Source organism: Antechinus flavipes, chromosome 1 (genome assembly GCF_016432865.1).
Source record: "Antechinus flavipes isolate AdamAnt ecotype Samford, QLD, Australia chromosome 1, AdamAnt_v2, whole genome shotgun sequence".
NCBI classification, from domain to species: Eukaryota; Metazoa; Chordata; class Mammalia; order Dasyuromorphia; family Dasyuridae; genus Antechinus; species Antechinus flavipes.
In genome coordinates this window covers 537,334,877-537,479,055 of record NC_067398.1, presented here as the reverse complement: position 1 = coordinate 537,479,055, position 144,179 = coordinate 537,334,877, and the positions used below count along the sequence as shown (strand labels likewise).

At 35.7% G+C, this 144,179-nt stretch overlaps 1 protein-coding gene across 2 annotated transcripts; it reads right to left on the bottom strand.

Moving 5' to 3' along the window:
• Positions 1-50,321: 50,321 nt before the first annotated feature.
• On the bottom strand, positions 50,322-141,883 carry LOC127544097 (cytidine monophosphate-N-acetylneuraminic acid hydroxylase). Of its 2 annotated transcripts, none has more exons than XM_051970593.1 (16): positions 141,713-141,883; positions 131,311-131,425; positions 130,691-130,894; positions 118,307-118,398; positions 96,078-96,187; positions 91,616-91,806; positions 88,593-88,740; positions 85,337-85,418; positions 80,984-81,121; positions 78,842-78,977; positions 76,214-76,354; positions 68,742-68,916; positions 66,441-66,557; positions 55,364-55,479; positions 53,592-53,678; positions 50,322-51,640 (listed from the first exon to the last, which is right to left on the bottom strand). In XM_051970593.1, exons 2-15 carry the CDS (start codon positions 131,316-131,318, stop codon positions 53,603-53,605), a joined length of 1,734 nt encoding a protein of 577 aa, XP_051826553.1. In that variant the 5' UTR covers positions 131,319-131,425; positions 141,713-141,883; the 3' UTR covers positions 50,322-51,640; positions 53,592-53,602. The 2 variants fall into 2 exon arrangements, with proteins under 2 accessions (XP_051826553.1, XP_051826554.1); XM_051970594.1 differs by lacking the exon at positions 141,713-141,883 and adding an exon at positions 139,697-140,260.
• Positions 141,884-144,179: the final 2,296 nt, after the last annotated feature.

Genomic DNA, 144,179 nt, shown 5'->3' with positions numbered 1-144,179 from the left:
TGGCATATTGATTCCTGATAGAGATTGCTGTAGGAGTCAGAAAGAGGTTTGGGCTACAGGAGCTATAAAGGCATTTGGTGTGTTGGTAACATTTTCCTTTGTGTTTCAAAGTGTTGTTTTATTCATGTTTTTAATACCTGGCATCTTGAAACAAAATTGATTGTAATTATATTCATGCACCAAGGAAACTAGAACAAATTGTATAGGATACAAAAAAAAAAAAAAAATCAAAGAGATGCCTGGGTTTTCTGAGTCACAGGTGAGTCATTTGGGAGAGCTTTGTGCTCAGCAAGATGGCTTTATAAATGAATTATACATACCCATTAAACTAAAGAATGTCACAAACATTAAAAACTGCATGGAAGGTTTTCTGCTCAGGACCCTTATGTGATTAATTAGGGCTATTGTGTATATACCAGGGTGAAATGGCTTCTATTTGATGGTGTAAAGCTGTTAGAGCAATTATTGGCCATTTATAGATAGCGCCTGTGAATAAATCTATTTCACCATACTGAAGGAACAGAAAAACTTTATTACTGTAATTCAAACTGGACCAATTCAAAGCCAGGGTAATTCAGGCAACGTCTACTTGAAGGAGATCGTTGCTTAGTGAATCCTTTGTGCAAATAAATGGTATGAACAAGCCTAAAGGGAGGATATTTCATGGGTTTAAGTGCATAAGCTGTTTTAGGAAACTCAGAAATAAAATTATATAAAATCAGTTGACGAAGTAATTACAAATCATCCTTATCTATTCATTAAAGTGGTTTAATCATATTTTGTTTTTGTTCAGTTGTTTTTAGTCATGTCCAACCCTCCATGATCCCATTTGGGATTATCTTGACAGAGATACTGGAGTGATTTGCCATTTCCTTCTCCAGATCATTTTATAATTGAGGAAACTGAGGCAAACATAATTAAATGACTTAGTCAGGGTCACACAACTAGTGTTTGAGTCCAGATTTGAATTCATGAGCTGACACTAGACTTGGAACTCTATCTACTGCACCATCTCCCCCCCACACGTGATCATCTTTATGGGACAATATTTTGTTAGACTATCCAGACTTCCTTGAAAGAGATTTTAAAAATTCAATGTTTATACTTTGCAAGGTTTTATTAAATATGGACTATGTTGCAGGCAATTTGTTAGTCAGTAAGCATTTATTGAGCACCTACCATACACCAGAGACACTTCTTTAAGTGCAGGAGACCCTGAACTATATATTTTGCTAGTCACAGGAATGAATACAATAAAAATGAAGTACTTCTTGCTCTCAAGGGCCTTACAAACTATAAGAGAAATATTCTTACATGTAAAAATATACAAAATGCTATTCCTGAGCCCATATTTCCAATCAGTTGCCAAACTCCAGTTTCTTTGTCAAGAATATTTCAAATGGAGTCACAATGAATTGGATATGACTGGAAAATGACCAATCAACATCAACAATTTATTCTATACATACTTATCTGTGTACATATTATTCCCTCATAAAATGTAATCTCCTTGAGCTCAGATTATTTCATTTTTGATTTCTAGTACTATCACAATGCCTGATACAAAGAAAATACTTAATAGGGGTTTATTGATTGAATGATTGATTAATTAAATGCAAATTAATTTTTAAGAAATGCTATTTTAACTATTAGGGAAGCAGTATACCATACTGAAAAGAATAAATATATGAGTCAGAAGATCTGGGTTTGATTCTCACCTACAGCTTGCTAGAGGTAGCTAGGTGTAGCAATAGATAAAAAACTGGACCTGGGATTAGAAAGATTTGTGTTCAAATCCAGTTTCAGACATTTACTTGCTGTGTGACCTTGGACAAGTCACTTGAATTAAATTCCCTCAAATGTGAAAAGAGAACAATAGTATTTGTGAAGCAATTAGCACATAGTTTTTTGTTTTGTTTGTTTTTTTAAGTATAGTTTTTAGTACATATTATATCCTATATTAACATTATTATTAATAGCTGATCTGTGAGTCATTCACTTAACAGTCTTAAAATTTCTAGGATTGGAAGAAGAATCTCATCTGTTAAATGGAGAAGATATACTTGTATTATTTATTTTACAAGGTTCTTGTGAAGAAAATGCATTGTAAACTCATTATGAAGATATGAATTATTATTACCCTAATTCTTATAGTTATTTTGATTGATACATATATATATATATATATATATATATATACATTATTATTATTGTATTTAAAACAAGATTTTACCTAAGTGAAATAAGCCAGGGCTTCTTAAACTTTTTCTATTCATGACCCCTTTTTGCTCAAGAAATTTTTATATGATCCTAGGTATATAGACATATAACATAGATATACAATCAACCATTTATCATGAAGAAATCACAATTTCATGATCCTCCACATCCAATTACAAGACCCTATATGGACTTACATGTAAGAAGGTAGGAGGTAAAGTGAGAATGGTTTGGGATAGTGTAGAACTATCTGCTGCAGGAACCACTATGTTCTTATTTGGGAGATATCATTTTTTTTTTTTTTTTAGATTCCATGTCTAGGCTGAATTGGGGGTGATGTAGAGCATTGGATTCAGAGTCAGACAATCTGGATTAAGGTCCTGGTTCTTCCCCAAAGTTATCTGTATGACTATGAGCAAATCATTTAACTTCTCTGGACCTTAGTTTACTAATCTACAAAATGGGACAATTAAGCTAAATGATCCCAAGATTCTTCCAGTTTATTATATGAACCTATTATTAAATAGACTATTCATCTTGTCCTTTGAAATAAAATGGCAGTTATAAAAGCTAGGAGTTATATAGACTATTAAGTTTTCAAAGTACTTTATAAATGATATCCCATTTTATCCTCACAAAAATTTTAGGAAGCAGATATATTATTATTAGTAGTAGTAGTATTATTTTAGAGATGCTGAGGCAGCAGAGCTTAAGCAATTTTTTTAGAGTCACATAGCTAGTAAACATCAGAAGCATAATTGGAACCCAGTCTAGTACTCTTATCTACCAAATCACATAGAGAGACACAAATTTCAGCCCAGACAGAGTTTGTGTTAGTAGGTTCTGAAGTGGGAATTCACCAAGGGAGACAGCATAAATATAAAAGGAAAAAGTCCCAGGATAGCTTTGAGAGATATCCATAATTAAGGATAACACTGTGGGTGATGATTCAGCAATGAAAACTGGGGGTGGGGAGAAACAGGGAGTTCATTCTGGTAGGAAAAAAAAGAGAGAGAGAGAGAGAGAGACAAGCTTTGTGGAATCCAAGGGAGGACAGAATATCCAGGAGCAGGAATAATAGAGTTTATCTTAGCACAATTATGTAAAGGTTCCAGAGAGGATAAAGACTAATGACAATAGATTTAGGAACTAGGAAATTTTTAGTAACCTTGGGGAAAACAATTTCAGTAGAGTGGCAATATCTGAAACCACATAGCAAACAATGATAGTTGGCAAAGCAGTGAAAGCAACAAGTATAAAAGATTTATTTTCTTATGGGAATGAAAGGTAAAAGCTATAGCTTTAGGTGATAACAAGGTGAAAAAAAATTTTTTAAGCATCTGTTACACCCTTGTAGGCGTATAATTAGTGGGGAAAGAACAAGTAAATGAGAAGAGTCTGGAGATGAGACACATGAAGTAAATGTTCAGTGAATCTGTTTCCCAGAAAGCAGGGGTGGAAATATGGGAAAGGGAAGCACCAACAAAGCTATGAAGCCTTTTTTCCCCTCAAAAGATTAAAGCAAGGGAGGAGAGAATGAGTGAAAGGGGAGTTTGTGTTTTAATGTGTAGTGTAGAAGAGATAAGGGATCTCTTGAATCTCTGAATAAAACAAGGGGCATAATCATTGGTAACCAAAGAGTACTGGAGCAGCTTTGGGACTTGAGGAAAAGAAGAAGATGTAGAACTGTCTTGTGGGGAATGTGATGGAGAATCATTTGGGGAAAAATAAATATGACACTAAGGGACCAATTGAGATTAAATAATATGAATCTGTAGTGGACCTGATTGGTAAAATTGTGTGATTTCCTCCATTTTTTAGCTACTTGGTAGGAGGAAGGTATGGGAATGTTGGAGGTGACCTCAAGGGGTTGAGGATTGTTAGCACAGAAGGTCAAGGAGATAAAGAATTCAAGAGTAGAGACTAGTGAATAAACTTTTAAAGATGTGACCAACTCAGAGAATAGCTGAGATAAATAAAGATGTTGTATTGTTGGGGGGAACTATGTGGTTCAGTGGATAGATCACCAGCTCTGAACTCAAGAGGATCTGAATTTAAATTTGGCCTCAGACACTTAACACTTCCTAGCTGTGAGACCCTGAGCAAGTCACTTAACCTTAATTGCCTCAGCAACAAATAAATGCATAACTGAATAAAAATTTTAAAAAAAAAAAAGATGTGTTGTTATTCAGTTGTTTCAGTAAAGTCTGACTATTTGTAACCGCATTTGAGATTTTCTTGGCAAAGATACTGGAGTAGTTTGCTATTTCCTTTTTCATCTCATTTTACAGATAAGAAACTAAGGCACAGAGGGTTAAGTGACTTGTCCAGGAAGACACAATTAGTTAGTGGCTCAGGCCACATTTGAACTAAAAAAAAATCTTTCTGACTTCAAGCCCAGCATTCTATCCACTGTATCACCTAGCTGCCCAAAATAAAGATGTAAACCATGAGAACTAATGAAATTAATAAAATGAAAATCCTGCGTATTTGAATGGACATTAATGTGAATACTGATATTTCCAAATATGGATTGTAAGAGGAAACTAGGAGTAAGGAGATGAAAGCTATTTGAACTGTGCTCATGCAATGACTATTCATGATTGTAAAGAATTGATAACATGCTAAGCACCTCATGAGAAAGAGGAAAAATGGATTTGAAATACAGAATGATTCACATATTTTTGAATACAGCAGACAATAAAGGAATTTGTTTTGCTTGATTATGCATATTTGTTATGAGGAATTTGCTTTCTTTTTCTTTTTTCCAATCAGGTGATGAGGGAGAAGAAAGGAAAATTTAACTTAAATATAAAATAATTTGGACATTTGAACATTGAAATTTAAATGAAGAGGTAGAGGAACTACAGATTTGGAATATTGAATGCTCTTTCAGATAAGATTACAATATTGTCAGTTTTCCTTAATTGTTATTCTTTGTGACAAGAAAGCTATCACCAAATGGAGGTAGTCTAGAAATGCTTTTAATGTGAAAACAAAGCATGTCTATAAACTATTTAAATTTTTTTTACAACAAATGAGTGATTTCCCAGCCATAATGTAACCCTTTCAAAGACATAGAACTTTGTAGAGGATTGTACTATTTCGTTAATTGAGAATAATTCTACCCCTTGATTTTTTTAATTTTTCTATTTTAACTAAACATTTCCTATTCAAAAATTTTAAAAATAAGAAAGAAGGGAAAATGATCAAAGAGTCAATTCCTAGTACCAACAAGGATATGAGCAGAGTAATATAGATGTTTGGAATGAATTTCAGATCTCATCATTGTTGAGAATGATGATAGCAGAAAAAGGATATGGAAGTGGCAACATGACCCAAAAAGTTATTCCTGACTCTACTTTCTGGCACAATGTGTCAGGGGCCATGAGAAAACAATAATCCTAATCCTAAAACATTTGGCCATAGATGACATCTAATCCAGATAAAACTAGGTGTCCAAGAACAAAAGAAGATGGAAAATATGAATGGAAAAGATCTAGGATGAAAAGTAGCTTATGGACAATAAAACAGAAATTTCATAAAGTCCAATGAAAGATTAAGGATGGAAATGAATAGAAATCATTCAGCAAGAGATAAGACTGAATACAAGCAAAGCAAGAAGAGAAAAGTTTTTCCTTGACATAAAGATCGGAGTTTGCTAACAATTGGACAAGGGAAATACCAGTCATTTGAAGGATTCGATTAATCATAGTAGGCGATAGCAGGTCAGTGGTATGGTTAATGGCTGATAGGGTATTATAATGGAAGTCTCAATTTACTACTTCCTTTTCTGCCACACCCATACCCCAATCCCAATGAGAGACCCAGCCTGGAGCAACAGTGTAATTGTGCATATTCCCACTTTGACAAAAACATTTCTCCCATCTGTCTAAGCAACTGCTCTTGACTCATAGAACAAAGACAAGATACAAGCTTTGTCAAGTAGCTTGTGACATTGTTATAAGTAATGAATAGCATAAGCAACATTATTATTAAGGCTATATACACATATGTATATAGATATACATACACATGCATGTATGTATACACATACACATACACATATGTCTCTGTGTGTGTGTGTGTGTGTGTGTGTGTGTGTGTGTGTGTGTAAACCAGTCATCTGATGGAAATGGGATGTAAGTTTGGCATTCCATGTGCTTCACTGATACAAAATATCTAGAAGAACAGAGGAAAAACACCAGTGTGTCAGATCCTTTATGGAGGATTTACAGAAAGTTTACCAGTGAAAAGGGTTAGATTAGGAATTCTTAACTTTGTGTATGCGTTTCCTTTTTTGTAATTGTCAAAATTGTCAGAACTGGTATTCTTAGTATTTTGGCATATGAGGAGATAGCCTCACAAATCCTGATATTGGTCATAAGACACCAGTGGAGAACATGGGTATGGTGGCGGTTTTTGGGACTTGTGTGCCTCATAGAAATGATAGTTTCAAGTTTCACATTCCTAAGAAAAAGAATTAGATGGATAATTGCTGTGTCCTTTATGATATGCTTTTTTCCCCCCAAATAAATGGCATCATCTTAATTATAATATTTTTAAAGAAGCAAATTTTATTACAGTTTGACAAAATATAGAAAATAATAGCATAAAACCATTTTAAAAAATCAAAGATGGTATATCTTATTGGCTGATTTTTCTTTATTTTTGATGTGTGATATTTAGTTTAAAATATTCTCTTTCATTTTAAATTAGTCAGTAGCCTAGTGGGTAGTCACACAATATCATCTTGGCAATATGACATCTTATTTCATTCCTACTTATGCCACTTCTAAGAACTGAATTGACACTTTGGGTAGGGAGAGGGATTTATTGAAGTTGCAATTACAGATGTGAAAACCAACCAAGTGTGATCAAGTTTGAGTTTTATAAAATATACATAATTATAAACTACTTTTGATAATTCAGTAAAAAATAAGAATTGTTCATATGTTGGGTTTTGCTTACTATGCAAAGTTTTACATGTGGGTTTTACTCACACCCCAGGCATAATTAGGCAAGAAAAGAAATATTGTAAACAAAACTATAAACAAAAATTAAAATCAAAAGCTCCTAGAACGTTCATTCTGTTCATCACAAATATCTAGTGCAGATTCCATTCTGCCCAATTGGAAAACATGTGCTGGGAAAACATGTTAGGGACATTCAACCTTTTTGAAGCAATATTTTTACACTCTCTGGATGCTTTGGAAAGGGACAATGATATCAGATGGTATGTTCTGAAAAGCTGCAGACACTCCAAATTACATATGAACAGGACCCAGAATTAAAGAAGAAACCAGTGTCCAGAACTACCAATGGGAAATTGTACAGTATTTTTAATTCCCCCCATCTTTTCTCTGAAATAAAAGTCTACCACCAGCCCACCATAAGTTAGACCCAAGAGAGGAAGACAGGAATAAGAGCCTCTTATATAGCCACTTAAATCCAAAATATAATTATTGTATAATGATACTTAAAAGTATATGTCATACATTCTGTTAGTCTTAGCTCCATGAGGGATAATGGAAAACAAACACACACACACACACACACACACACACACCCCATATACACACTCAGACACGCATAGCACAATATATATTATATATACACACATACATATATGTATACATATTTGTGTGAGTGTGTGTATGTATCTTCCTTAGTATATAGCAAAATACTTTATCTGTTGTGGATGTTCAGTCATTTTTCAGTCATGTCTGACTCTTTATGACTCCTTTGGCATTTTCTTGGCAAAGATACTCGAGTCATTTATCATTTCCTTCTCCAGCTTATTTACAGATGAGGAAACCGAGACACAGGGTTAAGTAACTTGCCCAGGGTTATACAGCTAGTAAGTATCTGAGGCCAGATTAGAAGTAAAAAGATAGCCTTCCTGATTCCAGGCTCAGTGCTCTATCCACTACACCACTTTAGGTGCCTATGTACCCCATAGACCAGAGATTTTTCATTGTTTTTGCAGTGTAGACCCCTCTGGCAGGTCAGCAAAGTCTATGGATCTATTTTCAAAAGAATGCATATAAATGCATAAACAAAACACATAGGGTTACCAGAAGAAATACTAACATTGAAATATAGTTATCAAAACATTTATAAATATGCCATCTCATAGATCCTCTTAAATCTATGCTCAGATCTCCCAGGAGGGAGGCAAGTGTTTGTGGACCCTAGATTAAAAGCTTCTGTGTGAACATTTACATATATACCTTTACACACACACACACACACACACACACACACACATAAATATATATAACATATAAAAGTATATGCATATACTTATACATGAAGTAAAATATACATGTGTACAAGTGTATACCTGCATATACATATATGTAGACATTTTAGATACATATGTAAAGATAGATATGTGAACATTTATATAATATGTATATACACATTTGTATGTGTATATATACACATTTATGTGTAGATATATCTATACAGACAAATAGATAGAAAAAAATGGGGCCTGTCTGATAAGAGTGAGAGTGGAATTAGGAAGCCACATAGAGGAAAGGGTAGAGGAAAGGGTTCATCTCATAAGCAGAATATTATATATGTGATAGTGTTTGTGGTGTACCAGAAGCCTGCCTAAGAAGAACTCACATTTATATATTGCTTTAATGTCTACAAAATATGTTCCTCAATACAATTCTGTGAGATAGGGTGTAGAGAAAAAGTAGACAGCATAAATATTATTACCCTCACATTACAGATTGGAAAACTGAGACTAAAAGTGATTAAGTGCCTGCCCACAGTCATAAACAAGTCAGTGTTGGACTTAAGATTTGAATCTAGGTCACCCAAAATATTTCCTTCTGTCTCTCTACTTGCATATGAAATCCCTACCATAGAAGATAGCCTTTAAAAAGCTTCTAAAGGGCCCATTTTGACTGAATTAAGAGGTAATCTCATGGACAGAACTTGGCTGGCATAAGAGGGTCTGGTCTAATTCTACATCTGACCCATATTATTTGTGTAATCATATTTCTTTGGGCTTCACTCCTCATCTGTACTAGATAGCCTCTGAGACCCTTTCCAGATCCAAAATAATCATCTAACCTGGGGGAGATCATAGATAGGATCATCTACAATCGATTTGTTTCCTTAATGTCCCCTTACCATCCTTTATCACCTGGTATAAAAGGACATAAAGCAAGCTTGAAGAGGGGAGATAGAGAAGGGTGGGAGACTAGTCCCACTGAGACCCTACAGTAGGAAACACTGAATGGCCAGAAAAGCACTGTATACCTGATGAGGCTTCTCTAAAGTGATACCTGGCAGTGGGGATGGCAGGGAAAAAAGAAAGAAATCAAGACAAATTCCGCCTACACATCACAAGCTTACCTTTTTTAAAGCAATGACTACATATTTATTGGTGGGAAGCTTGAAGGGCTGGGTGAGCTGATTGATGGTATTACATATTTTCATGGCATTTTAAGGTTTATACAAATACATATACACATGTCTACACACACATCTATGCCATACATTTACACATACATGTGTATATATACATGTACACATATATGTATATTTGTATTTATACACACATGCATATTTCTTATCCTCACAGCCATAATCTGAGTTAGGTACACGTATTATCATTCCCATTTTACAAATGAGAAAACATTCCCCTAGAGGAAAAAAAGAATTTTCCCCTAACATCCCATACTTCATAAATACCAGAACAAAGATTTAAACTCAATTTTCTTGACTTCAAATTCAGTACTCTTTCCATCATGCTATTCTCCCAGCAGATCCCACACAGTCTTCACTTCAGTTAAGCAGCTAAATTCACTGACTCAGTCTTCATTGCCGAAGAACACATCTTTGTTTTTCTCAGATGACACAGAAATTGAGAACCTTTTAAGGGTATAATACCTAAGAAAGACTGATGGTTTCTAACTTTGTCGATTATGTGTCATCAAAAAAAAAAAAATCTCATCTCGACTATTAGAGATTAAGTAAAAGATGGGATTGTTTCTATTTATGTAAGTGTAATGTGAGATATGAGACCTTTCAGCCCAGAGTTCCCCCACTATCTGCGGCCTTCTACATATAGGGAATGTAATAACAGAACATATATTAGCCACCTGTATGTAGGAAAGGGAGAATGAAACAAGGCAAAATGCAGTGAGGATTTAAAAAAAAAATTAAGATTTTCTCTCAATTTCTTTCATTACCCATTCCATGTTTAAGATATCACTTTTTGATAAACTGACTTGGCTCTTTTCAACAATGAGGTGATTCAAAGCAATTTCAATAGATGTGTTATAGAAAAAGCCATGTGCATCCAAAGAGTTATGAAAACTGAATGTGGGTCAAAGCATAGTATTTTCACCTTTGTTATTGTTGTTTGTTTGCTTGCTTGTTTTTTTTCTTCTCTCATTTTTTAAATCTGATTTTCCTTGTGCAGTATGACAAATGTGGAAATGTTTAGAAGAAATGTACATGTTTAACCGATGTTGGATTGCTCATTGTCTAGAGGAAGGGGAAGGGGGAGAGGGAGAAAAATTTGGAACACAAGGTTTTGCAAATGTGAATGTTGAAAACTATCTTTGCACATACTTTGAGAAATAAAAAGCTATTATTATAAAAATATAAAATATCACCATTGTTCTAATAAGGATACAAACCCAAGAAAGAAGATAGATAAGGGGAAAATGGTCAGGAATATGTTCCTTCCTGGAAATTTGGTTGGCTGCCTAGTTGACAAACTCCTGTCCTGCATCACCATTGGTGTAGGAGACTCTCCTCTTCTCATTCTGATGATTATAGGTTCTTCTAGAGATGGAAGGGGCACGAGGGGCTAACAAATCCAACTCCCTCCTTTTATATAAGGGGAAAATGAGAGTAAGTGATTTGGCAAAGGTCACATAGGAGTGAAATCTGAATTCAGGTTCTCCAACAACATATCCAGTATCTTTTTCCTGCTCTTGTATTAAATTCTCCATGATGGTTTTGTTTTGCTTTTCTGATCTTCTGTCTGCCTGACTCTGCCCCCAACTGAAAATAAAAATAAAAAGTCTCTATTTGTGCACATGCACTGACTCATACTGGACCCCACATGGGAGACAAAGAGAAGGAAGAGATTAGATACAGACTTTATATATAGTTGGAAGGTGGCACCCCATGTTACCCACATGCTTTAAATTACAATCATTAATCACTGGTTCCACACATTATCACTGAAGGAGATTAACGTGACCATCCCCATTCTACAGAAGAGATTGGTGCAACTGCAGAAATTAACTGATTTGCCTCAGGCCATACAGTGAGTCAAAGTCAGACCCAGGATTAGAACTCAGAAGGTTCCAAGTCCCAGACCTCCACTTAGTACACTCTCATTATGATTGTTTATAGCATGCTTCTTTAGCAATTATAAATCTTACCATCTGCAAATAATTATATCTTATAAAAATACATACAATGCATTTTCATCACCATCTGTACTATTAGAGGTGTTCCCAGGCCCATCAGCCTGCTTTCAAATTTCCTGATTAAACTAAGTCTAATACGAAGTAAGGTTTCCTCCCCCTTGAAATTGTCCTGATAGCAGCTGAGCTCCCCGTTGCTAGTAAGAGGTAAAAGCAAGTCTCTGGGGGTTCTTTGAAGACTTATCAATATGCACTCATTATCTGCCTTTTTATGCAACATTAGCATGCAAATCCTTTATGGTACTTTTTTCCCCATTTACTTTGAAAATTAAAGAGATAGATTATATGACTATATTTGTACCAAATTCTCAGTAGGTGAAGCTTTTGGGCAGCAGTGACTATTGCCTAGAACATTAATCAAATAGATAGGCTTTTATTTTGTCTTCTGTTCCTGAAATTTCTTTCCAGAGTCTTCTTAGATGTCAGATTTGGTTTTTTCCAATCTATTCCTCAATTGAAGCAAATGCCAAGTGGATTGCTCCTCAGAGTGGAAATAATGCTTGGACACTGTAACAGTGCACTGCATGGAACCAGACCCGCAATTGGAGACAGAACAATCTCTCCTCAAAATCACCTTCTTAAGTGGGAGTTAATAAGGAGTTCCTATATGAAGTTTATGAGAGGCTTTCTAGAACAGACTCACATACTTCATTCCAGGCCCACTCACTTTTATTCTACTTTTAACATATCTCATCTCTTTGTGGATAGAGGAAAAAATATAGCCTTTTAACCATATACACAAGCAAATGAACAGTTATGTGTACAATTAATTCAGAGCCCCTCCCTCAATTAAATCTACTTTTAACTTTAACAGCATAATTGTCAGCATCTTGGAAGGGAAGGGCAGTTTATCACCCTATTGTTCTACTCTGAATCCTTCTGATTTCATGGCTAAGCTGACTAGGTCTTCCCCTGACCATCACTGCCTGCTTCCTTGTGCCTATTTATAGGATTATAACTTTAAGGCTGTAAAAGACCTTTAATCTTTTTTTAAAAATTAATTATTTAATGAATGAAAACACACTGCTTTATGAATCATATTGGGAAAGAAAAATCAGAACAAGAACATGGGAGACAGAAAAAAGAAGAGAGTATAGCATGTGTTGATTTATATTTTCCATGGTTCTTTTTCTGGATGCAGATGGCATTTTCTAGCCAAAGTTCATTTGGATTGCCTTGGAGAAGCTACCTAATCTGACCACCTAATTTTACAGATAAGAAAACTGTGGTCCAATTCACACAGGTAATAATCGGAGGCAGAATCAAGCCCATGCCTGAAAATTCCTGTTTTTTTCCACTTCATACTTCCATTGTGACCTCTGGAACCCGCTTTTTAGTGTTATTGCCCTTACTTCTTGTTTTTGCTGTGAAAATTTTGTATGCATTTTTGCATTTATTTATATGAATACATATTATTTCCTAGCTCTCTTTTATCCCTGTCTTCTCTCTCCCATAGAATGTAAATCATTAGAGCAGGGACCATTTTGTTTTATTTAGCATAGTGCCTAAAACACATTAGGTATTTAACAAATACTTACTGAATTTAACTTATTTTTTCCATTCATGATGTTGTAGGCATAATAATCACAATGGATAAAAAAATTGATTTCTTGCCTAAAAAATTAATTTTATTGCATTAGACTTTTCAAAACTGTCTAGCTCTTTACTATGACCCCGTAGATTTGGTTTAAGAAGTTTATTGTCATTGTGGGTCACTGTAAATATGTTCTTATACAATTAACCAGTTTCATGAATCTTGGTATTTTGAAAAAGTTACTGAATCCTTGATGGTCTAAATCCAGACGAATTTTTAAGATGATTTGTCCCCTTAGCATTATTGAGGTGTGGGGGTGGGGAAAGAGGAGGCTATTGAGATGCCTTATTACATGGATCAGTTTTCTGTCTAAACAATGGGCAGATTTTCAAACTAATGATTAATTTCTGGCTAATCTCAAATCACAACAAACAACCTGAGGATCAGAGACAGAGACATTATGAATAACTTAGCCTTGCACCATTGCATCCTTTTGTTTTTTTTCTTTTTTTTTTATGATCCCTATTTATATTTGTGCTTTATTCCCTAATTCCCCATCCTCCTCCATATCTTCTTTTTTGTTGCATGCTTTTCCCAGAGACAAGCTAAAATATCTGCCCTGATCAATATAGGCACAAAGAGAGCACTTTTTCAACCAACAGGACTTCCTTAAATTATTCAAAGTATCTCCCGTTCTCAGATTTCCCATCCTTTCTTCCTTGACAGTATACACTGGAATTGTGCACTTGGCACTGGTGGTACTCACTGACTATGAATCATTCAAGGCAGGAAGGAGGAGGGAAAAAACTCTAAAGAAATAATTTTTTACTATGATGAGAAAATAGATAGTCATATTTGGAGGTATATAAATAATTCCCAAATAAGGAAGGAACACAATTGTTTTATTCCTTCCCTAAAAGAAGAGAATTGGAGGAGGTTCATGGCAGCTCTATCTGCTAGTAAACAAGATGCTGGGTTTAGGGCTAAGGAGAATGAGCAGTTTCTTAGCTAAAACTATTATTGTACAATATCCACATGTCACTGAATTGAAGTTCATTAATAACCACAATAAAGCAATACAAAAATACAAATTAAAAATTTGAACTTGTAAATAATATTTTAAGTTCTTTTTTTTTGCTCTTGGTTTTTCTTTTTAAAATTATAATCTTGTTAAATACCAAAAACCCAAACATTTCCATATATTAAGAACAGAAAAATATGAATGTATATCAAAAAGTAAATCTCTATGATGTGTAGATAGTTTCTTTTATTATATATGTATACATATTAAATATAACAAGACTGTACCAACATCCATATTATATGTGATCATCTGTGAATTTAATTTATTTTCAAAAAATGTTTTACTAACTCTCCCAAAATACTTTTAAAGCAATTTTTCTTATACCACCTCCCATGTGCTAGTAATTCATATGTTTAGAGATTGAAAGGAAATTAGATAGCAGGAAGGTGCCTTCCCTGCACCCTACTTCCCCATTTCCCGAAGATAGAAATCCGTCCAAGCCTAAAGGATCATGCCCTATGGTATCAAAAATGGGGAAACACCAAACTGGCAGGACTTCCATGCTTGGCAGCAAAGCAATCCGCCTCCAGCATTTCCAAGCTGGTCTCGACTTGTTCAGTGTCTGTATCAAGGATCAAGGAAAGCCATCTTCCACCCAAAAAGGTCCCCACAAAGTTGGTGCAAATTCCCTGTGGGGAAGTGCAGCTGGCAGAAATGTGAGAGGAGTGTAGGTACGACAAGATGTCTGCCCACCCCAGCCCAGATAAACACTGTAAGCCAGAACAGTAAGCTGATAGTAAGCTAATGCTGTTCAGTAAGCTGATGCTGCTTCTCGCAGCAAACCGGGGACCATCTGTGGTGTAGAAGAGCATGGTATCTGTGAGAAGCTGCCAGCTAAAACTTTGCCTGTGCATTTTTGAAAGGTGTGTTCTTTGTCACTCCCATACCACCCCTCCCCCAAATCTCACAGAATACCTTACTGCTCCTCCAGAAGTCACAGCTCACACCAGCTCATGGTTCTACAGCCTGCTTGGAGTGGAATCTGAGAGTCCAGCTAACACTAGACTGGGCTCCCAAGTGCCCTGTCAGGGGGCTTACCTCTTCCTGTAACAAAGATGCCATTCCTGATTTTTGCAGTTGATTTCCATTCCCAAAACCTCAAAGGCTGCTGCAGGAGGCAAGCAGACAGAATGGCACTTGCTCTGAGAATCCCAAGCTTCACAGACTATGTCTGCCAGATCTCAAGTAGCCAGGTGGTGGGGTACAAAGTCACCCTGCTGAACTTGAGCCTCTCTCTGGGAGATGAGGGCTCCTCTGTTTGGTCAGGGTCACCTAGGCTATTATGGGGCGTTGAGTAAGGCTGACCAGTCAGCCAGTCAGAAGAGCAAAACAAGACTATTGACTCATGTTAGCCTGGGGAAAGAAGCTGGTACACATCCCTTTGACGTGGCCTGGCCCCAATTCTTTCCCTAATCTTAACATCACATCAGGTTTGCCACCATTTTCTCCTCAATGGGACAGAGAGAGCCTGTTTGTTTCCTTTCTTCTGATTGGCTCCCTCAGAGAGAACTGTGCTTGGGTTTTATAACAGCTGTTCCTGGTCCTGAAAGAAACCTGGTGTAGTAGATAGAGACTGGCTTTAAAAACAATAAAACTTGTATTTAAATCCTGCCTTCCACAAAAGTTGGATATGTGAACCTGAACAAGTTACTTGGCCTTTTAGTGCCCTGGTCAATAAATTGCAGAGTAAATACAGATTTCCATTTGTAAAAACATTTTCCTCATCTAGAAATCTTTATACTGATGAAATCATAGGCACAGACCAAATCAATCAATCAACCAACCAAACAAGGTAACATCCCAAACTCAAGAGTTTAACCTTTCACAGATGTAAGGAAACAAATACCACCCATCCAAGGACAGAACCTTCTTACTCTAGACCAGTTCTCCTATTTGGTCTGCTTCTGCAAATTAAAATATAATTAGTTTTTCTCCAAAAATTTGTCTCAAGAACTACTAGGGCAGAAAACACTTTTTCCCCCTGGATAAAAGTACTTCCTCTATCTTCATAGACATCTGAAAAGCAAGTATGTACAAAAACAAAAAGAGCATTTTTGAGTTCTGTTATTCAGAATGACCATCTATAATACCTGTCATATATTTGTTTCCTCTTTTGTACTGCCTTATTTAGGAAGGTTGAAAATTGTGGGGTCTGTCAAGGAATGCATCATTTACAGCTGTACCTTGTCTCCCTTGTACCTTGTCTCCACCCCTACCTACATCTCCAATACATACCATGATAGTCTCTACGTTACCTGTCCATTGGGAATCCCTAAACATGGCTATGGCTGTTAAAGCAGCAATCATAATTCGTACCTGTTCAGCTAATCTTCTCACGTTAATTAAGTGCTTACTATGTACCATGCTAGATACAGGGGATACAAAGATAGAAGAAGAAGGCCCTCCAGGCCTTCACTGTGTAGGGTACTAGCTTTACATTCTCCCTAAATTCATGGGGGACTTTTTCTAAATAACATGAACCCTGAGGTTCTAGATATTTAGAAGGATAGAGGCAGCCAACACAGACCATTCCATTTTTCTCTTGTGTCTGTCCCTCACCCACAAACACTGCTCCCAATCTGGTAGCTATCCAGAAAATGCATGGCAATCTCATTTCTTCTACAAATTTCAGTCTTGCACTGAATTTGGTCTATGTAAGCCTGTAGAGCTAACCTTACCTTGTTTGGTAGCCATCTTTTCTTAATGTAAACACCACTGATAGGTAACACATGATATTCTTCACACCTTTGCATGAATGAGTTTATAAGATTTTGTCGCCATGTTTTATAGCTTGGAAAGAGTAAAAACAAAAAAATCCAAAAAGAGCAGGATAATGGAGAAAAATTTCCACACTTAATAATTTTGCTTAGGGCTGATTTTGGATGTGAATTAAGTCTTAAAATGTTTATGCTTAAGATTTGAAGTTGAGACCTTCCCAACCATCTTATCTCTGCAGAATCTTTATTCACTTCTTTTTCACCTTCAAATGTATGCAGGTCCCCACTTAGCCTGAAAACAACTTGAACCTGCAACTCTTCCTGGCTCATCTCTCCTCTTTACAAAACACAGCATTTGGCAGAAGCCTGATTGGAATGTCAGTATCTAGTAGAAGGCAATGGGTGCTTTTGATCAGTCATGTGGCTTGGGTCAAAGAAGGCAAGACTAAAACACTACTTGGCTAGAAACTGGAAAATGAATGGATGTCCATCAATTGGAGAATGTCTGGGTAAATTGTGGTATATGAATGTTATGGAATATTATTGCTCTGTAAGGAATGACCAGCAGGATGAATACAGAGAGGCTTGGAGAGACCTACATGGACTGATGCTAAATGAGATGAGAGAACCAGGAGATCATTATACACTTCGACAATGATATTGTATGAGGATGTATTCTGATGGAAGTGGATTTCTATGACAAAGAGACCTAACTGAGTTTCAATGGATAAATGATGGACAGAAACAGCTACAACCAAAGAAGGAACACTGGGAAACGAATGTGAACTATTTGCATTTTTGATTTTCTTCCTGAGTTATTTTTACCTTCTGAATCCAATTCTCCCTGTGCAACAGGAGAACTGTTCGGTTCTGCAAATATGTATTGTATCTAGGATATACTGCAACATATTTAACATTTATAGGACTGCTTGCCATCTTGGGGGGGGGTGGAGGGAGGGAGAGGAAAAAACGGAACATAAGCGAGTGCAAGGGATAATGTTGTAAAAAATTACCCTGGCATGGATTCTGTCAATACAAAGTTATTATTAAATAAAATAAAATTAAAATTAAAAAAAAAAGACTAAAACACTACCAAGAGGGGGGAAAAACCCAACCTCCCTGAATTCAATGTTTTTTCCCCTTTCCTTAATTCATTTTTTTTCCTATTTTCCATTTAGTTTTTTAAAAAATAAATGTTTCATTCATGCTTTAAAAGTAAACTCCAAACATCTTTGTTCATTCTTAATGACCCTAAATGAAACCTCCTTTGAAACAAACAAGTATAGGTAAACAAGAGAAACCCATGTATCATATTTGCCAAGATATTTATCAGCCAATATATAGATCTCATTCTACACCTATGCACCTATGGTTTACCACCTCTCTCCTAATAGAAGAGAAGAACCATTTAATTTTGATATATCTAATCTAATATCAAAATTAAATGGTAGACTAGATACAGATTATATACATATAGGATTTAATATTAAAGCCTAATCTGAATCCCCTACAATGACATGGCTAAATATACATCTCCTTTTTATTGATCAGGTAAATATTTTTCAACTGACTAGGCCTCTCTCATGCTTCCATATATCTCAAGCTGAAGTATATTCAGACATTCATGCCACCCAGACTAGTACCAAAAACACATACCCCAAAATCTGTCTCCTATAACGGTTGCTTCCACAATCAAATTGTCTAGCTTTATTTGTAATAATATTATTTGAAATAATTGTGATTTGCAATGTCACAAGAACAGGGTTTGGAAATTAACCTAAGATCCATTGAAAGAAAATGGAAATAGTAGAAAGGCACATTCTAAGGGAAACAGTAACATATTTAGTTATTTCAGTGGAAAACCAAAATATTTTACCAACTGCCTTTCCTTTTAGAAGTGTCACTAACTAATTCTATCAACCAGCTAAATTCATCAACAATTCCATTTCCTTTCTGGAGAAAATTAAGTCAAATGAAGAGAGAAGAAGAGAAATTAAAATTGCACCCCAAAGACTTTAATGAACTCTAGAGCCTCCTTTTAGGGGTCTTACTTCTCTACTTCTAGGAGAGCTGCCATTCAGGTCTTTGCTGCCATTGGTTGAGTAGCAGATAAGTTATCTTTCCTCAAAAATCTCAGAAGTCCCAAATGGATTCTGTCTATCAGATCCCCTTTCCTATTACAGGAAGTTTAATCCTGAGGTCCTTTCAAAAAATACAGTCACTTTGTCAATAACTGACATTTTATCTCGTATTTTAAAGCCTTTTGTCTGCATTCATTCATTTAATTCTTATAACAGCCCCATGAGGTAAGTGCTACAGTTATTATTTTCATTGTGCCTCCGGGTTACATAGCTAGTAATTATCAAACCAAACTTTTTTTTTTTTAACAATTTTAATAATTTTAACAAATTTAAACAAAATTTGATCCTTCTTGATTCCAAATCCAATATGCCATGCTGCCTCTCACAGAGACTCTTTCTATAAAGTTTTATGGTTTACGAGGGTCACCAAATTATAAAGTATATCTAGACTTATCTTACTATTCTTAATTCTTTATCAGTTTAATTGTCCTCATCAAAAATTTACAACAAAGAAAAAGAATTCACAACAATTAGCAAATGAAAGTATGGGAAGATTTATATTCTGCAAGACTCAAAATATTGTTTTGAAGCCTTCAACATTTTACATGTTGAGCCGCTCCTGGAATTGTTTATGAAACAAAACATTGTGTTTGAGAGCTAAGATGTTGACAGAGAAACATCAACACATCAGTATTAATTAACACATATAACAAGAGATAGCTTTCTCCATTTAACTTCAAGTCAAAAATTTCAGAAGTAGTTAGCATTGTGAAAAGAGAGACTTGGAACTGGAAGCTTTAGACCTGAAGTCAATCTCACTTTTGCTTAACTGTATCACCATGGGCAAGCAGTTTACTTTCTCTATGCCACAAGTGCCTTCATCATTAAAATAAAGGAGAGACCTCTTTGATATCTTCCATAAATTCCTCAAATCTATTGAATTACAGTCTACATTGCAGGCAAAATTAGTGTTGAATTTAAAAATAACTTCATCTATATATCTATAAATAGCATCTCAAAACCTCTAGATCTTATTATTTAAATCTTAAAGGACCCTTCCCCCACTTCACTTTTACTGAAGAGGAAACCGAGTCACAGAAAAATTGTGACTTGTCTATGATCATGCAGGTAGAGTCCAGAATCTGGATTTAGACCAGATCTTCTGACTCCAAATCCGGGGAGTTTCCACTCTTTCCACTCAATTTTTTGACTTCTCTACATTTCACCAGGATAGGGCCTTTCAAAGGAAATGAGATCCCTTAACCTGTTAGTTCCCCTGAATCCTAGTGATATTGCTATTTGATACCTGTCTGATTTAGCCCATTCTATTTTACCTCCATATTGAACAAAAGTTGCTATTATAGCATTTGGCTGTTATACATATTTGTTTGTACTTAAAATCTAGATAAAGTGACCCAAAAAAGGGATTTTCTTGTTCTTACCAGTTACAAGGAATTTTTATCTAGATATTTCTTGAGGCAAAGTTGTAGGCAGAAAGAGGAAGACTAGAAAAGAAAGAAATGTGAGAGAAAGAAAAGTGACAGGAAAGCATATGAGGAGAAAAAAAAAAAAAAGAAAGGCTACATAGAAAGGAAAGTGGTATAGGTTATGAACCAGTAGCTTTGTTTTGTCAGATCACTTACGGCTGAACTGTCGCCTTCGGACCCTTTCTCTCCATGGTCTGTTTCTGATCCAGTGCAATCTTGAAGGTAACACCATGGTCCCAAATGATTTAATAACTTCTCATGGCAGGAAAAAAAATAAGGTTTTAAAGTAATGCCAAATAGTCAAAAAAGTGAGGTCCAACAGCATAAAATAAAATTATAGCTAGTCTCCCTTTTATATCCAAAACCCTAGTGGGTTTCTTTTGGCCTGTTACTTGTAGAAAGTGAGTGATCTCTCTTCTTCCTTGAGTCCAGGCTGCTACTGCTGTTGGGCCTGTGGAACACCAGCCACTCTCCTCAGTGCCTGCCCTATGTTTTATGCATGAAGTTGATGGCCAAGTAATTTATTCTAGAGGAGACAGATCACTGAGCTCTTGTGTCTGCCCTTGTTTTAGACGAGCCCGCCAGGAAGGTTGGAGGAGGACAGATGTATAGAATCACAGAATCACAGAATGTTTGGGAACCTTAGGTCAACACTCTTTTTTAAAGGGGAGCAAACTGAGATCCAGAAGAGGAAGTGATCTATCCATGCTCAACAGTCAGTTAGTAGCAGAGCCAGGACCCAGGCATTCTGACTCCAAGTCCAGTATTACCTCTGCTGAACCACACTCAAGCAAGAGGGACCTGAAATGGGAATCATCACAATCAGATGAGAAAGAATTACTAAGTTTTTCCTAAGGAAAACCCTGATCAGACTTTATCATGTAGGCTAAAGTTGAAAATATATTTAGCACCGTATGAGCTCCGTGAAAGTAAAGATTGTTTTAGTCTTTTTAATCTCCCAAGATAAGGTGCCTTGTATGTAGCATGTGCTTGAGAAATGCTTGCTAAATGATTCATTGAATATGGAATTATTTGTTGTTCAGCTGTTTTGAGCTGAACTCTTTGTGACCCATTTGGGGTTTCCTTGGCAAAGATACTGATATGGTTTGTTGTTTCCTTTTCCAGTTCATTTTTTAGATGAGGAAACTGAGGCAAACAGGTTTAAGTGACTTTCCTAAGGTCACACAGCTATCTCACTGACCCAGAAATCATTATACAAATAAAGAAACTAAAGCCTAATTAAACTGACTTGCTTGCTGTTACCTGAGGTGGTTAGGTAGTACAGCAGATAGAACAGCAAATCAGAGTCAGGGAGCCAAACCTTGGTTCAAATCCAGCCTCAGACATTTATTGTGTGACCCATGCAAGCCACTTCACTGCCTTAAGTTTCCTCATTTATAAAATAGAGATAATGATAATGCCTACCTGCAAGGGGTAGTGGTGGTGGTGAGGGTGTGAGGATCAAATGAGATAATTGTAACATGCTTAGACATAATAAGCGCTATATAAATTTAGCTATTATCATTACATGATTCTTCATCTTTGTGCCTTTATATAGTTTGGTCTCTACTCCTAGAATATACTACTTCCTCATTTCCTTCTAGTAGATTCTCTAGTTTCCTTCAAGCATTACTACAGGAAACTTTCTTCTGATCCACTCACCTTCTACTATCCCTCCTCATCTCTCTATTAATCAGGATCCTCCCTGGGTAATTACTTTGTATATGCTACTTTATTTAGCTTGTTCTGCATCTTGAATTTAACTTCTGGTGTGTTTTTTTTTCTCTCAGTAGGATATAATCTTTTTGGGGGTAAGAATGGTTTCGTGTTTTTGCCTTTGTATCCACATCCATTAGCCAGGGCTAATGCCAGGTGAATAGTATAAATGTTTGTGTGCCCAAACTTACAAAGCAATTAACTAGAAAGTGAACAATTTGAACCTAGATCCCTCAACTCCAAACCCAGTTTTGTTTCCACCACCCCATTCTGTTTCACTCTTTGCAAAGTGACTAATAACACCAGGTTTCTCCTTCACACACTTAAATATTTTAACAGTTCAATTTCAGACTATCTTTTAGATCATCATGTGATTTCACGCACTTTGTATGCATTTTGTATTTAATTTCCTATGTACATGTTGTTTTCTCCTAATAGGATAGAAGTTTCTTGACAATAGGGACTTTTCCATTTTTGGATTTGTATTCACAGAGCCTGGCACATAGTTAATGTTCATAAATAGTTGTGTTGAACTGAACCAAATACCACATTTGATAGGGGAGGATACTCCATCTATGCATATCACCACCCTTCTCTAAATTAATAAATGTTTTTTGAAAGTTGCTGTAAATGAAAACCCATTCTTCTGTGGCCAACCTCTTATTGACAAATCTCCAAATATAGTCAAATCAGACACCTAATCTCAGGCCCATTCTTAGGTTTTTCAGTTTGGTAGAACCTAAAAGAGCTTTCATGATGAACAATTCCACATCTCAAGAGGCATGATAGGGAAGTTTTATCATTTTTATTTTTTAATTATATTATTTAAAATTTTTAAATCAATCAAAATCTTTTTATCCCTACCCCAACCCTAACCCCATTCCTCATTTGAAAATGAATGAAAAACAAAATTCTTATTACAAACATGCAGAGTCAAGCAAAACTTGGCCCTGTCCCCATTGGCCCTGTCCATTTTATCTTATTCTATGTTCTAAGTCCTTCCCCTCTCAATTAGGAAGTAGGTGCTCTAGAACTGTGGTTGGTCTTTATACTGATAAACATTCACATTTTTTTTCAAAGTTTCAACATTTATTTTTCTCAGATTTTATGTTCCAAATTTTTCTTCCTTCCTCCCTTATCTTCTCCCTCCCTAAGATAGCAAGCAGTAATATGTGCAATTCTATTTTTTCAAAGTTTCAAAGTTTGTCTTTATCATATTGTTGTCATGATATAAATTGTGAAAGATTTTTCTTGATTCTGCTCACTTCTTTGTCTATCATTTACACCAGTCTTCCCAAGGTTTCTCTGAAATCATTTCCTTCATCATGTCTTACAACATACTAATATTCCATCACCTTTATATATCATAATTTGTTCAGTCATTCCCAAATTTATGGGTACCCTTTCAGATTCCCATTGTTTGCCACCTCAAAAAGTTATAAACATTTTTGAATATCTTTAGTTAGAGTTTGTTTTATTAGGACAAATTCTTCTTGAGCAAGTAGTTGATACAGTGGATAGAGCAGTAGCTTTGGAGTCAGGAGGACCTGAGTTTAAATCCAGCCTCAGACATTTTCAATGTATGTCACTTAACCATGTTTACCTCAATTTCCCTCATCTGTAAAATGAGCTGGAGAAGGAAATGACAAACAACTCCAAGTATCTTTGCCAAGAAAATTCTAAATAGCATCATAGAAGGTTGGACATGATTGAAACAACTCAACAACAACAAATCCTTACTATCTAATTCTCCTCTTCCCCTTCTCCCTGTCTTCCCATTTCCTTGAGTAAAATGTATTTCTGTACACAAGTCTGGTGGTGTGTGGGGGTGGGGTGTAGAGGTATGTAGGTGGGTATTCTTCCCTCTTTTGTTTAGTTTAGTTTAGATGAGAATGAGGTTGAAAATATCAACTGCTCCTACCATCCTCTTCTCTTTGTATAGACTTTCACACCATATTATGTGAGATAATTTTCCTCTAACCTTCCTTTCCTTCTCCTTCAGTGTCCCTACCTCATCCACTAGTGTATTCCTGTTTCACAGGAGGAATTTTGTGAAAGGCAATTTTATATCTATCCTGACATATTTCCTGACATATTTCCAACACCATTCTACTGCTACTGTACATGAGCCATATGTTCCATATACTAACTCCCTGTCCCCAGACTTTGTATTTTTCCCACCACTCAATGTTGCTCAAGCTGTTCCTCCTCACCTGAAATACTCTTCTCTTTACTCTCTACCTAACTGGCTCTGTGGCTTCTATAGGTAAATTCCTTGTCATTGGAGGGCTTCAAGTAGAAATTGAATGACCACTTGTTGGAGATATTATGTAACTTGGGATTGGGCTGGATGACCTCCAAGGTACTTGCCATTTGGGATTGTCTAGTTATGAAACTCATCCATCTTTCAAGTTTGGTTCAAATCTTATTTCCACAAAGCCTTTCCTGACTATCTTAGCCCACTGGGATCTCTTATTCCTCTGAACTCCTACAGCATTTATTAGGTCAATAAGCTTATAGATTTAAAGATAGAAGGAGGACATCTAATCTCTTCATTTTATAAGAAATTGGAACCTGGAGATGTGAAGTTAGTTAGATGCACAATGTCTCATAGAAGGTGAGTAGTGGGGCCAAGATTTAACTCTAAAGCCAGTGCTTTTTTCACTGACTTTGAGCAATTAGTGTAGTTCACATTACATTGTTAGTTATCTTTCTATAAGTATGTCCAATTTGATTAAAAATTCTTTAATAACAACAAATATATTTCATAGCTATTCATAATCTCCCACAATCATCCATCTTCCATACCTAGCCCAATGTTCCTAGCTCATCATCTCCTTCAGAAAGAGAGAGATTTAGACTGGGAAAAGACCTTAGAGATCTTTTAAACCAACTTCATCATTAGGAGATGAGAGAACTGAGAACGATAGGTTGTTTGTATGTAAAAAATATGTGTGTGTGTGTGTGTGTGTGTGTGTGTGTGTGTGTGTGTGAGCTAGGTGGCACAGTGGTCTTGAGAAGGAAGAATTCATTTTCCTTAGTTCAAATCTGGCCTCAGATGTTTTCTTTTCTTTTAAAATTTTTATTATTAATTATTTTATTTTTCTGGTTATACATGTATATTAACCTTAAAAATAGACATTTCTTATGCAAGTTAAGATAACTCTGAGGTATCACAACATACCTCTCGTATTGGTTAAGATGACAGAAAAAGATAATGATGAATGTTGGACGAAATGTGGGAAAACTGGGACACTAATACATTGTGGTGGAGTTGTGAACTGATCCAACCAGAGCAATTGGGAACTATGGCCAAATGGCTGTTAAATTGTGCATATCCTTTGATCCAGCAGTGTTTCTACTGCGTTTGTAATCCAAAGAGATCATAAAGGAGGGAAAGGGCCCTATATGTGCAAAAATGTTTATGGCAGCCCTTTTTTTGTAGTAGTTAGCAACTGGAAACTGAATGGATGCCCATCAATTGAATGGCTGAATAAATTATGGTATATGAATGTTATGGAATATCATTGTTCTATAAGAAATGATCTGCAGGATGATTTCAGAGAGGTCTAGAGAGACTTATATGATCTGATGTTAAGTGAAATGAGCAGAACTAGGAGATCATTATTCCCAGCAACTGATCAATTCTGATGGATGTGACTCTCTTCAATGAGATGATTCAGTCCAGTTCCAATGGTCTTGTGATGAAGAGAGTCATCTGCAACCAGAGAGAGGACTGTGGGAATTGAGTGTGGATCATAACATAGTATTTCCACTCTTTTTTTTTTGCTTGCATTTTGTTTTCTTTATAATATTTTTTTCTTTTTTGATCTGATTTTTCTTGTGCAGTATGATATTTGTGGAAATATGTATAGAAGAATTGTACATGTTTAGCATATATTGGATTACTTGCTATCTAGGTGAGGAGGTGAAGGGAAGGGAGGGAGAAAAATTTGGAACACAAGACTTTGCAAGGGTGAATGTTGAAAATTATCCATCTATATGTTTTGAAAATAAAAAGCTTTGAAAAAATTTTGAAAAAATGAATATGAAAGTCAAAAATATGTATTTCTTTATTAATCATGTTGGGAGAGAAAAATCAGAATAGGGAAAAACCACAAAAGAAAAAAAATGGGAAAAAAGAGTGAACATAACATGTTAATTTATATTCATTCTCCATAGTTCTCTTTCTGGATGCAAATGATATTTTCTATCTAAAGTTATTTGGGATTGCCTTGGATCACTGAACCACTGAGAACTAATCATTACACATTCTTGCAGTTACTATGTACAATGTATTCCTGGTTATGCTTGTTTCCCTCAGCATCAATTCATGTAAATCTTTCTGGGCTTTGCTAAAATCAGCTTGTTCGTCATTTTTCATAGAATAATAATATTCTATTATTTTAATATACTGTAACTTATTCAGCCATTCCCTAATTGGGTATCTACTCATTTTCTAATTCTTTGTTACCACAGAAAGAGCTACTACAAACACTTTTGCACATGTGGGATACAGACTCAGTAATGGTACTGCTGGGTCAAAGGATATGCATAGCTTTATAGCCTTTTGACCATAGTTTCAAATTGCTTTCCAGAATGTTTGGATCATTTCACAGCTCTATCACAATGCACAATAATGCATTATTGTCCTAGTTGTCTCACATCCCTTTCAACATTTATCATTATTTTTTCCTGTCATCTTAACAAATCTGAGAAGCATGAGATGATACCTCAGAATTGTTTTAATTTGTATTTCTCTATCAATAATGATTTAAAGCATTTTTTCATATGACTATAGATGACTTTAATTTCATCATCTGAAAATTGTCTATTCATATATCAATTAGGAAATGACTTATATTTTTATAAATTTGACACAGTTACTTATATATTTTAGAAATTTATCTCAGATATTTTCTAGCTATGTGAGCAAGTCAGTTAACCCTGTTTGCCTGTTTCCTCATCTGCAAAATGAATTGAAAAAAGAAAATGGCAAATTATTCCACTATCTCTGCCAAGAAACCCCCAAATTCATGAAGAATCAATATATGTATATGTACACACATGTATATGTGTATATGTATATATGCATGTGTGTGTATATATATACAAATATACATGAATGGATATGTATATATATATATATATTTGCATCTCACAGTTAATTGTGAAGTCTGGATTAGCCTCCTGGAGGCCTCAGAATCAGCAGGAGTCAGGAGAAGCAAAAATCCTTGGTCTTTAGGGGGAGAAGTGAAGGGGATGGACAAAATTGCCACAAGCTCTCCACAACCTGCCTTCTCTTCATCCACCTCCAAAGTGACTCTGACTCATCTCTCTCTACCCCCTAATCCCTCCTTACAATTCTCTTAACCCCAAGCATTGAGCTAGCATTAACTGTGAGAAAAAAAATTCCAAACATGTTAATAGACTTATTGTCCAATAGGTAATTAGCCTTAAGCGCTTGGTTGTCTGATTCAAGTACCCCTATTCAGAGTTTCAACCCTTTACAGTTAATAGCAATTGATTCTTAAGCCCAGCTATTCTTTTCTCCTCTCCCAACACTTGGATTTTTTATGTGTCCCATAAGATCCAGTGTGGGATTAAGACAATTATTCAATCATCAGAAGGTGAATTTATATTATGAATGGGGATGAAATTGGAGGTCATGATTTTGTTATGAATTAAGTGACTTTTGGTAAGCATAGTATTACAGAAACATAGACTGAGAGCTGGAAATGGTATCATAGGCCATCTAGTTTAACCTTTCTCATTTTACAAATAAGAAAAATCAGATTTGGAAGTTTAAATGACTTGCTCATGGTCATACAGGTGGTGAGCATTGGAAGTATAATTTTTTTGTTTTTAATTTTTTTAGGTTATATATGTACATTCATTTTTTACACGTTTCTGTGTGAGCCATGTTGGGAAAGAAAAATCAGAATAAAAAGGGAAAATCCTCGAGATAAGGAAAAAAAAAGGTGAAAATAGTATGCTTCTTTTCACCTTTAGTATCCATAATTCTCTTTCTGGATGCAGATGGCCTTTTCCATCCAACGCTTATTGGAATTGTCTGGGATCACTGAATTGCTGAGAAGACCCGACTTTATCATGGCTGATCATCACATAATCTTGTTGTTGCTGTATACAATGTTCTCCTAGTTCTGCTCACTTCACTCAGCATCATTTCACAATATTTGCAATCCTTTTAAACATATTTCCATATTTGTTATAGTGTGCAAGATAAATAAGATCAAAAGAAAAAAAAACCCACAAGAAAGAAAAAGCAAGGAAGCAAACAAACATAATGGTAAAAATAGTATGCTTCAATTCATATTCAGTCTCCATAGTTCTCTCTCTGGATGTGGATGGCATTTTCCATCTCAAGTCTATTGGAATTGTCTTGGATCACCTTATTGCTGAGAAGAGCTGTCTGTCATAGTTGATTTTATGTTATCTTATTACTGTTACTGTTATATTTGTTACATCTGTTACTGTGTACAATGTTTTCCTGGTTTTCTCACTTCACTCAGTTCTTTTAAGTCTTTCCAGACTTTTCTGAAATGGACCCGTTCATCATTTCTTATAGGACAATAATATTCTTTTTAAAAAATTATCATTATAGCTTTTTATTTACAAGTTATATGCATGGGTAATTTTACAGTAATGACAATTGCCAAACCTTTTGTTCCAATTTTTCCCCTCCTTCCCCCCATCCACTCTCCCTGATAGCAGGATAATCAATACATGTTAAATATGTTAAAGTATAAATTAAATACAATATAAGTATACATGTCCTAACTGTTATTTTGCTGTACATAAAGAATAGGACTCTGAAATATTGTACAATTAGCCTGTGAAGGAAATCCAAAATGCTGGCAGGCAAAAATATAGGGATTAGGAATTCAATGTAATGGTTCTTAGTCATCTCCCAGAGTTCTTTCCCTGGGTGTAGCTGGTTCAATTCATTACTGCTCTATTGGAACTGATTTGGTTCATCTCATTGCTGAAGATGGCCAGGTCCATCAGAATTGATCATCATATAGTATTGTTGTTGAAGTATATAATGCTCTCCTGATAGAACAATAATATTCCATTACTTCCATATACCATAATTTCAGCCATTTGCTAATTAATGGGCATCCATTCAATTTCCAATTCCTTGCTACAAAAAGAGGTACTACAAACATTTTTGCACATGTAGGTCCTTTCCCCCTATTTTATGATTTCTTTAAGAAACAAACCCAGTAGTGAAACTGCTGGATCAAAGGGCATGTACAGTTTAATAGGTCAAAATAAAAGTAGAATTTGAACCCAAGTCTTTTCACTCCAGAGTCAGTGCTTTTTCAAATGCCTTACCCTCTGCATGGCTTGGTTTCCCCCATTTGTGAAAAAGAGCTAATAAAAACTTACCTTTCCACCCTCTTAGTATTTTTGAGGATATATAAGGGGTGGTGATATTAAGGCATGTTAAAAAGTTTTTTAATTTATATAAAACTAGAGGTATGGAGAAACTGATGGAAAAAAAAAGTTCTTATCCTTTGAATTACAATGTCTATACATATATCGCAAGAAGGCCAAAGTCCAAAAAAAGGCCCTGCATTTCACAAATTATTTAAAGTAGCAAAGAACTGGAAACCAAGTAGATGTTCTGTAATGGGCTGAGGCTTGAGTTGATGCACTGAGGTCCCAAGCACATGAGGCTAAATAGTAATTGGACCATACTCTATTAATATGTAAGCTTGGAGAAAGAATGGCCCCCACCCACTCTTTGTGCAAGTCCTGATGTGTTGTATAGGAAATGACGATTTTGGTGGGTGGAGGCAGGGGAGTGGAAAATGAAGGGGAGGAGAGACTTTTGGGATTGCCATTGCCACGGTTGGCTCAGCTCACATCTCTCTCTGTTAGCTGATTTGTTTCTCTTCTTCTTTTTGCTTTTGCTGCTTTCGACAACTTTTTCTGTTTGTTAAGTGTCTGAGGCTGGATTTGAACTCAGGTCCTCTTGACTTCAAGGCTGGTGCTCTATCCACTGAGCCATCTCCTCCCCTTCCTCTTCTTCTTTTTGCTTTTGCTGAGGCACTTGGGGTTAAGTGACTTGCCCATGGTCACACAACCAGGAATTGTTAAGTGTCTGAGGCTGGATTTGAACTCAGGTCCTCTTGACTTCAAGGCTGGTGCTCTATCCACTGAGCCATCTCCTCCCCTTCCTGGTGCTCTTTCCAAAAAAAAAAAAAGCAAAAAGAAGAAGAGAAACAAATCAGCTAACAGAGAGAGATGTGAGCTGAGCCAACCGTGGCAATGGCAATCCCAAAAGTCTCTCCTCCCCTTCCTTTTCCACTCCCCTGCCTCCACCCACCAAAATCGTCATTTCCTATACAACACATCAGGATTTGCACAAAGAGTGGGTGGGGGCCGTTCTTTCTCCAAGCTTACATATTAATAGAGTATGGTCCAATTACTATTTAGCCTCATGTGCTTGGGACCTCAGTGCATCAACTCAAGCCTCAGCCCATTACAATGTTCATTAATTGAGAAATAGTCAAATAAGAATATACAAGACTGTATATAGAACATTTGGCTCTATGAGACAGTGAATATAAAGAATACAGAGAAGCATACCACATATAGGAACTGATGCAAAATGAAATAAGCCAAACAAGAAAAATGACATATGAAATGAAACAACAATGTAAATGAAAAGAATAACATCAAAACAATCAACTAAATGCTATGAATTTTGTGTGATCAAGAATAGTCCTGAAGAGGATATAAAAAGAAGGTATTACATCCCATTTATTTGCAGAGATGGGTTACTTTGGATGTATAGTATTGTGTGTAATGTGAACATTTTAAAATATGTTGACCAAATAACTTAAAAGGGAAACTGATTTGGGGACAATAATTAAAAAAAAAACAGTTTAGTCTTTGCTCAAATTGTATTTCAGTGAAATATTCTTCCCTGTTGCAATTAGAAGCAACTTCTCAGATGGACAGATCCTGTGTGTTTTGGGGCAACAAAATTGCCTCCTAAATTAGTCCAATAATCTCTTCAATCTCTACCTTCCACATTTTCATTCTACAATGTATTTAAAAATAGAACTAGATAGCTATTCATCAGACAAACTATAGCAGAGAGAAAAGCCAGATAGAGAGGCTATGAAGATATATAGAAGACATGACAAGTCAGTGATTATGACCTCTATTAAGCTCCTCAGTGTTCTTGCCAATGTTAGAATTTGACAGAGGGGACATGATACATGAGGAACTTAGTTTTCCCATTCATATTAGCTGTTCACTGGTTTCCATGAAGCTGCACATTTTTTCAAGTCTCTGTTACATGAGTCACCCGGTATTTCTGATGCACATAATTTACAATAACATCTGAGGGAGAACAGCAGGCCAGAGTAGGTGTAAAGTACAGTTAGGGCTCAAATGAGAGACAGATGAAAAGTTCAGTTTTCTTCTTTTGTGAAATTAAATACAATTATTGCCTCCAACATCCTCATTATAATTATGTATTGAGCAGAAGGGAGTAAGGATCAGGAGAAAAATGAATTACCACATCATTTTTTTAAAAAAGCATTATTATATTAAGGTTTTTTAGTATTTTTTAAATGAAAGCTACAATCCCATTACTCTTGCAAAAGAGACCTGACTCTTTGCTCTTGTTTTTGTTTTGTTTTTTCTTTTCTTTTATTCAGCACATGTGAAAGCTTAGAAAAAGTTGTTTTACTTTTTAATTCTTGAAGGAACATTTTTATTTGTTCAAGAAACTAGGATCAATTCTACACTTCACTAGGCTAATGCTGTTATTAAATTTTCATAGGATGTCATGTTTTGATGGCTGACGCACGTGGAATCTGCTGGCACACAAGTATAAAAAAGAATTTTGGAAAAGCTTAATTGTATGATGTATGATCCTTCCCCCCTTTTCTCCCTCCACATTCTTTTTTTTTTTTCTTCCAGCTTATTTCTCAGCAAATGAAAGTGAAATGTCAGAATTGAGAGAAAGGATATCAGCATGTCTGCCACGATTCCTTTTGCTTTGAAAAGGCACCTGCAAGAAAGAGACCTTCAATTACGCAGTGGATAACGGAAGCTGCTGAGCCAAGTCACGTTGTGCTCCTTCTAAACTGAATACAACAAGAAAATCTGGGATGATTTTAAATAAAATTTTTTTCAAATGCAATAGGGAAGAAGTGAGAAGGAAAAGAGCAGAGGCAGTTCTTGCTTCTTTTTTTCTTTGCATAAACTCAAGAATGTTCTCCTTGGATTTAGATTACAAAGAGCTCAATTAAATGTCAGCAGACTGGGTTCTAGACCTTCTGGGAAGTAGTCCAAATTCACACTGCCAACTGGTGTCAGAGAATGGGTTAGAACATTAAAAATTTTAGGATTGGAAAGGATGTCAAAGCTCACTTGCCTTGTTTCTGAGTGGGAAACTATCTAAATATCCACTACTTTTGTATCTCCAATATATAGCGCAGTTGTCAGCAGTGTTTAGTAAATACTTAGGTAGCACAATAGAGTGCTGGGCCAGGAATCAGAAAGATGAGTCTTCCTGAATTCAAATCTGGCCTCAGAAACTTACTAGCTTTGTGACCCTGGACAAGTCATTTAACCCTGTTGCCTCAGTTTCCTCATCTATAAAATGAGCTGGAGTAGGAAATGACAAACCGCTCCTCTAGCTTTGCTAAGAAAACCCCAAATGGGGTCATGAAGAGTTGGACATGACTGAAAAAAACCTAAACAACAACGTGTCAAGCACTATGCTAAAGACACAAAAAAGGGTTAAAAAAAACTAAACCTAATCTCTTCTCTCAAGAAACTCATACTCTAATGAGGAAGACAGCATAAAAACAATTATGTAAAAAGAAGCTACAAATAGAATACAAATGGAGATGTTCAAATGAGGAAAATGACTAACATGTAGGGATGTGCTGAAGCCAGCTCAACCTGGTTTGGAGAATGAATTGTCAAATATTCAGGAGCAGTATTTACATCTCAGAAATCAGCAAAAACTATTTATTTTTATTGTCTAGACTTTTTAAAAATGGTGACATGTGTATATTTTTGAAGTAATAATAAAAGCTAGTTGTTAACATTTACCTACACAACCCTAATTAAGAATATCAGAAAAAATTTCTAGCAAAAAGTAGGGTTTTAATTGGGAAATGAAGAAAACCAGGGAAGAGGAAAGGAACAGAATTCCAGGCATGGTGAACAATGAAAATGCACAAAGACAGAAAAAAGTGTAAGAGGGTTTTGGAGCATGTTCTTTCCACTTCATCATACTTCCCTTCAGGGCTTAGACAGGCTCTCAAAGTATTTTAGGCCCAGAATCCTTTTGAATAAGTACTTCTTGGGAACTCAAGCAAAGGCAAAAGGAAAAGTGAGCCATGGAGTGAGTCTATAGTAATTGTACTATAGTCTATGTAATTAAGGTGCAGGTCAAAAAAAAAAAAAAAAAGTAAGTGGAGCACCTTATTTTGGTTTTCATTAGCATCAACAAATATTAACTCAACTTAATTTAACAAATATTTAAGAGGTATCTATTGTATGAAAAACACTATACTAAGCACTGAAGGAGATAGAAAGTATAAATAAGACATATTTGATGTCTTCCTGCTTACAATCTAGTCATAGTCACATAACACTTCAATTTTTCATTGAATTTATAATCTCATTATAATTTATAGACTACCCCCTTTGGTGCAGACTAAAACCAATTCTAACTTCCTCATGCTATGGATTCTTTCTCATATTCTCCCATTGATTGCCCACTGATTATTCACCCAACATATTACATTTTATGAGTACCAATATAGCATTGGATTGTCCATTTATACTCTCTTAATCTTGTCATGTGCTAATGACAAGTTATGTTGATGGGACATTCCCCTTAATGCTATTTCTTAAGTATAATTCATCATTGGAGATAGGCTGCAGTCTATGTGGGTCTAGTATGTATACCTCCATTGAACTTTGACTCAGCCACAATTTGAAAGAATGGTCCTCAAAGTTTATGGTCTCAGGATTCCTTTATACTCTTAAATTTTTTTGAGTACCTACAAAAAAAATTTCTACTTGCATGGTTTATTGCTATTGGTTTTTGCCTTATCAAAGTTAAAATGTATTTGCATTATAATAAAAATAATATTGATCTAAAAGACTCCTTGGAAACATATCAGGGACTTCCAGGGGTTCTTGGACTACACATTGAAGAACTGCTGCCTTGAAGCCCAATTCCAAGATTTGCAACCATACAGCATTAATGGGGCAATTTGTTGTTGTTATTGTTAAAAAGTGGAATTTTTATGCTATGAGGAAATTTGCAATTGTTTAAAAAAAATACTGTACATTTTCAGCAGGATTGGCACTCCTATATTTGTATGTATTAACTTACCTTAGTTCTACATAATCATTAGTAGTTCCACCCAAAGTGACCTTGAGGTCTTTATACCTAGATATCACTGAGAAGTCTTGTTTTCCTGACTTTACTCAGAAAGGAATGAATTCTAATCATCATAATTTTTCGAAAGCAGACCGACTAAGTAACAACACAGAATGGGCCTATTATATTTAACAGGACTAAAGCTGACTAAGGTTCTCTTCAGGGTAAACTGGATTCAGGATATTGTTATATCTTTATGACCAATTGGGGCTTTATCTAGGAACCTATTGTTGCCAATTAATGACAGCCAGAAAGGATGAGGAAAGAAAGAGAGAAAGAGAGAGAGGAAGAGAGGAAGAAAGAAAGAAAAAAAAAAGAAAGAAAGAGAAGGAAAGAGAGACAGAGAGAAAGAAAAGAAGGAAAGAGAGAGAGAGAGAGAGAGAGAGAGAGAGAGAGAAAGAAAAAGAAAGAAAAAAGAAGGATGGAAAGAGAGAAGGAAGGAAGGAGAGAGAGATAGAAAGAAAGATGAATGGTAAGAGAGACAAAGAAAGAAAGAAAAAAGAAAGGAAGGAAGGAAGGAAGGAGGGGTGGGAGAAGGATTGAGGAAGAAAGGAAGAAAAAAGAAAGAAAGAAAGAAAAGAAGCAAACAAGAAAGAGTTGTTTTGTATGTAAATAGTAATTATTTCTCTTTTAGTCAGAAACCCTAAAAATCTTCCCCTCCCAGATTGGATTTCTTCTCTTCTTTTCTTTTCTCTTTCTTTCTTTCTTTCTTTCTTTCTTTCTTTCTTTCTTTCTTTCTTTCTTTCTTTCTTTCTTTCTTTTCTTTCTTTTTCTCTCTTTCTTTCTTTTTTTCTTTTTTTGTTAGATAAGATTTGAGGCAAAAAAAAAAAAGGCCTCTTTTACTGAATGAGTGGTTGCTTCAGTCAAACTGAGACCTATATACAGGACCATTTCTAGTTCTCCTGATTTGTATGTGGCCTCTGGACCTAGATGGCTTTGGAAGGGAAAGTGAGATAGGTGATGTTGCACAGCCCTCCCTCATTTAAATTCAACTCACTTGCATTTATGCCATTACCTCTTTGAAGTCTTGGTCTTCTTCCAGAACAAAGGACAAACAACAACAAACAACATATCCATCATAGCACCCTTTCCAAAGTAGTTGCAAATCTGTTGGCAACAGTGGAGAGCATGTTCAGACTGACTTACTATGACATATTCAAGTTAGATTCTCACCCATTTCCATTAAGGGCAGCTTTGATTCAGAGGCCTCCTTGAAGTGGAAGATATTTTATGCCCTGTTATTAGGACCAATTTTTTTTTTTTTTGGGGGGTCTTCCTATAAGATTAGGTTAAAAAAATTCCCTCTTATTGGGAACATTTTAAACTGGGGACAGAGGTTTCTTACGGTCCTAATATGTAACACTATCAGTTGCTGAATTCTGTAAGATTTGTCAGGATGAGTTCAACCCAAAATAGAGGAGGAAGATTCTTCACCAACTCCTTGTCTTATTCATCTCTGAGTGATTACATTCAGTAAAAACAATCAGCTGTAAATTGGGCATCTCAGTGGTCAAGTATGTTGAGCAATGTCTCATAAATGGAATTTTATATGAGAGTAATCCTGCATTATTATGGCTATATTATAAGTCATACTAATGCTTCTTAAATGTTTTATATTATGGAATGTTTTAGTAGCTTATCATTCTTAGAAAAATCTTACCAATTAAAGTCCTCAGGCAGTCAGTTGTCCTTTTGCATTTCTACATTTTTAAGTTTGGGTAAATAGAGAGAGACAGAGGGATATACTCCCATGTATCCTTGTAATCATAGAAGGATGACCCAACAAGTTCTGATTCTCCTTCCAGTATCAGGAATAGGATTAGTGTTATTCATATGTGGAAGAGGCAGTTTGTATGGTATGCTTTGAGAGGAAAGGCCTTAAAAAAAAAATACTCCCACTTCCAGTTCTGTCACAATAATATGTAAAATGTCTACACAGCTTTTATTTAACAGGCACTGAAGACCCTTGCTAAAACACATTTTACCTAATGTCATGAGAAAAAAATAGAAAATATAACAAGTAAATTTTAATAAAGCAAAAATTTTCAGGAGAGGATGGAAAGACAGACAGTGGGGTGCATATCTGAGCTATTATGCAAAATAAAGACAATATGTGGGTAGTCTATGCACTATGAAGTCTGGATTCTTGTACCAGTCCTACTCAGAGACTTGTGCTTTTGATCTCTTCATCATATCTTCTTCAGGCCATTATCTCTGTCTCATCTCTAAAATCTCCATTTTTGCCAGTTTTTTCATCTCTGCGTACATTCTAAGGTCTAGTGCAGCCTTAAAAAACCAAACATAAAAACCCATCTTCATTTAATCATAACATCTATTCAAACTCTTATCCTAGATTTCTCTTCATTTTTATACTCAAAGCCCTAGAAGGAATTCTCTTCCATGACTATTTATACTTCCTTATACCTTACTTTTCAACTTTTGCAATTTGACTTTTAACTAACACTCAAATAAACTTTGTGATACTGTTAATCTCCCTTTCCTAGATGCTCTGCCTTTTGTTTTTAGGACAATATTAATTCCTGTTGTTCTTCCTGTCTCACTCCCCTTAAGCCTATTTTTGGGGGCGATTGGTAATGATTTTCCTGGCACTCCTATGCCATGCCACACAGTATCATCTGGCCACCTTTCCTCTTCCTAGCTAAGAGTCTAGTTCTCCTGAAACATTATGGTGACAACCAGTGCATATGAGGACATTGAAAGCCTTAAAAGCAAAGAAGTCACATCATTTTGAGAAGAAAGGGAGGAAGGGGGAAAGAAATAGAAGGGGAACAATTTTTATCAACTCCCAATTTTCCCCAAAATGAATCTTGTATTTTATAACTCCTATTGAAATTTCACTTATGAATAGCAAATTTAGCATAATAAATTCTTTTCAAAAGGATTTTTTTTTGAACCTTTGAGCTTCTGTTTCTTGGTTCTGTCGTCACATTCCTTAATCTGACCTTTTCCCATGAGTCCATCAAGGAAAGCTATAGTTTTCTGTCTTAAACAAAGGAGAACAATCCACCATGTAAAAAAGCTAACTAGGGTTGGGGCAGATGTGTTATATGTGGCCAAGACTGGCTACCAAGCCTGACTTACTCATTGTAAGTATCTGAAGAAGGATTTGAAGCTAGATCATCTTGGCTCCAAATCTAGCTCTTTGTTCATTATCTCATAATGTCTCTCAGAAGTAAAATTGTAGAATATAAAAATCCATAGGGATCTAGAATTGAAAATACATTCACATTGTAACATCTTTGACAAGTAGTCATCCAGCTGAGGAAGCTCCTTTCACTTTTTAACAATTCTAATCTTGTCTTCAAATATTTCTCCCAAAATATTCATTTATTAAACATTATTAAGCACCTGCTAGGTGCTAAACACTGGAGATATAAAGACAGAAGATGAAATAGCCTGCCCTCTTACTTACATTCTGTTAGAGATAAACCATGTTTAAAAATTAAACATAGGCCAAGGCAAATTGAGAAACATTAGATTTGAGTAGGATAGAGGATCAAGGAAGCTTTAAGAAGGAAGTGACATCTAAATTGAGATTTGAAGAATTGAATAGGATTATGAGTGATGGAAATGAAGAGGATATGCATTTCAGGCATGGGTAACAACCTGGTGATAATGCATAAAATTTCAAAATTAAAGACTTGGTTTAAAACATCTGTAATGTTGCTCCTTGTTCTATGAATCCATTACTTCTTCCATGCATCTTTCCCTTCTTGTCAGCTTCTATGCCATCTTGGAGACATTTCCTCCTTAGGGTGCAAAGGTCCCACTTTTTTTTTATCCTTCGTGGTGACTACATGCTTATAATATTATTTCAAGAGGGGCCCCAACAATGCTCCACTCCACTAATGACTCCATTTCCTAGACATCTCTGACTTCCTTATCACCCATTTTATCTTCTTCTTTGCCCCTTCTTCCTTCTTTTCCATCCACTTCAAGCTCCTCTTCATATGTTATCTTCCCCTGTTTGAATGTTAGTTCCTTGAGGGGAGGAATTGGCTTACTTTTCTATTGCAAGACCAGTCCAGTCTAACAATTAAAATTGTCTGTTTCAGCATTGACTAAGCAGGACCAAAGGATCCCTCAAGTTTAGTCACAATTCTTGTATTCATCCTCAGGGTCAACAGATAGTAGGAGGAAAAGAATAGAGGGATGAAGTAACAGAGTCCCTTGTATTACTGATTGGATCATTTCAAGTCACCAAGAAATAGAAGTGGGAAGAACCCTTTCACCAACACTTTAAGTGCCTTAAAGCAGCAATAATTAAAGGGATAATTCAAGAAAATAAAAAAGAAGAGCTTAGAATAATTATTACTAGGGAATGGGGGGAAGAGCTTCAGCTAGAAGAATTATGAAAAACATAATGGTCATAGGCCATGGGGAAAACACAGTAGTAAAACACTCATCATGGGGCTGAGGAGTACTGGTAAAGTGAATAAAAGCTGAGGACTGGTAAAGGGAATAAATCAAAAATGTGTCAAATAGAAGAGTAGGAAGGATCAGATGGAACTTAAAGGTTATTTGATCCCAAATATATGAGAAAAAATACTGTCATAATAGAAAGAACATTGAACTTAGAGTCAGATAACCTGACATTTGAATTCTAGATCTGTTCCTGATTTATTCATGTGATCTTGAGTGAGTCATTTCACTTCTTAAGCCTCAGTTTCCCTCTTTGTAAAAGAAAGAGATTGGACTAGATGATGTCTAAGCAAAATTATCCTCTGTATTTATACTGACTTATCCACACCCTAATCCAGGACCACCTCTGTGAAACAGCTGTTCAAGGTTGGGGGTCTGTGGATAGCAGACTGTGGCCTCAAATAGTCCTATGAACAACCAATTGAAGCAAACAATCACACAGATAGTTATAATATTTGGAAGGGGAATGAGTAAATTAGAGCCAGATGACAGAAAGAAAGCTTAGCTAAGTAAATAAATGAGGAAGTGCCATTCAATAGCAGACTTGGAATGTACCAATTTAGACAGTCTAAATGAAATGTCAGTAGGATCTTCTGAATGAAAAAATTAGATACCTCCTGCTATCCTAAATGAACAATATTGTTGACTTGATCTGATCCCTAAAAACCTCCAAGAATTCAAAACATCCAGGCAGTTCTTGATTCAGCTGAACAAATACAACTTTTTCATGCATCTCCCAATCCTAAGAATTATCCAAAAGAAAATCCATTCCCAACTGTAGCAGAGATTGACCAAGTGAGTTGAAAGAGTGGGCCAGGAATTGGAGAGAGGAAAAAAATTCTTTAGTTCATCTGCTGTGATTTCTACACTAAAGCAAAACCAGAAGCATATGTGATAAAAGACATTCATTTACAAATTATTCCATGCTCTCACCTAGCCAATATATTCACTTTCCTTAGGAAAAAACTGGGTAGAAACCCAAAATGCAATGAAAAAACTTTATTTGATAATGCATAACATTTTTTAAAAAAAATTAAAATCCTTGTCAAAACATTAGGTTGTCCTTGCCTTTTCAATGATAAAGACATGGGTGTTGGTAATCTAAATTAGGGGAGTTTTTTTTTTGGGGGGGGGTGGATGGTTATGGCATTCACTCAATCCCAGAATATGCTTGAAGAAAAAGCTAAGTTCTCTGTGGTTCTCAAAGAGCTGCATGGTTCTATCCTTTTATCCTTTTGTTGGTGACAGTGCCCTTCTAGTTATTATAGAAGTGTGATCTATATGAATTTATATATTTAATCTCTTGACTCTGCCTTTATCCAACAAGAAACTGTCCTCTTCACTTTTTACTTGTGTTTCAATGGATTCTAATCAGGTCAGCATGTCCTAATTGGAGTTTACCATTAAAGTATGTTGACCATATACAATATTTTATTCATTATCACATATTCAAAAGTATTAAACTAAGTATTATACAACAGATACATCATACTATATGCCTTTAGTTTCTCCCAGTTTCAATGAATTCTTAAGTAGTTCAAAGCCATGTCCTAAATCTAGGATCTCCTGGACTTAGTTCAGATGCAGAGACTCAATCACTCTCATTGGAAGGTGCATAAGTACCTAACTATTTATCTACTCATGGCTTCCTCAATGGTCAGCATCCAATCAACAAGAAGAACTTCACACCTAGAATACTAAGTCCACCTCCATTTTCTCACTCCATGCCTTAGTTATCTCATCTTTAAAATGAGAGAATGGAACTAAATGTTCTGTACAATCTAAGGAGATTATGTTTGTAAAGCACTTTACACAATGTCTGACACATAGTAAGTGCCTAATAAGGCTTGTTCCCTTTTCCTTTCCATTATAATTCTAGTAGTATATGATTATGGGATAGAATTGATTAGCCAGGGCAAATGAATATACCTGCAGCATGTGATACAATCCAGTTAGAGGAGGAATATCAACCAATATTCTCTATGCTAAGCATTAAGTAAGTTGTTTTTAGGGATACAAAAAAGCAGTGAGAAAAGCCCTTACCTCTATAATTATGCTGTTTCCTTATGTAGTTAAGATCAGCACTTAAAACTATTAAAGACAAACACAAATGCACTATAATAGCAAGAGATCAAAGAAGGAGGAGATGGCATATAGCAATCAGGGAACTTTTTTGAATGGTCTGCCTTTGGAGAATTTGGAATATTAGGATAGTTTGAGGGAAGAGGAATTAGGGATAGCTTAAGATAAGCCTTTTTGGAGATCTGAGCTATTTGAATTAGTAGTTTCAAATGTACTTTCAATGGTCAGGCCATTTTATGGGAATGGTAATATAAATCTTAATACTCATGCCCTAGTCACTAGAGATGCTATTTTCAATTGTATATTATTAACAAGTTCAGCAATTTGTGATCTTCACTTGTCTAGGCCTTAGTTTTCATCTCTAGTCATCTTGATCTATATCTTGCTCCTGGATCCAGATGGCTTTGGAGGGGAAAATGAGGCAGGTGACCTTATACAGACTTCCCTCCCTTAAATACAATTCACTTGCATGTCATGGCATTACCTCCTAAATGTCATGATCCTCTTTGAGAAGGAAGGACAAACAACAACAAAGTGAGCGGGCTGAATGCAATGATCTCTAAGGTCCTTTGCAATTTTTTTTAGGTAGTTAACCTTATATTTAGCTAATTTTATTTTAGAATATTTGGATTAATATAAAATAGTACATAAAATATAATAAACTTATAAGGACACATCATGTCATATTATTTTTTTATTAGTTATATTGTTCTATATTAGCAGAATATTACATTATTCTATTCTAGTAGAACATCCATTAGTTTATGTTGTTGTACACTACAGGACTGAGAATAGAATAGAAAAGACTTGTTTATGTCACAGAAGTTTTGCCTTGCTCTCAAATCCTTTCTTCTACTTAAAAAAAAAGGGGGGACCTTAATATTAGGTTTCATTTCTCTTTGGGTATTCATCTAATCACAGACCGCTATTTTGGACAAATATGTGACTTCCTGATACCCATCTGTATGGTTCTCCTCCCTGGCTCACACCTGTTTAAAAAAAAAAAGTCCATAAGGCTCATAGGGCTTGAGCTCCAGTCCATAAAATGACAAAAAGAGCAGAAAGGAGGCAGAGAGGCTCAAAAAAAAAAAAAAAAGGTAGGGTAAAAGATCAATGACTCACTCTGTGGGCTACAGAGAGCCTTGAGATAATTCTGGTTAAAGAATGCAAAAATCCTGATACTAAAGAGGATTGACTTTTGTCTTCTTAAATATTCTTGACACAAGAATCTTCTTTTTAAAAATTTAACACCTGGTATGTGTCAGATTTAATAGCAAGATTATCATATGGATTTTCCAATAATATGTCTCTGGTGCTTGGGGATTTGAAGGCATGTTAGACACAATTTGTAGTTTATTCTTGATGGCTTTGCATCCAGTATCTATCACTGGCACAACAATTAAGAATTCAATTATCATGAAAATGAGCTTCACTGATAAAATGTTATCAATACATCTTATACATAATCATACATAATTTTTTGTTGAAAAAATAAAACAGCCTGATCTTAGGGGTGGTTTGTTATTTTTCAGGGGAGGGGATGCAAAGACTTTAAAATTTTACTTTGCCATTGTTCCTTGTGGGTCCAAGGAGCACTTCATCTTTTGATTGGCTTTGGAGAAGAACTGAGGGATGGGAAGACTACCTATAAAGGTTAATCATGACTGCTCATTTCTCTTGAAGTAGACCCACAGTCTAAAGCAACAATAAAGATGGCAAGAAATGAGAGATTAAATTTTCCTCCTTCTCTCTGCCACCACAATTCAATAACCATGAAATTAGAACTGAATTTAGAGTCAGGAAGACTGAGTTCATATTCTGCCACAGAAATGTCTGAGTTTTGTTAACTATATGCAAGTCATACTCTGAGCCCAATTGAATAAGAGGTCTGAACTCAGAGACTTCTTAGATACTTTTTTCCCTTGAATCTATGATGTTCATGGATTTCTCCTGGAGGTGAACCATAGAGATCTAATATTGATGGGAAAGCATCACAGCAACCTGCCATTTGTTCAATAAAAGAAAGTCAAGAATGCTAGCCACAAAATTTAGTGGTGTTTGAGGAGAAAAGTAACTGCATTTTCTTTTGGGTTTCTTCACTTTGGTATGTTGACTGCCTCTACATAATAGCAGAGTTATACAAGTCAGTGCTTCTGGCATTATCTCTGCAGAATAATAGCAATTAAATGACTATTTTTAAAAATCTTGGTTTTTAAAAACAAGTTGAAGCATTCAAATATATATATATATATATATATGTAAATACTTTCACATTTCAGTAAGTTTTACTGATGTGTTCCTTTTTTATATCATAGTTTTTTCTGGACAGAGCTCTTTCCCAGCACAACTTCTCATAAAAGTCTGATAAAAGAAATTGATAAGGATCTATAACAGTATGAGGCATTCTGCAATAAGAAAATTATTAAAATATGTAAATGGACTATTTTCAAAAGAAGAAACAATGTCAACAACCACATGAAAAGATGTTCAAAATCTCTAGTACTTGAAAGAATTCAAATGAAAACATTAGATTTCCTAACTGTCAAACTGAGAAACGGATCCCTACCAGCCTGTATATTGACTCAAAAAACCAAAAATTAGCATTGTCTCTAGTACATTATATTTTTATTTGTTTTGTTAAACATTTCCCAATTACATGTTAATCTGGTTCTCCATACTTCTGGGCTGCTTGTTGCTCTCTCTCCAGAAGATAAGTTCCCTGCCCTAGGATATATGAGACAAAAGATAAATGAAAAGTATCAAATTTAAGTATTGGCAAGACTGGCAAAACAGCAAAAAACTATGCTGTTAACATAGCTTAAAGAGTTGTGAATTGTTCAAATGACCATATTACTTTAAAAAAAGTGCTTTGTAATAAAACCATTGGAATGTTTTCTATTAACTTTTTAAAAAAGAAAAAAGATAAATGAGGCAGTTATTACTTAAGAAGTTTATGAAGATGAGGATGATCCCAATCAGGGCCCCTAGGGCTGAAGAACATCCATTCATGGCCACATTGTTTTGGACTAGAGTTTTTAATGCCTTTTTTCCCCAGCTACAGCTGAAAGAGATCTGGAAATCATAAACACCACTGCTTCTCCCAGGGGATGTCTGTTGAACATGATAAAAAACATTTTCATGATAACACAATAATTCCAAAGTACAAGGTCATTACACTGAGCAAGATCATGGTAATCCCAAGGACTATGCGTTCTCCCTTCAGTAATGTCTTCAGAAAGGCTTCAGAAAAGGATGATGCCAGAATCCTGGGTTATCCATGCTGTCCAAGCTGTTAGAATGTGGTACCTCTCTGAGGAGTCATGATGAAAATGTCATTAGCTGAGTCTATTACTACCATTTCTTTGGACACAGTTATTCCAGTTGCTTCCTAGTCAACCCCCTTTGCAATTCTAATTCTTAGGATACTTATAATCAGACCAGAAAACCAAAGAATCTTTGCATTATGACTCAGGTCTTGACAGTAGGACTGACCTAATGTCCTTGGAAAATCTGTCTAGTGGCCTGACATAATTAATAAGAATTGCATCTATGTTGTGGAGGTAAAGCATAGATTTGTTGGTGAAAGGGACTTCAGAAATCCAGAGAATTCCCTCATATTATAGACTTGGGGGAAAGTGAGGTATACCATGTATCACTCAAAATAGAATTTATTTTTTAATGATACTGGAAGATTGACCATTCAGATCCATCTGTATGCCAAATCTCCTGCTAGATGAGACATTTTTCAAAAATTTACCTGTTAAAATCCACATACAAACATGCTGTTAGTTTTTACAGTTTCAGGTAATGAATTAGAAATTGAATGCTGAGTTACAAATTCCAGTGAATTCTTCCAATTTTACCTCTGAGTACTACTTCCACAATAAGTTTACAGGTGAACCAAGTCCAAAACATGGCTCTTTTGATGCTTCTACAGGCACCCTCTGAAATAGTCCAAGGCTAAATCTCGTTTCTGGCCAAGGTGTGATTTTTCTCTTATGGAGTTCTTCTGCCACCTGCTGATGTGTTAGCTCCATTACAGCTTCCACTAGATTACATATACACTATTGACTGTATTATTTTCTTGTCTCAAAGTAACTATAAAGTACATAAGGACTATATAGTACTATAAAGTACATAAACGGGGAGTGTGATTTAAATATTTTGGATGAATTAAAATGGGATGAGGAACACATTGATTAAATTAGTTTGGGATTTTTATTATTTTGTTAAGTTGTATTTAATTCCTTAAATTGTAAATATGTTTGGGTCCAACCCTGTAATTTCATTAGTGTGTGGAATTCTAGTATGGAAAATATCTTCATAGATGCAGATAAGCAATTTTTCTAAAGCATAGAATTCTGATAATAAATATTTACTAAGTATCTATTACTTGCCAAGCTGGGAATATAAAAACCATTTCCTGTTTGCAAGTAAATCACAGTCTAATGAAAGAGGATATGCAAACACCTGTGAACAAACAGATCACATACAGAAGAATTGGAGACAAATACATTAGGAAGACCCTAGTATTAACGAGAATCAAGGAAAGCTTGTTGTAGGAGGGGGGATTTTTACCTGGGATTTGAAGGAAACCAGTGAAGCCAGGAGTTGGAGACGAAGAGGTGGAGAATTTCAGGTATGAAAGAGAGTTAGTCAAGAGTTCTGAGTCTAATCCAGCCATTCTGGAGAGCAATCTGGAATTATGCCCAAAAAGTTATCAAATTGTTCATATCCTTTGATCCAGCAGTGTTTCTATTGGGCTTATATCCCAAAGAAATACTAAAGAAGGGAAAGGGACCTGTATGTGCCAAAATGTTTGTAGCAGCCCTGTTTGTAGTGGCTAGAAACTGGAAATTGAATGGATGCCCATCAATTGGAGAATGGCTGGGTAAATTGTGGTATATGAATGTTATGGAATATTATTGCTCTGTAAGAAATGACCAGCGGGATGAATACAGAGAGGACTGGCGAGACTTACATGAACTGATGCTAAGTGAAATGAGCAGAACCAGGAGATCATTATATACCTCAATAACGATACTATTTGAGGATATATTCTGATGAAAGTGGATCTCTTCGATAAAGAGATCTAACTCAGTTTCAATTGATCAATGATGGAAAGAAGCAGCTACACCCAAAGAAAGAACACTGGGAAATGAATGTGAACTATTTGCATCTTTGTTTTTCTTCCCGAGTTGTTTTTTACCTTCTGAATCCAATTATCTCTGTGCAACAAGAGAACTGCTCGGGTTCTGCAAACATACATTGTATCTAGGATATACTGCAACATATCTAACATATATAGGACTGCTTGCCATCTAGGGGAGGGGGTGGAGGGAGGGAGGGGAAAAATTGGAACAGAAGTGAGTGCAAGGGATAATGTTGTAAAAAAAAAAAAAATCACCCTGGCATGGATTCTGTCAATATAAAGTTATTATAAAATAAAATAAAATAAAATATTAATTAAAAAAAAAAAAAGAGTTCTGAGTCTAGACAGGGAGTGTCTGATATGGGAAACAGTAAGGAGGCACTTTTCCTGGGGATGCAGGGAAGGGAAGTGATTTGTCCAAGATGACTTAGCCAGTGTGTGTCAGAGACAGGGGCAAATACAAATGTTGCTGCTCCCAAGACTGCACTACTCTACCAGAGATTTGATTTTAGCATGAAAATTATTCCAATCACATGGTTTTATTTGGGGTTTCCCTTTCGTGTTGTTTGTTCCTATTTGTTTGCTAATGCTGTGATCGTTTCTTATGCATTTAAAAATTGTTTTATTGGTTAATAACATTTTGAAGATGGTCTTTCTGTGATCGTCCTCTCCGAATCTGAACAAGATTGTAATGAATTGTGTGTTTTTAAAAGCAAACAATTCTACATGGTAGTTCATGTATGGGATGGGCGATAGACTCCTTTTCCAAATTAATCAGAGACATCTTCAGGTACAAAGAGAAAGTATTTATTTAGTCCCTTCAGGGAGAGGCCCAAGCACACCTGGAAGCCATCCCAGCTCCCGCCATGTGCTCCTGAACCTGAGCAGCAGCAAGTAGAACACCCAGTTAAATAGGAAAAGACCCAAGCCTTTTCATTGGATAGACAAAAAGAAAGTAACCATCCTTGACCAATGTTGTCTGCTTCCTGTGGGTTATGTCACTTCCTGTAGGGTGACTTCTTGAGACCTTTAGAGACCACGTGACTCCCTGCAACCCAGGGTTCAAGACTGGGAATAGGGATCGTGTGACTTAGGCCTAGTCTCAAAACTGAGGAATCTTCATCCAATCAGTCCCATTCATTCACATTGACAAAGGATCTCCCCACCCCAGCCCCATGAAGAAGATAGTACTAAAATTTACATCCAATTTACATCCAAGGAAAATGAGACCCAGAGATGCAAAGTCCCATAGCAACTAAGCAAAGGAGCTTGGAATAAAACCTTGCCTTTTAGTTTCCCTGGCTTCCTTCCAATGTCAAAGTCCCACCCTCTGTAAAAATCCTTTTTCAGTCCTCTTTTATCTCAGTATCTTCCCCCAATTTATTCTATTTATAGCTTGTTACATGTTGTCTCCTCATCTAAATGTAAATTCCTCGAAAGCAGGGACAACTGGGGTTTTTGCTTTTCAGGTTTTATTGCTTTTTCTTTGTATCCTCAATGCTGAACATATTTCCTGGCACACATAAGATACTTAATAAGTGCTAGTAGACTAAATGCTAGTTGGCTATCTTTCAGCAGAATGATGGGATAGCAAAAAAATATTCCCATTCAATATCCCCAAATAAGCTGCTAGTCTAAAAATATGACGGAAACAGGAGAGAAAGGAAACTCACAAAAATTAAAATGTCACACATATCACATATTTATTACATAGTCTATGGATATAAATTTATGATTCCATAAAAAGCATTAATCACAGAACAGAATCTCCAGATTCCAAGCAGGAATCCCTGAATAAACTAGTAACTTAAATATTTGTCATGATAAAGTATACATAATCAACTTCAGTCCCATTACTACTGTAAAGTTGGGAATCAGGCACATTTTAGAAAATAGATTTCATCATAAAGGAGGGAAAAGGACCCACATGTGCAAAAATAGCAGTTCTTTTTGTGGTAGCAAAGAATTAGAAAAGGATTGGATACCCATCAATTGGGAAATGGCTGAACAAGTTGTAATACACTAAAGTAATGGAATATTATTGTTCTTTAAAAAAAAAATGATGAACAATGATTATAGAAAGGCCTGGGAAGATTTACATGAACTGATGCTGAGCAAAACAAGCAGAACCAGGAATACATTGTACATATAACATCAAGAATGTGCGATGATCAACTATGCAAGACTTGGTTCTTCTCAGGGGTTCAGTGGTCCAAAGCAATCCCAGTAGACTTTGGACAGAAAATTCCATCTGTATCCAGAAAAAGAACTAAGGAGACCTGATATAAATTAATACATGCTATGCTCACTTCTTTTTCTTTCTTTTTTATCTCTCCCATGATTTTTCCCTTTTACTCTGATTTTTCTCTTCCAACATGATTCATAAAACAATGTGTATTAAAAATAAATAAACTTGCTACAATTTTTTTAAAAAGAAAAAAAAAAGCCAGAAGATAGATTTCACTATTTCCTGTGGTGGTTTTTATTGATTACAGAATGTAGGCTTAGGTATATGATCTCAAAACAGAATTTGTTCTAAGGAAAAAATTTTTTTAAATCAGTATAAGTTTGATTGAAGATCTAGTGTTTCTAGTCATGATTTTTCTTGTCTCATTTGATCTTATTTCCCTCAAATCTATCCACAAGTTGGATACTGATTAAGAACCATGTGATACAGTAACAGCCACATTGTAAGAAAACTAACTATGAATAACTTAGCTATTCTCAACAATACAACGATCCAAGACAACTCAGAAGGACTTATGATGAAAGATGCAGTCCATACCTCTTGGATTTAGCTCTTTTCAACAATAAAATGGTTCAAGGAAACTCCAATAGACTTGTGATGGAAAGTGCCATCTTCATCCAGAAAGATACAGATCGAATCATGCTTTTTAAAATTTCTTTACTTTTCTTGTTTTTGGTGCAGAAGGGGATCTGTTTGTTTTGACAACATGACTAATATAGAAATGTTTTACATGACTTCACATATATAATCTATATCCAATTGCTTACCTCCTCAATGAGGATGGAAGGAGAAGGGGAGAGAGAGAATTTGGAATTCATAAATTTTAAAATGAATGTTAAAATTTGTTTTTACATATAATTGGGGAAATAAAAACATTAAATAAATGATATTTTTAAATTATACATTGAACATATACTTCCTATATCAGATTTATTATTCATTCAGGGAGGGGGGAAGTAAGGAAAAGAGGAAGAAAATTTGGTGCTCACAATTTTTTAAAAATGAGTGTTAAAAATTGTTTTTACATGTAATTGGGGAAAAATAAATTTTTTTTTAAAAAAAATCTTTTCACTAACAAAAAAAGAATCATCTGATTAGAATGTTAGTAGCCTACATGTATTTTGAGATTTTAAAATATTTTACATATATATCTGGACATCAGTTCATCACTACAATCAGCTGAGGCATGTGGCACAAGTACTATTATCCTAATCATACAAATAAATTTAGTGCTATAAAGTGTAGTGGAGAGACAATAAGAGACTTGGATTTAGCTCTTTTCAACAATAAAGTGGTTCAAGGTAATTCCAATAGACATGTGATGGAAAGAGCCATCTTTATCCAAAAAGAAAACTATGAGACTGAATGAAGATCAAAGCAAAACATTTTCACCTTTTGTTATTATTGTTGTTTGCTTGGGTTTTTTACTTCTTTAATGTGTTTTTTCCCCTTTTGGTCTGGTGTGTGTGTGTGTGTGTGTGTGTGTGTGTGTGTGTGTGTGTGTGTGTATGTGTGTGTGCAGCAGGAACAATATGGAAATATGTTTAGAAGAATTGCATATGTTTAACCTATATCAGATTACTTGCCGTCTTTTAGTGAGAAAAAAATTTTGGAACACAAAGTTTTGCAAAGGTGAATGTTGAAAACTATCTTTGCATTTATTTGGAAAAATAAAATATTATTTAAAAAAAAGAATAGAAGACCTAGGATTCTCATGCTGATTCCAACATTCACTAGTGTAGTAGTATGATAGGCAAACCATTCTGCTTTTGAGATCATTTTCTCATTTGTAAAATGTGGGTAATAGTATTTGCCTCAAGGGTTGTTTAAAAAAAATAAATGGACACAACTAGAAGAAATATAATTAATAAAAACAAATTATAATTTCGATCCCAAGTCCAGTGTTCTTTCTACCACACTGCATGTTTTTTGTTTTTTTCAGATTAGAATAAAATTGGAAATGTGGTATTTACCTTTACATCACTTCAACATTTCCTCCCCTCTCAACTGTAAATGTAACTTTGAATATTTGTTTTCTTCCCTTCCAATAATTCCTCTTAACCACTAAAGTCTCTTCCTTCTATTTCCTCCAATTTCAATACCTGTCTCCCATCTTTTCTTTTCTCTTCTCAAGTTCTTTTTCTCCTGATTCTTTCTCTTCCTCATAAGCTTCTCAATCCTTTCCCTTTCCTAGCTCCTCTCCTCCTTTCTGCTCCCAGTCCCTTTCCTAACTCTCTTTGGTTTAGCCTTCTCATTACCTCTGCTCCATTCCTGAAACCATTATTGAACTCCTTTTTTTTCTGCTTCTCATACATTTCACTTTGTCTCAAACCCTGTAGGTGCTTATTAAATGGTTATTGAACTGAATTTAGTTGCATTGCATTATGTGTCAGATAATGTGCTAAATGTTTTACAAATATTGTTTATCTTCACAACAACCTTGAGAGCTAGGTGCTATTTTTATCCCCATTTTACAGATGAGGAATCTGAGACAAACAGAAGAAAGTTAAATGACTAGCACAGGTGATACAGTCAGTATCTGAGGTTGAATTTGAACTCAGGTCTTGACTCCAAATCCAGTACTCTATCCATTGTACCCCCTAATTGCCTTTAATACATCTTTATTAAATAAATTCAATAACTGCTTTTTGATAATTTATCTGTTTTCAATAGGCATAGTTTGTTTTTGTGATTTATGAATATTTTAACAGTGTTTTGAATTAGAATTTCTTGAGACTCAAATATTGGAGAAGCATTGGATTTGTTAATATCAGTTGTATGAGTATGTATGTAAGAAAATGTGTTTCAAGGAAAAGATCATATAAATTATAAAGTATGATAATCAATTATTGATAGCAATATTAACTGATTTATAAGGCTAGTGTTATCTTGTGTCAGCTCTTCAGAAAGTAATGTCAACAAATTCTTCACATTTCATGGTGCTTGAGATTCCTGTGAATTACAGAAATTAGGAATGAATAACAACATAGATCCTTATTTTAGTCACTTCTACATTTCTAATAAAGATAATTGGGGTTCAAACATCTTCCCTTACCCCTCCTACTTCTTAATTCAAAATATTCCTCCTGGGACATGAAATGAAAGTATATGAGAGAGATGGTAAATTTTGAGGTACAAGCATAAACCATTTTGCTTTCTCCTGGCTTTTTATAGATTCACTATGATATATTGACTAAATCATTCAGACTTTTCTATATTTGAATTTTCCTGATTTCCCTACTAAAGTAGAAATAATACTGTCCCAGTTGCTGGGAGAGGGCATTTGGATCTGAGTTGAGTGAGAACTTTCTCACAAGATTCTATTTTTCCAAAGGGGCTGGTCAAATAGCATGGGTAACTAATTAGCAATTAGAGTTCAGAGGAAAAAAAGCTTATATACCATAATTTTGGCTCTAAGCCATGTTAGAAACACTGAGGCTGCTAAAAACAGAGTGTTTTTCAAACAGTAGCTTAGCCACAAGAGCTGTTAAAAAAAAGTAAAATAGAAACTTGGTTACTTAGGTTCAAAGAACAGTTTAAAGGTCAAGTGTTCCTTCTGTGGGCCCAGCAAGTCTCAACATATTAATGTTGGTGATTTTAGAAAATGTTTATGTTATTAATTTTCATTAGCTAGTCAAGGGTCCAGGTATAGGGTCCAGAATGTTCATTATGTAGAGGACCTATCAGTGGGATGAATTAGTGTTGGCTTTCTCTGCTCTTGCTGTTAAACTTCCAGTGTTTTTTGTTTTGTTTTGTTTTTAGTAAATTGATTCAATTTTTAAAAATATTAAGCAACTATTCTAGATAGTTAAAAAGCAGCCTGGCAAAGTGGAAAGAGAATGGATATTAAAACCATGAAGCCCAGTTAAAGTTCTGTGTGACCCTTAGCTTCTCACTGTTCTGGGGAACTCTTTAAGACTATAAATTGCCGATTTTTATTAGAAGAAGTAGTCTCTCACTTCAATCCAATCCCACTGGGTTCTCACTACTATTCAGGGAATATTTTGTACATCTCTCAGAAAGTACAGAATTTTCCCCAATGTATGTTCTAAATCTCCAATACTATTCTTAGCTTACCTAACTCTTGGTTACAGAGACTCACCTCTTATGTTATGAAAAATATTAAGACTATCTAGCTTAAATTTTCTAATCTTAATTTTACTTTACATGTCATAGTCTCTCCATAGCACTGACATTTCTCTCAATTTTTAGATCAGGCAAAATATGCCTCTTCTCTTTTCCAAACCTAACCCTTCAATCTATGTCGTAGATTTCATCTTTTCTTATTCTGGGACCTAAAGCTATCTATTATACTTCTCACTTCACTCCAGTATCCTCAGTTTCTCTCCATTGGTTATTTTTTTTTCTCTCTACTAGCAAACAAGCTCAATTCTCTTCTTTCTTAACTAAACTACCTTTTTCATTTCATTGAAACTACTCTCTTCAACATTACTGATGACCTCATAGAAAAATAAAATCGTCTTTTCTCAGTCTTCATCCTCCTTAATCTCTTTCCAGTATTTGCTATTTTCTACTAGTCTCTCTTTCCTGAAATTCTCTTTTCCTTTGGTCTCTGTGACACTTCACTTCCTTACTCCTCCATGACACCTCCCATCTCTCTGGTTCTTCTTATCCTTCATAGTTTTATTACGTCTGTTTTTTGTTTTGTTTTGTTTTTTACTTCTATCTCCTGGCTTCTAGTCCAATGCTCTGGGCATGACATTTTATTTCCTACTTCTCTTTCTCTAGTACTGGCTACTATCACTTCCACTGATCTGAAAGATATTCACTTCCCTTATAAGCACAATCTTTACTTATATAATATGAGTGGGATAGGACAAAACTGAAGCTGTTACATAGTAAAGATATTTTCCTAATTAATGAATCCCATAGAATGACTTACTATGAAGTAGTCTATCCTTGTTGCATCAAAAAGGACTTCCAGTTTGGTGGTGTTAAGGGAAGTTTTATTTGAAAATGATTCCAAAACCTAAGGAAAAATTTAAAATAAGACAAACTTTTTAAAAAAATTATTGTTCTATACCATTATATTGCTAAGATGTGCTTATTAAACTGACTTTCTTTTTCTTTTCTTTTCTTTTCTTTTTCCTTTTTTTTTTTTACCAACTGACTTTCAATTACATATAAGATACAGCAATATTCTGAGACTATAACTTCCCATACTTTGTGCAACAGAGAGTCATGCAACACCGAGTGATTATTGTGATTTTTTCTTTTATCATGATTGATATAAGAAACAAATATACCTGATGTTAAGTAAACCTGATAAATCGTTAAGAACTCAGTGTCACCAAATGAAATATTCTAGATAGACTCCTATTGAATTTATTTTTAGATGGCTACTTGATTGGGAAACAGAAAAGAGATATTGCCCTTAATTTATCTCCCATCTCCCTCATCTTGCACAGAGTGCTAGCTGAAAACAAAATTCATGAGCAGGCTAAGTAGATCTTCATCAATCCCAGCCTCCTGGTTCTTCATCTTTTCTTCAAGATCTTTCCACAAACCCCACAGATAGTATTCTCTCCCCTAGTATGTCCAGTATTTATATACTCTTTATTCCTTTTCCAATATCAAAACCTGTTTCCTAAGAAAACAAAACCAAATGTTGCTTTCAGGAAAAAAAACACATCAAACCCATAAAAATGAATGGTAGATAATTTAAAACATGCCCTATAGAATAGACCTTGAATATTGTTTTGGATCAAAAGAAACTAAAGAATTAATCTCTTAGTCAAGGGGATTCTGATAATGGAGATCTGTTTAATTTTTTTAATCTCACCCTCCAAAGGTAATCCAGTCTGAAATCCAAGTTATGTCAAGACTCTGAGGCTAAAATTTCTCTATAAAACAATTTATGGCCCATGGCTTTGTTGCTATCTTCCTTTGGGTCAGCCCACCACAGCACTCTGCTTCTTGGTGTCCTGCCCCTTCCCCAGTGCCATGTGGTTTCTCCCCTACCTCCAATAGCTTCTCAACTCCATTTCTCCTCCTTACAGCTAACTAACTCTTTTATTTTTTTTTATCATAGCTTTTTATTTACAAGTTATATGCATGGGTAATTTTACAGCATTGACAATTGCCAAACCTTTTGTTCCAATTTTTCCCCTCCTTCCCTCCAACCCCTCCCCCAGATGGCAGGTTGACTAATACATAATTAACTCTTTTAGGGTGCTAAGTCCCTTTCAGGATTTAGCTTGCCAGCTAAGGGCATGCCCTAACCTCATAGGGTACTCCCTTTCTACTGATTAATTGTAAGTTCCACTGAGAAACTTGTCTTTCATATGCTTTCTCACTCTATTTCTTATTTGCCATTTTGTTTATAACCTATTTCCCTAAATAAATCTACCTTTTTCCAAAGAGAATGGCCTTTGTGAATTCTTCACATGACTGAACCCTAACTTTTGGTGCCTACGATCATTTAGTGACAAACCCCACATCACAGATCATATCACTATTAATGAGTCAATAAAATTTTATCAAAAGACAAAGTTTAGCCAACAAATGATTGACAAGGGATTGTGGATGACATTAGAGCCTTTCTAATATTGTAAGACCAAAATACATAGACAGTTAATCGCCATGGCTTTATATAAGGCTGGACCTGAAAGTGTATCTCTAAATTCTCTTAGAGAAGATGATTTTCATACTTACAGATGATGATAAATGTCAGGATCACGCTGGAGTCGCGTTTGGAATCCTATATATAAGTCATCCCAAAGCAATCCATGCTTTACCACATGCCTGATAACACTAACCCGGCTCCTTATCTGGAACAGAAAACAGAAAAATACTGTAGGTGATAATAGTTGGATAATGGGCAACAGAAAAATATTGTAGATGCTAAAAATTGGGTACAAGCTACCACAACAGCAATAACCTTAAAGTAATAGCCAGTGATGGCAGTGGAAAGCACATGAATAGCAAGACATATACAGATATGCATCTAGATATAAGGAGCAATCTGCTCTCTTCCTTCTACTATCTCCTTAACAAAGTATGAAATTCCCTTTGAAAAGGTGAGATTTGCAACAAATGCTATGTTCACTTCTTTTTTCTGTTTTTTTTAATCTGTCCCACGTTTTCCCCTTTTGTTCTGATTTTTCTCTCCCAACATGATTCATAAAACTATGTGTATTAAAAATAAATTCACTAGGAAAAAATAAAGGTTCTCCCTTCCAAGATGAATTAGAATTTTATATAGACAACAAAAATCAATTCTGAGTCATGTCTACCGAGAAGTTTCATAATTAAGATAGAAAATATTCATTTGAATCTGAAATATGGGGTGTGTCACTATAAAGAAATGAAAGTGGCTTTCTAACATGATTTATACTTGATTTTGTATCCATTTCTAAATAAATGTCAAACATTTCAAAAAAAAAAAAAGGAAGGAAAGAAAAGGTGTGATTTGGTCTTTTTCCAAATACCTGTGTTGAGTGGCATTTTAATTTGGCAATGGTGGTGAAGTTCACATCTACAAATTTACTAAAGAAATAAAGATCATCATTGTACATGGCAACAAGAAGACTATATGATGATCAATTATGATGGATGTGGCTCTCTTCAACAGTGAACTGATTCGGACCAGTTCCAATTGTTCAGTGATAAAGAGAGCTATCTACATCCAGAGAGAGGACTGTGGGAAGTGAATGTGGACCACAACATAGCATTTTCACTCTTTCTGTTGTTGTTTGCTTGCATTTTTGTTTTCTTTCTCAGGTTTTTTTTTTCTTTCTAGATCAGATTTTTCTTGTGCAGCAAGATAACTATATGGATATGTATACATATATTGAATTTAACATATATTTTAACATGTACTGGAATACCTGCCATCTAGGTGGGGGGAAGGAGGGGAAATTTGGAACAAAAGGTTTTGCAAGGGTCAGTGTTGAAAAATTACCCATGCATATGTTTTGTAAATAAAAAGCTATTTAAAAAAAACATCAAGGAGAAAAAAAAAAGAAATGAAGATCATGAAGTTAACAGCATTTTCATGGTGTACTTCACAGAGCTGAGCTAAATCTTGGGTTCAACTTTTTTTTTTTTTAGCTTTTTATTTTCAAAGTATATGCATAGATAGTTTTAATTATTCACCTTTGCAAAATCTTGTGTTCCAAATTTTTCTTCCTCCTTTTCCCCATCCTCTCCCTTACACAGCAAATAATCCAATATATGTAAAATATGTGCAATTCTTCTATACATATTTCTACATTTATCTTACTGCACAATAAAAATCAGATCAAAAAGGAAAGAAAATGAGAGAAAACAAAAAAACAAGCAAACAACAACAAAAAGGTGAAAATATTATGTTGTAATCTACACTCAGTTCCCATAGTCCTCTCTCTGGGTACAGATGGCTCTTTCCATCTCAAGTCTATTAGAATTGGCCTGAATCATCTCATTGTTGAAAAGAGCCATGTCCATCAGAATTGATCATCACATAATCTTGCTGTGTACAATGTTCTCTTGGTTCTACTCATTTCTCTTAGCATCAGTTCATGTAAGTCTCTCCAGGCCTTTCAGAAATCATTCTGCTGATCATTTCTTATAGAACAATAATATTTCATAACATTCATGTCTTAGGCATCCATTGATGAGCATCCACTCAATTTCCAATTCCTCGCCACTACAAAAAGAGCTGCCACAAACATTTTTGCACATTTTGCATTTTCTCTTTGTTATGATCTCTTTAGAATACAGGCCCAATTGAGACACTGCTGGATCAAAAAGTATGCACGATTTGAGAGACCTTTGGTCACAGTTCCAGATTGCTCTCCAGAATGGTTGGATCAGTTCACAACTCCACCAACAATGTATTAGTGTCCCAGTTTTCTCCCATCCCCTCCAATATTTATCATTATCCTTTCCTGTCATTTTAGCCAATCTGAGTTAGTGGTACCTCAAAGTTGTCTTAATTTGCATTTCTCTGATCAATAATAATTTAGAGTATTTTTTCATATGATTAGAAATGGTTCCAATTTCTTCATCTGAAAATTGTTCATATCTTTTGACCATTTATTTATTGGAGGATGACTTAAATTCTTATAAATTTGAGCCAATTCTCTATATATTTTAGAGATGAGACCTCTATCAGAATCTTTGGATGTAAAAAATTTCCCTCCAGTTTTCTGCTTCCCTTCTAATCTTGCCTGCATTAGTTTTGTTTGTACAAAAACTTACCTTAATATAATCAAAGATATCCATTTTGAATTTCATAATGCACTCTAGTTCTTCTTTGGCCACAAATTCCTTCCTTCTCCACAGATCTCAGAAGTATACTATCCTTTATTTTTCTCATTTGTTTATAACATCACTCTTTATGTCTAAATCATGAACTCATTTTGACCTTATCTTGGTATAGGGTGTTAGGTGTTGGTTGATGCCTACTTTATGCCATACTTGGGTTCAACTTTCAAAGGGCGGTGGATCATTCATCAAAATAGAGAGACTGTCTATTGGGATTGACAGAAAATGCCATCTGCATCCAGAAAAATAACTAAGAAGACTGAATGTAAATCGAGAAAGAGAGAGAGAGAGAGAGAAAGAGAGAGAGAGAGAGAGACAGAGACAGATAGAAAAAGAGACAGAGACACATACAGAGAGAAAGCCTCCAATTTCCTACTCCAGCTCATTTTACAGTTGAGGGAACTAAGTCAAGCAGAATTCAATGACGCACCAAAGTCTTTCAACTAATAAGTATTTGAAGCTGAATTAGAACTCAGAAAGATGAGTCTTCCTGACTCCAGATTCAATGCTCTGTGCACCATGGCACCACTTATCTACATATATATCTCATATATCGTGTGCGTGCGTGTGTGTGTGTGTGTGTGTGTGTGTGTGTGTATGTGTAGATATCTCTATTTCTATTTTTCTCTATTAAAATGTGGTCTTCCAAGGCCTAAAACTGCTTTAAGACTTTTTTGCCTTTTTCTTTTTCTCCAGTAATCAGTATAATTCTTGTTACATAATAAGTTTTCAATAAATACTTGTCAGCTTTAAAGAGTAGCTAGCTCCCCACACTTGTTATCTTTAAACTGAGTCAGGATGATATTTTGTTAGGACACAACATATAGGGGAAGAGGGATTATCCCTATCTCATATCTCATATTATATTTATCTAAAAAGTCTCAATAAACTCTATTTCTACTTTATGGTAGTAACTAGGGATTAAGTTGATAGAATCATAGGAATTTAGAGCTAGGGAGAGATTTCAGGGATCATCCTATTTTATCCTTCACAGTTATTTTCATTGAGTTTGACTAAAGGACATATATAAACCATCTCTCCCCACATTGCCATTCCTTCATCATCCCATCCTGGCTTGGTTTCTATCATAGCATAGCAATTTTAAAACTGGTTAAATTAGTTCATGATTGCCATGATGTGTAACGATGGCAAATTCACCATTTTGAAAACAAATAAAGCACAAGGATACCTAATTGACTCTTTAAAAATGAATTGATTTTAAAAATGAAGAAATAAAGAAAAATAAAGAACTCTCTGATAGGCCTTCCCATATATGGTGGTAACTCTGTGTCCCCAGTTGTTTTGTGTTCTACATCAGGTTGGATATCTGCCCAGTATTGAAATCCTTGACTGTCATTTCAGTTGAAGTTAATGGACGGTTCTTGAATGCCTAGTATAGTATCAAATAAATGTGCAACAGTGGTATTTATTGTTTAGAAGTGATTTAGTGTTTTCACATTATATGGATTTCTTTATTAGTATATTGTCTTCTAGGTCTGAGAGATCTGAATTTAATATTCATACTTAAGCTTGAAGTGTAATGATCTGTGTAAAATAATCCTCCTCTCCAGCAGGACACTCTTGGAAAGGAGCCACTGGATGTTCCATAAAGCCATAACTGATTGGAGAGAAAGCTATTTATTCTTCTAACTAAAAGAGTTTAGTATCTCAGTTCTCCCTTTATCTACCCTTTCCCCATAGGTGCATCATTACCTTTCTCCTTCCTATTACAGTGATCCTTTCAGATATGAATGTAGATAAACATATAATAAATGTTCATATATGTATAACATATAAAAATCATGTCAAGCCACATGAGAAACAAAAAACAAAAAATTAGAGAGACTGGGGATAAGAGAAAGGCATAGCTCTGCCTCCTTAAGGAGAGTGAGACAGGATAATAACAAGTGGAAGACACAGTCTCATTCATCAAAAACATTAGAAGAGACAGAAAAATGTACGCTGAGATTCAGAATCAAGACAGAGTGAATTCCCTGGAGAGAAGCCTGGAAATCTATGTGCCTCTCATGAGATACATCATCCTAGATGAGATAAAAAACTGAAGATAGGGCAAACTGGACTTAGCCTTTCTCTGGTACTTTGGAAATCAAATGGATTATGGCCTGGGGGATGAGGAAGAGAAGAGGGAGAGTGAAGAGTATTGCTTGAGGTAAAGAATTGTTTTGATTATTTTTGTAATTAACAATGAATTTTTTGTGTTTTCATCAGATAAAAATAAAGCCTTCATTCATAAAGGGAGAAAAGCAGAAAGACAAGTAGAGAGATAGAAACAAGAAAAGAAAGAGAGAGAAAGAGGAGCAGAGGAGAAGAAAGAGGAGGAGGAGGGAAGGGAGACGGGGGGGGGGGGGGGGGGGGGGAGGGGAAAAGTGAGGGGGGAATGAGAGAGAGGGAGAAGAGGAGGAAAAGGGTAAAGGAAAAGGAGAGGGAGAGGGAGAAAATAGTTAAAAGAATTAAAGGACTACTGGAAGTTTCTGGGATCACTGGTCATTCTTTTTTTGTAGACAGAATTGGAAGACAATAATGGCATAAGTAGTGATGATGACCTAGATGTGGAGGCAACTAAGGAGCCAAGCCAGGCAGTGGGAATCATATCCATAACCAGCATTGCTCAGATTCAGTGAGCTCCAGAAAGTAAAATTCCTTTTTCCTGAATTTCCTTAATTCATGGGGGTGTGAGGAAAAGTAGGTAAGAAAGTGAAAGTTCTTGAAAGTTCTTCCTTTTCCTACAGCATTTTTTTTTTTTTTTTTTACAAATTAAGACATTTTTCTATCTAAATCAAAGACCTGAAAGGACAGCAGTGCTGGAGGAGGAGTTTATATTTCTTTTGCTATCTTTTTTTCTTAATTCCATGTTATTAAAAATTTTGTGATCAAATATACTAAATGAATGTATGAATAAGGAAGGAAAAGGCCTAAGATACTGGAATTCATCTAAGAGGTAAGAGCACTAAATAAAATATATAAGTACCAAATTTCATATTTTCATATTTCATTTCATCCCTTTTTTAAATTGAACCCACCTACACAGAAGCTAAATAAATCTGAATTTGAGCCAAGGTTAGAATTGTTCTGTATAATTCCAAAGAAACTAGTCAAAAGTATTGGCATGATTGGCTATGGTTAGCTCATTTGGGCTAAAGTATAATAATTCCATAAAAGGACTAAAGAATGTTTTATGAACTCCTTATTTCATTCTAAATGATGATGATGATGGCTCAAAAAGGACTATCCAGAAGCACTGATTCACAGTTCATGTTTGGAGAGAAATATGGATCACTGATTATGAAAAAAATCACGTAGGGAGAATGATGATTAACATTTTGGGAAAGTACTTAGTAAACAAAAGTGATTTACAAATGTGAATTATTAGTAGTATTACAAATTAACAAGAATGTTTTCAGGAGAGAGTCTATAATTAAGGCAATATTTCTAATAGAACAAATTTCTGGAGAGAACTGAACAAAGGGATAGTTTGAAGACTTTGGGAAATTATAAATCAAATTTCCATGTGAGTAAGATGAATCAGAAGTTATCAATCATTTTGTTTTTAGTTATATATCAAAACTATTCAATGTTGCTAAGGAGTGGAGGGAGATTTTTCAAATGACTTTTGGTATTTAGGAAATTCCTTCATAGTAAACTGGACTCTTGAAGGCTTATTGAAAGTTTTATTTTCTTGCCGATTCTCCAAGGCACTACCGAATTTTATCTGGACTTTAGCTGTCATGCTCCCCTGAAACTGACATTTGGAGAGGAATAATTCAACAAGGCATACAAAGCAGCTACTCCTAAATACTCTATTAAGAAACATCTCAACACTATCCAATGATTTTTATAATAATTTTTTAAAATGATTATAGCACATTATAGATTGCAAATAGCTTAAATTATTACTGATGGAACATGGGGTTTGAACCCTAAAGAATATTGGGGTTTGGGGATAGTGCCACAAGGTATCTCAAAAGAATTTGTAGGCTTAGACTATCTCCAAATCAAAAAGGCAAAGATTTTATCAGTAAACTAAGTTCCAAAAAGGAGTTTAGCAAAGAAGTGGGGTATGTCACCACTGACTGGCAGGCTAAGTTCCAAAAAATAGTTAGCTTCACCATCACCAAAGGGAAAGATGGAAATAACCTGAGCCCTTAAGGTTGGCAAAATTCCTAATGAATTGACCATTGGACCATAAGTGTCATTGTTACAAACTTACCCAAACACAAATACCTCTGTTTAAGCAAATAATATTGTATATGTTACTAAGTATATTAGAACCCAAAGTGATTCATTCATTCCAATACCTTCAACTTACAAAGAGCTCAGAAAGATGAAGTGATTCACTCATTATTAATGGCAGAACCAGAACGAAAATCCAGGTCTCCTAATTCCATTGTATCACATTTGGCTATTGTGATTGTTTGTTTTTCAAGATAAGCAAACAGGAACACTTGAGTCATTGGATCATAGGGTTAGAGCTGGAAGCTACTTTAGAGGCTAATCAAGTCCAATCTTCTCATTTATTGTTCAATTATTTCACAACTTCAGTTCTGGCACTCTATCCACTGTGCCACTTAGCTGGCTTTCATTTTACAAATCTCTCAGTATTGCTGCTCTCTTAAGTTTTCTATTCATTCCCTGTGAAACTATAGTCAATTAAAATAGAACTATTTTTGAGTACAAAAAACCCCCCTAATTTGAGGACAATAAGCTCCTGTCAGAGATTCCTCCTAACTGCAAGTTCCTGGAGGATGAGGACATACCTCTTATGCCTCAAGACAGTACTGGGGCATATTAAGTCAGTCATGTCTGATTTCTTGATCCCGTTTGAAGTTTTCTGGTCAAAGCTACTACATTAGTTTGCCATTTCCTTCTCCAGCTCATTTTACAGATGAGCAAATTGAAGCAGAGTTAAATGCCCAGAGTCACACAAGGTCACATAGCTCGTAAATGTCTGAGGCCATTTGAACTCAGATTCTTTTGACTCCAGACCCAGTGCTCTGTCCATTGCCCCTCTATCCACATAATCTTGTCATATAATAGATGCTTAATCAAGGCTTGTTGATTGATTCAAAGTGACTTCATATTTTGCCCCTAAATATAATGAGAATTACAATTAGAATTGTAATCCTGGTGAAGTGATTATGTCGCTACAGTTACAGCCACCCTCTTTACCAATATAAATCTTACTCCTTCCAGATTTCATGAGCTGATGTGACTAAACATCAAAAACAAAAAAAGGATATTTGGGATACAACCTTCCAGTAATGCTTAGTAGCATTGTCCTCAAATACACAGATATATGAGTAATTCTCCAGGCTGGCACCTGATACTTTTTTAGCTTGATATGGACTGCTATAGCCTACACTAACCTGGCAGAATTTTATAGTTTACACCATATCTTGATGAGGAAAGACCATCAAACTTTACTAGATGAACCAAGGACATAGGATCAAAGAAGAAAAAATGTCAGACATATAGTCCCTCATACTTAACAAAAGCAAAGGTAGTTGAGTTAGGAAGCTCAACAACCATTTAAAAAGACTAACTATGAACTCAGACTATAAAATGAATATAACTATAATATATATGCACACATGAACATACATGTATACCAGACAATGTCAATATATGCCGTTCATAAAATGAAATTCTATTCTATCATTTATATGACCTAAAATTAATATGCTAACTACAAAATTAAACATTAAATTGGCAATTTCATTTGCATAGCTAAGTATTTTCTCAATTTTGTTTTTGAATAGGGCAGATCTTTTAAAAGCTATTCAAAGAATTTTGAGCTGTTGCCTCTTCTTCTCCCCCTCTTCCCCACAATACACTGTTTTTTTCCCACTAGTAAGGAGACTTAGAATTGAAGCTGCTATTGGGGAATAGAAAACATCATCCCCAAAGAGAATAGCTCTATATATCCCACTTGGGTGAAAAATAATTTAGCTTGAAGACAAACTTTGTCTATATAAAAGGGATATTTTTTTTAATGTAGTAGATACATTCCTGAAAAGACATTTGTAAAGCGAATTTTTAGAAATGGATTATATATATTGTCAAAAGGGACAATAATTGGATGACCCTCAATTGGAAAATGGTATTTATATGAATTTTGGCCATAGAGTGCCATGAGAAGAATACTTTTAAAAAGACAGCCTTGCATTTTAGGAAGAGAGCTGAAGGTCACTGAAAGTATTTCCTATTCCCCTCTGCTTTTTTCTGGGCCTAATCCTCTGTTTTCAGTGTTTATACAAGATTACTGGTGAACCAGCTTTATAAGTGGCATGAATAGGCTATAATACAATTCATCACATTTAAGATATCAAAATCATATCCCTAAAACACAAGTCTGACCCTTTAATCATCCTATTCAATGAACCTGCAGTGACTCCTAAGCATTTCTAAGATCAAATGTAAAATCTTCTATTTGGCTTTAAAAAACACTTTATAACCTGCTCTCTTTTTCCAGTATTCTTACACCTTATGGGTCCTCCTCCCTCTTATATTCATTGATCCAATGACATTGTGGCCTTCTTGCTGTTCTTTACACTGAGCATTTTTACTGTTCCCCATGCCTTAAATGTTTTTCTTCTGTATCTCCATTTTCTGACTTAAATCCTGCCCTCTAACGTGAAGCCCTTTCTGATTCTCCCTTAATTCTAGTGACTTTTCTTTTTTTGTTTATGTCTAATTTATATTACATATGCCTTGTTGAAACATAATTGTTGCACGTTATCTCTCCCATTAGTCTTGACCTCCTTAAGATTTCTTTTTAAAAGATTTTTCTTTGTTTCAGGATGCTTAGCACAGTTCTTGATACATTATAAAAGCTTTAAAAATATTTATTGACTGAGAGATACAGTAAAAGGATGCTATTAGTGAAAATTGTAATCAGAGAAGAAAATGAGCTAGTTATATGGCAAGATCAAGCTTTAAAAGAGTTTACTGACAGCCTATCCATGCTACTGGTATCCATGCAAAATTGTCAGAGTAGAGGAAGGTCCCTAATGCATTGGGTGGATTGCCTATGGAAGGATTTCAGGAAGACATGAATACAAGACAGCATGAAAAGTCATGGATATACTCTGTAATGAACATAAATGAAATCAGAGATCTGATGAAATATCTGATGAAAGTATGTGGGGAACATGTGGGAGTTACATTTTATATACTCTAAGAAGAATCTCTTTTTAAAGCCAATTTTATTTTTATAAACTCAGATTTTTTTTTATGTATCAGAATTATTTAGAGTTCAATACACTGGAATAGCAATAATTAGATTGTACTATATATGAAAATATGGATTTCATAAAATAATAAATGAGATGATAATTATTAATTTTATGTGTTTACTACAGGATTAAAAAGCAAAGTGTTTTAAAATGTTTTAAATTCAACTTGATTTGAAAAAATATGATTTAGACAATTTTAGGGAAACTATTGCAACAGATATATTCTTATCCTTATGTCAAGGGTATTGTACATTCTGATTAGGATTATAACAGCCTTGAGAAGGTAAAATCTGTATCTTATAAGATTTTCTATTCCATCCTACCTCTAACCCCCTCCACCCCACCCCCAACATCCTACTTGGCTCACTGACTTAGATTTGCATATAGTTAAAGTTCCATAAGTCTGTGTTGACTGCCGGAAGCTTCATTTTTTTTCACCTGAGTTCTGTTGAACTGCATGAACTGCTAGGGTACTTTCCAGCTTTAGAACCATAAATTACACAGATAGTAAACAATTCTTAAAGGACACCAGGACTCAAGAAAGCAAACAGGACACAGAGAAAAGGAATTAGGTATCAGTAATTATATAGTTGCCCTGGCACCTTCTGCTAATTTGGTTGCTTACATGTGAGATGTTAAACTGGAATAGAGAAGAATGCCTTCAACAACACATACATAGAAGGAAATAGCAGAACAGCAATTCTTTGCTACTTGTTACAGAGGAAGCAAACATCTTGCAAATTGTTGCTTACCTCAAATAATATAATATAATAAGGTAATGTACACAGCAGAACATATGACAGGAATCAAAATATATAACAATAAATTTCCATTTCAAAAAAGTATATGTGATAATGAAACACAACGTACTCAGAACTATCTTTTCTTTGCTTCCTTGCAGGTTCTCTGCTATGCACTTTTTACTTTATTCTTTTTTTCTCCTTTTCTATTTTCCCACCTCTCTCTTTTTTCCCCTCCCACCTCCCTCAAGCAAGCTATAGTTAAACATGGATATATTTATGTATACATATATACATATACATATTACATATATTTACACACATGTATACATACACCTAAAACAATATTAATATGACTGACATAATGTAGATTTCTCTCTTGATTGAATCTTTTAAAAAATTGACTTTGTCTGAGATAAATGATTACTATCCCTATTTTTGTTTTGTTTTGTTTTTCTAATAAATTCTATTCTTAATCTTTGTGCTTACTTCTTCATATGGATGATCCCTGCTTGGTCTTTCTGTTGGAAAGGATAAATCTAGAAAATCAACCAAATAGTTGTATCCAGTAGGCAAAGTGTTGAAATCTTCATCCGTTTCAATCATCTATGGAAGGCAGAGAACAATAATAAGAAAAACAAACCATTAATCAATAGGTTTTTAAGATCTTGGAAATCAAACTCCCAGAAGAAAAAGTAGCCTATGATGTTGCCAAAATCACATGGGAAATTAATGATAAGGCAGGTGAAATTTTTTTTTGGGGGGGGGCGTTTATATATTTTCTTTACTTAATAGTATTTTATTTTTCCAATTACATGTAAAGATAGTTTTCAACATTCATTTTTACAAAATCCTGAATTCCACATTTTTTCTCTCCTTCCTTCCCCTTCTCCTCCCCAAGACATTTAGCAATCTGATATATGTTATACACGTACAATCATTTAAAACATATTTCCATATTAGTCATTTTCTGAAAGAAAAATCAGTCCAAAATAGAACAACTATGAGAAAGAAAAAAACAAAACACAAAGACAAAAGATGAAAATAGTATGCTTTGATCTGGATTCAGTCTCCTTAATTTTCTTTGTCAGTAGGGGTGGCATTTTCCATGGTAAGGTTTTTTAAAAAGCTTTTCTCTAAATCAATAGCTGAAAAAGTTTATTTTTATGAATTAGAAATACTGCTTCATCATAATGACCAAAAACCAAATGTGGAATGTGTCTACAAGTGGCAGGGCATTACCTTAAATTTTGGCAAGAGGAGGTGCTTTATTTTTAGTCCAAATTTATAAGCTTGTAGAACAAGCAAGATGGTAGATGCTAGTGAATGGGATATAATAGCTGTATAGAGATCGATATTTAAATGGAGAGATGAGGGGTTCTCTCTTTGCCCTCCTCAAATTCAGGTGGCAAAGAGACATCATACTCCTTCAAATACTGGAAGATGTTACCTGGACTGAGGTGGGTGATCAGAGGCTGATAGGTTTGGAAATGAATTACATTTAGATAGCAATTGGGTACAGATCCTAATAGAGAAGAGTAAGAGGGAAGAGTAAGAAGGGTTAGTGAACAGATGCTGATGGAATGATTAAAAAAAGAGATGCAAGTCAGATGTGGTGGTGCATGCCTATAATTCCTACTTCTAGGGAGGCTGAAGCTTCTGGATTGCTTGAGTTTTGGAGTTTGGAGCTTTCAGTGGGCAAAACTAATTGGTTATCTATGCTAAGTCCAGCATCAATTCCACGAGTCTATAATTGGGATAAATCGTGACATGCATACATGCCTCTATTCTATGACAGAGGAGAATCCAGGAGGGAGAAGATCTGATCTAGGAAAGCCAGATGAGGGACTGGGAGGAGAATGCTATTCCAAAAGACAGCTGGCTCTAGGAGACAGGATAGAACTAGCAGAGACTGGCTGAGCAAGCAAACAAGAATTGTGTAGAAGAGCAGATGAGAGAGAAATTTTTTTAAAAATTGGTATAAGTGGCAAAATAGTATCATGGGGAGGGGAACAGTATTTAATACTGAAACTTATAATTATAGAATCTCAAAGATAGACGGGATCTTTGAGGTCTTGTTTCATTTCTTACTTGATGGCAGTGACTAGAGTTAAAAGACTAGTCTAGAAGAGCAAGACTATAAGACTACAAGATGCAGACTATGGAGTAATCTTTTTAGGACACACAATATATTCTTTTCCCCATAGAGGTATGTGTCATATAGGTATATTTCTGTCTCCAAAAAGAGATGCAATTACAAATGCTATGAAGTTTACAATTCAACTAATATCAATTGTATTTCTGAACACAGTGCTAGGCACTAAGAGAAATGCAAAGTTTAGCTGAGTCTCAAAGTTTAGATATGAAGTAATGCCTTCCCCATATAGCTTACAACTCTCTTGAGGATAATGACATCCCTAGAGTACAATAATATCCAATTACACCCAGTAAGTAGGGGTGTTATGGAGAGTGGGGAGATAGAAATGAGGGGAAAGGTACAAAACAAAGATCTGAGAGGGGAAAGATCATTGCCCAAGAGAAACAAGTTAGTTAGCAAAAGAGGAAGTGATATTTCAGTTGGACTGTAACAAATGAACAGAAATTCAACAGTCATAGAGGAAACTGTTGTGGGCATAAGGAAAAGGCTGAACAAAGATAAAATGCAGGCTGTGTACAAGAACTGCATAGTGAAAAACAAATTAGAGTGTTTTATTCTAATCTAATATAAAGTATATAGAGTACATTAAAAGTTAATAGAAAAGAAAAGACAAATATTAGCACTCCACATACTCTGATCACAAGGTTATAATTCTTAAATCCAGCCCAAGTGAAGTATTCTTTTATCCAGGATGGGTGAAGAAATATTTCATCTTCTATAGCATAATTCAATGTTTGTAAGTATGGTTCAAAGTTCCAGGAATCTTTATAAATCTTAGTCCCAGCTGGAGGGTTTATGATGCTTTTGCTGGGAGGGAATAAAGAAGAGAGGAGATCTGTCAATAAAAAGTTAATTAAAAAAAAAAGCAGAGAGGAGAAGGAAGAATGATGGGAATGGGGTGGGGGAAAATATGAGGAGAAAAGGAAGGGACAAGAGAGGAGAGAAAACAACAAAAAAGTAAATTTAATGATTGCATATCAGAATTTATTTGATCCATTTCAATGATAAGGATAAATAATTATATTAAGGGGCAGAGAGATGGTGCAGTGGATAGAGCACCAGTCCTGAAATCAGGAGGACCTGAGTTCAAATCTTGTCTCAGACACTCAACACTTCCTGGCTGTGTGACCCTGGGCAAGTCACTTAACCCCAATTGCCTCAGCAAAACAAACAAATAAATAAATAACTATGTTACTAGATGAGTTGTATATAGTCAGTCACTCTAGACTCAAGGAATTCACATCTAGTTGCTATCTTTAATTCCACCTGCATCATTCCTCATCTCCAAAAGTAAAGTTTTCCTCATGTCTAAACCCATTACTCTTGCTGTATTTCTCTACAAAAAAATGTTTCATTACTTCCTTGAAGGCAATGATTAAAGCTAAGGGACTAGTCTTAAAGAGGATATAGAGTAGTCTTTTTAGGGCATATCATATGTCTCTTGCTCCATATGTATATTTTATATATATGTAATACATATGAACATTTACATTTATGTGTATATATATGTGAATATGTCTATCCACAAAGACAGATATAGCTCCCAAAGCGATGAAAAATTCAATTCAAATTCAATTCAAAATTCAAAAAATTCAATTCAAAGCGTGTTCAAATTCAATTAACATCAAGTGTCTACTGCATCTGAGATATTAAGTGGACCACAACTCTTCAGAACTGGCTAAATAAATGGTATCGAAAATTTTGAAAAAGCAACAGAATTAGACTGTTTTCTCTAAAAACCATATGCAGATACATATGATTGGCTTCCAAATTTATCTATCACAGAAATTCAGATTTCAAGTGTGTTTTAATAATAAATTCTCAAAATTGAATTAAAGATTTTACATATAAATTATATTGATAATGGCAAGAAAAGTAAAATTATTTTAAAATATTTGTCTGATAATTTCAAAAGGCAAAAGAATTCATTTATAAATGACCCTTATAAATTTAAAAAAGGTTCTTATATCAGATACAGGATTTAGGTAAGGACAGAAATAACAAATGTTATAATAGATTTAAATTCTCTGACGTTTTAACATTGAAAAACCAAATTTAAGTGATTATACTAAATTACATTGTCAGAATTACTTAGGAACCTACAGATTTGAAGAGCAGCCTCTTTTAGAATTGTCCTGAGAGTAAGCATAGTAATATAGAGACTAGTTCTCTACATGAGGCATCTGGTACTCAAAATGTGCTGGTTAAATGGATATTGAGAATGGATCACTAGAATACTAGAAGACTTCATTTTAATTATGTTTAAGTCTTTTTGTTTACCTCGTTGACATGTAAATCTTCCTTCTCAAAACTAGTTCATTGTGAACCCTCTAAGTAGTTTTATCTCTATCTGACAATGTAATAACATAATCATGAGAATTATGGGAAAATTTTATTTTATTATATGAGTCTGCCCTTACATGGCTGGGAAATAGGATCATATCTGTGTTTTGTTTAGATACTCTTAACTAAGATTATGTTATGCTGATCAGAAACTCAGCTCCAAAGATTAATGCAAAGGATTTTCTCAAATTGTCCATCAATCATTGTTTCTAAGGACCCTTACCAGGTTCTTCTGACTGCACCCACAGCTGCCAAACTTGTGGAAGTGGACTTCTGGATTATCTGAAGAAAATCCCTGCTCCTGAGTAAATGGCAGTATCTTCCAGTGACCTCAAGTTTCATCTAGCACAGATCAGAATTAGTTGATCTCCACATGACACAGCTGTCTCAAGATTCCAAACGAGGGCTGAGAATATTGTTCTAGTTTTTTTTCCCTCTTCCCTTTTGTTATATGCCCAACCACAAAGATCCTGATTCAAGCATATATTGGCATTTTCTCCTTCTACATTCTTGCTGCCCTCTCTTTTCTGTTTCCAAGCAAACAATGGCTAGTAATGATTCCTGGGACATATTTCTCTGAGAAGTTCCCTCAAGAAACTAATCCCCTGGGCAATATCTCCTTCTGGCTCAACTAGCCTCTCATGCATCTTGCCTTATATCTGCCTCTCCTTTGTAGGCTACAAGGATAGGATTTCTTTTAGGAATCCTTTCAAACTTCATCTTAACCAACAAAGGGAAACATCAAGATATTTTCCAGAGTTTAGGTCCAGTAAGCAGACCTTTGTGCTCATCTTCTAGATGAATTGTTTTTGGTTGTGAAGCCCTATTATGAATCAAACTTGTTATATTGCTGCTATTATTCTTTATTGTCAGGGCTACAACTCATTGCATAGACAGAAATATATAAATCAATGTTCAACCACACTAAAGCGGGACCTCCTCACCATCACCATTAGGAGTGGGTCTCTGGCACATGTGTCCTTGTTTGCAAGCTATTTCTTTCACTTTGAAATTAAACTTCTTGATTCCTGACTCTCCTGGCTCTAGCCTGCTCTTTTTTGTTCTGGCCATTCACAGATCAGAAGCTAGTTCTGTCTGACTGAAATTAAAAATTCTTTTACTAAAAGTTCTGCCCAGCCCATTTGTAGTTTTTCTAGATGTAGTCTAGAAACCTAGAGCTATAATAGAAGTTAAAAGAGTTTTGAGACCATAACCCAAATAAAAATTTATACTGAAAGACCCTAAGTGATAACAGGAGAAAAGCACATGAAAAAATAGATTTGAAAAGGTTAAGAGTTTCTCTAGGTGCTGCTGAATGGGATTTGAATCACAAGAGCTGAAAATAACCTTGTGAACTAATCATACTAAAGAACTAGCAGACTTCTTTCTACTGAGAAGAGGTTGCATAAAATGTGAAAGCTAACTAGTAGTAATTGAAAGCCTTAAGAATATCCTTCAATACCTGAACACTTGCAGAAAGTGGCTCAAATGACATCACTAAAGGATATTAGTGACTCTGGAGCATTGGAAGTATTAGTTGCCCTGCCTATAACTGTTAAATGATACCATGTGTTCCCTAGGATTCCCTTCCTTGGGTACATGTCTGTTCCCTATGTTTACTCCTCCATGCACGTTATCTGGAGACATGTATTCCTCTGGTACTATCCCCCTTCCTTAATGGAGATGTGATAACCTATGAGAGAGTACAACCCTGGGTGCATGGGGGAAATATTTGTCTTTTTTTTTTTTTTTTGGCCATGCTGTTTGATTAAATATTTTTTCCTTTGAACTAATGAATCAATGATAAGGTACAGGATATACTATGTCAACACTGGCCAAATTATATGATCATGATATAGTTTTAGGTTAAAAATATATTAGTTACATAAACATTGGTTATATAAATGCTGGTTACAGAATAATGGAATTATTAAATCATTTACTTTCTTGACTTCAACATTTCTACAAACTGATTTCCAAATCTATAATAGATGTCTATTTCTGAGGTCCAGATCTATATTTCTTACTGACTACAGGACATCTCTTCCTAAATGTGCTACAAACTTCTTAAACTCAACATATTCAAAACTGGATTATTATAGTCCTAAGCCTTTACTACTTCTGACCTCATTATTGGTTTGTTCTCTGATTCTGTGCTTTTGCTAAATTCTTTTCTAGATTTATCAGCTATATTCCCCTGAAGGCCCAGCCTACTGACACCTCTGTTAATTCATATAAAAGGACTCCTCATTATAACATCCCTGACAGATAATGGTCTAGCCTCTGCTTGAAGACCTCCAAGAAAGGGGAATCTACCCCCTTTCAAAAACAAACATTTTACTTTTATATGACTCCTTAGGAACAGAGCAGCTGGGTGGCACAATGGATAGAGTGCTGAGCCTGGAATCAGGAAGACCTCATTTCAAATATGGCCTCACATACTTACAAGTTGTGAGATCCCTGGTAAGTCACTTAACTCTGTTTGCCTAAGTTTTCTCATCTGTAACTAGATGAAGTAGAAGAACTAGAACTAAAGAACTAGAGAAGGAACTAGAGAAGGAAAAAAGCAAAGTATTTTTGCCACAAAACCCCCAAATGGGGTCACAAAAAGTAGGACAAGACCAAAAACAGCTATTGGAAAGTTTTTTCTGACTTCAAACATAAATAGGCTACTTTCCAACTCCTGTATAGTCACGGTTTGGCCAAACAAAGCAGGTCTAATCCCTTCTTCAAATAGCCCCTCAGATATTTGCCTTCCTATCCTCTCCTCAGTCTTCTCTTCTCCAAGCCCAGTTCTTTCTGATCCTCATATATCATACGCTTTGTCATCCTGGTTGCTCTTCTCTAAACATTCTCCAGCTTATCAATACCCTAAATCATGATATTGATTTGAATTGTATACAATATTCCAGATGAGACCTGACAAGTTCAAGCTACAGTATGACAGTCACTTCCCTAACACTACAAGTTATGGCCTTTTTAAAGCAGCCCAAGAATGTTTTAATATTTTTAATATTAATATTAATCACACTCCTAATTCATATTAAGTTTACAATCTACTAAAACCCCCAGATGCTTTTGATAACAGCTTTTCATCCATTTTTTAAAATATTTTTTTAATACCCATGTGTAAAACTGTTCACTGATCCATTGCAATTAAATCAGTTAAATAGTCTAGCCCAGTGGTGTCAGACTCTCATAGAAACATTCTTCATGATAAATATTGATTTAGAAACTTATAAATTAATATTATCTATTTTGTACTATATTTTTACTTACTTTGTTAGAAACATTTTCCAATTATGTTTTAATCTATCTCTAGAGGTGATTAGGAATGTTTGAAATCAGAGGGCTCTATAGGCAAACTAAGTTAAGTTACAGATTAAAGACTGAGTTTGTAAAATCCTAAATTTATAAAAACTAAAAGGCTATATTTTAAAGAGTCACAATGAACTACTTGAGAGTAAAAGATTTACATGTTATTAAAACTCTAGTTAGAGAAGATTTTCTTTTTTTTTTTTTTTTTTTTTTTTTTTTTAGAGAAGATTTTCCACAAATAAAATCTGTTTTGGGAATTTTTAAAGATGCTATATTCCTTTCTTCCTCTCATAAGATTTTTTTTTTCAGAAATGTCAAAAGTCTTTCCTTAATATTATTATTCCATAAGTCAGATTTTTTTTTAGCTAAGTGAGGTTAACATTCATAGGAAACAGGTTTCAGCAGTCACCGAGATATGACATAATAAAATATAATTAAAGGAATATGAAAGATTTCCATGACACATATTTAAGGCTCACCCTCAGGATGAACAGTTTGGAATTGACATTAGAATGAGAACAATTTATGGAGACATCTATACCTGATTTATTGTAACAGACATGTCTATTAAAAGAATCCTAAGTAGGAATGGATTCTAAGGGCTTGGAACCTAATTTTGGTTTAGGATTTAAAAAACAAAAACAAAAACAAAAACCACCCCCCCAAAACACTTACACATGCAACTAAAGTCTTGGAGGAATGCTTTGGAAGTATATTTTTTTATTTTATAAAAATGTATCTATCTGTGTATTCAGTGTACATACATTTCTCAGTATGTTATTAGTATAAGCCTAATAATGCAAGCTAGAAGAGAATCATGCTGGAAATATGAATAGTATTATGATATTAATTAAATTAAATTAAATACCAGATTGAAGCATCTGGTAGTGCAATAGATAGAACACTGGTCTTGAATCATGAAAACCTGACTGCGAATCTGGTCTAAGACACTAGCTGTATGATCCTGGCCAAGTCACTCAATTTGTTTGCCTCAGTTTCTTCATCTGTATAATGGGGATAATAATATCACTTACCTCCCGGAATTGTTGTGAGGACCAAATAAGATGATAATTGTATAGGATTTAGCAGAGTGTTTGATACATAGTAAGCAAATGTCATTATAAATATTATTTATAATAATATTATTATAATATATAACATACCACACATAATTAAATAACATAATTATTATACTATATACTATTATTATAAATGTTTTTCTTAGTATTATTTCCAGTCTGGTTTCTATTGTGCTAAAGGATATTTAATCAACAAACTCAAACAAGATAATGTTATATGAAGTGTACATTGTAAAACACCATCCATATGCCAGCTGCCGTTATGGTTATGTAGCTGGTGCTGGAATTTTTGCTTCTCTCCTTTCTTTGATGGACCTGACTTAGGAAAATGGTGTTGACTTGATAGAATGAATGCTTGAGAAAGCATTGGCATAGAAAAAGCTCCCCCCCCAAAAAAAAAAACAAACAAACAAAACCAAACTTGGTATTGGCCCTCGGTTTGAATCCCAGCTTCTTCTATTTACTAGTTATATGCTTTTAACCAAGTCAGATTTTTTTATTTGTAAAGTTAGGGGGTTGGACTAAGTGGTTACTCAATGGCTAATGGCTCTGAATTCTATGATCTATAAATGAAAAAAATGGCTGTCTCTGAGATCCCTTGAGACCGTCTCTTAATTTAATCCAAAAAAAGGCATAGCTATAAATGTTCCTTGAGGTTAGACACTGTTGTCTTTGTATCCCCAACACTCAATACACTGTTTTTCATGCAAAAATCACTTTATAAATTATTTATTGTATAGATGGATTGGACCATGCGTCAAATATGACAATGCCAAACCTAACACAACTATGCCATCAGTAAATATTCAACAGATGAATGACTGAATCATGGTACGGAGGGAAAAAACTGAATTTAAGGTAGATGACCTGAGTTCAAAGGCTGGTTCTCTTTCTTACTAGCTATATGACTTTCACAAAGTCACTAAACCCCTCTGATTTCCTGTATCGACATCTATAAAATGTAGATAACATTTGAACTAATTCACAAGTTCATTGTGATGGTCAAATAAAATAATAATTATACAGCACCTCATAATGTAATCTGTTGTTCAGTTATTTTTCAGTCTTGTTCAACTTCAGATACTAGAGTAGTTTGCCATTTCCTTCTCCAACTCATCTTAGAAAACTGAGGCACACAGGGTCACACAGATAGCATGCATCTGAGGTCTGATTTGAACTCGGGGAGATGAGTGCTCTGTCTATTATGCTCAATATTAATTTCTACTACAATTACTATTTTATTATGATTATGAGAACCATTGAGAAAAAGATTACTAGACTAGGATTGTCATAGTAAATGAGCTATGACTCACTGCTAGTGGCTGTAATGGTACTTCCCCCTCTATTAATACTTTAAATCTTACCTATCTGTAGGATCCTTCAGCATTCTCCCCAGGTCTAGTACGGCACCAGGCTGAGGAGTCCACGTAGAAACATTAGAGATTTTTTTAATGAGGTTATTGAGGTCATTTGGGTTATTTTTGATATTTGTTTCTTTAATATACCTGTAAATTAATAACATACTCTCTCTGTGAAGAAATTCATATTCTGGTTCTTTTTTATATAGTAGTTTTAACTGAATGATTTAGTTAACAAGTATTTATTAAGTACTTACTATGTCTACTATGCTAAATACTATACAGAGACAGTCCCTGCTCTCAAGGAGCTCACAGTCTAGTACAGAAGACAATATGAAAATAACTATGTACAAATAAGATATATAGAAGATAACCAACATAGGAAACTGGATAGGGGAAGGGGAGATTGACATATCTGTGCAAGATTAAAGGTCAATGAGAGATGAGGGAAGGATAGATAGATTTAAAAATCATCAGCATAGAAATAATCAATCAATCCAAGCTGATACGGAAATAATATAGAAGGACAAGGTCCTGCACAAAGCTCTATGGAACACCCATGATTAAAGAATGATTTATCATCCAGCAAATAAGACTGAGAAGGAATAGTCTGACAGGTAGGAGGAGAGCCAGGAATCTGAAAACCTAGAGAGAAGAGAGTTTTAAGAAGAGAGTGATCAACAATGTCAAAGGCTACAGAGAAATCAAGAAGGAGGAGAACTAAGAAAAGGCATTTGGCAGTCAAGAAATCATTGGTAACCTTGGACAGAGCAACATTGGTAGAATGACAAGGTTGGAAGCCAGATTGTAAGGGATAAGGAAGGGAATGGGAAGAGAGAAAATGGAAGCATCTATTATAGAGAGCTTTTTCAAGAAGTTTAGCTACAAAGGACAGAAGAAATATGGAATGATAGGTGGAACAAAAGGACCAAGTGAGGGTTTTTTAAGGATGGTGAAAACATGAATATGTTTACAGACAGTAGGAAGTTGTCACCACACTGGAAGAGACTTAAATGATAAGTGACAGAATGTGCATGAGAGAAGGGACAATCTATTCAAGAAGATGGGATGCAATTGTGCAGGTAAGGGGGTTGACCTTAGTAAGAAGTAAGGCCATCTCTTCATGTGAGACAGGAGTGAAGGAGAAAGTAGGGACAAGAGGCATTCGACTGCTATGAAATGAGGAAGAGGGAAGAAGAGGAAGCTCATGATGAATGGCGTCAATTTTCCTGTAAAATATGAGAAGCAAGTGTCTTAATTAAGATGTCTATGGGCATACTATTACTTGAGATCAGAGTAGATAGATGGGTGTGTGTGGGAGGGGAAAAATAGGCTTGAGAAGTTTTGTATTTCATAGACTATGCTGGAACTGCAAATGTGGCTAAAAAGTGTTCCTTGGGTTATTGAGCTACAGTTTAGTTTTAGAAATGATCCTCTAACTTTCTCAAGCAGAAAATAACACTTGAACTTGGGGATCTCTTAGAAGAATGAATTCAATTGGAGCTGTGGCGCTTCTGAGAGTCCAAATGCAGTTTACTGGATACTAAATTCCGTCCCCTGGATATATGTGGGAGTTGCTATTGAGAATAAAGAAAGTCAGCTTAGTAGACATGGTCTGTGAGAATTTTGACTTTATCTCTTTCCCTTTATGAGATTAAAGTGATGAGAGCGGTTTCAAATATGTTCCACATAACACAGTTGGTAACACCACACCCAAACAAATATTTCCTCTACCAAAAGCCCCTGCAGTTTCTTCACACATGAGAAAAATATTCAGGAAATACCCAATATAGTGTGGAAAGCTCACCAGATTTAGAATCAAATAAACTAGTTTTGATTTTGTTTCTGTTACTTATTTGTTTGACTTTGTGCAAGTCAATTTGTTTTCTGAACTTGAGTCTCCTCATCCATTAAATGAGGAGATTATAATACAATTGATAACACCACACCCAAACAAATATTTACTCTACCAAAAGCCACTTCAGATTCTTCACACATGAGAAATATAACTCAGGGGAGTGATTCAGGATATGTCCAATGTAGTGTAAAAAGTTCACCAGATTTAGAATAAAATAAACTGGTTTTTATTTTAATTCTGTTCCTTCTAACTTGTGTGACTTGGTGCAAATCAATTTATTTTCTGAACTTGAGTCTCCTCATCCAATAAATGAGGGGATTGATAGGCACTCAGAATTAGATGACCACTAAAGTTTTTGCAGTTCTTAACACAGTAAATTGTTGGCAAGCCAAACAATAGCCTCCCTGATTGCGAAGGATAGTTTTTGCTATTATGTATTTTTCTCAGGCTACTCCTTAAGTCAATTCCTTATATTAAATCATATTCTTCATGATTTCTGTGGCATTTAGGGACATAGGATCAAAAACTACAGAGTGGGAAGGGACCTTAGAGTCATCCAGCCTTATTTTACAGATGAAGAAACTGACAACTGGAGAAGTTGTGATTTTCCCATAGTTGCAGAGGTAGCAAATGGAAAAGCCAGCCTTTGAAACAAGATTTTTCCTGCTAGAAATTCACTTTCCACTATGCAATGTTTTTTCACTTTGAGTCATTCATTACCCACTTTGTCGTAAAACTTCATAGGAAATGGTATTGAATATAATGCTGAGCCATACTTGTCTGATGGGTGGGATTCCACAAAATATCCAGCAAAAGGACAAAAAATCCTGGGTTGTAGGTCCTTCACCAGCTGGGCCTTATAGTTCAGGAGTTTCTTCCTCTCTGTTTTAATGAACTGGGCCTTCCACTCCTCTGAAATGAAAAGAGTTTTGATAATTCATTTCCATATTGTAGGAATCATAATTTTAATAGTTGATTGAAGCTTTAAATCATTTCAGAAGGTAAAAACAGATGAATGGCAGAAGTAAAATAAGAAGCAAGATTGTCACTATCCACTGGGTATTAGTAACAATCTTTGAAATTTTGCACTGCCAGGGATAAGTAATCTCTCTATATATCCTCAAATAATTTATATCTATTTTTCTGTTTCCTAAAATCTCAGAGATGGGAAGGGCCTTTGAAATCATATAATTCTAGGATAATAGTTTAGAGCTACAGAGGGAACTTAGCAGCCATATAATTAACACCTTCATTTCATCGATGAAGAAACAGACCTGCTTATAGGAAACAACTTGTTCAAGATCAGAAGTAACAAATATCAGTTTGATCTAGGTTTTAATCCAGGTATTCTGATCCAAATTCAGGTCTCTTTCCATCACACCTGTTTCCTCTCAAGTCATTTGATAGAAACCTAGTTTGAATACTTATGTTTAATTTCTCATAATGTGATTAGCTTCAATTCTATTTTCTAAGCTCTTTTCTTCTCTTTTTCCCTGTCCCACTAAACTGTAAGTTACCTGAAAGCATACATTGTGTCCTCTGACATCTTCTTATGCCATACTGTCTAGTTTCCTTCTTTGTTTTTCATTTGGGAGGAGGGAGGTGACTTAATTAGTACATAGAGTCAATAACAAGGAAACTCCCTTTACTAATAAAGAACAGCACCTGCTCTGCCTATAATTTTTAGTCTGAGAGGGTTGTGTGGGTGCACAAAGGGACCCCAAAGCCAATAAGTATTGTAAGCAGACCTTGAACACAGATCTTCCTAATTACAAAGTCAGTCTCCTAGCAACTGTCATATTGATTGCTTTCCAAATTGCTTAGAATGAATAATTAATAAACAAATAAATGTCTAATTGAATTGAAATCCCAGGTATCTCTGGGAGAGCATGTATTCTCAGATGGCAGAGTATTATGTAGACCCCTGGATTTTTACTACTAATTGAGTCCTATTCTAAATATCTTCATAGCATGTTTAATTCTGGCAAATACTCTAATTCTTGCATACTGATTTTATAACTAAAATAGAAGCTTCTTTGGAACATAATGTACATATATATGTCCCACTCCCCACATAGTAGATATGTATCGAATAAATTAATGAAATAAAGGAATAGAATTTAAGGGGAAAAGTGTAAGTAATCTTTGTTTCAACTTCAAAGCTATGGAAAAGACTATCAACCCATCCACAGATGCAGTATCTCTAAGTATAGATTAGTAGATAGATGTGTGAAATGAGTTCATGCTTTTTAATCACCGACTTTAGAGAAAGATCTTACTTTGATAGTCGATCTTAACATGTTTCTTTCAGGTTATGTGGGGGAACAGCAGAGGAAGGAAAAGAGAAAAATATATAACAGCTTGAGTTGGTCTGCACTTCTGCTCTTGACCTATAGTTATGTTTTGGGGGATTAGGGATGGGGAGACTGACATATATGTATCCCCTGAAACTGGCTGCCAGCTGATAGTATATTTCATTTTTTCTTATAGTTTTTCATACTTTTCTTACTTAATTAGTACATGACTCCATGTACTAATTAAGTCTTACTGTATTTTATTTTTCTTACATTTCCACTTACTTTCAAAGGGGAAAGAACATTGCATTCAGATGACCTCAGTTCAAACCTTACTTTGGCACTTATTACCTACATGAATTTTAACCTCTTTGGGAATCAATTTGTTCATCCGTGCAATGAAAAAGTTAGAACCCTAAGGTTTTAGATCAGTGTTTCTGCTCTACATTTGTGATCCTATAATGATGCGAGATCACACTTCACTAAGGAATAGGATATCAGTGCATGAACAGCTTTAATTTGAAATTACCTAACCAGTTTTGGAACCTTTTCTAATCCATATACACATATTTTAAAATTTCCTTTTGATACTATATGAGAGTACTTTTTAAAAACTTAAGTTACCAGTAAACTTTCCACCATTGAATGTCATTGGAAAGCCAGATGCTCCTCCAGCAAAATCACTCATCATCAGATCAACCTTTTCAGGAAGTCTCCCCCCATTAGGTCGGGTACAATCCACTGTATTGAGAATTTTATGACCTGGCAAAAACAGAAAGGGAAAGATCTTTAAAGTAATGCTGGTCAATTTAGTAAACATTTATCAGGGAGATACATTGTACAAGGCATTATACTATGTGGAAGAATGAGAAAGTATGAGGTACAAAGAAAACAATACTCATCCCTACCTTTCATTCCTATTGGGGGGATATAACACACAAGGTCATCTGAGGACAGAGCAAAAGAGCACTAATAACTAGGGTATTAAGAAGGGCTTCTTGGATCTGGTGGCAGATGAGCTGAGTTTTAACTAAGAATAAGGATTCTACAACATAGACAGTGGTTCTCAAACTTTTGTTTTCAGTATCTTTATCCTATTAAAAATTATCGAGGATCTCTTCAAAGAGTTTTTGTTTGTCTGGATTATATTTATAGACATTTACCATATTGGAAATAAAAACTATTTTTGAATTTGTAGACCCTCTAAAAGGGTTTCAGAGATCCCCAGGATTCTCTAGACCATACTTTGAGAACTATTGATAGAATTTCCACTCCCTCTGTTTTTGTCTGCTTGCATTTTTGATTTCCTTCTCAGGTTATTTTTACCTTATTTCTAAGTCTGATTTCTGTTGTGCAGCAAAATAACTGTATGGATATGTATACATATATTGTATTTAACATATACTTTAACATATTTAACATGTATTGGTCTACTTGCCATCTGGGGAGGGGGGAGAGGGAAGAAGGGGAAAAGTTGGAACAGAAGGTTTTGCAAAGGTCAATGCTGAAAAATTACCCATGCATATATCTTGTAAATAAAAAGCGATAAGAAAAAATAAATAAAAAGGAAAAAAATTTAAATTAAAAAAAATAAGAATAAGGATTCTGTGTGGCAAAGTTGAGAAGAGAGTACTTTCCACTTATGGAGAGAATACAGTTTGTGTAAATGGATGGGAAGGAGAGAGGGAAAAACTACTAATTCAATTTTGCTGAAAGACATGGTGTTTGGATGAGAATAATATTAATTAATAATGGAAAGATATCTTGGAGAAGATTACAAACAACCTTAAAAGCCAGGCAGAGGAATTTGCTTATTGTGATCCTGGTAGCTGCTACCACTTATCCCCCAAATCATTTTCCTTCATTTCTCAAGGAGCTCAATATTTGAATCATAGTCTTCTTATCCTCATAATACTAGTCCTTAAATTTAGGCATCCCAACAAAACCATTGATGTTTCTTCAAATACTTTGGCTTCCTAGCTCATCAAATATTTTTGAATTTGCATCATATGCATCTTCAATTTACCTCAATCCAGCCAAAAAATAACCATGCTTTTTGATCTTATCATCACCCACTAGCATTTTATCTATATTACTCAGAAGCATGCAATTCTTTTATGTGCCCATAACCTTCTGCCCACTTTTCTTTCTGAGGGTATCATACTCTCCTTCATCACCACTGTCCTTTTACTCAGGTGCTCATCCCACTTTTTTCCTTCAAGATCCTAAGGCTATGATTAGTTAATTCAACTCTGTATTGTTCTCAAACAAGAAGGGAAGGAACAAGATCAGAAGGGTACTAAGGAAGTGGGACAGATCAAATTAGTATAACCAAAACCAATTACAGGGACAAAAGGAATAAGTGGATGAAAATACAGATTTAACAATCTATCTTTAAGATTGCTCTAAATCAGTGAATTAGAGAAAAAGTATTTATTAAATGTTAAGGACAGGTCAATTTTCTGAGAGCCTCCACAACTATGGATCATAACATCTGAAGGAGTTGCAAAGCAGCCTTTGCTGACACAGGTGTCCCAGACTGGGAATGAGATAAATTAGAGGCAGAGGGAAGAGGAGAGAGGTCAGAGAATAGCAACTGTCTCTCAGTCTCCTTGTATCAACCTCTCACAAGAGGAGATCCATTCTGCAGGTCTGGGCTGGATCTCCAACAGCCACACTCCCGTGTATTCCAACAGCTCCAGGTAGCACAACGATTAAACACTTGCTCTAGGCACCAACTTAAGGTCTGGACATGGTAATATTGAATTGTCGTTAAGAAGCTCCAGTTCAGTCAAGGAAAACAATACTTGTAGAAGAGTTGTGGCCAAGAAGGAGTAGTCACAGGAATGGTGAATGGAACCTTAGGCAATGAAATGATGCACCCTTTCCAGAAGTAATAATATTGACATTTCATCTCTTACTTCTGTGTATACGAATAGACTTTTTCTCCATGATAAAAATGTTTTCCCTTTTCTCTTATACCTTGTAGAATTCCTGATTCCCATCCCATCAAGATTCACTTCAAGTGCTATTGTATACTTGAGGCTTTTACTAATCCCTCAGTGCAGATTAATTTACTTGGTTAGAAAAAGTTAATTTAACGGGAAGCACATTTGACTGGAAGATCAGGATTCTAGACCTGACTACCATTAATTAACATGTTAACTGGACAAATTCCTTAACTTCTTTGAGCCTCAGTTTTCTTATCTATATTTTGAGAATAATACCTGTTTTACAAGACCCAAAAAGAAATTACATATATGAACAATGTGTTATAAACTATATATCACTATATTAATATAAGAAATTAACTAAAGAACAAGATGAATGAAAAGCTCAAGACTAAAATCTTTAGTACTAGATTCTGATTTTTTCAAAGTCCATAAATTCTTCCACTGAATAATAGACTGACTCTGTTAATTAAGCCATGCTCCTAATGAAGCCCTTATATAACTGAACCCTTTACTCTAGAGAGTAATTACCTCCAAATGGTGGGATTCCATGGAATCAGGTGAGATTTGACTGGACTTGCACAAATCTATCACCCTCATTGAGAGAGGGGGGAACAAGTATGTCTCCTACTGGTTAGTGGAATCAGTGGCCCCATTTTGACAAATAAAGAGTACCACTAAATAATTTTAACATTGTTTTAGGCTTTCAGAAGCTCTCTCTGTGCCTCTGAAATGAAGTACAAATTCATTTACTAGAAGGGGATCATCTAATTCAGTCCCTCATTGGTAATGAGTAAGGGCTTTATGAGGAAGGAAACTGAGACCTAAAAAGGTAAGAGGTAAGGTGATACAAGTGATAAATAGCAGAGCTGAGTTTTGTTTTCTTTTTACTACATCATGTCCTTATTTGGCATTTTTGACTTCTACTTACCAGATTTGTTTCCTATCAATCCCTTCCATATAATCTATGTTCCAGTGAAACTTGGATTTTACTAGCTCCATAATCTTGTCTTTTTCTTTTTTCCCCACAAACCATCTTCTCTGAACTTTTCATCTCTATTTCTTTTTTCTTTTTTGCTCAGGCAATTGGGGTTAAGTGACTTGCCCAGAGTCACACAGCTAGGAAGTGTTAAATGTATGAGATCATATTTGAACTCAGATCTTCCTGTCTTCAGGGTTGGTACTCTATCCACTGCACCACCTAGCTGCCCCTTTTGATCTCTATTTCATTAAGTCTTTATTTTTATATCTCTTTATTAGGTTGTAAATTCCTTGAGGGCCAGGCCATATAATTTTTCATTTTTGTTTCATTAACACTTAGCACAGAGCTACACATATAGAAGATGCTTGCTAAATATTTGTGTATGAATTTTAAAATTATATAACAATAAAAATAATAAGAAACAATATTGAATAGTAGCAAGTCCCTGATTTGATTTCAGGACAGATTTATTTTCAAATTCTGGATAAGGATTTAAACTCCCATTACTATGTATATGATTTAGATAAACCATTCTATGTTTGTCTCAGTTTCCACATTTGTAAAATGGGAATAATACTTATAGTATTTACTGTCCGTGGATTGTGAGTAAAGTACTCTGAAAACTTTAAAGCATTATTTAAATATGAACGATACTATTATACCTTCCCTCCTCCCTTCTTTTCAAAAAGATAAAAAAGTAGAATTAAATTTACAATGTCAAGCAAAAGGGCTAACCACTTATTTAGTATACTAAGCAAAATGCCAAAGGTCTGATTATGGAATGGAAGAGAACTGCACACAGTTAACACCTGAGCAGTTGGATAAACCCAATTATTAGCATTTTATTCTATAGAATATCTGCCTACTATAACAAAAGATTACAATGTGCCCCACTATATGCAAAAAAAGAGGAAGGTTGTAATGAGTTCCATCCTATAAAAATAAAGAACATAAGAAGTTTATAAATGCCATTTGATCAAGATCTACACAGAGTTCCTGTAAAATTTTCATTTCATGGTTGAAACATATTTAAGGATATCATACCCTTATACTCCACAATGATGCAAGTATCTAATTCAGGGTGAATGCCATCCATCAAGATCATGAATCGAAGATTTTGATCTACCTGAAATCAAATAATAACAATATTTTCTATTGGCAGCTTGGCTTTTCAACATCTATTCAACAAGTATTTATCAGATACCTACTATTGTCTGTCAAATGTAATACCAGACAACCTTAAGGAATTAAAAAAAAAAAGTCCTTGATCTTGAGGACCTTGAAATCAAATAAGAGACATAAAATACACTAAAATATAATACAAAAGTCCAGTATGATAAGTGTGCATCAAAAGCACTATGGAAGTTCAGGAAAGAGAAAGAGAGTAAAGCAGCTCTCAGTAAGGGAGTTTCCATAAAGGAGAAAGAGATACTGCAGTAAAATTTCAGTAAGGAAAGAGTGAAAGAGCAATCTCAGCAGAGAGAATGACCTAAATGAAAGTACCTGAAGGATATGTGAACTAAGGAAAGGGAAGATAGACTAGATTATAGTTTGGTAGCTTTATAAGGAAAGGTAGATTGGAGAATAGTTGGTTAGCTTCTGAAATCATAAAGAAGTTGGGCTCTCATCTATAAGCAATGAGGAGATGCTATGAAAATAATGTGTGTAGATCTTAATCAAATGGCACTTACAATCTTCTTCTGTTCTTTATTTTCCTTATTTTTATAGGGTAGAATACATTGCAACCTACATTTTTTTTTCTTTCTTGCATATGGTGGTACACACTGTAACCTTTGTCTAAAGACAATTTTGTATAGTAGGCAGACATTCTGTGGAATAAAATGCCAATAATTGGATTTATCCAGCTGCTCAGATGTGAACTGTGTGCAGTTCTCCTATATTTCATATTAGACCTTTGGCATTTTGCTTAGTATACTAAAATAAGTGGCTACATGTAGGAGGGTTAGTCTGATGATGCTAATGCTGCAGAGGATGGATTAGAATTGAAAGACACTGGAAATGGAAAAGAGCACCAGGAGGCAATCATAACAGGCCATAAGAGAGATTTTAAGAACTTAAATTAGGGTGGAAATAGAAATAATGGGATCTGTAAACTTGACTGCTTATTGAATATAGGGAAAAGAGTCAAAGATGACTCTAAGGATTGAGGATAAGGGACTACAAGAATTGGTGGTGCCATTAATAGGAAAAGAGAAATCAGGAAAAGAAACAGGGTTAAGGGAAAAGATGGGTTCAGTTTTTATCTTATTAAGCTTAAGGTGCTGACAGGAAACTTAAGAGTAGATGACCAGCAAGCAATGAAAAATACAAGACATGGAAAGAGCAGTGATATAGGAAAAAAGAATGCAATATTTGGAATTAGAAAAACTCTGTTGAAATACCATCTCTCTACTTGCTACATATCACTTAATTTCTCTGAGCCTCAGTTTTTCTATAGATAAAATGAGGCAGTTGTCCTACTTAGCTTCTAAGATCCTTTCCCAGTTCTAAATTTATGATTTTAAGACCCCCCCAAAAAATGTGCAAAGAGGGATAAAAGATCAAAATTTGAAAGTAACCAATTTACCAGTACTTAATGCCTTGATAGTGGATGAAATCAACATAATAGAGAGAGGAGAGAAAATGATTGAAGATAAAATATTGGAGAACATCTACATTTGGAGAAAGAAGAACTAACAAAAGAGTTAGAGAAGAAGTGGTTAGATAAATTGGAAGAGAATCAATCAGTATCATGGAAATCAAGGAAGGAAAAGGTTAATTCCTCCTCCTAGCTAAGCTACTGAGCAAGTTCAAGAATATAACAAGCAAGCAGGCCCTTCTGGCTGGCAAAGTTGAGTCTGGCAAGTCACTGAAAGATCAATTACCTCCTGTATTTTCCTTTGGTTTGCAAACTGGCCCAAAACCATAATGGCCTAGGGCTATAACCTTGAAGGCTTTTCCTGGTTCACAACAACACAGTAGTCTGAACAACTGAAGATAGTATAAACATAGCTTATCTGTGAATCTTATAATGACCAGTCTTTGTCAGTAGATTTTGCTATTACTCTTATCTAAATCCCTCAATGGTTAATACATTCTTTTCCCTTCCTTCTCTCCCTATCCACTTAATATAGAATAATTAAGTTGACAAAGAACAAAGTCTCCCAACCTCAACTAATTGCTTCATTTCCATTTTCTTCAACCATACCTTTCAATGTCCTCTATTCCCTATGCCTTCTGGAAAGCCAGTTCCATTACTTTCATCTTAAGTTTCTTCTCATTTCTCCCATCTACTGTCTGCATTGTGATTCTGCCTTTCTGATACTGCTTGTCCTTTTTGCTCATTCTGCAGAACTCTATTCTAGTGGAGGAATTGGAATACTCTTTGCTGCCCAATGGCACTTCCAGATTTTCCCTTTACAAATGTCATTCAGTAATGCTTCCTCCTTTAAGGATTACTCAATACATATCTCCAACCTAAATCAAATTCTGTTAGCTATACTAGTGTTCAAGACATTATTCCTTTTCTTCATTGAATTCAGTCTTTGCTCAGTCTTACTATCTCAAATCCTTCTCTCGTTCTGGTAGACATCAACATGCATATTGATGTTCTCTCAAATACCTTATTTTCCTAGGAAATTTGCCAGGAGGAAATTGTGAAACCACATTGACTGGATCCACTACAATTTAATGCTAACTAATTTCAACCACAATCAAACAAAAGCAAGGCAAGTCTATAATACCTCCTTAATTGATTTCTGGTCTCATTGATTCCAGCAGTTTCTCCAAAACTTTTTTTTTTCCTTAAAATTCTCACTGTACTCTTCTCCCTACCTTCTCTACTAAGGAATTTACTTCATAATTCTAAAAATTCATGAAAAATTTGCTCTTCTCTCCTCCACCTCACCTCATTTTTCCATCAGATTTCTTTTTTTTTTTTTCATCAGATTTCTATTACATTAAAAGAAAACAATTAACAGGATATAAATCAGAACGCAAGATTAAGTAATCTGATTTCTAACTGAAGGAAAGATGAGGGGCTTTCCAAGTCAGGAGGGAGATGAGTGAATTTTGAAAGTTGGAAGAGGGGAGAGTGAGCCGGTGGACTTTTCTGGATATGAAATAGGATGTCACTCAATTCCCATGAATCACTTTAGGGCTATTTCTATACAACATAAAGCAGATGAATATTTGTAATTATCTTCTTAATTCAGTTTATTCTAAAATAACCAGCATAACCTCATGAAAACCCTCTGAAAAGCGTTACTGAAAGATATATTAAAAAACTCAAATGTCTTACCTCCTGCCAAGTCCCAAATGGCACTACGTGAATGTTGGTCAATGGCACACCACTCTGCCTCAGATTCCAAAACACTGGCCTTTCTGTGTTTCCAACATAAATAGGAATATCTGGTCTTCTGTCAGCAAGCTTCTTTAAAGTAGGATAGCTAAAGTAGGAATAAAGGGAAGAGTTAAAAACAAAAACATTCATCATAAGAAACAGCATTCCTTTCTATACATTATCACAAAGGATAGTAAAGCTAATTTTTTTTCAATTTTCCAGAAAAACAATTCATATCTGAACATAACATGAATGGAATAATAATAAAAGTTTTCCCTCTTAGAATACCTATAATGTATTGATGTTAAACTCTAGACATAGTTCCATCAAATTCTGTCCAGATCACCCTTTACTGACTTTGGTGCTTTCTCAGGGCAACTGTGCTATAAAGCAGTTTTTTTTCTTCCTGCCTTCCCCTACTATGTAATAACATCTTTATCCCTACATAATTTAGCCAATTAAACTAAACTAAGGAACTTTGTTATTACATGGACTATGAAACCTATTCCATAATTCTAATGTTTATTTCTATGGAGCATAGTTACAACTAAACAGGGCATTGTGAGAAATATTGTGGACTATTGATACTACACTTTCATTTGATCTTTTTCCATTTGACTTTTTTTCATTCCTCACAACAACCAAAAGAGGCAGATATTATTATTACTCCCATTTTACAGATAAAGAAACTTAAGCAAATATGTTAAATGACGTCCTCAGGGTCATACAGCTAGTAAGCATAGGCTAATCATCTATGGCAGGTTCCTTCCTTTTCTTAGGATTTTGTTGTTTTTCAGTCTCTTCAGTCATATCAGACTCTTCACAACTGCTTTTGGGGTCTTCTCAGCAAAGACACTGGAGTGGTTTGCTATTTCCTTTTCCAGTTCATTTTATAGCTGAGAAACAGAAACTGTGAGACCCGAGCAAGTCACTTAGCCCTGTTTGCCTCAATTTCCTTATCTGTACAATGAGCCGGAGAAGGAAATGGCAAACCACTCCAATGTCTCTGCCAAGAACACCAAATGGGTCACAAAGAGTAGGACACAATTGAAAATGACCAAACAACTTTCCAACTCCCTTTCACAGGAGAGCTCACCTCTCACATGCTTTTAATTTGTTCAACTGCCTTTAATTGGCAGTTAATATCTTTATACAGCATAACAAAGATAAAAACAGAAGCTAAACCACAAATCCACTTATCCAACATTAGCTACTCACTTTGTTTCTTCTAGTGTATGAGCCAGTTTCTTCCTATCTTTTACATTTGCTTGTCCTCTGTCCCCATAAGTGGGTTAGACAAATAGTCCATTGCCAAGTCCACTCTGCTGACAAAATATTCAAGATCTCAGAATCTCCTTCTTGCCTTGATGGAACTTTAGTAAAGGGCCTCTAATCAGAGTATACAAAACAGTTCCAAAGTAAAGCATGTCCTTTTCTACTATTGCTGTACTCTTTGATTTCTTGTCTTATCTTCAGTTGTATATTTGATGGGAGAGAATGGATCAAATGAGCTTTGGGTTGAAAGATTTGGTGCTCTTATCTTTATTAAACTATCTACAAACTTATTAACAATGTATATTAATTAATGCTTCTCAATGTTTTTCAATTCCCCAGGGGCAAAAATGTAGTGGAGAATAGAAAGGTCATCAGACCATAAGATCATTAAAAAAATTGGAAGAACTCTCAGTCCCTTCCAAACCCACATTTATATGAATAAACCGAGCCCTTTGAGTCACAAATTTTCAATCTGCAATGAAAAGCAGCTGAAGCAGAGATTGGAGCACGATCAGTTTATTAGGGAGACTAATGGTCCCTAAGCAATTGGATCAAAGACCTTTCTCTCACACAAGGAACTCTCTGTTCATAGGCTAAAAGATTTTATAGATTTTGGATTCTCCCTTGGAAGTTCCCTTCAGAAGCTCAAAAACTCCTGTGATAGGCTAATCTCCAGAAGTGCAAGAACTCTTATGATTGGATAAGACTGGGCGACTAGTTGGTGCAGTGGATAAAGCACCAGCCCTGAAGTTAGGAGGACCTGAGTTCAAATCTAGCCTCAGATTCTTAATGCTTCCTAGCTGGGTGACCCTGGGCAAGTCACTTAACTTAATCACAATTGCCTCAGCAAAAAAAAAAAAAAAAAAAAAAAAAAAAAAAGCTATCTAATGCTTGGCTAAGACTAATGTCTTTGTCAAACTATTTTAGACTACTTTGTTAGACCATCAACTACAGGTCACATCATGCCATCAAATACAGACCACCCTCTACAGATCATTACAGGCCATCAACTACAGGCCCATCAGAAATATTTAAGGATTTTCCAAAGGCCAAAGACAACATCTCAGGGTTTTCCACAAGCCAAAAGACCCTTTTACTCATCAACAAGCTAATAGTATTTGGTCAGCAGGAACTTTTCACAAGCTTTTGGGGAATGTACTTTTATACACTTGGGGAATGAGGAAGCAGTCTAATATAGAAATACAAGATAATATAATCCTTATAACAAACCTAATACATCTATTTATAAATCAATAACAAATCATATAATCATTGATACAATCTCTGATACCCATTAAATAACAATGGTCTGAATAAATAATTAAATTGAGAATGGATGTCAAAATTAACTTCACAGATTCAAAGAGATTAAGTAATTTTTCCAAAGTCACACAAGTAGTAAATAAAAGTAACTAGATTTGATCTGAGGACCTCTGAGTCAAGAGATAGAACACTTTCAGTTATTTTAGATAAACTTCATCTTTCATTTCTCTCAACCCCCTCCTCAGAGGGAAAACATATATAAAATTGTTGTGAAAAACTATAATAATGCCATACACAAAGAAGATATCATTATTGTGGCTTCCATTTTATCTGAGAATGAATTTCATTGAAAGTATGCAATAGCTACTGTAAAAAGATGTTTAAGGTTTGACTAGTTCTCAAAGTCCAAAGAATAAGTTAACTCCGCTGGTTTCTAGAATTACCTTAAGTGATCAGAATGCATGTGACTGATGTAAATGAGATCTGCTTGACACAGCCTCTCTAGCCAATCCAAGGGAGGCTCATGTAGCAGCCACCATCCTCTGGCAAAGGCAGGACCAGTTAACCAAGGGTCAAATATCATTTTCTTCTCTCCTAATTTGAGATCCATGCAGGCATGGGTGAGGTATGTTATCTACAAAGATAAATAGGCAAAGAAAATAGATATAAAAATGATAAATTTTTACTGCTCATCAGTGAATGAATCATCTTGTTATAAAGTACATGTTAGTTAATGTGATCTGATGAACCCTTAGAAGTTGAGTGAAAATAAAAGGAGTTTCTATGGAAAATTAATGTCTTCAGAAGCAAAATAGAATCCTAAGAAAAGGCCTTTCAATCAGAAAAGTCTACATATAGGAAAAAATTTTTTTAAGATCCATGTGTTTATGATCTGAGTATTAAACTAATAGATAAATCAACTTAATGCATTTCACTTACTTCCTGATTAGTGAGAATGGCCAATTGCCTAAGGCATAATGCAAGGAAAGGAAAAATCTTTATAAATGAATTATTTTTTAAGAAGGGAACATATTTTTAACGACAGAATATTCTACTCTCCATAGCACAAAGTGGGAGGGGTGTGTGTGTGTGTGTGTGTGTGTGTGTGTGTGTGTGTGTGTGTGTGTGTGTATGTGTAATCAAATCCTATTTGCTAAAGGTTCAGTCTCTGGTAGACAGTGATACACAAAAGATACAATTTTCAAAAATTTGTCAAAGATGCAAAGAATTTTTATCCTTCCCTTGGCCTACAGTATAGTATCTTTTTTAGATAATTTAACGTTAATTAATTGTTTTTTTAGTCCTAATCTAAGTATGATGTCAGGCACATAATAGACCTTAATAATTTGACTGATTGATTGACAGTTAAAGGGGAGGTAAGCAAAGAAGAGGGTCTGAGAAGAAAAATAATGAGTTCAAGAAGTCTATGAAACATCTACTTCAAGATGTCTAATAGTCAATTGGAGATATGAAACAGGGGTTCAGAAGGGGAGTTGGGGAGAAACAAACAGCTTAGAAATAATATTTGAGTTCACTTTTTTTCTTTTTCTCCTGTTCTTTTCTCTCTCATGGTTTTTCCCTTTTGTTCAGATTTTTCTCTCCTACCATGATTTATAAAGAAATGTGTATTTAAGAAAAATTAATGTACATGAATAACCAAAAAACAAACAAACAAACAAACAAACCCAATAAAAAAAGTTTTTTAAAAAAGGAAATAATTGAATCCATGGGGATTGATGAGGTTAGCTGTAATGTTCTTCTCTAAAATATAATGTTCTCTGGGAGTAGGTTTCTTGAGGGGCTTCTGGAGGCAGCCTTCGTTTCAGTTCAGTGAAATCACTCCAAATGCAGCCAGGAGTTGTTTCTTTCCAATCTTGTCTCCTTCCTGGGGCCCGGTTAGCTTTAATCTCTCTCTCTTCTTGGTTCGGAGTGCTCCTGTCACTAGTCCTTTGGCTCTCCAGCTCCAGCCTCCAGTCAGCACAAAGGAGGAAAATGGAATGAATCTGACTCCGCCTCCAAGAGTGGGCCTGTGTCTCTCTGACTTGTGAATCTCCTGGACTCAATCCTGGTTGAGGCTCCTAGTTTATATATGCTCACTTAAAGGTGTGAATCTTGTGGAACTGTAATAAGTACTAAGTACATTAGTGAACTAGAGAACTGTTAAGTACCATGCTAAATTAGATAATTATTGTCTCTATCAATTCTAATGACTTAGCACCTTGTAAGAATTCTAAGAGTTAGCAACTAAAATAGTATGAAAGGCAGCGAGGTGACACAATAGATAGAGCACCAGTTCTAGAGTCAGAAGGACCTGAGTTCAAATACAGTCTCAGAAACTTAACACTTACTAACTGTGTGGACCTGGGCAAAGTATTTAACTCCAACTGCCTCACACACAAAAAAAGAAAGGAAAAAAAGTCATACGGAAGAAGAAGAGATGATGAACCAACCTTTGCAGACACCCATGGTTAGAAGAATACTGAATAAAGCTATCTCCAAAGTGTCTGCCATACAATATAGTATAATTTAAAAATTAAATGAGTACAGGAGTTATTTTGCTGGATGGTAGTGTTTTCATTTTTTTCTACTGAATTAGATACTTTAAAAAATATACAAGTAACAGGATTAGTAAGACCATATTTCATCATCATATCAATAAGACTTTTAATGTCTTTGGGTTAGTGTTGATTGAAGAGATAAGCAGTGAGGCAGGAGAGATTGGAGAGATAAGCCTAGCAGAGTAATTCACAGAAAAGCGAAACAATTACAGTATTATGCCTCAGTTTCCCTGCATTAGTTTCCCTGAATTGTTCTGCCTCTGGTGGCAACCTCCCTTCCTGGCCATTAGGGCTGGGCCCCCTGACTACTAGCGTTCCAAGTCATAAACCTCCAGATTGCTTATCTCTGATATCTTCTACCTCAGACATCCTGGCTTTTAGAATTTATAATCCTTCCTTACCTCCAATCTGTCAGAATTGAATTTATGGTCCTTTCCTGGAACTTCCCAGTCACAAGTACTCTACCCCCACCTTACCTTTGTTGCCCTGATCACTGGACGCCTAGAACAATCTCTGGAATCCCTTGCTTCTTTTTTTTTTTTTTAATTTAAATTTTATTTTATTTAATAATAACTTTGTATTGACAGAATCCATGCCAGGGTAATTTTTTACAACATTATCCCTTGCACTTGCTTATGTTTCGTTTTTTCCCCTCTCTCCCTCCACCCCCCCCCCAGATGGCAAGCAGTCCTATATATGTTAAATATGTTGCAGTATATCCTAGATACAATACATATTTGCAGAACCGAACAGTTCTCTTGTTGCACAGGGAGAATTGGATTCAGAAGGTAAAAATAACTCGGGAAGAAAATAAAAAATGCAAATAGTTCACATTCGTTTCCCAGTGTTCCTTCTTTGGGTGTAGCTGTTTCTGTCCATCATTTATCCATTGAAACTCAGTTAGGTCTCTTTGTCATAGAAATCCACTTCCATCAGAATACATCCTCATACAATATCGTTGTTGAAGTGTATAATGATCTCCTGGTTCTGCTCATTTCACTTAGCATCAGTGCATGTAGGTCTCTCCAAGCCTCTCTGTATTCATCCTGCTGGTCATTCCTTACAGAGCAATAATATTCCATAACATTCATATACCACAATTTACCCAGCCATTCTCCAATTGATGGGCAATCCCTTGCTTCTTGCTGTATACTTTGAGATAAGAGTTTGATCCAGCTAGCTGGGGTCAACATGAATCCTGTTTTGCCCCCAGTCCAAACTCTCCCTCTAATAAAATATTTTAAAAACCCTCTAATCTCTATCTTGCCTCAGTTTCTCTGGCATTACAACAGAAGCTTCTCCCTATGTCAGAGATTCTGATGAAGCCATGTTTCAGTGCCACAAATAGTCAGGTTCAGCTTTATCTTAAAGATGAAAATGACTATATCCAACATTTCCTAGGTTTTGGAGCCATGGTAATAAACTTAAGTAGCATGTATTTAAATGGTATATTAATGATGGTATTTAATGAGGATGGTATATTAATTATTTTATTCTTCTTACTAGTTATATGCCAGAGTTAAACATATTGCATACAGTTAAGCATATCTATCTGCTGATATAGTTAGCTTATCAAATGACCAAGGATCAAAGAAATATAACAGATTAGGAAGGAAACAGGATTTTGGGATTAAATGAGAGCTATTATGAATAAATTTTTACACTAGTCACATTCAGTTTTAAAACTTAAGCCAGAACTATAGAAAGAACTATAATTGGGGAGGTGGAGAGATTGTATACTGTCTGAAAACCACAAAACCACTTGTTTTGAAAACTTGTTTTTAAAAAAAATTCTATCTTGCATTGAGTGGAAAATTCATAAATGACCATAATATTCACAGAAACTGGTTTTTATTTGGGGATAGGATCAAGTTAGTAGCTAGGAAGGCTATTTATTAAGCTTGATGAAGAAATGAAAGTAGATGTAGAGCCTAGAACAAGTTTTATTTGTGTGTCTGTTTTCTTTCTCCTACATGACAATTATTCACAAATATAGTCAAGGACCTATGTTTTATCTCAAATTCTGCTCCCACATACACACACACACCTTGCACACTGCTTGGCACATAGTAGTTGTTTAATACATTCTTGTTGAATGTTGTTGAATTTTAATTAGCCTGGATATAAAGTCAGGACGGTAAAGAAGAGTAACAGATATGAAATTAGGAAGAATTAGATTCAAATTCTGCTTTTGACACTTATTAGTTATATAACCATGAACAAGTCACTTAAAGCTCTTTTAATCTAACACTTTGCAGAGGTTCAAATGAGATAACACATGCAAAGCACTTTGCAACCTTTAAAACATCATAGAAATTGTCATCATCGTCATCATCATCATCATTACCTGAACCTCTCCAAAAGCTAAGTCTTCAGGAGGATGAGGGTCTGCTTCCCAAGGATTAGGAGGGTTCAACTCCATTAGCAAAAGTCCATTATTTTCATCCATTTCAATAACTAGAATCAAAATAGCAATAAAAATTCACTAGAATTATTGAGAGAAAAAAAACCTCTTTGGAAATAATAGATGTATATTACCAAGGAGGAAATGTTAAGTTTCACTTTTATTTTTAAGGAAATTTACAAATTCAATTAATAAGTATAATTTATGCTACTTTGGGCCTTTTCCCCTTAATGTTTGTTACTAAATACTTTAAAAGTATTCCATTAATATAACACTCCATCTCAATTCACTTTAAAATTCTGTTATTTTAGGTAATTTTTTTATTTTTAATTTTGAATTCTCCAAAAAGAATTTTTTTATTTTTTGCCCCTCTGCTATATTCTTCCCCTTCTAGAATGGAAACTCCTTGGGGGCAGGGAATGGATTAAATGGGAAACACTCTACTCGGTTAACCATTTGATAGCATTAGGCTTTCTTATCTCCTCTTTAGAAACTGTGCCTTAGAAACCCCAGCCAAAGGGGAAAGGAACTAGGAGATTGAGGAGGGGAGCTCAAGTTGAGGAATAAAAAAGAGAATGAGGGGGTGGGAGGGATGGGGAGGGAATGTGTCTCTCTCTAAAATCACACTTCTTTGTATCAGAGATATCAGAGACTGTGCACCTCTTCTCATGAGAAAGAAACCAACTTTTTCCTACACACATACTAGGACTTGTGATTGTTTTAGTGGTTGCTATTGTTCCACACACATTCTTGAAGGGAAAACTGAGGGAAAATGTATTATTTTGCAATATCTAATTTTTTCTGGATCAACATCTTACTAATTTAAGAGACAATTTAATTCTCCTTTTACTACTTACACACATGTCTGTCAGGATAAAATAAAGTGGTGAAACCTAATTTATATTTAGAGTCTTCCCTAAGGGAAGACTCCTGGATCTCCTCTTTAGAGTTTAGGTCAACTTCATGAGTGAAGGAGAAAACTAGCTGGAGAGATCTGGATGGAAAAGGCTTCCTCACCCACATGCCTTGAGGCTTCTGAGCAGGAGTTGAAGACTTGACTTATCACCTCATTAAAAATCTCCCAATCAAGTTTGAGTTTCACTGGTCAGGAGAGTTCACTTTCAGAAGGGATTTAAGGAGTCTTTGGTTACCAAGAAAAATCACTGATCATAATTTATTGATTATAGGCTAGCCAAATTAACAAATTAATTGTTAATTACTCAGAAATTATCTCTCCAGGATTTTCATGAGTCAAATGAATCAACAAAAAACTATCACATGCTTTCTCTTCAGAGACATGACATGTACACATATATCAGTGCATAAAATAGAACACAAAAACATATGGTAATGATCAAGACATAAGACAGAGTTAAGGCTAAAGGTACTTGTGAATAAATGCAATCCCATATGTGCCTTCCTACAACAGGCAACCTGCATGAAAAGTTTTCAAATTGACTGCATTCTCAAATGCTTGGGGTCTTTTTTGCAATTAACAAACTGACATTCACTCAACAGACAAACTAGGCCCACTAAAAATGAAAATTAATTTCATCTCCATATAAAAGTACTTTGTACTGCATTGACTTGAAATTGCTTTGTTTTCAGGCCATATAATAAAAGACCCTGTGAAACAGAGGCAGTTAGTGATTTTTACTAATCACCTTGATTTGCTCAAGCTCACCTACTGCTATGCCACAGTTTCTTTTGATTTATTCTATCTCAGTTTCCCTAATTGTTCTACCTCAATTTCCCCGAATTGTTCTGCCTGGTCACAACATCCCCCCTCCTAACCATTAAGACTGATATAATTTAGGGCTAGCTACTCTAGGTTATAAATTGTAAATGTTTAATTCAGATAAGAGAAAGACCTTCTATCTTAGCCATCATGATTCCATTCCTTCCCAATTTATCAGAATGTCCGGTGCTCACTCTGCCTCCCTCATTCTGTCATTGTTCTTCTTAATCATGAATGAGATAAGGTGAGATCTTTCAAGACAGCTGTGAAAATCGAGTAAGACTTCATCTATTTCAAAGTTTGAGTAGGCCTGAAGGACTTTAAGCATTAAGTCAAGGGCATACTTAAAGTGTCTCCTTCCTGCTATCCTCCTAAGGGCATACTTAAGTCCCCTTCTTGTTATCCTCCCTATTTCAGCCAAATATGGGAGACTATGTACTTATTGGTCAAGTTCAATTTCTTGGGTAGTTCCTGAGTTTATAATGTAAGATCCTCAGCCAATAAGGATGAGGGTCAGTGGTGGGAGGGGAATTTGCATTAGGGATTAAAAGCGTCGACCCTGCTCCCTAAGGTGCTTCCTGCCTTCGATTGTCTGCTCATTTGGTGGGATGCCCGATTCTTGTGAGAACATATAATAAACTTTGCTTTGCTTCTAGAGATCTCTCCAGTCTTTTATTAAATTCCTCTGTTACCACATAGTTTTGGGGGCTCGTCCGGGATTTCACTACTTGTGGTGAGTAGGTGAACTCTTGGGGTGCTAATGGGGTGACACCCTGCCGGGATTTAGACAGCCCGATAGCATCCAGAGCTTCTCCTTACTCCCCAAAGTAAAGTGGGCCCGAAGTGGAGAAACTCAGAGCAAAGCAAAGCAAGAGAAACTCCGCGGTAAAAATCCCGACCGGTTGGTGGAGGACAGATCAATCAAGCAATTTGCTGCGCAGCAACCCAGAGGTAAGCCCCCTGTGAGACCCTTGAGTCATAAACTCTGAAGGGGTCTCTGGACAGGAGTCTGTGAGTCCTGGAGTCTTAAACTCTGGGTCTCTGGACAGGATAAGATAAGCCCCCTGTGAGGCCCTTGAGTCATAAACTCTGAAGGGGTCTCTGGACAGGAGCCTGTGAGTCCTGGAGTCTTAAACTCTGGGTCTCTGGACAGGATAGGCTTGGCTAGGCCTTCTAGGGTGATTAGAGTCAATTGGCGACAATTGGCGTATTTGGGTGTTTTGGAATTTAGATTCCGTCCAAATTCAATGGGTGTGGCCCAGTCCCAGCCAGCTCTCACAGAAAGAAATGAGAGAAATGATCAGAAAATACCGGTAGATAGTCCCTTGGGAGATAAATTAAGTAATTGGAACAAACTGCCAAAATATAAAGGAAAAAGCAAGAAAAATATGATAAGATATTGTTGTTTTGTCTGGGGTGACAAAGATATTGGTGGAGGCACTATTTGGCCTAAATTTGGCTCCCTTGAAGATTGGGTGTGCCAAATACTGAATTTGTATGTTAACAACAAAGAACTTGTTAATCCAGAGGAGGTTCTATATGCAGGACTATGGCTTTCTGGGGCTCCTATAAAATTGAGTAAGAATCAAAGTGTAAAGGACACAAAGGAGGAAACTTTAAAGACCCAGCAATGGGACCCATTGTTATCTCTCCCTCCTCCATACTTCACACCACCACCAGAAGCCTTGGTTTTAGGACCTGAAAGGGAAGGAGAGGACTTAATCCCATCAGCTCCTCCAGGGGCCCTCAGGGCATGGGAGGATTTAATTCGATTGACCCCATCCGGACTCCAAAATGAGTCATTCTCTTTTTTAAGGAAGGAATTAGATCAAATTCAAAGAGATATCCGAAATTATCCTTTTCCTATCCAGATTCCGAAATTATCCAAAACCCCAAGTCCTAAATTATATCCCTTAAGAGAGGTTCCCTCTGCCCAGGGAGGTATAGGATTTGTGAATGCTCCCCTGAGTACCGCAGAAGTCAGGGCCTTTAAGAAGGAAATGAGGTCCTTGATAGAAGACCCCATGGGGCTAGCAGAACAGTTTGATCAATTCCTGGGCCCTAATCTTTTTACTTGGGGAGAATTTATGTCTATTTTGAATGCTCTCTTCTCACAAGAGGAGAGGGGGCTAATTAGAAGAGCAGCTATGAAGGAGTGGGATAGGAGAAACCCTCCAGCTGCAGGAGTACCCTCGGCTGACCAGAAATACCCTCTAGTAGATCCCAATTGGGATCATAATAATGCTGTACATCGGGGAAGTATGAGGGATCTTAGAGAACTGATAGTTATGGGAATTCGAAATGCAGTGCCAAAGACACAGAACATAAAAAGGGCCTTTGGGGTAACTCAAGGGAAGGACGAGTCACCTGCTGACTATCTGAATAGACTGAAAGATAGCATGAGGAAGTACTCTGGGTTTGACCCCGATGACCCAGGGGTAGAGGGTACTTTGAAATTGCATTTTGTGACCAATGCGTGGCCAGATATCAGTAGAAAATTACAGAAAGCAGAAGGATGGAATAATAAGAGCCTTTCCAATTTATTAGAGGAGGCCAACAAGGTATATGTTAGGAGGGATGATGAGAAGCAAAAGAACAAAGCTAAAATCTTGGTCCAGACAGTACAGGGAATAGTAAAAGATACAGGAAAGCCTGAAAAAAACACTGAACAAAGCTTCAAGGAAAGGAGACAGAGATATTCAGGAAGGAACAGGAGGTTTGCTGATACGAGAAAACCTTTGAGGTGTTGGGAATGTCGACGAGTAGGGCATATAGGAAGAGACTGCCCCCAGCTAAAGACAGAACAGCAGATATATTCTCTTGTTGAACTTGAGGAGGATTAGGGGAGTCAGGGGTTCTCGAAAAATTCCCACCCGGAACCCTTGGTAAATTTGAGGGTGGGACCCCACCAGGATACTCTCGTATTCTTAGTAGATACTGGAGCATCGAGATCTTCAGTGACCTGTTTGCCTGAGGGAGTTAAATTATCTAAGGAGACCCTGGTGATTGCTGGGGTTAAAGGAGAAAATTTTCTTGTATCTATAACTATGCCTTGTAAAATTTATATGGGAAAAAGGGAGACATTGGACAGATTTCTGCTCATCCCAGAAGCAGGAGTAAATTTACTGGGGAGGGATTTAATAACTAAACTAGAGATCGTGTTGATTCCACGTGGATCCAGTATATACCCCAGTAGAATGGCACTAATGAATGAAGAAGAGCAGACTAGAATAAATCCTGAGGTTTAGGCTGGACCTGACAATCCAGGCAGAGCAGATATTGTCCCTATAAGATCACATTGAAAGACCCTAGGGAGGTGGTAAGAATCAAACAATACCCAATCTCCCTAGAAGGGAGGCAAGGTTTACAGCCTGTGATAGAAGCTTTATTGAGAAATAGCCTGATAGAATCCTGTATTTCCCCTTTAAATACCCCCATACTTCCTGTTAAGAAGAAGGATGGGAAATACAGGTTAGTTCAGGATCTAAGGGAGATCAACAAAATCGTATTAGCTTCCTACCCTGTGGTTCTGGACCCATCTATCATCTTGGGCTGGATTCCTGGCTCTGCTAAGTGGTTCAGTGTATTAGATTTAAAAGATGCATTTTGGAGCTGCCCTTAAGAGGAGAGTAGTAGAAACCTCCAATGGGAAGATCCAGAGGCGGGAGGGAAACAGCAAATGAGGTGGTGTGTCTTGTCCCAAGGCTACGCAGAGTCCCCAAATCTGTTTGGTCAAATTCTTGAAAATTGCATGGGAGGGTTTCAACCAGTAATGGGAACTTGGGTGTCACAGCATGTAGATGATCTACTAGTAGTGGGAGATACAAGGGAACACACCAGCAATTGTACCATTAATCTATTAAATTTCCTAGGAGGATTGGGGTTTAGGGTATGGAGAGAGAAATTGCAGTTCGTGGAGAGGGAGGTAAAATTTTTAGAGCATTTGATTAGTGAAGGTAGCAAGAAATTAGACCTAGTCAGAATTGAAGGAATATTACGCACATCTAAACCTAAGACAAAGAAAGAGCTATGCAAATTCTTGGTGTTAGTAGGATATCGCCGGGCATGGATAAATTCTTATGCTGCCATCACTAAACCCCTGTATAAGTATCTACTGGAGGAAAGTCCAAACCCTACCATGTGGGATCCAGAGAGTGATCAGAGGTTTGAGGACTTAAGGCATTTGCTAATTTCACCACCCGTATTGGCTCTCCCCACTTTGGAGAAATCTTTCCACCTGTCTGTCAATGTTGAGGGTGGGGTGGCTCTGGGAGTTCTTGCCCAAATAAGAGGGGGGCAGAGAAGACCTGTGGCTTTCCTTTCGAAAGTATTAGATCCGGTGGCCAAAGGATGGCCGACCTGTGTACAAGCAGTAGCTGCCACCGCTCTCTTGGTAGAAGAGAGCAGGAAACTTACCTTTGGAGGCAGTGTTATAGTAAGCATCCCACACCAAGTAAGGACAATATTAAATCAGAGGGCTGGGAGATGGCTCACAGATTCCAGAGTCTTGAAATATGAGGCAATACTACTAGAAAAGGATGATCTAGTAATCACCCAAGGTCATAACCTTAATCCTGCTTCCTTTTTGTCCCTGGAACAGAACTATCCCCTGGAGAGGAACATTGTTGTTTAGAGTTGATTGATTTTCAAACAAAAGTAAGAAAGGATTTACAAGAATCACCAATCCCTGGGGGAGTAAATTGGTTTATAGATGGATCCTCTAGAGTGGTAGATGGGAAAAGGAAAAATGGGTTTGCTATTGTGGATGGAGATAGGACTTCCACTGTTACCAGGGGCAGTCTGCCTGCCCATTGGTCGGCCCAAACCTGTGAATTATATGCCTTAAATCAAGCCTTGAAGTTATTGAGGGACCAAGATGGGAATATATATACTGATTCGAAATATGCTTGGGGTGTGGTGCATGTATTTGGAAAGATTTGGGAGGAAAGAGGATTTGTAAATAGTAAAGGTGAAGAACTGGTCCATTATACACTAGTTAGAGAGGTATGGAAAACATTCTGGCCCCTAGGAATGTAGCAGTAATACATATAAAGGGACATCAGATGGGAAGCTCTTTTGAGGCAAGGGGAAATAGATTAGCAGATGAGGAGGCCAAGGGAGCTGGAGACCAGGAGATTTCTCATATGATGGCTCTGATACCTGTATTTCCCCCGAGTCTACCCTCTCCCAGCTTTACCCTGAAGGAAAAAGAGAAGGCCTCGACTCTCGGAGCAGTTGGGAACTCGGAAGGACGATGGCTCTTACCTGATGGCAGAGAGGTACTGACCAAAGCAAGCATGAGGCAGGTCCTTCAGCAACTGCACTAGGGCAGTCTCTGGGATGTCCAAAACCTGTGTGATGCTGTGCTGACAAGGTATGTTCCCCTGGCCTATATACAATGGCCTGACAACTGGTGGACGGCTGTCTTGTTTGTCGAAGGACTAACAAGGCTGCTCAATGCCAGATCCCAAAAGGGGGACGACCTCCGGGAATCAGACCATTCCAAAGCATCCAGGTGGACTTCACTGAGCTACCACCAGTGGGTCGCCTCAAGTACTTGCTGGTTATAGTGGACCATCTGACCTCATGGGTGGAGGCATTCCTCTCAGCCCGAGCAACTGCCTTGACAGTGAGTAAGGTCTTATGAGAACAAATTATTCCTAGATATGGAATAGTGGAGAGGATAGACTCGGATCTGGGAACACATTTTCTGCCCAGGTGTTGCAGAATGTGACTGGGGCTTTAGAAATCCCTTGGGATCTCCACACTCCTTGGCATCCTCCCTCTTCTGGGAAAGCAGAAAGGATGAATCAGGAAATAAAACAGGAACTGATTAAATTATGTTTGGAGACCCAACTACCTTGGACTAAATGTCTTCTTCTTGCTCTGGTCAGAGTCAGAACCAAGCCACGTAGAGATATTGGGCTCTCACCTTATGAATTATTGTACGGTCATCCTCTCCAGGATTGTCCTATGGGAAACTGGGACCCTATCTTAGAGACAAAGGATTTATTTCTTAAGAAGTGTTAAATCATTGCTAAGACATTTACAAGAACTTCAACAAAAAGTTTAATAGCTCAGACTCTTCTAGGTTTCCCTGTTCATAGAATTCAGGTGGAGATTGAGTGTGGATCTGTACCTGGAAGGATGAGAAGCTGACTCCATGTTGGGAGGGACCCTACCAGGTGATACGAACCTCGGACACTGCTATTCACACCCGGGAGCGAGGCTGGACACACCACACCAGAACAAAAGGACCTGTGGCACCACCTTTATCCAAGTGGACAGTTGAAGATAAAGGAGACCTCAAGTTACACCTCAGGAGGGGACCCCCACTGAATGGGAACACAAACTCTGAATCCAGCACATTGTAACTGTTTCCTTTCTTACCCTAGTTACTTTGGGTCTCTTTGCCTGCTTGGGACCTAATATATTTTTCCTTTAAGAATTTTACCTTAACCCCCACAGTGAAATAATAGTTGACCCTCATGTGGCTTTCCCTGAGCTTTGGGTTTGCCTATTTCCTCATGATAACCATAGAAACCAGACCTTTACCTTCCAGAGATGAGAACCAGTTCCTCCTGCTCATGCAGAATATAGGGAGAACTTTTGACTTATCGAATTGTTGGATCTGTGGTGGATCCCAACAATTGAGCCAATGGCCATGGGTACCTGTCCCCTTGAGCCCGGCCTGGATCCTTAGTAACCACTCCCAAATTCATAATGGAACTGGTTTCTGGAACTTAGAAGAGAAACATCAGTGGCCATTGATGGAGGAGAGGAAAGGGAAATACTGCTTAAATCAGACAGGGCAAGGGCTAAAGCTGGGAGAGAGTACATGTGAATGGACTTATTCAAGAATAGACCTGAAGCCAAAGACAATTGATTGTACAAAAATGTCTAAATATTGGCGGGACACGGGAAAGAATCCTCAATTGAAATGTGGGAAAGATTGGAAAGGTTGTACTTTGGATGCTCTCCCGGAAACAGGAGGGGAGCAAGGATATTGCTACCGGCAAGTTACTTCTGCTGAGTGTAATGAAATAGAGTGGGATGTATTAAGTTGTATAAAAGAGAATAAGAGGGAAGGGAATATATACATTGGGTATAGTTATCAATGGGGTTGGTATAATGTCACCCCAGGGACACCAGGGAAACATAGGACTCTGTTTCCCACATTTTGGAGTACCTCTAACCTAACAGGTCAGTGGCCAGTTGCCAATTGTAGTTGGAGGAAGGAGCAGGGTTTATGGAAATGTCAGTATGTCACCTTTGTAGGGGGAGGTCCCCTAGGGATGAGAGACCAGCAATATTACCCTTTTACAAGGAATAGTTCAGACATATTTTCGAGAGAACAGCCTGCTCTAAAGGGACATTATTGGCTCTGTGGCTTAACTGCTTATACTCACCTACCTCTTAATTGGACAGGGATTTGCTATATTGGACTAATAAGGCCAAAATTTTTCTTTCTTCCAGAACAGGCAAACCAATATTTAGGGATTCAGTTGTACGATGATTTGGGGAGAGGGAAACGGGGTTTAGATACCTCCATTACTCAGACTGGAGATGCAAATGGTTGGGGTGACACCTGGCCTCCAGAAAGAATAGTTAAAGAGTATGGGCCAGCCACTTGGGCTCAAGATGGAAGTTGGGGATATAGAACCCCAATATATATGTTAAATAGGATAATTAGGCTTCAAGCAGTTGTAGAGATTATCACCAATCAGACTGCTGAGGCACTAGATCTTTTGGCTGACCAAGCTACTCAAACCAGAGAGGCTGTTTTACAACATAGACTTGTGCTGGATTATTTGTTAGCTGAGGAAGGGGGAGTTTGTGCAAAACTGAATTTATCAACATGTTGTATAAAGATTGATGACAATGGAAATCTAGTAAAAAAAATCACTAAGAACATTAGGAAACTTGCTCATGTTCCTATACAGACCTGGACCTCACCGTTCAATACCTCTTGGTGGTCCTGGTTTGGGGGAAGCTGGTGGAAGCAGCTCCTGTGGTTTGGCCTTATAGCTCTCAGTAGTGTTACATTACTACCTATCTGCATACCTTGTTTGATCCGATTGATAACCAGAATAATCCAAAACTCATTATCTAGAATGATTAGGTTAGAAGAGAAAGCTGAAGGGTCTGTTAGATTGATGGTGTTAAAGGGACAAGGGTGGGAGTCAGTGGCCCAAAGAGACCGACAGGAACCAGAAGGGGATGAGGAATTCGATAGGGAATGTGAAGTTATGCTACAAGAATTTGAAGAGATCTCAGTGTATAAATAAGAGGGGGGACTGAACGAGATGAGGTGAGATCTTTCAAGACAGCTGTGAAAATCGAGTAAGGCTTCATCTATTTCAAAGTTTGAGTAGGCCTGAAGGACTTTAAGCATTAAGTCAAGGGCATACTTAAAGTATCTCCTCCCTGCTATTCTCCTAAGGACATACTTAAAGTCTCCTCCCTGTTATCCCCCTAAGGGCATACTTAAGTCCCCTTCTTGTTATCCTCCCTATTTCAGCCAAATATGGGCAACTATGTACTTATTGGTCAAGTTCAATTTCTTGGGTAGTTCCCGCGTTTAGAATGTAAGATCCTCAGCCAATACGGATGAGGGTCAGTGGTGGGAGGGGAATTTGCGTTAGGGATTAAAAGCATCGACCTTGCCCCCTATGGTGCTTCCTCCCTTTGATTGTCTGCTCATTGGGCAAGATGCCTGATTCTTGGGAGAAGGTATAATAAACTTTGCTTTGCTTCTAGAGATCTTTCCAGTCTTTTATTAAATTCCTTTGCTACCACACAATCACAAACCCTATAAAGAATGTCTGAAATTCCACATTTGATACTGGATACTTGGAGATGAGAGTCGGATCCAGTCAATTAATTAAACCCTCCAATAAATTGAATTATTATAGCTCTCTAATTTCTATCCTGCCTCACTTTCTCTGGCATTACAATACTATTCAGAGGAGGTCAGACTGACCTGGGAATCAGAATTAGCTAAAGACAAATTGGGAGGTCCTTGTAATGCCGGAGAAACTGAGGTAAAATAGAGATTAGAGAGTTTTTAATATTTTATTTGAAAGGGAGAGATTTACTGGGACCAAATGAATCCATGGTTTGGTCCCCTGGTTGAATGAGATTATCATCTCCAAGAATCCAGCAAGCAATGTGAGTTCTCAATGACATATATATATGCAGGTAGCTCAGCTACAGAGGTAGGCAGAGGCAGGGGCGCTGAGAGCAGGAACAGGACTATCAATCTGGTTCTGACAGGGTCTGGGGGAGGCATGGAGGACATCTGATAAATTGGGATTACAGAATGGGGAGAGGCATCCAACATTCTGATGATGTCTAAGATAGAAGGTCTTTCTCCTTATCTGGATCATCATGATTAGGAGGGAGGAGGAGTGTTGAAGGACTGAACAAGAACAATTAGGAACTGAGGCAGAACAATTTAGGGAAACTGAGTCAGGGCAATAAAAGGGAACTGTGGCACAACAGTCCTTAAACTGGGCACATCAGAAATTCTTTGTAGTTTTCACATATCAGAAATTTTCTAAAGGAACTGGAACTCCTTGTGTTGTGCTATAAAAACTACACAAACTGGTTAGGGTCAATCCCTAGATTGCTAGGTGGGCCAAAGAGAGGAGCATTGACCTGGGAGGGCTTTGTTGAATTTAAGTGGACCTGTGTTGCAGTGGGCCCCAGTTAAATTCTCATATCTAATCTCAGAGCAGGCAGGGAGGAGCATTGCCTGGATTATTTTATCCTTAAGTGAACCTTTGTTGTCCTTAAATGGGCTTGTGTTATAATTGTTAGGTGAGGAGAAATATAAACCAAACTTGATCTTCCTTATCTCCCTAGGCTTTTCTCTCCCATAAAAATAATTACTAATCCACAACTTCCTTGTCAACTTATTTTTGAAAATTAGTCCACCAGTCAATGGTTTATTGATAAAATTTTTGTCTCTTGATTTGAAGATGGTCTGACCCTACAAATTCTTTTGAGACACCTCACTACCTTAGAACTCCAATTTTTGGGGGGATGGAGTGGGGTGGTTTATCTCCTGTATCTCATCAAGCCTAGTGGCCAAACTTGATATAGCCACCTTTTGAAAAATAGCCCAGCCCAGGAATAACTCCATCAAATCAGTATTTGATTATGATGTAATAGGACTCTGTGTCTCCCTCATCTTTATGAAGGGTGAGCCACCTGACCTGGGGAAATTCCTAAAAATGATCCCCACTTACCTTAATCTCCCTTGCAAAAGCTACCTGGTTCCTACAGGAAACTCCCACTTCCCAATTGATCTGGGAATCACTTTAGTCTGGGAAACAATCACTACTCTTATTGATGTGGAAATTAGCCCCTAATTGCTCCCTAGTCCCACACCATAGAAGACTAAATAAAAAACAAGATTCTGGACCCCAAATCAGGAAGCAGCCCACTAAGGGAAAGCGTTTCTCAGTGTAATAAACCATTTTTCCAAAAACCTCGCTTGGAGATTGGGGCTGTTGAATTCTTTTGCAAAACCTGTGACACCAACCTGGGGACCCCCATCATTGTTAGGATATCTCACACCTCAATAATTACATTCCACCCCCTTGTAATTTGTATTTATAACACATGCTGCCTGTACCCACCCTGAGCTCAGTTCTAACTGTGTCCCACGTACATATGTACACGTCTGCATTCTTAGGAGAAATAAACCCATGAATACTACCTGTTTTTCTTAGAATGAACTCAGAAAATAGGTTGACAATCCTAGTGTATCAGGCAGAATTATTGACTATTGACAATGTCACTGAAGGATAAAGCTATCTTATTACACATTGGGTAGCATGTTAACTATAGTCACCCAAAAAACAATTAATAGTTGAAAAACAAATCCTGTCTAGCCTTATATTTCACTATTTTTTTTAAAGAAGTAAATTGTACTTAGGGACATGAGTTAAATATTTACTTTCTAGACAAGACTCAATGCATTAGCATTTATTAAGCATCTAATGATGGAATGTAGCTTCTAGGGGAGACGGCAATAATTTTAATATCCCTTGACTTAGAGTGCTTCTGTTCTAACAATCTGTCTGTGATTCTAAATCTTCTAGCTTTGGAATCTGTAGTACTGAGGCCCTCTGATCTAAGAATGCTATTGATATGTCAATGATTGTAAAGTCTTCTGGCTTAGGAATATAATAATATTTCTTCTCTTAAACTTTAGGGAAGATATATTAGTGATCCTGAGACTCTCTTGCTATGCCTGTTTCCCTGAATTGTTCTGTCTAAGTTTTCCTGGTGGCAATCCCCCTTCCTGGCCATTAGGACTGAAATAATTAGGGCTGGGAGCCTGGCAACTAGCATTCCAAAGAGTCATAAAACTTCAGATGGTTTATCTCAAATACTTAGATGGCATCCCCCCTCTCCTGGTCCAGACATCCTGTCTCTGGCATCTTCATTTATTAGCATTTATGATCCTTGCAACTTACCCCTAACCAGTCAGAACTAAATTTATGGTCCTTTCCTGGAACTTCCTGCTCATCAGTGGTCTACCCATCCCCCCCCCCCCTTTTGCCTTTGTTTCCCTGATCCCTGGAGCTCTATAAGAGTCTCTAGAATCCCTCCCTCATGAGATGGATACTTTGAGACAATAGTCCCATCTTCCTGGCTGGCTAAGATGGCTTAGCCAGTCCAAACTCTCCCTCTAATAAAATATTAAAAACTCCTAATCTCTATCTTGTCTCAGTTTCATTGGCATTACACTCTAACCTTAGAATACTATTGTTCTGACAATCTTGTCTGTCAAAGACTCTAAAGTCTTCTGGTTTTAAGATAGCCCTAGGTCTGCTGGTCAGTGAAAATCAAATTCCTGAGACTACTTCTCAGTTCTACTTCTAGGCCATAAAATTAGCATACCTATGACATGAAGAACTGGATAAAGGTGTCTCCAGGTTCCTTGCTAAATTCTTCAATTGGCGTTATTATTACAATAAACTTTGCCCTTTGACTTGGTTATGGGTTAAGCCTGTAAATTCTTTTGAGACACCTCCTGATGCTGATCTGTAACCCCCAACCTTTTAGGGTCCCTTCCCAATCTCAACATTAGTATATAGAAGCTGAATGTAACAACAGCAATAATAACAGGATGTAACAACAACAAAACAATTCCACCCTCATTTGTAATCCTCTCTCTACAAGGGCTGGAGGTAGTGTGAGGAGATTAGGAGAATATTTCTAAAATGTTGCTTTTTTCCCACCATGGTTAAATTTAAGAACTTCCTGTATTGAGCTGTTTTCCAGTCATACTCGAATCTTTTTGACCCTATTTGGGGTTTTCTTGGCAAAGATGCTGGAATAGCTTGACATTTTCTTTTCCAGTTTATTTTACAGATGAGAAAACTGAGGTAAACAGAATTAAGTAACTTGCCCCAGGTTATAGAGCTAGTAAGTGTTAGAGTAGGGATTTTAATTCAGGAAAGAGTCTTCCTGATTCCAGGCTTAGAACTCTATTCAAAGTTGTCCAACTGAAAATATAAACAATTTATGTTAAAGCAAAGAGTAAAACTGCTATCTGAATGTTAGGAATTTTGTTACTAGTTGTGACCATACCAACGACCTTTCATCTGATATCAATTGTATGAAACAACAAAGAATGGGACCATATGGACATCAATCAGTTATATTTCTCTTAGGCTAAATTTAAGCTAACTGTGGTAAATTGGTTGGGTTGCTCTAAACTTTGGAGAGGAAGTAGGCTGGGAGGAGGCAAAAAAAGAATAGTTTACACTCTAAATCACCTCCTCCCCGTTCTCAGAGGATATAAAAGAGGCTTCAACTCAACCCCTTTCCTGAAGGGAATAGAAAAAAAAAATCAAGTATTAGCCCATCAATATTACCTTCCTCCCCTTCTTCCTTCCCCCCCTCCCTCCCCAGGGACAGTTACTGGTATTTCCTAAAGTGAATTGGAAGATGACCTTCAGTTTCTTTACAACTCAAAATTCTGTTTCTAAAAGCCTTAGATAGTTTGTTTGTTAGTTGAGGTCTTGAGATGAGTCACTACTAGCAAACAGGCAAAATAAATTGAATTCCTTGCCAGGCCGTTATATGTCAATGTTTACTTATATCATTTTTACTCCCAACTTGGGTTGTTAAAAACTGACAAAATTGTTAATATAATTGTTAATGTAATGACAGAAACTGTTGATATTGATTGTAATATATATACATATATATATATATATTACCATATTTAAAATAAATTTGTTTACTGCCCATCTAGGAGAGGTCATGGGGAGAAAGGGGGAAACTGGAACACAAGGTTTTGCAAGGGTCAATGATGAAAAATTACCCTTGCATATGTTTTGAAAACAAAAAGCTTCAATTAAAAAAATATTGATTGTAATATGTGTTATTTCAACCTCTTAGTCAACCTGACAATGTCAAAATTCCAACTCTCCTTGGGAATATACTTGCTCTGAAGTAATAGGACTGTGTCCCTCCTTTCTTTTGGGTGGTGGGGGTGGGCTTGGGTTGGAAAAAGCCTGAATCTCAATCCCTCAGCTCTGGGGAAACTACCTGGTTCCCTCAGGCAACTCCTACCTCCAATTAATCTGGGAATCACTTTGGTCTGGGAAACAATCACCACCCTTATTGATTTGGAAACCAACCCCTTATTGCTCCCTAGTCCCAAATCATAGAAGGCTAAATAAAAATCAAGACTCTGTACCCCAAATTTTGCTATCTTCCTTATCAGAAAGGGGCCCACTGAGAAAACGAGCTTCTCATGAAAATAAATCCATTTTGTCAAACCTCGATTGGAGACTGGGATTGTGAATTCTTTCACAAAACCTGGGATGCCAGCCTGGGGACCCCCACAAATTCTTTTGCAAAACCAGCAACACTGGACTGGGGACCCCCAGCGCTGTTAGGGTGTCTCACCCCTCAACAACTCCTTGTAAGAATCAAATAAAGCATTTCTCTTTAATCTAAAAGAGCTTGGTTGTAACTATTCCTGGACTAGCTTGCAACCAGGAAAGCAGTGAGCAGCAGACAGCAGCTGCTAGTCCTGGATTTATATCCCAATCCTACTATGTTCCACGGGTTTTGTTGATAGCAAAAGTATTTAAAGAAGGGGTTTTGAAATTTCAATGGAAGAAGCTGTTTCCTTTCCAAATCATCATCTACTCCTGTCCTCACTTTTATTCTTCTCCCCAAGTGCCTCTGATGAGGAGAATTCTGAAACTCTTTCCTTTTCTCTCTGACTTTGGGGGGAACGCTAAGCTCTCCCCTGAGAGACCTGCCCCAGGGAATCAAGATAAAGTGCTTTCATTCTGTTATCTGGGTGGGACTGGTTGAGTCCAGAGCCACTCCTAAGCCTATTGAGTTGGAAATCAGCCCAGAGACAGCTTAAACTGCTCCCAGCCCCAATCAAGAGCTGCCTCCCTCCCTTCCCCTCCCCTTCTAGCCAAGGCTTCAATTATAAAAAGAGGCAACTTGGGGCTCATTCCTTGCAGAGGACCTAATATACCATGCCATGTCAAGGAACCTTTCTCTCTCCTTGGCATAAACTGCAACCCTCTGCCTGCTGAAATGATATTTTCTTTCAGTGTTATTCCCCCTTTATCTCACTGTCTCTTATTTCCCTAATAGGACTATACCCTCTTTACATTCCTGCTGGAATTTCTTTGCTAGGATGGGATTTTTCTACTAAAAACTTTACATCCCTCTGTCAGGACCTTGCCACCAAGGAATTCAATCTTTTTAGCAAAGGTTGACTTCTCAATGCCAACAATCTTTTGTCAATCCAGCTTTTCAGGTTTGTAAATTTCTTTACAAAGGACCTCTGCCCAACCAAAGGGGTTCCCACAACTCCCTGCCCTGCCCTGAACCTCATCATTTGGGGACACAACCCCAAACCTCATCCCCTTTGTAAGGCTTCCTCACACAAACCACATTAAACCTAATCCAGTGAAGAAATATTATTGTGCAATAAAAAATGAAAAAGAATGACTTTAGAAAAACCTGGAAAGACCTGAATGAACTAATGCAGAGCAAGTGACCAGAACTGGAATAACAACTCATAAAAATAACGATATTGTAAAGACAAATAATGTCAGAAGATTTAAGAATTCTGATCAACACAATGACTAGCAATGCAGCCCGAGGCATACACAAATGCACACATACACACAATTTGGACATAATCAATGTGGAAATTTGTTTTGCTTGACCATACTTATTTGTAACAGTTTTGCTTTTCTTTCTTTCTCAATGTGTATGTTGGGATGGGAGGAGAGTTGGTAAGGAGGAATGGAAGAGTAAAGGGAGGGGGAAAATGTCAGGGAGTGGAAAGGTGAGAAGGAAGATTTTCACTGACTCAAAAAAATTAATTAAAAAAAAAAACTAAATCCAAAAAAATATTTTTTAAAAAGGCAAGTCAAAGCAGGCTTGTTGACCAAAGGCAGGGAGAGAATGATAGAGAAAAAGAAAGAAATTTATAGTTCTAAACAGTAGTTAGTAATTTATAATCAGCTAGATGGTTCAGTGGATAAAGTTCTGGGCTTGTAAGGCTCATCTTGTTCAAATCTACTCTAAGATACTTACCAGCTGTGGGCTCTTATGTAAGTCATTTAATCCTATTTGTCTCAGTTTCCTCATCTTTAAAATGAGCTGGATAAGCACACAACTGAAAACAGCTAAACAAAACAATTTATAATCTCAGAAATTTATGCCATGATTGTGATGAGGATGAATAAAATCCAGCAAAAAGCTATATTCCTGCAAGCAATCCAATGTCTAGATGGTTGTCAGGGAAGGGCTTTGACAGAGAGAGGCTGAATTAAGTAAACAATCCTAGAGGCAAACAGGGAGGAATACTCACACCAAATCTCTTTAAGATCTTTTGATTTTGATTAGGCTTTTTGCTGTCCTAAATAGGCCTTTATTGCAATAAGCCCAGTTTGAATTCCTTGTTCAAAACTTTGCATTAATAAAACCTAAAATAAAAAAATTACTGTACCCAATCAGAAGACCATAGTTCTTATATCAACCTCCAGGTTATTTTTTCCCCTATAAAAGAATAATCCCACCTAATTCCTTTTTAATGATTAGCCTACTGGAGTAAATCTCCAGCTAAACTCTTTTTTAGGAATTTAGCCTGTTTTATGGCAGCAAGTTCATTAGAATTTAATCTGCCTAATGGCACCTTTCCCTTTGTTAATGTTGGGTTCTACTAGGGAATTTAGCTTGTGTATTCCCCTTTGTTAATGGTAACTCCCTTTTGGAATTTAGCACAACAGGCAATATTAAAATCTTTGCCTCTCGATTTAGAGAAAATCTAAGCCTACAGATAAATTCTTTTAAGAGATTTTGTGACAATGGCCTAAGACTTTAATATGATTTTGATGTTATATACATGGAGAATCTGAACCCAATATATTTTGGGGGGTTAGCTCTTCTACAACCCCATACCTTATCAACTGCTCTCTTAATTTTTTCCCATTAAAAATGCATATGAAATAATTAAGAATTCTATAAGATGTTAGTGGTCATATTTCCCTTTGGAATTATTAACAATAACTCACATTTCCTGTTCCTTTTAATAGGTCTATGAAACCAGAATTATGAGTATTACTATCACAATTTTGTAAATGAGACTTAGTAATATAAAAGAGACTTTCCTAAATGTTGGATAATTAATTTAACTAATATTTAATTGAGTGCTCACATGTGCAACTGAGAAGCAACGTGGTAAATTAGATAGAAAATTGACCTGGAGATCACAAATACCTGGCTTCAAGTTTTGCCTCTGATACTATCTTCCCATGTGACCCTGGGCCAAATAGCTTAACCTGTTCATGTCTTTGACCATTCTTAAAGACTGCAGAACTCTTTCCCATCTCCATTGATAAAGGAAGTTTCCTCATCAGAAGTTATCTACAACAATGAAATCACAGATATTAACCAAAAAAACCCAAATAAACAAACAAGCAAGCCAGACATTGCATAAAACCCTGAGAGTTTGGAGACAAAAATAAAATAGTCTGCCCTCAAGGAGTTTAAGTTCTGTTGGAAAAAGCAATATATATGCAGATAAGAAAATATATAAAATTCAGCTGGGGATTAACAATTTGGGGAAGATTAGGTTAAATTTATTATAGAAGATGGCACCATAGATGAAGATTGCTAGATTCTAAGCAAAGAATTCAAAGGAAAGCTTAAGGATTCTAGGTTCACACACCTCTGATACTCCAGTACGTTGCCAAGAAAATCCCAGATGAAGTCACAAAGAGTTAAACACAATTGAAAAATGACTGCACAACAACAAAAGGGATTCTAGGCAGCTAACGAGGAAGAAATGCCTTTCAGGATTTAAGGATGGTTTGTGCAAAATTATAAATGGGAGTTGTAATGTTTGCCATTTCCTCTTCCAGCTCATTTTATACATGAGGAAACTGAGCCAAACAGGGTTAAGTGACGGGCCCAATTAAAAAGTGTTTGAAGGCAGATTGGAACTCAGAAAGACTTTAAATCCAGTGCTCTCTCCACTGGGCCACCTAAATACCTACAATATAGTGTATCTGTCTGAGTCATGCTTTATCTCAGCTATGTTCCTGCCATATATATTCCTTCCATGCCATTGTTGGTATGATTAGGGCTGTGAGATTTCTAAACTAGACCTCCAAAGAGCTAAGTAATTCAGTTTAGAAACTCTCACCCTGGAGCTATTGCTGTTAGGGTTGGGAAGAGCATGAGCCATAATACTAGTCCTCTACAATCAGTGCATATTTATTTAATTTTACCTAATATCTTCACTTGTCACCTCTTACTTTGTAAATAATAATTAAACCAACTGCAATTTGTTACTCAACTGCCTCACTTTCTCTGTGAATTCCCTGAACAAAACATCTTTTCTGAGCGACCATTCTCCAATATACAAAGTCTGTGATTAGAATGTAAGCTTCTTAAGATGTTTTGAATGATACACACACACATACACACACACTCATCGCTTTTTTTTTTTTTTTTTTGGTATTTCTAATACTTAGCAGAATGATTAGATGTAATAAGTTTAAAATTATTCTTTTTTCATTCATTTAATTGGGAAGTCATTGGAATTTTGGAAGGCAGGTAGATGGCACAGTGGATAGTATGCCAGGACTGGAGTCAAGAATATTCATCTTCAAGAGTTCAAATCCAGCCTTAGAGACTAGCTATGTGATCCTAGCAAATACCTTAGTCTTGTTAGCCTTTGTCCTCTCATTTGTAAAATGAGTTGGAAAAGGAAATGGCAAAATTCTTCAGTATCTTTGTAAAGAAAACCCCAAATGGGGACACTTAAGAGTCAGACACAACTGAACAACAACAATGGAGATGGGATTTTTTGTTAAAGGAACAACATGATTAAATTTATACTTTAAGAATTTCATTTTGGCAGCTATGTGGAAGATGAATTGAAAAGGAAAGAGACTGGAGGTAGGGAGATCATCTAGGAAGCTTTAGCAATAATGCAGGAAACAGATGACTCTGTGACATGATGAGAATCTGAGTTGGGGTGGCACTTATATAAGTAGAAAGAAAGGAATGGATACAAGATATATTGTGGAGGTTCAGTTGACAGAACTTTGAAGATGAGTGAATGAGAATGAAAAGGGAGTGATAGTGGGGAATGAGTGCTTAGTGAAAAGGATCATATTGCCATTGACTGAAATAAGGAAATTGGGAAGAGGAACAAATGAAAAAAGAGATAATTTGTTTTGAACATGTTAAGTTTGAAATTTCATTATTCTATAAGAAAAGATCAACAGGATAATTTCAGAGAGGCCTGGGGAGAGTTATATGAACTAATGCTAAGTGAAGTGAGCAGAATAGGAGATCATTGTATAAGGCAATGGCAAGATTATACAATGATCAATTCTGATGGAGGTGGCTCTTCTCAACAATGAGATGATTCAAGCCAGTTCCAATGATCTTGTGATGATGAGAGCCATCTACATCCAGAGAGAAGACTGTGGGAATTGAGTGTGGATCACAACATAGTATTTTCACTTCTTTTGTTGTTGTTTGCCTGCATTTTATTTTCTTTCTCATTTTTTTTCCTTTTTGATCTGATTTTTCTTATGCAGCAATATAATTATATAAATATGTATGCCTATATTGGATTTACATTTTTTTTTTACCATGTTTAACATATATTGGATTATTTGCCATCTAGGAGAGGGATGGCAAATTTGAAACACAAGAATATTGCAAGAGTCAATGGTGAAAAATTATCCTTGCATATGTTTTGAAAATAAAAACCTTGGATATATTTATACTTGGATATACTTGGATAGACATACATAAATACCAAATATCAAAGCTGAGTAGAAACTTTTGAAATAAAAACATGTGCCAAGAAAAATCTAGAAAGGTAAATATATTTGAGCAATTCAAAGGAGAAAATAATGATATTATGCTAACTTGTTAAAAGAGGAAGAAGACACAAGTGCCCCTTCAGATCTTAATGTCTTTAAAAAGGTATTAAGGGAATTAAAAAGGAAGAAACACTAAAGAGTGTATTGGTTCTGTCTGAGAAGGAAATGGCAAACCACTTTAGTATGGTTGTCAGGAAAATCCCAAATGGAGTCACAAAGAGTCAGACATGATTACAAATGACTGAGCAATAACAAAAAAAGGAAAGTAAAAATAATACAATTAAAAGAAGGAAAGAGACACAAATTGCTATTTCTCATGAGGAATATGAAAAAAATTATGGAGAAAAGTGTTTGAGTTGCTGCTTAAGTTGAGAATATAAATTACTTTCAAACATTATCATTATTTTCTAGTCAGGAAACCAAGGCTTAGAAAAGATAAGTGATTTTGTCCATGTTCTGACACCTAATCAGTGACAGAAGCAGAGATTTAACCTCAGATCAGTTGACTCCTACCTAAGGGCTCTTTCAAAGAATCATAGATGAAAAGCTGGAAAGAACCTTAAAAGTCATTTAGTACAAACCATTTAGTTTTCAGATAAAGAAAACATAGGTAATTAATTAGCAGCTATAGGATTTGAAGTTATATCCTTTGATTCCAAATCCTGTACTGCCCGTACTGTATCATGTAGTTTTCATTCTTTCCATTACTTCAAATTACTTTATTAAATTTTGAGTTTCTTTAGAGTTGGGATGATATACATTCTTGTCCCCTATAGCACTCAGTACTAGACTGCATATTGTAGGGTTAAATAAATATTTAATGAATGAATAATCCTAGTTTGGAATTTCCAGTGTTTATTTTTTAAGAAAGAACTTTATCCTATAAAGTAAACTATCAAAAATAAACAAGCAAACAAACTCCCTCAAATTCCCAGGGCTAGAAACTGAAAAAATACTATTGGAATTCAATAACAATCAAAGCAAATACATTAGACTTTCTAAATATTGAATATATTTACCTAGTTCATCTTGACAGAAACTATCTGGAGGATTGATGTACTTCATAGTGCTCACATCCAGCTTCCAATTGTGCTTTGTGCAACGTACAGACCTGGATAGAAAGTTTTATATATAGGTAGTGAATAGGAAAGACAAGTGTTTTAAAGCAACATTGTTTTAGCAGATTACTATAAAGATTCAAATGCATGATTTTTCTAATGAAATTAAACTAAATGATTCTGCAAATAAAACAATCAGAAAGTTGGATTTTCAATAATCTCCTTCCTCTTTTCCCCACCCCATTTTGCTACCAAGTTCCCTAGGAATAAGGAAATAAATTATTGGTAGTAGATGATGATAAAAATGTAGGTGAATACCATGTCTCAGAACAGCATATATTTTAGAAAATAAGAGAATGGTCTGAACACAGGATACTTTATGATGATATCTATCTGTATCTATTTCTGTATATATGTTCTAGCAGATGCTAATATGGGGAAGAGAGTTGACCTTGGATGGAACAAATATTCTAGAAATAGAAATGTTTCTCTAGCTCTATGATATGAAGAGTCTATATAATCCTTTACCCTAATTCCAAACCACTAGTATGGGCTACCTACTGGGTATGTATGCCATTGGATAGAGGGTTATTCTTCTATAGAAGAAGGCCTATTTCAGCTTTTTCAGCTTCAGAACATTAAAGAAGGAAACCTCAAAGTAACATATCCAGGATGCTGATCAATAGATATTTTTCTACAGAAAGTGCTTCACCTAAGCAGTGTGTTGTTATTCCTTTTCTAAAAACAAAATTGAAAAAAAAAAAACATTTGAGAGTTGTTTGGCTTTTCCCCTCATCTTCCATTTCTTCCTTCCTTCCTCCATACTCCACTTAAGTATTAACAAAAAGAATCATTTATTAAGCATTTCTACTATATGCCAAGCACCACGCTAGACACTGAGGATCTAAATACAAAGAAGAAACAATTCTAACATACAAGGAAGTTACATTCTAATAAGAGATGAGATGAAGGTTTATAATGTGTGGGGGGAGGAGAGAGAGGGAATGGAAATGTTTACAACTAAGGGCATTTTGAGAACTAATTCTCAAGCTAGAAAACATGAGAGAGAAAAAAAGGAGGAAAATTGGCTAGCTTCAATAAACAAAGGAGACAGGATGCTCTGTCAAATTCCACAGCAACCAATAATGTCCTTTGGATGCTTTTGGAGTGGTATTAGAAATGGAGAATCTTCATAGAGATTCACATCTGAAAGTTCAGGGCTATGCCAGCAAAGTATATACTTTGAAGAAAGAAAAATTTTAGCAATGAATCATTTGTCACATAGGGAACAGCCCTCCTAATAGTGAATCTGTACCTTGTTGAAGGGTTGACCATGGGGTGCTGCTTTTTCTAGTCATAACAAATCAAGAAAGTTGTATATTAGGACACAAAGGAGATGACAATCAGAATTAATAGGAGGATGTTCATGATGATGAAATATGGCTTCTCGAAGGGTTACTGTTTATCTTATTAGTAGTAGTAGTATTAATATCTTAATAAGCATTTAAACAGGGCACTGTTGTGTTAAGTGCTAAGGATACAAAGATAGTCCCTGTCTTCAAGGAGTTGATAATCTGATAGGGAGATAACACAAAAGCAACTATGTACAAACAACATATACATGGGATAAATTGGAGAAGAGGGAAGATATTTGCAATATAACACTATCTCTTAGACAGTAAGCTATCAGATATAGGTTATTTGTGTGCAATTATGTAAAACATTTCCATATTAGTCATTTTGTACATTGAATAAAAAAAACAAAACAAAGAACGTAAAAAATAACATGTTCCAGTTTGTTTCAGCCCTTTGGAACAGTCTTGAATCATTGTATTGCTGAGAATACCTGTCATTCACAATTCTTCATCAAACAATAATGCTGTTACTATGTTATTCTCTTGTTTCTGTTCACTTCATTATGTATTAGTTAATGGAAGTCTTTCTAGGTTTTTCTGAAATCATCTTGCTGATTTCTTAGAACACAATAAAATTTCATTAAATTATATACCACAGCTTGTTTACCCATTCCCCAATTTATAGTCACCCCTTTGATTTTTCAGTTCTTAGCCACATAAAGAGTTGCTATAAATGTTTTTGTACAAATAGGTCCTTTCCCCTTTTTAAACAATCTGTTTAAGATACAAATTTTGTAGTAGTATTTCTGGATCAAAGGGTATGCATAATTTTATCATCCTTTGGGCATAATTTTAAAATGTTCTCCAGAATGATTGCATCAGTTCACAACTCCATCAACAATGCATTAGTGTTCCAGTTTTCCCACATCCACTCCAAAATACTTTTTCCTTTTTTTGTCATATTATCTACTCTGATAGATATGAGATTACCTTATCATTTTCTAATACAGTTTGAGATCTGGTACAATTAGACCACTTTCGCATTTTCTTTTCATTGATTCCCTTGATATCCTTGAGCTTTTGTTCTTCCAGATAAATTTTGTTATTATTTTTTCTAATTTCATAAAGTAATTTTTAATAGTTTGGTTGATGTGACAGATATGGTTTGCTGGTCTTATTTTTAAAATGCTGACAATTTACATGGGTTTATTTTGTATCCTGCAGCTTTGCTAAAATTGTTAATAATTTTAAATATTTTTTAGTTGATTTTCTAGGATTTTCAAAACATAATATATCAATATTTTAATTCTCTAAGATTTTTAAAGCATAACATAACAATATCACCTGCAAAGAGTGATAGTTGTTTTCTCATTGCCTCTTCTAATTCCTTTTTTTCTTCTCTTATTGCTCTAGCTAACATTTCTAATACCATTTTTTTTATTATAGCTTTTTATTTAAAGATATATGAATGGGTAATTTTACAGCATTGACAATTGCAAAACCTTTTGTTCCAACTTTTCCCCTCCTTCCTCCTACTCCTTCCCCCAGATAGCAGGTTGACCAATACATGTTAAATATGTTAAAGTATAAATTAAATACAATATATGTATACATGTCCAAACAGTTATTTTGCTGTACAAAAAGAATTGGACTTTGAAATATTGTACAATTAGCCTGTGAAGAAAATCAAAAATGCAGGTGGACAAAAATAGAGGGGTTGGGACTTCTATGTAGTGGTTATAGTCATCTTCCAGAGTTCTTTCGCTGGGTGTAGCTGGTTCAATTAATTACTGCTCTATTGGAACTGATTTGGTTCATCTCATTGTTGAAGAGAGCCCCATCCATCAGAATTGATCATCATATAGTATTGTTGTTGAAGTATGTAATGATGTCCTGGTCCTGCTCATTTCACTCAGCATCAGTTCATGTAAGTCTCTCCAGGCCTTTTGAAATCATCCTGCTGGTCATTTCTTACAGAACAATAATATTCCATAATATTCATATACCACAATTTATTCAGCCATTCTCCAATTGATGGGCATCCATTCATTTTCCAGCTTCTAGCCACTACAAACGCGGCTGCTACAAACATTCTTGCACATACAGATCTCTTTCCCTTCTTTAAAATCTCTTTGGGATATAAGCCCATTAGTAACACTGCTGGATCAAAGGGTATGCACTGCTTAATAACTTTATTTTTAATACCATATTAAGTGAGACAAGTAATAATGGGCATTCTTGCCTCACTTTTGACTATATTAGGAAGGTTTCTAGCTTATCTTTATCATAGATAATGCTTGCCAATGGCTTTATATAAATATTACTTATCCTTTTAGGGTAAGTTCCAATTATTCCTATGTTTTCTAATGTTCTTAATAAGAATAGTGTTCTATTTTGTTAATGGATTTTTCAGCATCTTTTGAGATAATCATATGATTTCTGTTGGCTCTATTATTGATATAGTCAATTATGCTGACAATTTTGCTAATATGAACCAGTTTTGTATTGCTGGCATAAATTCCAGCTGTTTTTAATTTATGATCATTGTGATATATTGATGCAATTTGTTTGCTAATATTTTATTTATTTTTTTGCATCAATATTTATTAGAGAAATTAATCTATAATTTTCTTTCTTTGTTTTGATTCTTCCTGATTTGGGTATCATATCTCTGTCATAAAAAGAATTTGGTGGGACTCTTTGCCTATTTTTCCAAATAGTTTATATAGTATTTGGATTAATTGTTCTTTAAATGTTTGATAGAATTTGCATTTAATCGCAAGGATTTTTGTCTAAGAAAGTTCATTGATAGCTTTTTCAATTTCTTTTTTCTAAGATTAGGTTATTTAAGTATTATATTTCGTCTTCTGTTAATCTGGAGAGTTTATATTTGTGTAGGTATTCATCCATTTCATTTAGATTATAAAATTTTTGGTATATTGTTGGGCAAAATAACTCCTATCAATTGTTTTATTTTTTTCTTCATTAGTGGTAAAGTCACCCCTTTTATTTTCATACAAGTAATTTGACTTTCTTCTTTCCTCTTAAAAATTAAATTAACCAATGGTATATCTATTTTATTGAGGTTTTTCTCATAAAACCAGCTTCTAGTTTTATATATTAGTTCAATGGATTTGTTACTTTCAATTTTATTAATCTCTTCTTTGATTTTCAGGGTTTCCAATTTGGTATTTAAATGGGCATTTAAAATTTGTTCTTTTTCTAGTTTTTTTTAGTTGCTTGCCCAATTCATTAATCTGATTTTTCTCTATTTACTGATATAAACAATTAGAGATATAAATTTCCCCTTAAGAACTATTTTAGCTACATTCCATAAGTTTTGGCAGGTTATCTCATTGTTGTCATTGTCTTTAATGAAATCTATGATGTATTCTTTAACCCATTTATTTTTTGGGGGAAATTAAATTATTTAATTCCCAATTCATTTTTAACCTCTCTTTCTATTATCCAAATTGTCTGTATGGTAATTTTTTGAATGTGGTTTTTAATGCATTATGATATAAAAAGGGTGTATTTACTCTTCTGCTTTTCTCCATTTAGTTGTAAGATTTTATATCCTAATACATGGTCATTTTTAAAAGTAGATACCATGTACTGCTGAGAAAAACATATATTCTTTTCAATTCCCATTCTCCTTTCTCCAGATATCTATCATAGCTAACTTTTCCAGAATTTTATTTGCCTCCTTAACTTCTTTGTTTTTATTTTTGTTGTTGTTGTTAGATTTATCTGATTCTGACAGGGGAAAATTGAGATTCCCCACTTGTATAGCTTTATTATCTACTTCCTCCTGTAACTCATTCAACTTCTTCAAAAATGTAAATGCTAATAACAATATTGTGTGATGGTCAACTATGATAAACTTGGTTCTTCTCTACAAGTCAGCAATCCAAAGCCATCTTAATAAACTTTGGATGGAAAATACCCTCTGCATCTAGAGAGAACTATGGAGATTGAATATGGAGCAGCTCATGATATTTTCACTTTTCTTGTCTGTTTTTTCCCTTTGATTTTTCCTTTTTGTTCTGATTTTTTTCTCTTAACATTACCAATATGGATATATGTAAATAATGAATGTATATGTATAACCCCCCTCCCCCCCAAATGGAAAAATTTAAAAATGTAGCTTCTATACAATTTGGTACATATATGTTTTATGTTGATATGACTTCACTGTCTATACTACTTTTCAGCAAGATACAATTTTCTTCTTTACCTTTTTTAATTAAATCTATTTTTGGGGGGGGTCCAAGATAATGATTGCTACCCCTGTTTTCTTTGCTTCAGCTGAAGCATAGTAGATTCTCCTCTACTTCTTACCTTTACCCCACATCTCTCTACTTCAAATGTGTTTCTTATAAACAAAATACTTTAGGAGTCTGATTTTTAATCCATTCTGTTTCCCACTTCCATTTTATGGGTCAATTCATTCCATTCATATCTATAGTTATGATAACTATGATAACTAACTAGATAGATTTCCATATCTAACTGAAGTGGATATGTAGTCCCTCTTTGTATGTTTTTGTATGTGTGTATTATATGTATGTATATATTATTCCCTCTTTGAGCCAATTTTGATGAGAGTAAGATTTAAGCTTTGCCTTCCATTCCTCCCTGCCCCCCCCCATCTTCCCCTCTATTATAATAACTATTTTATCCCTCTTTTATGTAGGATAATTTACTGCATTTAATCTCCCCCTCCTTCTTCCAATGCAATTTTCTTTTTCACTTCTTTATTCTGTTGGGGGGAAGCGGGGGAGTTCCAATCCTTCAAAGTCATCTTATATCTGTCCATAACCTCTGTCTACATATATGCCTTCTAATTACTCTTACAATAATAAAATAAAAATAAATAATAAAGTGAAGAATTACAAATATTATCTTGTCATATAGAAACAGTTTAACCTTTTTTTTTCAGATCTTTATTTATTTTTTATTTTTTCATAATTATAACTTTTTATTGACAGAACCCATGCCTGGGTAATTTTTTATTGAATCATCCCTTGCACTCACTTCTGTTCCGACTTTTCCTCTCCTTCCCACCACTCCCTCCCCCAGATGGCAAGCAGTCCTATACATGAGAAACAGTTTAACCTTATTGGATTTTTAATATTTTCGTTTCTTGTTTATTTTTTGCCTTTTTATGTTTCCTTTGACTTTTGTATTTGGAGGTCAAAATTTTTTACTCAGCTCTGATCTTTTAATTAGATATGCTTGTAAGTCCTCTATTTTATTAAATATCCACTTTTTTTTTCTCCTGAAATTGTCAACTTTACTGGGTAAATGATTCTTGGTTGCAACCCTAACTCCTTTGCCTATACATATATTATATTCCATGCCCTCACATACTTTAATGTAGAAGCTGTCAAATCCTTATCAACAAGTTTAAAGGATATGGGGTATAGAATAGGGATGAAAAATAGTGAAGGGCAAGAAGAGATTTCAATCTGCTTCTTGCTAAAAAGGGAAAGAATGAAACCTATAGAATGCAGGACCAAGGATAAAAAGAATAGAAGATTTGGGTAAAAGCTAATTCTTGTTGTTGCCATTGTTCTATCATGTCCAACTCTTCATGACCCCATTTGGGGTTTTCTTGGCAAAGATACTGGAGTAGTTGGCCATTTCCTTTTCCAGCTTATTTTACCGATGAGGAAACTGAGGCAAATTGCCCTGGTTCTATCAGGTACCACAACTTTGTGAAAATGCATTTTTAATTTAGTCCAAAATTTCTTTAAAACTTGATTTTAGAAAATTGATTTAGACAGTCTACAAGTGTCTGAGTAAGGATTCAAACTCAGAATCCATACTCTACCCACTAAATCACCTAGCTGCCATCCAAGATAATACTAGAGAAAAACTAAAGAAGAATGTTAGTGAGAAACCTAAGAAAAGATGAATACCTATTGAAAGTCCTCTATTTTATTATAGATCCATTTTTTTCCTGAAAGATTCAACTTTGCATGTACATTTTCATTAAAAAGTTAGACTTATACCATCTCCCCTTTTTTGTTAATTTACCTTTACTTTTTCTTATAGTTTGCTATTTTGTTGCTGTTATTGTTGTTTTGATACAGACTAATTCTTTAAGTAAAACAGAAAACTCCTCTACCAAAAGGGATATGTCCATTATGCAAGTTAGAGTTTTTAAAAGTTGCTTGGGGTCAGTAAGAGTTTAAGGAACATATCTATGATCACACAACCAGCAGGTGTCAAATACAGAGCTTGACTACAAATCTTCCTAACTCAGAAACCAGCTGTCTCTCTATTATGATGTTTTTAAAAAATAAAAGCCTTTAAGAAAACCCAAAGATGTGACTACTGTCCTTCAGGAAATATCTGAATAAGAGAGGAGTTGGAAATTGGCTTCCCCTTATTCAGGAGAACTAGACAAGAGGAACACAGGCTACAGTAGAGATGGTGGCGATAATTATCAAAGGAATGGGGCAGTCTGGAGACAAGCTGTTATTTAGAAATATAAGCAAATAAAGAGCGAAAAACCAGCCTGATACCATGAAGCATAGCCAGAAGTTAAACACCTGCAATAACTGACCTTGACCAAATTCTCCCTTGTTGCTACCCTCTAGGACTTTTAGAAAATGCAAAGTTGTTCTTTTGGCTAAAAATAGGCATTGACTTTGTATATACAAACCTACAGAAAGGGTAATATCATAGATATCAAGAGAATGGTTACAATTCAGTAGGGAATACCAACATAAAATCCTTCAGAAGAGCAGAAATGTCTTTCATTTTATTAGTAACCATGTTGTGGATATTATTGTCAGCAAAAAAGGTTAAGCTCTCAGCCAAGGGAATATAAATATTAAATGTATTAAGCATTCTAAGAATAGTAGTAATTTTCTGAATCACATGAAGGAAAATGATTAGAAGAAAAAGGAAGCCAAAATGTAAGACAGCTGGCTTCAGTTAATGTGTCAGCTTGCTTCATAAAGGAAAGCATATTTCAATTGGAACTAATGTCAACAAGCCAGAGTTATTAGAACCAATCCCCTGTGAATTCACATAATAAAGAACTATAATACAAATAATCAAAATGTTTGGATTGGAGGGAAAAAATAAGTTGTAGAGCAAAGAAGGGACAAACATCGATAGAGTGCCAACATGCATTTAATATAAATCCAAATGCCATCTTTGGCAACATGCTATCATTACAGTATTTTGCCATGAAACAAAAGATATATGAATTAGTATAGTGAAAAAGAAATAGAGAGGGAGACAACAGAATTTTTAAAGAATCTACTATGTGCTGGGAGCACTGATGAGTATGTCATAATTGCAATCTTATTTGAAACTCACAACAGACTTTGAAGTAGATAAATATTATTATGTCCACTTTATAGTTGAAGAAACTGAGGCAGAGAGAGGTTATGAGACTTTCCAAGCGTCACACAGGTAGAAGGTGTACCATCTAGCTGGAATTGGACTTTGGATGTGGGATTCAGGCCTAATTCTACCAGTTACCATAACTTTGTGAAAATGAATTTTTAATTTAGGTCCAAAATTTCATTAAAACTTGATTTTAGGAAATTGATTTAGGCAGTCTACAAGGCCTATGCAGTATCCCCAGTAGATTCCCAAAGAGTTAAGTGTGTGGTACAGTAGAAAGAGATTTGACTCTGAATCAGAGGAACATGATTTAAATCCTACCTCTCAGAGAAGTTAGGAGACCTCAACTCACTCAAACTCTCTGGGTCTCAGTAACATTCTCTTTAAAATTAGAGGGTTACAGCAGGGGTCCTCACACTACAGCCTGTGGGCCAGATGCAGTAGCTGAGGACGTTTATCCCCCTCACCCAGGGCTATGAAGTTTCTTTATTTAAAGGCCCACAAAACAAAGTTTTTGTTTTTACTATAGTCCCGCCCTCCAGTGAACTGGCCCCCTATTTAAAAAATTTGAGGACCTCTGGAATGGTTTCTTAGGTCTCTTCTACCTCTAGATCTCTGATCTCCAAATGACAGTCAGATATCTGCATTCTACAATGGGAAAAGGTTACCTCTTTATATTATTATTTAACAATGGCCATACTGAAGCCTGAGACTCAAAATTAGCTGTTTATTTAGTCACAACAATAGCTTATATTTACATAATGCTGATATGATTCAAAGCTCTAAATATATTATTAAATTCTCCCCAACAATTCAATATTAGTAAAAGTTGTCTATTCTCATTTAGGTTCTTTTCTTATATAGAGAGCTAGAATAATAATCTTAGTATGACCTTCTTAGCAGAATTGTTGGGGAGAAGAAAGAAATGGCAAGCCATTCTATTATCTTTGCCAAGAAAAGCTCAAAGGGTGTCACAAATGGTCAGGCATGACTAAAATTACTGGGCAACCATTTATTTACTACATTTGTTATGTATTTGTTATATACAAAGCCTTGTATTAAATATATCCTGTCTTATTAAGATAGAAAATAAGGAAGAGATATGAATCAGCTCAACTAAGAGGGAAAGTGAATAGAGTGCTTGACCTAAGTCAAAAAAAACTCAATGAGTTCACAATCTAGCCCTCAGCCACTTATATGAGCTTGAACAAACCATAGCCCTGTTTGCTTCAGTTTCCTTATCTATAAAATGAGCAGGAGAAGGAAATGGCAAACCATTCCATTATCTTTGCCAAGAAAAGTCCAAAGGGTATCACAAATAGGCATGACTAAAACAACTAGGCAACTGTTTATGTACTGTATTTATTATATATTAACGATACATATGCTATCTTATTAAGGTAGAAAATGATGAAGAAATATGAGCCAGATCAGCTAAGAGAAAAAGTGGATAGAGTGCTTGGCCGGGAGTCAAGAAAACTCAACGAGTTCAATGTCTAACCTTCAGCCACTTATCTGAGCCTGGATAAGCCATGATCCTGTTTGCTTTGGTTTCCTCATCTGTAAAATGAGCTGGATAAGGAAATGGAGAACCACTCCAGTATCTTGGCCAGAAAACCCCAAATGAATAGACATGACAGAAACTAAACAACAAAAATGTGCCAGACATGGTGCTAAACTTTTTGACAATTATTATCTCATTTGATCCTCACAACAGTTCTGGGAGGAAGGTGCCATTATTTTAACGGATGAGTAAACTGAGATTCACAGAGGTTAAGTGATTTGTTTAGGGTCATACAGCTAATAAGTGTCTGAGACCAGATTTGAATTCTGGTCTTCATAACTCCGGGCCCCATGCTTTAATCACTAATCTACCTGCCTGCTCTGGTCATTCTCAGAATTTCTTCCAGTCTTTGTTTTTTTTTTTTCGCTTTACCATCCTGAATTCTACATTCTTGGGGCCAAAAATATCTATTTATAAAAGCTCTTGTTAATGTATAAGACTGCTTGCCATCTAGGGGAGAGGGTGGAAGGAGGGAAGGGAAAAGTCAGAACAGAAGTGCATGCAAGGGACAATGTTATAAAAAAATTATCCAGGTATATGTTCTGTCAATAAAAAGTTACAATTAAAAAAAAAAAGCTCTTGTTAAGTAGCACATATGAGAGAGCACATAACTTCTCTCCCTTGGGCAACAGATAAGTGCACTTGGTATAATCTGCTCCATACTCTGAAGTCTATTAGACCCTCACTCTGGGTAAAGCCTATTGGCCATCAGCCTGTGAATGATCAAGGTTAGATCTCTGATCTCCAAATGACAGTCAGATATCTGCATTCTACAATGGGAAAAAGTTCCAGCAGGCCTCTGGAGATTCAAAGAATTACTGATAAATGGACAGCACAAAGAATTTGAACTAGAGCTCTAAGTTTCAGGGGCATTCCTAGTTCTGGGCTGTCAGGAAGGAAGCACACTGCTCATGTGCTGGGTGGTGAGTATAGATTACCTACACCTTAAGGAAATGGGAGGAACTTTCAAGACTGTGTATACTGGTAGCCCCTGACTCCACACATAAGAACTGGTATAAGGGAAGCTGTGAGAAGTAATCCATTTGGATTCCTACTCTATTCCAATCAATATTAATCAATTTCATAGAATTATATCAAAGTTCTATTTATTAGACCCAGAGCTATGAGCTGCAGATTCTAAGTTCACTTGTTTAACTATAGGAAGTCAGCTGTAAGACTCTCCACCCTTGTTTTTCCTTGTCATGATGACCAAGACCATCATGACAGAGATGACAATTACATGGAAAGTTTCCCAAAGTATTTTTGTACCTTTGGATCAATCACTTGTCCAATGGGAGCAGACTACTTAGGTCACTGACTATGATAAGCTTGTACCATTTTCTCCTGCCCAACCTAAGAATAAGCCTGTCTATCTTGTGTGGAGATATCCCTTACTTCATCTAGCTTGTAACCCTGCTGACATATTATTTTGTTTATTTTAGTCTATATGTTACATGTCAATCAATGAAATTATTCTGCATTTAGTATAACTGTTCCAGAATGACTGAACATCTAGCCCTATAAAAATAAGATCCTGGAAGAAGAAGGCATCTTAGATCATGAGGAAGATTTGAGGTCTACTTCACAAGAGCAGACCACGGACCCTTTAATAAAGTTCCATTGGTTCAAAACTCTGCCTCACTCTTATATTGCAGGCAAGATAATTTTTATCCCTACAAAGTTTTTTCCCCTCCAGTTACAAAAAGTTTTGAATATCAAAAACAAGAGTTAAGACAAACACTTTCAAATACATAATAGAGCAAAAGGTCATACAAGAAATTGTAAACTTCTATTATAAATGTAGCTTTTTGAGCAAAAACATTTTCCCTTCCCAACTTCATCTCCCCAACTTTAACTTGAAAAAGGACAGGAGAAGAGACAGAGATAGAAAGAGTACAACACAGACAGTCAAACAGTAAGATGTTAATTTTTCAGAGAATAAAATTTTTTGTTGAATTTTGCCATCATTAAATATTTCCTCTTCACTCCACGTATTTCTGCAACCAAATTTTTATTAAATACTAACATTTCAGCAAGAAAACAAAGTGCTCGATTTACCTTCCATCTAAATCTTCAATGTCTTCTATAAACAATCCTCCTTGGTGTTTGCACATATTCTTGCATGCTCGAAGGTGGTTTTTATCTTTATATAAGATGTAGTTTTTGCCACTTTTCTTATTCCGAAAAAAATTGATTCCTTCTTTAAGTTCAACAACCTCCAGAGGTGATAGGGACAACAGAATCTCTGCAACCTGCTCCTTGCTATTGAAAAAGATGAATTGTAAATGGTGGAGTGGGGAGAGAGATGAATAATACTGCTTAGAGTTAAGGTATTCAGTGTTGGATAAAAGCCTTAACAACTTAGAGCTCAAATTTTGGACCTTTCTCTTAACTTCCACCACCACCACCACCATCACCATTACTTTCCCTTTCCAGATATCCATAAATAAAAGCTTTCTTTCCTGGCACAACACATATAAATATATGTACCCACATATACAAATACATACACATATATATCATCCCCTTTATAGAACACATATCTAAAAGGCAAGGTCTCATTTCACAAAAGAGTTCTGGTTTTCAAAGATTTTCACATTCAAAACTAAATCTTATTTCAACTGTGCTCAATGCCCTTCACCACTCTTCTATACTTTGTGCCCCTCATCCATACTTACTTGTCCATTGCCTCCAAGTTCACAATTTTCTTTTTCTTTCAAGTGAATAACCGATCTTTGTGGCCACTGATGACTACGTGCTTCAGTAGTTTTTAAGATTTCAGTGTGTTCGTGTCTAAAATAGATAATGATACTATATTATCATTCCCACACATGCTGAGTGGCACTCCTAATGCTTTCATTTCAAGAGATTATAACTTTTTTTATATAAAGCTTTTTTTTATTTTCAAAACATATGCATAGTTTTCAACATTACCTTTGCAAAACTTTATGTTCTAATTTTTTTCCTTCCTCCCTTCCCCCCATCCTTTCCCCAAGATGGCAAGTAATCCAATATATGTTAAACATGTGCAATTTTTCTATATATATATTTCCACAATTATCATGCTGCACAAGAAAAATCAGATTAAAAAGGAAAAAAGAGAAAGAAAAAAATGCAAGCAAACAACAACAACAAAAAATGAAAATACTATGTTGTGATCCATACTCAGTTCCATAGTCCTTTTTCTGGGTACAGCTGATTCTCTTCATCACAAGACCATTGGAATTGGTCTGAATCATCTCGTTGTTAAAAAAGAACCATGCCCAAGAGAACTGATCATCATATAATCTTGTTGCTGTGCACAATGTTATCTTGGTTCTATACACTTCACTTAGCATCAGTTAATGTAAGTTTAAAATTACAATAAACTTTAAATTTTTCTCTCTCCATCTTTTTCAGAATAAACATACTGAATAAATAGTCCTAGACTCCAACTTCTATGAACACCTTTCTCTAAGGAAAAACAATCTATGCTAGTATTGAAAAACACTTTTATTTGAACAACAGAAGTAGTTCAGGGAAGCATTCTGAACTTAGCATAAACCTCTGATTAATGAAACTACCAAATATTTATCATAACCAGGGAATGAACTTAGAATATATCTTGGTTATCTGGTTTTTAGAGCCAAAAAGAAGTCCAAATCACTTTCAAAATAGATCTTGCTATCAGTTTCACTATTAATTTTAGAAATTCTGCTGTTTCCTTAACAAAGCTTTTCCAAAAGAGTAGTAAATATTCATTCTCTCTCCCTGCCTCCCTCTCTTTCCCTTCTTCCCTCCCTCCCTCTCTCTCTCTCCTTTCCTCTCTCTCTCTCTCTCTCTCTCTCTCTCTCTCTCTCTCTCTCTCTCTCTCTCTTCTCTCTCTCTCTCTCTCCCCATATTTATATATTTGGGCTCTATGATACAAAACATCAAATAAACTACTTCTCTTTCAACAGTTAGAGATATATGTGAATTACTGAGTACAAATTCTTTCTTCAAAATAGATTTTCATTGCTGTCTGTTACTGTCTGCTCCAGAATACAATTAACTTGAAATATCATTTGGTATGATACCACAAAGTTCAAGACTGTACTTCTTAATTTTTGACCTAATACTGAGCCAAGGAAGTAGAAAGCAGAAATGATTTCCATACAAACTAGTCCCCAAAATACTTTGCTTTAGTCAACTAACACAGCAGCAGCTGCAGAAGAAGCCTTTGATAAGGGTTTCTTGAACTAAACCCTTTAGTTCTTGAACTAAACTAAGAAAATTAAGGCTGTGCTTCCTGTTTTCTCCTGTTGTGGTTTGTCATCTGAAATAGGAACTACTAATAATTTATGGTAAAATTCAGGTCTCAGCTTACACTCAGTTTTCCAGATAGAGATTTGGACAGTAATCAACCATTCATGATAATAGCTTTTTAAAAATTATTTATTTTTAATATTTATTTCTTTTAAAATTTTGAGTTCCAAATTCCTTCCTTCCATAATGCTCCCTCCCCCAATCCACTGATAAGGAAAGTAATATATCAATTATGTATATGAAATCATGCAAAATTTATTTCCATACTAGCTAATGACAAAAAGAATGGCAAAAGGAAGGAAGGAAGGAAAGAAGAAACAAAGGAAAGAAGGAAGAAACAAAGGAAAGAAGGAAGAGAGAAAGGGAAGAAGGAAGGAAGGAAGGAAGGAAGGAAGGAAGGAAGGAAGGAAGGAAGGAAGGAAGGAAGGAAGGAAGGAAGGAAGGAAGGAAGGAAGGAAGGAAAGTAGGAAGGAAGGAAGGAAGAGAGGGAGGGAGGGAGGAAGGAAGGAAGAAAGAAGGAAGGAAAGGAGGGAGGGAGGAAAGAAGGAGGAAGGAAGGAAGGAAGGGAGGGAGGGAGGAAGGGAGGGAGGAAGGAAGGAAAAAAGAAGGAAGGAAAGGAGGGAGGGAGGAAAGAAGGAGGAAGGAAGGAGGAAGGAAGGAAGGAAGGAAGAAAAAAATTTGCATTCTGAGTTTCTCAGTTCTTTCTCTGGGATGTTTTCATCATGAATTGTCTTAAATCATTGTACTGATAATAATAACAAAGTCTTTCACAGTTTACCCTTATTACAACATTGTTATTACTGTGCACAGTGATCTCCTGGTTCTTTTTACTTCGTTTTGCATCAGTTCACATAAATCTTGCCATATTTTTCTGAAACCACCTCCCTCATCACTTCTTATAGCACAAGAAGACTTCATCACAATCGTATGCCACAACTTGCTCAGATGTTCCCTGGCCTATGAGCATCCTCCTCCATCTCCAGTTCTTTGTTACCACACAGAAAAAAAGCTGCTATAAATATATTTGCACATGTATGCCTTTTTCCTTTTTCTTTGATCTCTTTGGGATATAGTAGTGTATTGCTGTGTAGTGCTCTCTTCTTTTGTATAATATTATGGTTCTCTGGGTGCAGGTTTCTTGGGAGGTTTCTGGAGGCAGCCTTAGTTTCAGTTCCAGGTAATAATCACCTCAAATGCAGCCAGGAGTTAAAATCCAGTCCTTTATTGTATACTTCAAAGTCTTGAGCTTCAGCTCCTAGCTTCCTCCAAATGTCTCCAGCCAGCACAAAGGTGGAATATGGAATGAATCTGACTCCTCCTCTGAGAGTGGGCTTATGAGAGGTGTGAATTTGGATATCTCATACTGAACCCTGAAATCTCCCAAATGTGTGAACTAATGTGTGAGCTCTAAAGGTGTTAACTTAAGCATTGTTTCTATCAATAGTAGTGACTTAACACCTTGTAAGGATTTGCTCTAATGTGTGAACCAATAAGCACTGTCAATTCTATTGAGTTAACACTAGGATTTTAACATTGCTGGATCAAAGAGTATGCACAATTTGATAGCCCTTTGGATATAATTCCAAAGGTGCTCTTCCAAATGGTTGGACCAGTTCACAACTCCACTAAAAGTATATTAGTGCATCTATTTTGCCCCATCCCCTCCAGCATTTGTCGTTTCTGATAAGCAAAAAGTGATACCTCAGAGTTGTGTTTATTTGCTTCTCTCTAATCAACAGTGATTTAGAGCATGTTTTCCAATTATATATAGTTTTGATCTCTTCTTTCGAAAAATGCCTGTTCATATTTTGACCATATATCAATTGGAAACTGAATTTTATAATTTTGACTCAGTTTACTATATATTTGAGAAATGAAGTCATTAGAGAAACTTACTGTAATGTTTTTTTTTTTTTTTTTATATTGCTTTGTTGTCTATGGTACTTTTACCAAATGTAGTTTCCCTGATTATTTCTTTTAATTAGGTCTTTTCTTGCTTTTACCTTGTTTGAGATCATAATTGCTACTTTAGCCTTTTTAAAAATTCACATGAGTGAAGCATAAGAAATGCTGCTCTAGTCCTTTATTTTAAATCTATGTGTGTCTTTCTATTTCAAATGGGTCTTTTGTAAACAACATACTGTTGGATTCTGGTTTCCAATCCCTTTGGCTATCTTCATCCATTTGATGAGTAGGCTTATCCTACTCAAACATTTATTTGTATTGTTTCTTTTCCTCCATTCTATTTTCTTGTTTAATCTTTCTCTTTTTTTATCCTGCCCTCCCCAAAAGTCTGTTTTGCTTCTGAGCACTGTCTTCCTTAATCTGGTTTCCCTTTTATTATTCCTATCCTCATATCTCTTATCCCCTCCTGTCCTATTTCCCTATTTGGTAAAACAGATTACTATAACCAGCCTAATGTCAATATATATTCTTCCCTCTTTGAATCAATTCTGATGAGAGTAAGTTTCAAACATTACCTCCACCTACCCCCTATCTTCTTCTCCACTGCAAAAGCTCTCTCTTGAATGCCTCTTTTATATGAAAAAAATTTATCTCATTTTATCTCTCCTTTCCCCCTTTTCCCAGTATATCTCTTTCTCAGCCCTTTATTTATTTATTTTTTTTGAGGGGGAGAATCATCCCAACATAATTGGCTCACACCCATATCCTTTATCTATGTAAATTTTCTCTACCAGTCCTAGTAATGATAAAATTCTTAGGAGTTACAAGTATCATTTTCCTACATAGGAATGTAGACAATTTAACTTTATTGAGTTCCTTATACTTACTCTTCCATATTTACTTTTTCATATATCTCTTAAATCTTGTGTTTCAATGGTAAATTTTCTATTTAGCTTTGGCCTTTTCACCAAAAATGCTTGAAAGTCTTCTATTTCATTAAATATCTTTTTTTTTTCCTCTGAAGGTTTATTTCAGTTTTATTGGATAGGTTATAACTTTAGCTCCTTTGCCTTTCAGGATATCATATTCTAAGCACTCCACTCTTTTATGTCAAAACTGCTAAATTTTCTATGATCCTGACTGTGGATCCATGATATTTGAATTATTTCTTTCTGATTGCTTGCAGTATTTTTCCCTTGACCTGGGAGCTCTAGAATTTGGCTGACACAACTCTAGAAGCTTTCATTTTGGAATCTCTTTCTGGAGATGGTCTGTGTCTTCCATTTTCTATTTTACCCTCTAGTTCTATAATATCAAGGCAGTTTTTCTTGATAATTTATTGAAATATAACTTCTAGGCTATTTTTTTATCATGGCTTTCAGGTAGTCTAACAGTTTTTAAATGATCTCTTCTTGACCTATTTTTCAGAACAGTTATTTTTCCAATGAGATATTTCACATTTTCTTTTATTTTTTTCCAATCTTTTGACTTTGTTTTATTGTTTTTTTTTTTTTTCCTGTCTTGTGGAGTCATTAGCTTTGACTTGCTTAATTCTAATTTTTAAGGAATTATTTTCTTCAGTGAGCTTTTTGTACCTCTTTTCCATTTGGCCAATTCAGTTTTTTAAGGTATTATTTTCTTCAGAATTTTTTGTTCTTCTTTTATCAAGCTGTTAATTTTCTTTTCATCATTTCATTCATCAGTATAATTTCTTTTCCTTTATTACGCTTACTTCTTTCTTTAACTCTTGGAATTAACTCAGGAATTCTTGGTTTGGGTTAAATTACCATTTTTCTTTGAAGCTTTGCTTGTAGCTTTTGATTTTTATATCTACTGTCAAAGTGGCTTTTATTATTAATTTCTTTTTGTTGTCTTTATTGTTGCTTGCTTATTTTTCTAGTCTAATTTTTTTAATTGAACTTTATGTTAGAGTTGGGCTCTGGTCACCCAAAAAGTGAAAAGGCACTGTCCCAAGTTTCAGGCTTTTTCATGCTGCTACTTTCAGAGGTAGTTCTAGGAGTCTGCAAATTTTTGATGCTTCCAAACTGGTGTGATCTAGAGAAAGATGTGATCAATGCTCTCTTGCTCTGAATTCTAGTCTTCTACAAGGAAGGATCCCTACTTGCCTGCATCTGCCAGCACTAGCACTCTTCCTGGCCCTGTAATAGTGAATAAGTCTGCCATTCTCCTGTAGTCATTATACTAGAGCTTCTCTCTGCCTTGGATCAGGACGCTTTTTCCCTTGTGACCAATCACAAATACTCCTCTCCATCTCAAAACTGTGATACAGAGATATATATACACACAGTAGAATTGCCAGTCAGTACCAGCTATACCCAGTACTAGCAAAGTGTCTTCTATAATCTCTTATTATTTATTTGATTTTTCCCCTGCTTTTTACTGTGTCTGTGCTGAGAGCTCCCAAAGTTGTTGCTGCTGTAGCTGCCACCAAGGCCTCCTGTTGAGTGCTCTGTGCTCCAAACTGGATCCTACCCTTGGTACCATAGGTCTTTCCTTAAGACCTCCTAAGTTGTCTTAGGATAGGAAAAAAAAAATCTCTCTTGTCTCTACCACTCCAAAATTTGATTTGAGGATTATTTTATTTATTTATGGCAAGGTAATTGGGGTTAAGTGATTTGCCCAGAGTCACATAGCTAGGAAGCATTAAGTACCTGAAGTTTAATTTGAATTCAAGTCCTCCTAACTTCAAGGCACATGCTTTATCCATTGCACCATTTAGCTGCCCCAAAGCAGTGTTTTAAAATTATTTGGAGAGTAATGTAGGAGAGTTCACTGTCTTGGCTTCCAAGCGGGGAATGACTTTCATATCAAGTGTAGTAAGAAACCATGGTAATTTCTAATTATCCAATTAGGTAAATTATCTAAAGTTTACAAAGAAAGATATATTATTTTATTTGATCCCTACAACAGCTTTTCATGGTAAGTACTACCATCTCAATTTTATAATTGCAGAAATTGAAACTCCAAAAAGTTAAATTCCAGAAAGTCTGGGTGTTGAAGTTGACAATAAACTGGACTTGTTGCCAGGAGAGAGCAAGACTTGCTGCTTCTAACACTTAATCTCCTTCTACGCCTCAGGCTTTTCTGTAAAATGGAAATAATAATATCTATCTCACAGGGATATTATGAGAATCGAAGGAGATAATGTGTATGAAATGCTTTGCAAATCCTTAAAATCCTCTATGGACATCAATTATACCATTTCCCATGGTTCCACAACATCAAAGATGGGATTTAAATTCAGTTCTCTACTGACTCCAGATTAATGCTCCAGTATAGTAAACTGCCTCTATTCTGAAATATATTTAAAAGCACATAGTAATTTAAAACATAAAATAATTTATTAATGTTTTTTAAAGTCCCATTTTGGATCCTTACTTTGAAAGGGGCAGAAGGAATCTTCTCAAACTTTCCTTCATATCACCCATACAAACCAACTTCAGATGTTAAGCATGTTATTTGGAACATGTGAGAAAACTTAGCTGCTACCTATAATTTGTCTTTTAGTTTAAAGGAATTTCAATATTTTTCATATTCTGATATGTTGAGAGAAATGCAAACTACATTGTTGGGCAAGTAAGAACCCTCCTCTGAAACTGGGTCCCCATTATGAGAATCACTATACTTCTTTATAGGGTAGGGATAGAAAATGTTTTCTTATTTTTCTCTCACGTTTTTCCTCTAGTTATATATGTACATTCTTTTTTTTCTTAACACATTTCCTTATGTTGGGAGAGAAAATCAGAACAAAAAGGAAAAACCACAAGAGAAAAAAAAAGAAAAAGGAAAAAAGTAAACAGAGCATGTGTATAGTCTTCATAATTCTCTCTCTGGATGCAAATGGCATTTTGCATCTAGAGTTTTGGGATGGCCTTCAATCACTGAACTGCTGAGAGAAGCCATTTGTCATAGTTGATCATTCCACAGTCTTGCTGTTACTATGTACAATGTATTTCTGGATCTGCTTGTTTCTCTCAGCACACATTCATACAAAATTTTCCAGACCTTTCTAAAATCAACTTGTTCATTTTTTATAGAATAATAATATTCCATTACTTTTATATATCATAACTTTTTCAGCCATTCTCCAAATGATGAGTATCTATTCCTTTTTCAGTTCCTTGCCATAACAAAAAGAGCTGCTACAAATATTTTTGTACATGTGGGTCCCTTTCCCTCCTTTAGGATTTCTTTGGGATATAGACCCAATAGAAACACTGCTGAATCAAAGGGTATGCACAGTTTGATAACATAGTCCCAAATTGTTCTCCAGAATGGCTGAATCATTTTACAACTCTACCATATGTTTTATTTTTTCTAACAAGTGTCCCTATGCTATAGAAAACAATGACAATTGAGCACAACAAACAAGCAAAAAATGTAAATGTGGGTTTTGTCTTTAATGGAGAAAAAAATATATTTAACTCAATTATCTTTTCATAATATATTTTCTCTCCCATCCATCCCCTCTAAGATTATCTTCAATTTACTCAGTATTTATCTTGTACACATACATGTATATGTATATGTGTGTGTATGTGTGTGTGTGTGTGTGTGTGTGTGTGTGTAGTGGTCTCCCATATTAAAGTATAATTTCTTGAGGGCATGTACTTCTTTTTTTTTTTTCCTTTTTCTTTCTTTTATTCTTTTTCCTTTTATACTCAAAAATTAATACAGAGTCTGGAACATAGTAAATGTTTTAGAATGCTTTTTGATTGACTGATTGATTCAGTGCTTTGAACACATGGAACCTTATTATTCTGAGGAGCCTATTCCTAGAACCCAAATCAAGAATAGTTACCTACTCAGTAAGCTATTAAAAAAAAAAAAAAAAGAATGAAGAGGCCTTCTTACCTAACATTTTCTCCCTCTTTTCCTTTAAACATGTCTCTTGGGACTCAGCAGCTCTCCGTTGGAATTCTAGTAACTCCTAGTTTCACTGGTGGCTATTAACAAATGGCAATGAATTATTTCATTGCATTTGCTAAGGGAGGCTGAAGCTGGACCTCAAGTCCAGGCTTGGCTACATCTTCTGCTTTGCATTTCTTTCTTTGAGCACAGATGACTAAACAGTAATTCTGAGAGATGAATATTTCCTGTCTTGGCAGATACTGCATGAATTCAAAAGTTTCTGTTCCTATTGATCAGCAGCAACTACATTGCTTCCTGGAGGCAACCAAGAAGATACTGAAATTGAAAAGACTAAGAAAGCCTAAACTATGCCATGACTGATTAGATTTGAGCTTGGGGCCACACTTGTTTGTACTTCTTTGATAGCTAGAGATCCAAGATGAACTAAAAATATCTTTATGGTCCAATGTTACCTTTGAATCCCAAGAGAGTAATGCTATTGTTTTGTATTCTATTTGCTCATAAATGCTTTTGAGACTTGTTTCACTTTAAGCAAAATAAAGAAAAATAAAAGCGAAAAATAAAGAACTATCCTATACTTAATACTATACATATAGTATCTTTTCTAAAGGTCTTATGAATTTCTTTTAGGAAAGCACATATCTATGAGCCATAGCTAACTTTTTTTTTGAAGATTCTTCCTACAACTCAGGTAGAGGCAATGAGCCAGAGTATAATTCTACTCTGTTAGCAGACTCCCCCAGAATTCAACCCAGTCCTCTTGGGTTTTTTGAGGGAAGGAGTGCTTCCTTGGCCATAAGTAATATGCAATTATGTATATATTTACCTTGCTTTCAAAAATCTCATGGTTTTAAGGATTGATATAAATAAGGTCCAAGTTGCACCTTTAGAAACATACCTTAATGAAATGAAAGACTGAAAGGACAAATGAAAGATATTTCCACTAAAAACCTGGTCATCTTGCTACTGATGATACACAAAACGAATTTTCTGAAATATGTACTTTAACTCACAGACTGAAAAATGTTTGTATATTAGGGAGCAAAATATTAGAATATAGAATACTTTCTAAATAAGAATTTAGGAAAAATTCAGTAGTTTTTCATTTGCAGATTTTAAAGCAGATAAAACAAATCACATCTCATTTTATAGCAGAATGTATTTTAAAGGTTCACTCAGAATTCCAGAAGCCAAGACTGCAAAATAACCAGGAAATTACCTAACCCCTTCCATATTCATCTCCCCAAAAAACTATAAGCACACCAAAATGAATTCTGGAATGGCAGAACTAGCAAAAAGACAGGTGAAATAATCCTCTTGCCCAAGAATCTTAGAAAGTTGTCAGGAAAGGTCTGTTTCACTCAGGTAAAAGTGGGGTATAATCCAGGAGAGAAAAAGGAAGAAAAATTTGGAATTTTATAAAAATGAATTCTAAAAATTGTCTTTACATATAATTGGAAAAATTACTATTAAGCGCGTTTGATCCAAAATGTACTTGAAATAATACTGAGAAAGGTATTGATAGGAATTAGTTTTCCATGTCTTAGCCACACATGATCACTATGGTATGTGAATTTATAAGAGAATATGCCCCACGTTTGTGAGGAAAATGTTTTGTTGCTACATCTTCTTCTTCTTTTTCTTCTCCTTCTTAATCTTTTTTTTTTTTTTTTACCTGTGCTATTTCATTAAATGTATTTACTTCAGAAGTAAAAGGATAGCTCACATTCCTGAATATCTTAGCCATATATGCTCACTATCATATGTGAATTTATAAGAGACTATGCCCTAAGTTTGTGGGGAAAATGTTTTGTTGCTACTTTTTAAAAACTGTGCTATTTCATTAAACATATTTGTTTAAGAGATAAAGAGCTAGCCCACATTCCTGAATGAAGACAAAAGTTATAGTAGAGGATAAATAATTTCTGAAGTACAAAACAAACATTTTCATTTCTTAACCACTTAAATTCATAAGAAAATAAATGAAAACATATCTACCTTTTTTTTTTCCTCCAACAAGGAACGGTCCAAATAGCAGAACTATTCCTGAGAAATTGAAAGTTAGTCAGCAAATAGTTGTAGCTGAAGAAGCCTGTTAGCTGTTTGGACAATGTAATCTTACTACAGGTGCCACAGAGAATTTTCAATTTATCTTTATTGAAACTGTCAGCTCCACCCATGTTGCTTTATTTCAGATGTGTGTCTTGCACAGTTGATTGGACCTGCATGCTGCTTGAAGTTTGCCTTCTCTGATAATAATTCAGAACAAGGATATTATTGGGAGGGGAAAGAAGGCTGGGAGGAGGAGCTCTCTCTCCTGCCTAACTTATTCAGGCATCCTGATTTATATTTTGCTAATGGACTCAAATAGCTCTGGAAGTGAAAGCAAGGCTTGTAACTTTGCACAGCTTCCCTTAAATTCAATTCACTTTCAGGTCATGGTGCTACCTTTCTGATGTCAAAGTCTTCTGTGAAAGGACAAAGGACAAACAACGGCTTTTGAAAATCTCATATGGCAAACTCCCTGGACCAGTGTTCTGAAGAGTTATGACTTATATTAACACACCAATTGAGCTCAGTCTTCTAGAGTGCAATCATCTTTATTTTAGTACAGATAGTGAGGATAATAAAAACTGAATATTTTTATGGAATCCTAGAATTCTGCTAGAATTGCTGGGCTTCTCAGAGTTTATGTAACATAAAGAAAAATCTAAAGAGAAAAAGAGATCACTGGTAAACAGAGGAATAGGGAAGGTTTCTCAGAGAAGATGACACCTGAGTTAAGCCCTGAAATAAGGCAAGGATTCTGAAAGGTGTTGATGAAAAGGCAGTGTATTTAACCACGCGAAACAGCTTGTCCCAATTCATGGAGGTGGGAAATGGGAGTTTAGGAAATGGTTAAAAGTTCAGCTTAATAAGACTATTGAATGTGGAAAATAAAGTAATAATAATGATATCAAAAACACTACTTATCCTCCTGTTAGGAGAACAACTTGCTAGTGGCTGCTGGGGATCAAATTCTGATCAGCACATGAAGATTCCTTCATGTGAGAGGATGAATAGAGCCTCAGCAGCCACTAGCAGGTGACTCCCATAGTACCTCCCCGCTCCTCCCCCCCCCCAAAAAAAAAATGTTGAGTTTAAGTAGGGGCTTGATATGAGACAGTATGTTGGTAGCCAGATTGCGGGAATCTTAAACACCAAGCTAAAGAGCTCATATTTTATACTGAGGAAATAGAAAACCACTGAAGATTTTTGAGTGGAGGAAGGGCAAAGCTGTGATTTAAGAAGAATATTCTAGCAGCTTTGTGAAAGATGAACTGGGACATGGAAGATCTAGAAACAAAAGACTAATTAGGTTATTGAAGTAATTCAGGAGTGACAGAGGCTGATGAGAGCCAGAACTAGTGTCATGACTTTATTAGAGTGTAGAAAATAGGACTGAAGCTAGCTATTTTGTAGAGCTAGGATTAACAAAATCTGGCAAACATTTGCATATAGTGAGACTAAAGAAGAGGGAGGAGTTGATGATGATTCTGAAATAACAAACCTGGGCATCTGAGAGGTAGGCAGTGCCCTCACGAGGAATAAGAGAAGTTTGGAAGACTCTTAGGCGGTGCAATAATGAATTCTGCTTCATACCTGTTGAATTAGCAATGCTAATAGGATAATAAGGAAGAAATAACTAGTAGGTTCTAGATAACTAATAATGAACTAGATAAGTTTATTACTAAGAGAGCAAAGAGGCAGAAAAACAGGTAGATACTGAGAGAGACAGTTTGAGAGAGAGATAGAAACAAAGGCAGAGAGAAAAAAGAGAAAGACAAAAACAGAGACAAAGAAAGAGAGGAAGAGGCAGAGACAGAGATGGAAAGAGAAACAGAGACAGAAACTGGGAGAGAGACAGAGAGGCAGAAACAGAAAAACAGAGATGGACACACACATACATACACACACACACACACACACACAGATACAGAGACACGAAAACAGAGACAGAGAGACAGAGAGGAAAAAGAGAGAGGCAGAAATAAAGAGAGAGAAAAAGATAGAGGCAGAAGCAGAGATGGAAAGAAAAACAGAAACAGAGAGAGAGAGAGAGAGAGAGAGAGAGAGACAGAGACAGAGACAGAGACAGAGAAAGAGAGAGAGAGAAAGAGAAAGGGAGATGGACACACACACATAACACACATACATACGCAGAGACAGAGACAAAGACAAAGAGACAGACAGACAGACAGACAACGAGACAGAGGCAAAGACAGAGAAAGAGGGAGAGTCAGAGAGGGAAAAAGACAGAAACAGACAGAAATAAAGAAAGAGACAGGAGGGCAGACAGACAAAGAGAGACAGACACAGAGACAAAAACAGACACACAGAGACAGAAAGACAGGGAGAGATAGAGAGACATAGAGTCAGAGAGAGGCAGAGAAAGAGACAGAGATGGAGAGTGACATAAAGAGAG

Bases quoted from the DNA above. Each gene is read 5' to 3' on its own strand.
- LOC127544097 (XM_051970593.1), bottom strand. The intron at 88,741-91,615 runs GTAATTCTAGAA...TTCCTACTTTAG, and splicing joins ATGCATTCTGATCACTTAAG to CTATCCTACTTTAAAGAAGC. The intron at 66,558-68,741 runs GTATGTGGAGTG...TGCCTTCCATAG, and splicing joins ATTATAACCTTGTGATCAGA to ATGATTGAAACGGATGAAGA.